The sequence below is a fragment of the Cibotium barometz genome, chromosome 16 (genome assembly GCF_041138505.1).
Source record: "Cibotium barometz isolate CiBa-2024 chromosome 16, ASM4113850v1, whole genome shotgun sequence".
NCBI classification, from domain to species: domain Eukaryota; kingdom Viridiplantae; phylum Streptophyta; class Polypodiopsida; order Cyatheales; family Cibotiaceae; genus Cibotium; species Cibotium barometz.
The window spans coordinates 31886706-32030884 of NC_141061.1; the positions used below are offsets into that span (position 1 = coordinate 31886706).

General features: G+C 41.2%; 3 protein-coding genes across 11 annotated transcripts; 2 read left to right on the forward strand and 1 right to left on the reverse strand.

Moving 5' to 3' along the window:
• The first annotated feature begins 3494 nt into the window (after positions 1-3494).
• LOC147630562 (uncharacterized) lies at positions 3495-12024 on the forward strand. 3 transcript variants are annotated; one of them, XM_086810470.1, is made up of 3 exons: positions 3495-3969; positions 10846-10893; positions 11021-11546. In XM_086810470.1, exons 1-3 carry the CDS (start codon positions 3758-3760, stop codon positions 11238-11240), a joined length of 480 nt encoding a protein of 159 aa, XP_086666596.1. In that variant the 5' UTR covers positions 3495-3757; the 3' UTR covers positions 11241-11546. The 3 variants fall into 3 exon arrangements, with proteins under 3 accessions (XP_086666596.1, XP_086666598.1, XP_086666597.1); XM_086810472.1 differs by lacking the exon at positions 11021-11546 and adding an exon at positions 11561-12024 and having other exon boundaries at positions 3509-3969; positions 10846-10877; XM_086810471.1 differs by lacking the exon at positions 11021-11546 and having other exon boundaries at positions 3554-3969; positions 9986-10877.
• Positions 12025-44613: 32589 nt separating this feature from the next.
• On the forward strand, positions 44614-48708 carry LOC147630563 (uncharacterized). Of its 6 annotated transcripts, XR_015267672.1 has the most exons (11): positions 44614-44880; positions 46006-46084; positions 46159-46238; positions 46341-46407; positions 46740-46790; positions 46924-47172; positions 47374-47569; positions 47692-47844; positions 48063-48201; positions 48287-48347; positions 48481-48708. XR_015267672.1 is itself a non-coding variant. In XM_086810473.1 (8 exons), the coding sequence occupies exons 1-7, from the start codon at positions 44805-44807 to the stop codon at positions 47567-47569; spliced, it is 798 nt and encodes a 265-aa protein (XP_086666599.1). In that variant the 5' UTR covers positions 44614-44804; the 3' UTR covers positions 47692-48032. The 6 variants fall into 6 exon arrangements, 2 of the variants coding, with proteins under 2 accessions (XP_086666599.1, XP_086666600.1); XR_015267671.1 differs by having other exon boundaries at positions 48063-48347; XR_015267670.1 differs by having other exon boundaries at positions 48063-48708.
• Positions 48709-57390: 8682 nt separating this feature from the next.
• Positions 57391-100332, reverse strand: LOC147630564 (diacylglycerol O-acyltransferase 2D-like). 2 transcript variants are annotated; one of them, XM_086810476.1, is made up of 9 exons: positions 99400-100332; positions 99246-99320; positions 77339-77424; positions 58969-59075; positions 58631-58786; positions 58397-58483; positions 58210-58307; positions 58007-58094; positions 57391-57920 (listed from the first exon to the last, which is right to left on the reverse strand). In XM_086810476.1, the coding sequence occupies exons 1-9, from the start codon at positions 99564-99566 to the stop codon at positions 57819-57821; spliced, it is 966 nt and encodes a 321-aa protein (XP_086666602.1). In that variant the 5' UTR covers positions 99567-100332; the 3' UTR covers positions 57391-57818. The 2 variants fall into 2 exon arrangements, with proteins under 2 accessions (XP_086666602.1, XP_086666601.1); XM_086810475.1 differs by having other exon boundaries at positions 58201-58307.
• Positions 100333-144179: the final 43847 nt, after the last annotated feature.

Below are 144179 nucleotides of genomic sequence, written 5' to 3' on the forward strand. Positions count from 1 at the left end.
AACCTTTAATATCAGCTAAACATATTAAGTGGGAATATTTTATTCAAAGTTTTCAGCCAGCTATTCAATATACACTTGGACATGTGTTGTTGTTGCTGATACTTTGAGTAGGAGACCTATCATTAATAATATATTTGCTATGAAAGAGATTTCTTTTGATAACATGAAGAGAACATATGAAAATGATTCTAATTTTTCTGATGCATACAATAAGATGAAAGATAATGATTGGTTACCTCATTTGGATTATTCTTTTGATGATGGTTTTCTTTTCTACCAAAAGATATTATGCATTATTAAACCATTTAGGCAAGCTATTATTAAAGAATTTCATCAACCACCTTTCGTTGGTCATAGAGGAGCATCATCTACTTTGTAAATAGTTGCCAGAGATTTCTTTGAACTACTATGCGTAAAGATGTTGTTAAGCTTGTTTTTGAATTTGTTGTTTGCCAAAAGATTAAGAGTCATAAAGGAAAGAAGTTTTGTTTGTTTATACCTTTGCCTATTCCTAATAAACAATGGGAACAAATAAGTATGGATTTTATCACTGGTTTTCCTTTGACTTCTAACAAGAATGATATAATTTGGACTATAGTAGATAGATTTAACAAATATACTTATTTTATTACTTATAAAAAGACATTGACTGCTTATGAAGCTACATATATTTTCATTAAAAAAGTGTTTGTACATCATGGTTTACTAAAGATTATTATTTCTGATAGAGATAGAAAGTTTTGTAGTGATTTTTTGACCTTCGTTTGTAATCTTGGAACAAAACTTAATTTCTCTACTGCTTTTCATCCTGAATCTAATGGATAAACTAAAGTAACAAATAGCATAATACTTGATTTGTTTAGATCATGTGTCTTATCTCAGCCTAAGAAGTAGAATAAGTATTCGCATATTTTACAATTTACATATAATAATTATCCTCATGCAGCTACTAAGAAAGCACCATTTGAGATAGTCTATGGTAAGGCGTAAGGCCTACTCCTATGGCTAGACTTTCACATTCTATAGAGGTTGTTGTAGATTCTTTTGTTAGAGACTTTAACCAAATTCATGATTTAGTAAAGTTAAATATTCAAAAAGCTCAAGAGAAATACATGAAGTACGCAAATTGTAATCGCAAATATGTCATCTTTAATGAAGGTGATTATGTGCTTCTTCGTATTGAGAAAAGGAGACTTAAATATGTAGAGACCAATCCTATAGTTAAGTTAGCTCCTAGATTTTATGGACCTTTCAAAATAATCGCAAAGATCAATGATAATGCATATAGTTGAAGCTACCTCCTAATTGGCATATTCATAACTTGTTATGAATAATAATATTGACTATTTATCTTGGGTGACCCAAGTATGATTAAAGAATTAATTGGTTGTGAGTGAATCCGACCAACTATGACATGTGTGACGCATGTAAGGAATGTGGGAGTTTGATTGTGAGTGAATCCCATCAACTTTAAGACACGTGTGATGCGTGTAAAGGTTGTGTGAGTTTAATTGTAAGTGAATCCAATCAACTCTAAGACACGTGTGACGCGTGTAAAAGATATTGTGAGTAAATCCAATATGGGAACGATTAATATGTTTAATCTTGTAACTTTCAAGAACCATCCTATTGAAGATGCCAAATGGATGCAAGAAAAGGTTTTCATTCTTACCAAAATCTCATCCACTCTTACCATCCATGCAATTGAGATCAATTGCAATCCGAGAAAGAGGGAATGTTAATCATAACCTCTATGGGGACACCCATTATTTTACTTTGGGAGATTTTATTTGGATGCGCCTTTTATTTATATCATTTACCATGATTAATGTGTTTAATCAAGCTGTGTGCACTAGTATGATATGGTCAAGATTAATGTGTTTAATCAAGCTGTGTGCACTAGTATGATATGGTCAAGATTAATGTGTTTAATCAGTTGTGTGCAAGAACTAATATTATTTTGGATGTAGACGATGAATGCGTGGTGGATTATGCGTCAATCGTGGGTGGAGTATTTGCTGGACCACAATGGGATATTTTGGAAGACATGTGAACAGCTTTTATGGTTTCCTATTTAGGCATCAATATTTTTGTAAGGCTAAGTTCTCTACCTTTTGTATATACCAAATAGTATTTTATACTTTTGGTAGGCCCAAGATATTATATTAATGCTTGCTATATTTTTATAGAGCTTGCACGCTCGTAAACTCATAAACAAAGCACTTGTGCTTTGTTTTTTAAGTTATCTTTTTGAAAAGCAAGCTTTTTCTAATACATATAAATATGGGTGAGTGGTACAAGGGCCACACTCATCGCACAAGAGATTTAACCCACTCTTGTGTCTCCATCTCACTTTGTTTATTTTAAATTGTTTATTAATGTTTATGCTTTTAATTTGTGCAAGTATACGTTATACTCTATTTTTTGTGATTGAGAATTAGAGTTCCTTCTCCAAGTGTTATAAAGGTCCTGACATAGTAAAATGTTCCATCTCTCTCAAATGAGAAAAGACTCTTATACTTTCCAACCTTAAAAACTTTTAATTGGTTCCTAAAAACTGAGAGCCATATTATAGTTGCCTACCTTTGTTGGGAAACTTGAGCACTCTATTTACCATACAGGATCTTGTAGAAATTATCTTGATAGAAGCTCTCAAGAGCTATTTTTTCTTTGGTTTATTCAAAGACATGTTAGACAACCATGTAGTATATATAGATAAATAACATTAGAAAAATAATAATAACATATACATGTTGTTAAAATAGATGGAAAATTTACTAATCTAAAAGACATTATAGAAGTTAACATACTTAAAAATCTTGCCTTCTTATTAACACCACACAAGTTAGAAAGGTCATAGCATCCTGTAGAGGTGTAATTATTTATGGATTGTGTTGACGGTGAATGAGAAGATCGACACTGTGTAAGTTTTCAAATAAATCTACATGATTTTGTGGAGGGAGGGGGCATCAAAGGACTTCTTTATCGAGTGAGCTGAAGGGGATGAAGAAGTGTAAAATGTAGGTCTCATGGAGAAAAACATGCACATGCGTTGGTGGTGTTCCTCACAAGAGGCCTTTTACTGCACATTATATACAAATGAATAAAACTCCTCCTCTACTTGGACAGTTCGACGTGTCATGTGCGTTAAGTGATCGTGCTTCTTAATTGATTTCATCATTGCAATATGGACAGTTCAACGGTCCCATAATGGTTTGTTATTCGCTTTACTACCCCTCACATGATGTTGCCATCATGCATGTTTTTGTATTCCCTAGAAAGTCATTATTAGTTACCATCGAATGAGCAAAGAAGAGCGAGCAGATAGGACAAACAAGAAGCAATCACAAAATGTCATGCAAGTGTCACTTTTTTTGGAATATATAATATATATGTATTAATATGCTATCCATCCACATGTACAACAATCATCCTGTTACACATACCAAAGGAACAGTTCAGTTTCTCAGCAAAAAAAGGGAGAACCTAGCAATTCCCCGCACCCCACAGCATGAGTAGAGCTCTTCATTCTTTAGCAGCCCACAATTCCGGTCCCACCGCAAAAGATAACTGATTATCCTATCTAATATGGTATCCGAGCTGCAAACTGGGTCATTGGTAAAGCCCTTGGGGGTGCTTTGTATGCAATATGCTTTTTTAAATTAAGACTAAGATCAAAACTTTTGCTTCTTGGGATACAAGCAGCACCTATAACAAGAAGCAAAGATATGGAAACGAGAGCAAGAGAACGTTGTGTATGGTAGGGCTTGGAAGGGCGGTTATGGCGTCGAAGAGCTTGCTGCAGCAGCTGCGGACCAAGACGGCCGAAGTGTCGCAGGCCCTTACCAAGCACGGCTGCGCTTACTACAAAGGCCTCCTCGCGCAGAACGAGTGCCACATCGTCAAACCCCCCACCGTCCTCAAGTGCCAGGAGCTGTCCAAGCAGCTCTTCTACACTCGCCTTGCCAGGTTACCCCCCCTTCCCTTCATCTCTCTCATCTTTAATCACCACATGACATTAAAAATTAGTTAGGTTTCTGCACATTTCCAAATTGCTAGATTTTACATACAACGAATTAGGCTAAACCTTACAGATATACATGTTCAGAAATCTTTGTTTTAAATTCAGCCAGGTTAACTCTTTTCTAAACTTAAAAATCAGTTAAAAGTTGTGCCTTTTAAATGTTGCATAATTTTTTTTCAAGGGGAAAATTATGCTTTTTGGACATCATCTTTTCATGCAAGAAATTAGTTCAATATTCTGCATGACGTTTATTCAGTTCATCATCATTTATGTTAGTGACAGTAGGTTAACACCATGTATTTTGCCAAAGCTACATTTTGTCATTGGTGCAGTGTGCTCCATTTGGCTATCTAGTATCTGGGGAGGGGGCACACCGGTCAACCATCTTTACGTAATCTGGACAAATCCTAGACAATAGCCCAACGTGGTCACTTTGGACAACATACTGACTCTATTTTATTCAAGTATTTGCTTGTCTTTGTGAATGGAAGCAAACCCCAGACACTTACATTTTCCACCCATGGCTTCCACCCACAGACGCATTTGAAAGCCTTATCTGTTCAAACATGAAATTTGTGTTGGCATGAGAGAGAGGATTAAGATGGGCTTAAGGAGGATCAAAGGAGATAAGCATCACCTTTATAGCATGATTAGGGAGTAAGATAATTAAGGTGTTAATGACACAATATGGAGGCAAGGCAATGGCACACTATGATCCTCATTTAATTTATAGAAAGCCTCTTATATAGGCTCATGTTACAATGCTCATGACATCACTGACGAGCTCACAAAGGTTCCCCTCATTCTTCTCCATGTATCTAGGCTCCATGTGGGCTTAGAGTCAAACTTTGTGGGCTGTGGAATCTCCTCCAATGCCACTTGAACTCCATGAGTTTCTCTAGTGAATCTGAAGCTTTTACATGAGTAGAATCAAGATTTCTACTTGTGAGGCTGAGTACAGGGCAACCTTTACAACCAGTAGATTGTGTATGGCTGAGGAGATTGATGACTGATCTTCATGAGTGTCAGCAGACACCCACCACCATACTCATTGACAATCAAGGTGCTATAGCTGTGGCACGAAACCCAGTGTTTCATGCACGTACTAAGCACATAGAGATTCATTATCACTAAGAGGATTCATGTAGGGGAGATCTCATTATCTTATTGCTCTACGCAAGACAATGTTGCAAATCTATTTACGAAGGCGCTACCTCGAGAGAAGTTTGAAGCTTTCCGCAAAGCTTTAGGCTTACTCTCCTACAGTGAATGATCTACTGCCGACCTTGTAAAGGTTCACATTGCCACTACAGGGGTGATCAGTACAGGATTGTGTGTCTTTGCCTATATGAGGTAAAGAGCAAGAGCTGAAGATGAAGTTCAGGAGAAAAGACACCAAGGACAAGAAGTAGTCGGCCAGGAACAAGAAGCAGTTGAAGTATTATGGTGCAAAACATTCGACGGTTTGTCACCGGTGGTATCTTCATAGAGGCTTCATGGGTTCGGAAGACAGTTTCTTTCTATGTTAGTGGTGATCTACTATGCTTCATCGAGGACTTGTGCATACCACTTGGGTGGAGTGCAAGCAGGTTTTGGGTGCCTGAGGATGTATCAGATGAGGCTCAGATGGAAGTGGAGGAACTTGACGAGGTTCTTATTCCTGAGCATATACTGGCACATAAGGAAAGAAAGGTACAGGGTAAGGTTTCCCGTCGCTATCCTGTGAAGTTCAAGAGCTGTTCACTGATGGATATGAAGTGGATGGAGGAGGTTCACTGATGGATGCGAAGTGGATGGAGGAGGGTGACTTAGTAGATTCACCTCAGGTTTTGCAGCTTTATCTTGATGCCTATGAGTTGGAGTCGACTCTTGTTACGGCTCATTCAGGTTCAGCAGAGCATAGGTCTGGAGCATTGCCTGATGCTCAAGAGGGGGGTAGCACCTCCGCTCCCTTGTTACAGACAGGCTCAGTTGTCAACTAGGAGTCGCTTGGTGACATCTTTGTATTCACCCGAAGGTACTGAGGTTGACAGTACATCTGCTTATGGGACTTCTATGATATTGTGTACTAGTCACATGAGATGGTAAAGTTGGGTATGGTTCACGGTCGGCCGCACCTGGAACTATAGCTGCAACTATGGCTAACTCTATGGAGGACATAAGTCTTGCGAGCAGTCCTAGAGTAGGTTTGGTTCATGGAAATATGGATCGAACTCTGTTTGTGCATGTATGCATACACTTTTTGAGGTAGAGGTATTTTTGTATTCTGGTGCCATTGGATCCTGGTACCATTGAGAATACATTGGGAAATACTCTGCATTGTGTCATGTGCTGCATGTATGTTGGTATGATACATCAAGTGCTTTATTATGTTCATGGATGCACCACTGGGTGTGACTCCTGCGGGATGGCCATGAGAACATATGTGGGAAAGTACTTGGTAGATGTAGTGTTTGGATGCATTGAGTGCTTTCATATGCTCATGTTTTACCTTCAGTCGTGGGTCCTGTGAGATGCCCATGGGCGTAAGGCTTGCGAGCAGCCCTTAGACTGTTACTTTGGAGTAGGTAGAGCATTTTGAGGAGCATATTGTTTGCGAATGCATATATGTGTCATGCATATGTGTGCCATATGTAGAATGATGCATGGTTTTGTTTTTGGCTAACACAGTTAACGTGTTTCCATTTGGTTTTAGACTTTTGATATAGGTTTTGAAGGAACAAGCAAGAGGATAGTATAGCCTATTGTGCAGGATGATTGTTTTATCATCCAGATGCATTGGAGAGCCATTGTTTTTGCCATATGGGGTGTCTTTGCTCATAAGATGCTTTACTGTGCCATTGAGTGCAATCGAGGACGCTTGCCATTTTTCAAGAGGGGGGTATGTCATGATCCTATGTTTTTCTCTGGACAAGATGCAGATGTGCACGGGGACATGGTGGACAGTGTGAATGGCATCAGGAGGGAGTGAAGATGGAAGCCCATGTGTGGATAACCCCATGTGTGAAAGGGGGCAAAGAAATTTTAGCTTAAAGGGTTTAAAAACCTTTAAAATCATTTAAAAGTCTTTCATTAAAAAAAATGTGGCCCTTAAGCTATATTGGGGCCACGTGTGCTTTTTGGGGAAAAGGAGGGGCTGCCAGGAAAAGGAGGCGCCTATCCCTAGAGGAAAAAAACGTGTGCTTTTCTGGGAAGAGGTGGACTGCATGCTGGCTGCGCATGGATGGGCCTGTGCAGGTAGTGTACGGCTGCTGTCTGCAGGTACAGCCCACGTGGCAGGTCTGACTGCTGCAGGTGCAGATTCAGGCGATGCAGGTACAGGTGGCGCAGTCAGGTACAGCTACAGGAAGTCTGCGCTACTGGTCATATCATGCTTTTTGGAAGGACTGCAGGCGGGCTATGCTACAGAAGCTACAGGCGCAAGTGAATAGCTCCTTAGGCATGCTTTTTGGAGACTAAAGGGCTGGCTGCTGTGCTGTGCTTCAGAACAGAGACACAGGCCTCCTTTCTCTCTCTCTCTCTCTCTCTCTCCCTCTGCTGAAAAGTAGACAAGGGCTGGTTTCTTTGGACACAAAGGTGGACAGGGAGCTGGTTTTCCATGAACATAGACATCATGTCGATGGCGTTCAACTGATGGAACTTTCAGCTTCTCTTTGCTTTGGATTCAGGACTGTTTTGGGACAGTTTACGAGCTGTTTTTGTTTGGCTGCAAATTCAGCTATGTGTGCTTGGGTTTTTGGCTACAGGCACAGGTCTTTTGGTTATGTTTCTTGGCATGGGAGTGATGCAAGCTCGCATGGCTGCGTGCTCATGGAGCAGATTGTTTTCTTCCTGCTAGAAAGAAACAGTGGGACCTACAGTTATGGGCATCTCTATGTTGCCAGATGTTTCATGAGGGAACAGGTAACTAGATGTATGGAAACAGGACAGAAGTTTCAAAGGGAAACAGGCCTAAGGGTTTCATGTGGAAACAGGTCGTAGGTTTTCTCGAAGAGACATGTTTTTGGGTTTCTCCAGGAAATAGGTCACATGCAGGCAGAAGGTACAGGAGTGGACACATGTTTGGTACAGCCTTGCTACTGATAGGACAGGGGACAGGGAATCCATGACAGAGATGGATAGTACCCTTGGAAGGTAGAGAGGGTTTGTACAGGTGTGTCAACTGTATGGTATGCTGTGCTGTGATACTCTCTTGAGAGACAGTTTGGGAGTCTGTGTTGTGATGCAGGAGCACTGGATGTGTCAGGGTGTGATGCTGTTCATAGTGTGAGAGGCTATGGATGGTTGTGGCAGCCTTGATCATGGGAGAAAGCTTCTGTATGCAGACTCAATGTGAGAAGAGTCTTTCGATGTGAACAATGGCTGGATTTATTTGTGGATGCCGTGTGGACGAGAAGCCAGATGCAGGTTCTTTGCAGGCTTCAGGAGTTCTACTGGGACGGCTGAATTACCAGTCTTATATTGTAATCAAAGCTCTTATATTCAATTAAAGAAATACCGCAAGGGGCGCCACTGCGATTTGGGGCCAATCGGTGTCCGTGTACTATCTGCAGGAGCACTCTAGCTCCCCCTGTTTGTTTTCCTTTTCTAGGTTCTCAATGGTGTTGAAGTGTTTTATGTGCGAGTGTTTGTTTCACCGCCCTTTGCTTTCTGAAGGCCGGTTTAGAGTACGCGCCTCGAAAGACTCGTATTTTTTAGAGATGTTAGAGGCGTCTGTTATATATATATATATATATATATATATATATATATAATGACAGATAGATATATAGTGAAAGTTGAGAGAGAGAGAGAGAGAGAGAGAGAGAGAGAGAGAGACTAGAGAGTGTATGTATGAGCCTTGAGGGAGAGAGAGAGAGGGTGTGTATGAGAGAGGGAGAGAGAGTGTGTGAAAGAAAGAAAGCTGTATTAAACGTCTGCAGAAGGCCAAAAGGACTATGAGACCAAAATAGTACATCCTCATCATCTTGATACATCATCAAGATTCAAGGGTACAAAGTAAAATGAAATGAACTGAAATGAACCGGTAGAGTATAGAGATAGCTCCAAAAGTGGGTATAAAAAACATCATCATCCTAGTGTGTTTGAACTTTGAACTTTGGGTCTTGAGAAAGGCTTAAGGGAGGGAGGGAGAGAATGTACGAGAGAGGGAGAGAGAGTGTGTGTGAGAGGGGATGCCTTGGGCCCTTCAAGCCCTTGTCTAAAGACTCAAACCAGCCCAAAAAAATATATATATATGTGGACGCCTCGAACGCCTTGTACACATCGAACGCCTCGAACTGTTAGAGGCGCGCCTCGTAACAACTATGGGGTGTACTTATCCTTTGTACCCTTGTACCACTCATTCTACTCGGTAATCATAACGCCTACAAGTGTGGCCGACCAAATCTGCTGGGTTTTGGACAATGTTTTGGCTGGCCAAGACAGCAAGATATGGGTGCCCAGCCTTTGGACTTTATGGGACAGCCCCCAATATGAATACTTGTGTAGAGAAATTGGGGGGGAAATGGTTGTAGGAGCTGGCAGGCCAGCCCCCCTAAACCTCTATATAAATGGTGTTAGGGTTTATTTGCTGATTGTCTTGCATATTTGGGTGATCACGATCAGAAGCGCAATGCTGGAAGATACTGGAAATGATCTGCAGCATCAAGGGTCAGGCTGAGCACTGGCAACTAACAGCAGTGTTTAGCTGAGATGAGGGAGGTGACCTTTTGTACTTGAACATTCAGTTGTAATCCTTCTTGTAAATGCAGTTTACAGTAGGATTTAGGTCCACTTGATGAATGAGTGCTTGTATTTTGTGTTCAGCTGCCTCTTCTCTCTCCAATAATTCTTGCACATAAGTGCAATTAGCTCACAGCCAGCCTCTTACTAGAGCAATTGTATACTTGTCTGGCTGATTTATTAGTTTCTGTTTCTTCTACAGTAGTCTTATCATAAAGTAGTATGGTTTCTTTTCAGCCTGCCGAGCCGCTATGACGCGTTTTGGAAAGAGTTGGATTTTTTGAAGCAAAAGGTTCGAAACAGGCAAGATTTGAAGATAGAAGACCTCGGAATAGGAGCTCTGTTCACAGCTGAATGCTATGCGTGGTTTTGTGTTGGTGAGATTGTGGGGAGGGGCTTTACTTTCACTGGATATTATGTTTAAGGTCAGACATTTGCAAGTTGATATAATCTTAGAAGGCTTACAGGGAGAAATATTTTGCAATGGATAAGCATGGCTTTTCTACCCGTTCAATTCTAACCATGAGAATTTCAATTAAACTAGTAGTAAATGCCCTGGTCTAAGAATTAACTATTGAGAGGAGCAAGACCTTGCTATGGATAAGCATGAATTCTTGACCAGTTCAATATCAACCATGAGAGTTACACCACAGTTTTTTGTCCATGAGGGTTACACCAAGCATTTGTTTGTCTCTGTAGGAAAATCAACTTTTTTTTGTGAGCTTGTAATCCACTTTGTTTTCACCTTGTTTTTCAAATATAATTGATGAAATCGCTGGAGTGTAATTGTTCTTCACCTTTTCTCCATGGTTCCGTGCACGGACAAAAGAGACATTGATCAGTGTGAAACTTAAATTAATTTCTGTATATATCAGAACGATGCATAATACTTGAAGATTTAAATTCTCTCTCTCTCTCTCTCTCTGTCTCTTCCCCTGCTCAAAGAGGGGGATGTTGGCATAATGGTTTATGGTTCAGGAACCTTGAGAAACCTCTACTTCAAGTTTTGTATTGGCTTTTTGTACACATTGCGCATCTGGCTTATAAATTGAATGATTCAGTGAAGTTTTTTAATTGTGGTTACATTGGTTTTGCAGCCTTGCAAGGGCAATAAAGATAGACCATAGAGGTGAAGTACATGTTTGGTAAAGAATTCAAGACATCTCTTAAACCTAATCACATTGTAAGATTAGTTAATGTGTATTGTCTTTGAAACCTGTGAGTGTGCAAGTGTTTTTATCCTTCCCTAAGTAGTTGTCACGTGTTGTGTAGCGTGGTAAGGGGATTGGAGTCGAGTGAAGATCTTGAGTTTAATCCCCACTTGCTGCTGTCGTATGCGACATTGCAATCTCTCGAGTTCACTCCCTGCTTGTTGCAGCTGAATGTGACATTGCGTGATTGCAAGGAGAGGCCCCTCTCGTGGGTAGGTGGGTATAGGGGTGAATTTGTTTTAAAAAAGCTGATTACCAAATTGGTAGTCTTATTTGTTTAAATATGCCTTCCAGGCATTGCTTTGTATTAGTAAAGAAATTTATAAATAAGGACCTGATTTTGAGACCTGATCACATAAAAGGAAGAACTTTTATAAAGGTTTTACGTTAAACACCACTTGCTTGCTTATTTGAAATGCTTTAGATAACTTCTGTCTACAGCATGCGTCCTTATTGCCTCTATGGATATTTGGTGCATGTTGATTTTAATGAGAGGTACCATGTACCTACAGGTTGCTCTTGAGCATGCACATGTTTGTGTGTAACATAAGGAATCTTTATATTTGCTACTGCTGCTCTATGTTGTGATTGAAAGCATCAGGTGAGAAGCTGAGGAATTGATGGAAGCTCGAATTATAGCTAATGATCCAGGGCCAAACGGTTGGCTGGAAACAATCAGACTTTGCATGAGAAGTGTGGTAGTGAGGAGGGATTCAGAGAAACCAAAGGTTTTCATGGAGAGGCTTAATCAAACGCTGGAATAGTCTACCAAAAGAAGCCCAAGAAGAACAATGAAAGCACAGAAAACACACAAGGAAGCACACTGAAGTGATCTGAGCATCAGCAAACTGAACCAATCAGAGAGCAATCCAAGAAGACCAGGTCAGATCCTATCACATTAGGAGGGCGACCAGTTCCTATCATTGTGTTCTTGCAGCTCTATTCTATTCTAGCTTTGTATATTCAGAATACATTGTGATTGGACCTTTGTAATCAAGCAAGCTCTGGTGCAAGCCATTCCACTCGTAATCCATAATTGCAATGTAATACAAAGCATCTTCGCAATGCCTTCTGTACTTGTAATTGTCATCCATTGCTGTCTAGAGCAAGAACTTGTTTGAGTGAGTGAGAACCAAGAGTGAGAACTGAGCGAGAGCATGACTAATCTAGGCTTGGCAACCTAGATGGTGAGACCGCAAGTCACTTGGTGTCATCCATTGCTGTCTAGAGCAAGAACTTGTTTGAGTGAGTTAGAAAGAGAGAGAACCAAGAGTGAGAGCTGAGCGAGAGCATGACTAATCTAGGCTTGGCAACCTAGATGGTGAGACCGCAAGTCACTTGGTGATCGTGAAGCGGTCCCTACCTCTCACTAAGAACCTCAATCAAGAGTAGGAAGGTGGACAATGCATCAACCTTGTAAAGCATTGAGCGGTAGTCTACAATCACTCTTTGCAAGGCAAAGGTAAGATAGAGCCGAAATACCTCGGATGTATTCTCAAAAATTGACGACGAGAATCCAAGCGTCCATATTTGGTGTTCTTGCTAGGGAACACAGTAGCCAACAAATGCAAAGAAAGACTCTTGCTAAAACCAACGAATGGAGAGAACATGTGAATTTTCAAGCTCATTTCAACTCAAAGTTCTCATAGGGAAGTTAGCATACTATAGAAAGCACACACCAAGCTAGATCAAGCTAGAAAATAATTGTTAAAAGCCCTTAAGATAGCACATGCACGAGAAAACAAGAAGCAATAGAGTAATAATAGAATATCGCCAGTAGAACAGCATAGAATAGTAAGTAGAACACATCTGAAGCAAGAAAGTAATCCTGGACAGAATGGATCAAGCAACAGAACGAGAAGAGCGAGCATCCATGAGAGAAGATGAATATGATGCAAGCCTAGAGGAAGAACAAGAAGGATCTGGCTCTGCGACCACCACTGGAGGACAACGATCACAATGTAGCATTTACACAGAGTCAGTTTGTTACAAGCGGAAAGAATGGGAGCATTACCAAGAGTAAAAAATAAGGTGAAGATAGAATTGCCAATCTTCAAAGGAGATAAAAGATCCGAGCATTCATGTGCATGCCTTTGAAAGCTGAGCAAACTAAAGGAAGTCACCAGGAATACCTGAGATGACTACATTCCCCAAACCCTACATGACAAAGCTGAGAAGTGGTATTGTCAATATCCTCTCGAGAGAATTTCGAACTATGAGCAGATGAAAGCAGCATTTCTGGACATGTTTCAAGGCTTGAGAAGTGCTCGGAAAGCTGGGAAGGATCAAACAAGGGTCATTGTCCGTCCGGGAGTTTATGGGGGAGAGAATAAGGAGTTATCCTGGCAATTGAATAATGCACCTTGTTAAAGTCGAGCTTACCTTAGCCTTGCGAAAGCATGTGTCGTTGGGTTTTTCCTTAAGAGCCGTAATTGGTAACTTTCCATGTAGGTGTGCTAGCTCACCCACCGTCGCGTCGTCACTCCATTGTCACACTGGAATGCTCCTTGCCAAACGGGTGAAGGGAGAGCTTTCAATGCCTAGATGGAGGCAAGAAGAGATCCATCTTCACACTGGTTCTCTCTCACAAAAGCAGAGAAAGAAGAATCTAATCGAAGAGAGAAGCCTACAATCAAACCTATTCAAGCATGCATCCATCTAGCAAGCATGAATTCAAGCACATAAAAGCAACCAAGAAGAGGAAAGAAGGAGATCTCACAAGAAAACTATTGCCAGGAAATGATTGTGTATTGCTTATTGCCAAAAATGACTTATATACAAGTGACTAGTTTTCTACTAGTCTTAAGTAAGTATGTACACTAAGTTTATAGACGTTCCCTATTTGACATTAAGTTTATGGTAAGGTTGTTTATATGTTCCAGCGCCATCTTACAAATGTTAAGTATCCATTCGCGTGGGTAAAATGGCAAAGCACCTTACAGTAGGTCGGGCGGGCAAAACCATGTTAACCAACGGAGTAGTTGACATACCTCCTTCCTAATGGTGACCGTGTCCTCGTGTCACCCAAGTTGATGATGTTGCCAAGAAGTGGATAGTGTGGATGGTCCAAGATATGCCATGGAGTTGGGGGCTGAGATTAGGTGGTTAGACCGATCCGTAGCCAGATGTAGGGCAAAGTAATGTGCAGCTTTGGGCAGCCTTAATGGTAGGCAACTTGTTTAGGAGGCATGGAAAGTGATAGGTGATAGAGGTGCTTCATGTCCGACCTTTGTTGGTTGTGAAAGTGTGCTGAGATGGGGCTTTTGCTTGACGAATACGTTGGCCAAGGCGTCGCCCCAAAAAAAAAGTTCTCACGTCACCACATCATCACGTAGGCTCACATTGCCATGTCATCACTTGAGAAAAAAAAAGTTAGCTCACGTCGCCATGTCTCGCGTAGGTTGCTGTTACCATGCCATCCCAAAAAAAAACTTTCCCAAAAAGAACTCTTTTTAAAAAATACATTTTTATTATGAGAAAGAGAGAAAGCGAAAAGAAGAGAAGAATAGAGAGAGAGAGAGAGAGAGAGAGAGAGAGAGAGAGAGAGAGAGAGAATAGAGAAAGAAAGCGTGCAATAGAACATAAGAGAACTAAGACGATGACCTGACCAAGGTGAAGAGCGAGCACCGCAACAACCGAAGCCAACAAATGCAGTGGTTCCAACAACCACGTGATGTTTCTCCCTCCAAGACACAAAATGGGCCTACATCCATACTAATCAACCAAGGTAGAGGTGGCCAAAAGGTCAAAGCATCGTCACATGCCCAAGGTCGGCAATGTGTAGCATTCCAAAAGTTCACCGCCTAGCCGCACAAGCTCTGTATTTCTTCCCTTCTTTTGCCAACATCACCATGCTTCAAGCAAGTGGATTGAATAGCCATTAACATTTCAAAAAGAGGCTCAAGAAGTACACGGATCCCTTCGGCCACGTCCGGCAAGCCACCCTTATCCATATACCTACTAGATTGGGTGTCCTAATTCTTCTGTTCTCATGGACAACCCAATCTCATTCTCACCCGCCTTATTGGTGGCGAGCCTCGTTACACATCAACTACCAAAAAGAAGAAATTAACAAGAATTCCACATACTATATATTGTGTGCTAAAAATGATTTATGGGCATAGAAGTACCCAAGTAAACTTATAAATGGCATAGAAGTTACATTATGAAAAACAAACTTATAAATGGCATAGAAGTTACATTATGAAAAACATAGTGTACTTTTTTGTTAAACATTATTTTGGAAAATAAATGCCAATTTTGATAAAATTTTCATCATGAGTGCATAGAGCACATAGAGCAAGTGTCTAGAGAAACTTAAGTGGTTACATTTTGTTTTAATTTTACATGTGAAAGCCAAGATGTAAAAAAAGGTGGTACTATACACAATACTTATGCCTAAATTGTTTAGAAGCACCTTGCAGGATAGCAAACTGTCCGCTCCTTTACAGAGTAGAACCAGATTTGGTGCTAGAACCACTATAAACCATGTGTAAGAGTTGAAAAAAGTAGACAAATAAGTGTTGAAGAGCAGTATGTTGGAGTTTTTACTAGGCGAAGCTTTTACATGGGCCCATCTTTTGCCCAATGCCTATGCATGCCACCTACAACATATAGATGGACTATGTCTGCAGTGAACCTCATTGTCGACAACCCTCCAGGTAAATTTCTGGATGGGGCGACCATGGCGGGCGCAAGCTTGGCCCATGGTATGACCCATCGCCTAGACCTTCCTATAATTAGTAGGAACCTTCCGTGGCCTCGTCTTTGACCACACCACCCCTTAATCCACACCGCCTCTATCCCACAAGGTCAACAACACCACATCCCCCGAGCCATAGAGGCCACCCACCTCTCTTGTAGCTATGGCCATGCACACAACATTGCTATGCCTCAAACACTTTACTGATCTTGACTCCCTAAGAAAATGGCTTTCAAGTAACGAAGAAAGCATCAAAAAGAATTAAAGAACACAATTGTGTTGGAGAAGTCTTCATGCTAGAGGAGTGCACCTACATGGACACACCTTCTGCCCATTTCCCATGCACGTCACCTGCATATTTCACTACAGCATCACAATTTTTTCACTTCTTGCATCTCATGGCATGCACATACACATGCACCTACAACTAACCTCATTAATGATAGAATGTGCAGCGAAAGAAGGGAAAGTGGAAACACAGGAGAGAGAGTGAGAGAGAGAGAGATGGAGAGGAAACACAGGTGAGAACCTGCTCTCAATATCATCATCCAAAGGAATACATGTCTCGAGCAAGAGGGGAGAAAACCTCATATTTGAGGGACTGCAGCAAACAATGCTAAGCAAGCAGTGAAGAATGAGGGAGGCAAGCCAGCTATATATATGCCCATATGAAGGCAACCGACTAGGGAAAAAGTCCTCCACGACTGGGGAAAAATACCCAAGACTCCATAAAATGGGGAATAATATGGGAAAACATATGTGAGGGGTGACCAGCCCCTCTAGCTAACATGGTCAGCCCTAGAGGCTAAAATAGGACACCAAACAGGAAGCCAGCAAGAAGGGGATGATGTCTAACAATTAACACCGGTACATCTCTAGATGGGGGCCTAGCCCATAGTACGACCCATCGCCTAGAGAACCCTCCACCTTGAAGGTACCTCCCTTGAGCTTCTATGCCTATATCCTCCAATTTAACACCAACAAAAAGGTAAAATTTGAACGATGATTATGAGTTGTACCTCTTTAGGTTTGAATTTGGCTTGAAGTAGATGCAAAATTTGACGAAAAAGACGTGCAATACCTTAGAAGTCCACGAATTTTTTTGCTTCTCCCTAGGTACTTGCAGTAGTACTCCCTAATGATAAGTTTATGTACTTTTAAAGAGGTAATGGCTAGAAAGAGGGGCACTAGTCTATGGGATGTACTTAGCACAAAAAGCAACAAAATGAATTCATGGATTTCTCTTAAGGGAAGGGGGTATTTATACAAGATTTTGAGTTGGGAGCCTCCACATGCTATTAGTTCACTAGAGTTGATGTCATGCCATAACTACCATGCAACTCATGCACACCATACAAATTGGGGACTAAACTAAACCTTAGTCTAGCATGCGTACACTTTATCTAAAGTGAGAAGATGCACGACTCTAGTTTTGCATAAACCATTTACAATAAACCACCAACTAATACCATGGGTAGATAAACCACCATCTACCAATCCAAATCCATCATGGGTAGAAATTGGGGGCTAAACTAAACCTTAGTCTAACAAGTGTATGCTTTATCTAAAGTGAGAAGGTGTGCACTACTCTAGTTTTACATAAACCATTTACCACCATCAGCCCCACCAACTAATATCATGGGTAGATAAACCACCACCACCTACCAATCTAATCCACCTTGGTTTTTCCTAAACCATGATTTTTTAGACCTTTAAAAAATCACCTTGAGTCTAACTAAATTTATTAATGTGCACACACACATGGGTATGCATATTAATTTAATTTATCTAAGGGAAACTCTAGCAATTCAATGCTCTAATGTTTTAATTATTCCACATGTGTACCTAGGGGTCTTCCCTTTATTGCACACTTACTCTTAAAACTTTATCTAAAAAAGGCTTTAATTTATTTATTTACACACTTTCCTTAAAATACCAAGCACATACATTTTTCCATTATCAATTAAAATTTTCTAGCAGTAAGAGGGATCTTACATTCTCCCCTGCTTGAAAATACGAGATGTCCTCATCTCGTGAACTGGGGATAACCCCAGGTAGCATCTTCAATCGAGAAGAACTTTCATTTTATTAAATACTCCTTTAAAATGTGATTCATGAGGGGCTTTTCTTTCATATGCAAAATTGCTTCAGGTTTCAATTCTACTTTACCCAGCAGGAAAGGCAACCTGCTCATCATCTAATATATATGACTTAGATGTGGCACATACTTCTTCAATAAGCTCACATGAAAGACATTGTGTATCTTCAATTATGGAGAAAGCAAAAGTACATAAGGTCCACATTATTTGGGTGATAGCTTCTTGTACCTTCCTAAGGAAAGAGAATCGCTCTTGGGTCTTACTCGAAGAAAAACCATATCACCTTCTTCAAATTCTCTGGAATTATGCTTCACATTGGCATATCACTTTTTCCTATCCTAAGTAGCTTTGATATCTTTCTTTATCATTGGACTGCAGTTGATGATTCATTTCATCTGACGTCTACTTTGATACTTCCACTCTAATCAGTGGGTCAGACCAATTTAAAGGCATCACATAATCTTTTGTTGTAAAGTGCTTTGAATGGACTCATTCCTATGCTTCGATGATGAGATGTATTATAAGAAACATTATAAGCAAACTCTACCGAATGAAGGTAGTTCATCCATTTTTTGGATTCTCATGCACAAAATTCTCAAAGGATATCTATGATCACCTGCTGGTTTACTCTCTTGGTCTAGCCATTAGTCTTTGGATGAAGGGAGAGGGTCCCACAACTTTTAAGAAAGCAGTCCAAAAAATAGGATGTGACCTTTATCCTTCTGGGCAATCCATGAGTCTGAATATTTCCTTCAAAAAGACTTTAGCAACATCAAGGGCTATATAAGTCTCCTTTACTGGGATCAGAGGAGTGACCTTTGTCAATCAATATATCTAGCATTAATGATGGTAATCCAATAATGAAGTCCATTTTTATGCACTTTGCAAAATATCTAAGGGATGCAACTTTCCTAGCATCTTTATCGTTTTGAATTTTTTCTTTTGGAAGACTAAGCATTGGCAAACATGCTATAATACATCTCTCTCTTAAGTCCGGGCTAAAAGAAACTAAGTTTTCACTGCCATGAAAGACATAGCCACGGTGTCCTGCTATAAGACTATTATAAGCTTCATTAAAAAAAAATTTCTTAAGATCTCTATCTTTAGGAACACAAAACTCTGATAATTCTTCTCTTAAGATCTCTATCTTTAGGAAGTACAAGCATCCATCTCCAATTATGAATCCTTGAGCCTTCTTATCTTCTTGAGCAGTCTTACTTTCATGATTAACCAATGTGATAATAGGGGAAAATTTTTATCTGATTTGATCTTCTCCTTGATCTCAGTGGGATAGAGGATTATAAATTTTGGTTAATCATCGTGAGCAAGGATGCCTTCTTGCTAAGACATTCTCCTTGCCCGATCTATAATTAATCTCAAAATCAAATTCTTTTGAAGTGTTTGTGCCTCATGTAAAGATCATTCTATGTGAAAATCCGCTTTAAACTCTAATGTTTTGTAACCAAAGTAAACTTATGTCCAAGAAGATATGTCACCAAAGCTTCAAGGTGCACAATACTATAAGCAACTCAAGATCATGGACAACATAAAGGTCTTAATTTTGGAGATTCATAAGCTATGGGACATTCTTCTCTGCATTAAGATTCCTACAAGCAACTTAAGATCATGGACAACATAGAGGTCTTAATTTTCAAGATTTATAAGCTATGGGACGTCCTTCCTACATTAAGATTCCTCCGACATCAAATCCACTAGCATCGGGGTAATGACTTTGAAGGGTTCCCAAGAAGTTGGTAGTTTTAGCATTGGATTGGTTATCAAGGCCACCTTCAGCAGTAGCTGATCAAAAGCACTTAAGCACATTGTAGACCAACAAAATGTAGTATCCTTCTTCAAAAGTGCTACCCGATGGAGATACTTTTACAATTCGAGAACAAAGAAACATATCCAGAAATAGTACTTAAAATAAGTGATTACTAGAATCAACGGAGAATCTATCTTGGCATATCGAGGAGAGGGGGAAATCCAATACCATCCTATCAAACCTAAGAATCCTCTGACTTCCGTTATTGTCTTCTATTTTAGCTAATCTGATGACAGTCTATATCTTTGCAAGATTAGCTAATGTATCATCTTTCAACATTATGAACCTTAAATATTCAATCTGGTCAGTAAATAAAGTACACTTACTCTTCTTGACAAAAAGCTTATGCTTTCTAAGAGTTTCCAAGACTTTACGCACATGCTTCTCACAATCAGTAGCATTCTTGGAGTAATCCACAAATAAAATTAAAACCAAATCATCAAGATGCTCTTTGAATATTTCTTGCATCAATCGATTAAAGGTAGCATCAATCCGAATGGCATTACCATGAACTCAAGTTGTAGGTGTTAGGAGTGGAGATCAAAGTAGCAAAATACACACATAGATGCAACAAGCAAGGAGAGATGGATAGAAGCATAACTTTTAATGTAGATTGATGAGAATCAATAAAATACAAGTAAAGTAACAAGATAAGGTCACTTACACACACTCATAAGAGTGTGTACATACGCTCGAGGAGAAAAAACTCTTAAAGAGAGAAAAAGTGCCCCAATCCACTATTATCCTACGTCCACACAAACGAAGTGACATGGTCACTTACACACATTCATAAGAGTGTGTATATACCCTTGAGGAAAAAAATATCCTAAAGAGAGAAAAAGTGCCTTGGCCCATTATTGGCCTACGTCCATACATCACTACCATATAAATGGCTATAATTCTCATCTGTATTAATGATGTAAACATGTACAAGGATCATGTGGTTGATCAATCCCCAAATGGCAATAAGCCCAAAGCTTTCCAAAAAGCTTCAAACTTCTCTCATGAAAGAGTCTTCATGAACATATCTGCCACATTATCATGTATAGAGACATAAGCTAGGCTAATCTTTCATGCAATGAGCCTTCCCTGACATTATTATAACTCAATGTGATTTGTGCAAGCATGAAACAATGGGTTCCTTCACAATGGCTAATGCACTTTGTGTTGAAATTAGAGCAATGTGATGAGCTATGGTGGATCAAATACTAGAATCAACATCATTAACAAAGTGATTAGCAAATAATTAAGACGTAATTAGTGAGTAATTAGCAAATAATTAAGACGTAATTAGTGAGTAATTAGCAAATAAGTAAGACATAATTAGTGAGTAATTAGTAAATAATTAAGACGTAATTAGTGAGTAATTAGCAAATAGCTTAATGTAGGCATGGATAATCAAAAACCAACAAATTTTCATTAGGCCAATGCCTCAATTTATAGAGTTTACATCCAAGCATTAAATCCCACTGATTTCTCCTTGATTCACTCCACCTCTTTTGCTTGATTCTCTCCACCTCTTCACTTTTCCCAGAATATCTCCCAGAATATCTCCACACTTCCTAAATCTTCTCATGCTACCCTTTATTCTCTCCCAATAGATTCTTCTCACCTTTTCATCACAGGTTCTTTCACATTTACACATTCTCTTTTACAACCTCTAACCAAGGGCTTGTTCCCGCACACACCCTATTCACTTGTATATTTCAACACCTCCCCTCAAGTGAATACTCCTAGAACACCTAGACCCTATACCAAGTTTCCCTCCTTACTTGATAGTCTGCGACGACTAGTGTCTAGCACACCTCCCTCAAGTTATCTTAGCACACCTGGACCCTATACCAAGTTTCTCTCTTACTTGATAGCCTGCAAGACCAGTGCCTCGAGTCCCTAATCTCATAGTCCTTGACACTCTCTCTCTCTATGTGTCCAAGGCTACTATAAGTGCCCGTGACCTTGACTAAAGTGCTCACACATATATCTATCTACCACGTGGCCTACATCATCGGTGGCTCAGAGGTGGTTTTACTTTGTTGGGGCAGGTTACATTGGGTTGTGGGGTCTCTCTCTCTCTCTCTCTCTCAGAGATTTTCACATGGCTCCTCACTCTTTGGAGCCTCACATCTTCTCTTGTCTTCAGTCTTCTTGTCGTGGCAACTTCTCTTCACACGTCTGTCTCTTCTTTCAGTCTTCTTGGGGCAGCTTCTCTTCGCATGTCCATGTCTTTCTTCAATGCTTCCTCTAGATCTTCTTGGTGTGGATCTTCTTCTTAGAAAGAGATATTCTTCTTCTTTCATGGCTGGGGCCATGAGCTTGTCCCGTTAGGTCTTCTTGCTCCATGTGAGCAACATGTTTCAATGTTTTGCTGACAGTTCTTTTGGGCTTTTGATGTTCATCTTGTGTCATTATGCAATGCAAACCCAAATTTATGCGGGTGGTCTCACCTCTTGCCTTATTCTGGACAAGGGCAGTGTCTGATCCCATTTTTACACTGATGCAATGTGCCCAATACATAATGCGTATAGCATTCATTCTTATGCACATTCCCAAATGCAACTCTGGCTGTGAATAGTCTTGAATTTGAGTGAGATTTACAGGCATTAACCAAGGGTTGAATGCAAAATGATGATTATCACAAATTTATCAGCACAATTTTACCAGAAATTACATTAAATCAAGGGTAACCAATTTGTACGGAATGATTGGAGTATCAAACCAACTCCGAATTGCAATCTGATTATCACAAATTTATCAGCACAATTTTACCAGAAATTACATTAAATCAAGGGTAACCAATTTGTACGGAATGGTTGGAGTATCAAACCAACTCCGAATTGCAATCTGAAGTTATAGGGATCTGTATCAGATACCTAATGGTTAATTTGAACCCTCAATTGCACCAAAATATAGTGATTAGCACTGATTAATCACTGATTAGCAAATTAATCCACTGTTTTGTGTGTAAAAAATAGAGTATGCGGGGAGTCCAGATCTGGTGCCTTAGACTTCAAATGAGCTCAAATGCTTTCAAAGCCATCAATAACAATGAGTCTAGTAGAGGATTAAGCCAATAAACACAAGATTTGACCAAATATTGAATGCTTAATCTCTGTTTTACCAAAGTCACCTGCAAATTTGATGAAGAGCTTGGATCTCACTGTAAACTTGATCAAATTGAATTCTGTCTCCACCAGCTTGTAGAGCATGCTTGAAAACACCTTTGGCTAAGAGGAATTAGAGCCATTGTAACTGAGCTGGAAGAAATCTCAAATCCCCTTTTGAAAAATGGCGCCTGCAAAACGTGCTGCCGCCGGCGTTGTACGTTGATTCGCTTCAATTCCTTTGAGATGCTTGTAGCCCCTTGAGTCTAGTTTAAGTACCTAAAAGGGCTTGGCCTAATTTTAAGTGTGCAAGGAGAATGAACTTCTCCACTGGCTGGGGGTACCGAGGTGAGTTGAAAAAAAGAGGGAAATTTATAATTAGCTCCTAATCCTAATTAGTAAAATGATTAGCAAGATAATGGGCTCACAAAATGATGGATTCTAGGCATGGCTCTGATACCATGTTGAAATTAGAGCAATGTGATGAGCTATGGTGGATCAAATACTAGAATCAACATCATTAATAAAGTGATTAGCAAATAATTAAGATGTAGCAAATAGCTTAATATAGGCATCGATAATCAAAAACCAGCAAATTTTCATTAGGCCAATGCCTCAATTTATAGAGTTTACATCCAAGCATTAAATCCCACTGATTTCTCCTTGATTCTCTCCACCTCTTTTGCTTGATTCTCTCCACCTCTTCACTTTTCCCAGAATATCTCCCAGAATATCTCCACACTTCCTAAATCTTCTCATGCTACCCTTTATTCTCTCCCAGTAGATTCTTCTCACCTTTTCACAGGTTCTTTCACATTTACACATTCTCTTTTACAGCCTCTAACCAAGGGCTTGTTCCCGCACACACCCTATTCACTTGTATATTTCAACACTTTGGCTATCAGTTGTGAAGATGGACATGGGGGACTATTGTCCAACACCAAGATCTACCAAAAGGCCTTTAGGTCATACACCCTCCTCAATCACTGTAAAAGTTTCCATGTACTCAGCTTCATATCTCAAAGTGTCCACTTTCGGGCTACGTCTTATTGAGCCATTATATATATGAATCAACAAGATGAAATTAAAAGCCACTAGTGTGGACACTTGCATCTATCATAACATCCCGTCTAATCAGAGTCACTGAAATCATGTAGCTGAATATCACCCCCTTATCATAGAATAAGCCAAGGGACTAAGTGTCATGTAAGCATTTGAATACTCGCTTGCATTGGTAGCCACTACCAATGCTTACTTTTGAGAGTGTGCATAAACCTGCTCAGGTGAGAGTCCCTGAAATCTTCTCGTCATTAGGGCTTATGAGCAGCATTAGGGCTTATGAGCAGCATGTCATTAACGTATAAAACAATGACCAGAAAATAATCTTTACTCCTCTTTACATAGAGAGTTTGTGAGTTAGATTGTTGCAAAGTCCATTTGCAACCAAGTATGATACTGGGCTCTAGGAGAGCCTGCTTAAGGCCATATAAGCCTTTTCTTAACGTATATACTTTAAACTCATGTCCATTTGCAACCAAGTATCATACTTGGTTGCAAAGTCCATTTGCAACCAAGTATGATACTGGGCTCTAGGAGAGCCTGCTTAAGGCCATATAAGCCTTTTCTTAACGTATATACTTTAAACTCATGTCCCTTCTCAATAAAACCATGAGGGTGAGGTACATATGCCTCCTCATGAAAATAACCATTCGAGAAGGCAATCTTGATATCCAATTGATGTGCTGCCCATAGTCATATGAGATATGGGTGCCCATAGTCATATGAGATATGGGTGCAGAGGTCTCATCATAATCTATACTCTTCTCTTGTGCATAATCTTTGCAACAAGCCTTGCCTTAGTGATCAATACCATCAGCTTTACGCTTAAGCTGATGGTATTGAGATATGGGTGCAGAGGTCTCATCATAATCTATACTCTTCTCTTGTGCATAATCTTTGCAACAAGCCTTGCCTTAGTGATCAATACCATCAGCTTTACGCTTAAGCTGATATAAACCCACTTTATACCAATGGTCCTTTTACCATAAGGAAAATCTGCTAAATACCAAGTGTGAGTCGTACTCATCCTACTTAGCCTACATCCAATGATCATTTTCATACGCTTCCTAAATGGAAATAGGTTCCTCTTTATTGCATATACTAGCAATAAGAGCATGATCCATAAAATAATAAGATGCATGATGAGAACCTACATGTGTGGTAAAGGTAGGAGTGTATCAAAGATGTCATATGAGCATACATTTTGTTGTTTTTTGCATAAAAGCATGGACTGAACAGAGTTCTCAACAAAGAGATCTCTATATTTTGTTGTTTTTTTTTTGTGGCTAGATAGTAGATTCTATATCCTTTGCCTCCTATTATATCCCACAAAAATGCCTTATCATCCAACTTATTGCATTGTTGCTCAGGTCACAAGAGCATAAGCAAGATATGCAAAAACATGCAAATGAGCAACAAAGGGCTTCCTACCATTCCAAACTTCATAAGGTGTAATTTTTTGTAAGGTTTTGGTGGGGCATCTGTTTAGCACATAAGTGGCATATATAACTGCCTCCAACCAAAAAACATGAGGTAAATCCTCGCCTATAAAAACCATGCAGCAATGTGCCATTTCCAATGAGAGACTTATTCTTCCTCTCAGCCACACAATCACTTATTTGGCCCTTGCTCTCTGTGACCCCATTAATAGTCTTCCAAATCACTACGGCTATATTTTTAAAAATATGCATAGGGTTAAGCAAATGGTTAATTAGAAGACCTTCCCACTATGGTAGTCATCAGTAGAATATGGAAAGCTGCTTCATTCCAGGGGGTGGAGACCCTTCATTGTCCTCCAGTGCTCTCTTCCAATTGCTTGCCTTTAGTGTAGAGGAGTTCGACCCAAATAGCCCTCACGTAGCTCATGGTCCTCTGGTAGATACTTCTTGTGACCCTCATACACCATCTTTCTCAAGCCTCTTAAATGACGAGAATCTAGGTCCACACAAAGGGCATGCATCTTTCTCAAGCCTCTTAAATGACGAGAATCTAGTCTAGGTCCACACAAAGGGCACGCATTGTATCCAGAGATTGATAGTCCTGTATTAAAACAAATAATATTACACAACCATCCACACATATATCAATAGCTATTACATAATAATAAAATAGCTTACCACATTGAATTCTCCGTAGCCTAGCTAATCATGCATAGTCCACATCAGTATTCCTTGTAATAAGAACTCCCTTTGTCCAAACCTCTTTGACATGTCATGAACATCAATTCCTTCCCACAAACTTTGTAGCTCCTCTATTAACGGGACTAAGTACACATCCATGTTGGCCACTTTGTACTTCACAGGGACTATTAATGAGAGAAAAAGATGTCCCTTGTTTATTGCTAACCACGATGGGAGATTGTAGTTCACAAGACAAACTGGCCATGTGCTCCATGTTGAACTTTTAAGACCAAACGGGTTCACACCATCCATAGCTAGCCCGAGGCGAATATTACAAGGTTCGTCTCATTAAAGTCTGGCCACTTCTCTTCAATGTGTCTTCATGTAGGGCAATGAATGGCCAAACGCATAACATCGTCCGTGGATCCAGTGGTTGGATGCCAAGACATCATAGACACCATGGATTTACACTTGAACATGGTTTGAATTCATGGAATGATAGGAAAATACCTGAGTACTTTTGCAGGAACCCTTTCTCCTTGGACATATTTCCTATATCTGGATTCTCCACACTGCTGTGGACATTGTGTAATGCTTGCATGCTCGTGCCGATAAAGAACACGATCATTTGGACAAGCATGGTAGGAATTGTAGTCCAATGGATTGTAATATGGATTTTGCATGCGTGCGGTCTGCATGCATCTTGTTGCCTTCTGGCAATATTTAATCTCTCAATGACCTGTCAAATTCATAAACATAGATTTAAAAAAAGTAAAAGAAAGAGATTAAAAATGGAAAGGGTGATAAGTACTTACGCAAAAAGTTTTGATACGCTAGTATCAGACCATCCAAATATTGATTGCAAGTTTAGCATTACGAGGCATGTACGCAAAACAGATATACATGCACCATGATACTGAGGCATACGGGCCAGCCTACGCAACTCTTGCTCTTCTCTTGAGGTCTGCTCTCTGTACGTCGATGGACACCTCCCATCTCCTACGTTGTTTCTTGCTCAATATCCCTTGTGTCATGTAGGGCGTCTATCATGTCATCCATGTCTTGCTCCAAATATGTCAGAGATTCCACCATAGTTTCTTCTTCACACCACCATGAGGCTGATTAGTACTTGCTTATGTCATTATCCGTCTAGTACTCCGCTCGGGTTGAAGGTCCAAGTAATCGATCTGTTACTCATTTTGAGGACACACATTCGCAACACCAAGTAATGCATTTAGATGCTCAACTATGGAAATATACCATTTTTCTTTACATGGTCGTTGCAAATTCTTCGTCACGCCTAAGCATGCCAGTAGATACTGGCATGCATCGGTCGACATTTTTTTAATATTAGAGATGACGTCCACATGGTTTTAATACTGGGATGACTACACCCAATGTGTACATACATGAACAATCATCACCTAAAGAGTTTGGACATGTGGATTGAAAAGATGCAAGGGAGAAGAGAGCTTGAGCTCTTGCAAGCACACACACACTCACACAAACCCTAGAAAAGAACACACAAGGTGAGAGGCTGAAAATTCTTCTTCTTCCCACAACAACAGAGGTCTACAAATAAGATAAAGTGACTAACACACATAATAGAGTAAATTCAAGTGGTCCATAATGTGAACACGCTAAGTGGAGTGGGTAAGTGTGGACTAGTTGGTGTAGTCCAGCTGTAGAATCTCTGGCAAAGATATGTTGGTGCTAGCTACCAAACCCGCCAGTGATGTAAATGTCGAATGGTTATGCAGGTGCCTCATGAGTGTCAGCTCATGTTGAGCTTGACATCTCAACACTCCCCCTCAAGCTCAACTCCAGCTCATAAACTCCAAGCATATCTCGAAATCTACAGAGCTTCTCAGCTCCCAAGGCCTTTGTGAAGGCATTTTTGAGCTTTTTGGTGAGATCTTTTTCTTGTGCACTTTGCCATCTCAATGTCATACACTTTGACCCATTTCTTCATCGTTTCTATGCTATACACCCTAAAGGTATTTATGTGGTCATGAAGCTCTAGTGATAGATTTATTATCTTTCCATTACCTCCCCTATATTCTTATCATCTTCATCAGCTTTCCACAACCTTGGTGTATTTGGATCCATATTAACCATGAACTCTATTACATAATATGATGATTCAAGAACCAACCATCCCTTAGCCACACGGACCCTTCTGGTTGTGCTCTCTGATGTACAAATCCTTTGGCAACTTTCATAGATCTTTCATAAAAGCGCTTAAAGAAAAACATCCACTACTAGCGGACAACAGATTACCGATGTTTTTTCCAACGTAAAACACTTGTACTTTAAAACCCACGACCGTCTATACTCGCGTTGGAAAAACGTCGCAAAGAAAGCGTCGGAACGCACGTTTGCATCAAAGTCGGTACAGATGTCCCAAAACACGTTGAAAGCAATGCCGGTATGTCTGTCCAAATCAGTGTACCTACTTCCATCCCAAAATAGTTAATTTCCACTCTTATTTTGAAGTTACCGACGCTTTGATCGATAGGTTTACTGACAGATGCAGGGAATTACCGACACATATAGCGGGTGACGGACGCAGGGATTTATCGATGTTGATACCGACACTTTTATCGATAGACGTAGGTTTTTTTTTTTGAAATAATGGATCATACAAGTATAATTGTATACCTGGATACATCTGAATACACCATTTGCTAAAGATTTGAACCAAAAAACTAGATTCAATTGAAATTTGACACACTTATGTTATCACCACAAACAAAGATGTACAAAATCAAGTTGAGCATCTAAATGCATTACTTGGTGTCAAATGACAATGAGACATTGATACCAACTATATGATATATATACTTATACATGTCTAGATATATTAAAAAAATTGCCGCATACACGAGCGACCTATATATGCCCACAAGGGGTGCACGAAAGATTTGTACAATTTCAAAACCAAAAAGATCTATACAATACTAAAGCTATGCCAGCTACTAAAAGGTCTCCAATCTGTGAGCTCCCTTCAACGAGGAGGCTCAGGTACTGCTCTCTGTAAAAACAATGTCATACCCACAAATTAGTATATACAAACTTACCAAAAACCTGAAACAAGCATATGGTATGATGTACTTACTGAAACCACAATGTTCCAATCTATATTTTTCCTGTTATGCTCAATGCGCTCAAGCAAGGCATAAGTGCCATGCTTGAATGCATAGCGCTCCTCCAGCTCAGTAGCCTGGCGTCCAACCACCCTCTCGTGCATACAAAACAAAACATAAATAAAAACAATCTACTATACACTTGTTGGCATACAAAAACGAGACTACAAAAAGCATGGATACTTACAAAGTACTCATAAAATGAGTCCCATCCACCGCTCCTGAGGTACTAGGTCCCCATGCTCTCTAGACGCTTTGCTGCTGCTCCCTCCTGCTGTGCGAGTATCGTTGAGGATTTTTGGTGTGCTTCCTCACCTCCTCATACCATGTCTCTTGGTCAATGAACCAAGGCTTTTCTCTCCCCATTTTCACCGCTTGGGTGACATCCGACCTCCTGTGTTTCATACAATCTCTCATGAGATCGTAGATCCACTTGTTGGGTACTTCTTCGCTACCTGGGGTAGGCTTGAACTCACTCTTGAGTTGATTGCAAATCCTTGTTTTCTTCTTAGATGGAAGGTGGAGGAGTTTGGTTAAAGTGTCGTGGTGGGCAAACACTATTTTGCATAGTTCCCTCACAACACGAATGTGCATCTCCTGACCAACATCATCAAGTACGACCTTCCCTTCCTGCACCGTGTAAAGATGCTGATCTGCATTAGGGAGAGGGCTACTACCAAAACATTGACTAGATCGACGCAAGGAGATGGGGGTGTCGGCCACACTCTGTATAGGTGGACGCTCTCATGGAGGGGTAAATGCATCTGTGGCACTACCACCACCACAACAACCACCACTACCCTACGATGCGTACCACAATTGCGGTTGGAGGAACAGCCCGAGGGCGGGGGGTTTGAGTAGGGGATGGTATGGGAGGTGTGAGAAGGAAGCAAGATGCTAGAGTAGGAGAGAGAGAGAGAGAGAGAGAGAGAGAGAGAGAGAGAGAGAGAGAGAGAGAGAGAGAGAGAGAGAGAGGACATGCAAATTAGGAAGGAAGCAAGATAAGCTCACCGGGGGGAAGGAGGTTGAAAAAACCTGCAAAAAAAACCCAAAAAAGAAGAAGAGATTAGAACATTTAAATTAGGAAGGAAGCAAGATGTTAGAGTAGGAGAGTGTAGGAATGTAGGAGAGAGAGAGAGAGAGAGAGAGAGAGAGAGAGAGAGAGGACATGCAAATTAGGAAGAAGCAAGATGTACTCACCAATCAAGGAAGAGGGGAAGCAAAAAATGAGCAAAACAGAGTCCGCATTTCGGCTTTGTTATTTTTCTAGTGTCGAAATCTGCGTTGGAGATTACGTCGTAGTTTTAGTTGTTAAAACCGTCGCTATCTGCGTCCATAAAAGTGTCGATATATGCGTCCAAATATATGTCTAGAATATTACCAACATTATCTCCGACGGTTTTTTCGATGTTATCTTTGTCGTATGTTCCGACGACGAAAGATTATTATATTGTAAAAGTGTATACAATCTTTGAAATTTCCCACCCTGACACATTTCCCATTAGAATTTAGACTTTAGCCAACTAAACTATAGCCTCATATATAAAGGGCCATTCCTTGTCTCCCAAAAAACACAAGCTAACAATCATGGATGGTGTGAACACTACAAACACAGGGGGGAAGTTATATCGGCATGCATTGGGAGCTATCGACATGCACCGGCCGACATGCACCGGGAGCTCCTAATTGTCTACCCGCGATTTTGGAGGACCAACCTTTTTCCCCGAATGTTAATTCTCTTTACTCTAATATGGACCACACACGGGATGGGACTTCTTACTCATTGGAGATTCCCATTTAGGGTCTTACATTGGGAGACGATCAGCCTGTCTACACCTTCTCAACCTCTACACATTTGCCATCATGATATTCCTCCCGAAACTTATCAGACTTTGCTTCGAGACGGGGATACTTTCCTTCTACCAGTGTGTCAATGTGGGACCGTGGTATCCTTCATCTTCTCTCATGGACCCCTTTTGGCCTAAGAGGGGGTGTGTCGTCCAACCCTAAGAGGAGTTTTATTTGGATTTTAGTCTTGTGTTGTTGGCCGATAGCCCCTACTCTGGTATATGCATCGTTTCACACTCAAAACCACACAACATCATATCATCAACATCACCATCTATTGTTGCCAGCCTACCTTTACAGCAACCTAGACCTCTTCGTTGATGTGCAGCACACCTTGGGACAGTAGCCTAGATCTTCATCACATCTACATTTTTCTCCTGCATTTTTCTCCTGTAGCTAACATCAGGACAGCAGCCCACTCGCTACTAATCATCCTCCTGCGACTTGGGACAACAACCCTCTCTGCTCATCATCCTTTGACATGGGGATAGCATCCTCCTTCAACTTGGGACAATAGCCCTCTCTGCTCAACATCCTTTGACATCGAGACAATATCCCTCGCTGCTAATCATCCTCCTACGACTTGGGACAACAACCCTCTCTGCTCATCATCCTTCGACATGGGGATAGCATCCTCCTTCAACTTGGGACAATAGCCCTCTCTGCTCAACATCCTTTGACATCGAGACAATATCCCTCTCTGCTCATCATCATCCATCAACTTGGGATAGCAGCCCTCTCTACTCATCATCATTCGACATCAGGACAGCATCCCTCTCTGATCATCATCATCATTCGACATTGGGACAGCAGCCCTCCCTACTCATTCGACATCAACTCGAGATAGCAACCCTCTCTGCTCTTCACCACCCCTCAAGTCCCGTAGCACCCTTGCCACCAAAGCCTATAGCACTACACCTTCTACTGCCCACTACAGATGTCTACCACCTTAAAGTGCCACTGCATCCACCGATGTGAGCCTTCGACACGACCACCTCATGGAGTGCCACCGTTGTCCTCAACGCAAGCCTTCATCATCGACCGTGCTTCAGCTCACCTCATCTATGTTTCTTCGATGGTCTTCTACTCATAGTTACCTCCACCTGAGAGGTCTCTTGTACAGGATTTCATTCACCATCATACATACACTCATTCATCCATTTCATGCTCTGTTGATTTGCTCTCATCTCTCGCGATTTGCTCTCATCTCTCGCGATTTGCTCTCATCTCTCGCACATCTGATTTGCTCTCACATCTCTTGCACATCTGATCCTTTCGTCCTTTTGGCTTAGGCCAATGCACCACATGGTGGGCAAGAAGCACCTAGTTCACCACCACCACTCAACTGGCCTTGATATGACCAAATGAATTGGCTGATTGTTGGTCGGCCAACTCATGGACAAAATCCATTAGAGAATACAATCGATGATTCTATGTAGAGTGAGATATGTTGTGATTAGCTAATGACGATACTTGCCTCGGCCAGAATCGATCTAATGGTTGAGTGAATCTCATGCCTCTATGATGGAAGCATGTCATGTCAGTGGAGAACCTCACAAATCTATCTCTAAGTGGTGGAGGGAGCTAATGCTCTAGGTCGGGGATGTCTAGCTCGTAGAATGGCTCGAGCTCTCTTGCTAAGAACTCCTATGGGGGGCGTGGAGCTATAGTGTAGGTACGGGTGGTGGGCTCTGATGTCGTAGTAGAGAAACTGTTGTGGGCAGTGGATTCCAATTTGGTTGTGTGCACTACCAAGAAATCTATGTTGGCTCTCTATGAGGTGTCTTGTCTCGTCGGAGCCAGGACTTTCTCTTAGCATGCTGCCTTAGCACTACATCCTTGTGTCATCTGAGCTCCATCAAGTACATGCAGCTCTTATCCTCAAACTGTATCAACCCTGTGAGTGGTCCGAATCCCTCTCGGAAGAGGCAGTGGAAACCCCCCTGTATTTCGTAGTAAGCTGGGAAACTGAACATATAATGGGCCTCATCCTCTACTACTCCTGTGGTGCATACTATGCATGTCCTCTCCTCATATGCGATATCATTGCAACAGAATGAGGGTTTAGCAGGCGAAAATAGTAGCGCTTTTATAACTAAAAGCATGCTGTGCATGTCCTCTCCTCATATGGGATATCATTGCAAACAACAGAATGAGGGTTTAGCAGCGAAAACAGTAGCGCTTTTATAACTAGAAGCATGCAGAGATGTCGAGCCTATATTGCTGCTAAACACGCTGTTATTTTTGCTACAATGGGTTCACTGCTCAGCAGCAAAACTAGTAGCGCTTTTTTGCTATACTCAGCAGGCGATATTACGCTACTCAGTAGTGCTATTTCACTGCTCGACATCAAAAAAGCGCTGCTAGTTTCGCTGCTATGAGCAGTGAATGCACTGCATAATAAAAAAAGGTTGGGGCAGATTGGGGAGTCTGCACAGGACTCCCCAGTCTGCCCCCAGCTCTTTTTTTTGCTAATGTAGACACAGTAAAACTAACATAGTGGACAAGTGTAATGTAAAACTTACAAATACCAAAAAGAAAAGACATTTGCAAACCAATGTCGAAATTCAATTACAATACTTAGCGGATTACATAAGTGTATGTTTCCAAAAATCTCATATACAAGATAAAGCGTAATAAAAACCTATAGAGCTAGGGGCTATCTAGATTTCATACTGTGCAATTCGTATTGTTCCTTGCAGCTCTAGCCCCTTTGCTTCTCACATTTCCATTGCTATTGGCATGGACATTTGCACCACCGTTTTGAGTTATATGATCCTAAAACATAATAAAACTAACACATGTGAGAATCAGTTTTGCAAAAACAAAGAGATTTAGGGTTTAGGAAAGTACTTACTTGCCATGCTTGCCAAGCATCTCCTCCAGTAATAACAATCCATCCTTCATCTTGCACCCTATCAAATAGACCTTGCAAACCCCGTTGTAATGCAAAATCATATTCCTCTTGCATAGGGGGGTGGTCCACTGCTTCAAGCTACAGTTGTACAAACAAGTGAACATTTTAGAAAGTTGTTATTTAAGATAACCTTCTTTAATTAAAAGATAAGATACAATGTGAGGCTAATATATACTTACAAATATTGTTGGGATATTGACTCCTCCTTCATGTGTAACGTCACGACTCAAGTTATTTGCCATCTATCCAAGAAAAAACATAAATACTTAAAACTCTTATGCATAGGAAGCTACTGGCATGCATTGGTTGCTACCGGTATGCATAGGAAGTTATCGGCATGTGTAGGAAACTAACCGGCATGCGTTGGAAGCTACCGGCATGCGTTGGAAGCTACCGGCATGCATTGGAAGCTACTGGCATTCATAGGTTACCACCGGCATGCGTTAGTTGCTACCGGCATGCGTAGGAAGCTACCAGCATGCATAGGAAGCTATCGGCATATGCGTAGGTTGCACCTGGCATGTGTAGGAAGCACTCGGCATGCGTAGGAGCACCTGGGATGTATCGCTAGCACTCGGCATGGATAGGAAGCTATCGGCTTGTAGCTTCCTACCGATGCATCCTGGGTGCTTCCTATCCATCCTGGGTGCTTCCTATCCATGCTGGGTGCTACCGATGCATCTCGGGTGCTCTACATATGCGGCTCTCGGGTGCTTCCTATGCATGCCGCATGCGTAGAGCACCCGATGTGCATCGGTAGCACTCGACATGTATAGGAAGCTGCCGACATACATAGGAAGCTACCGGCATGCTTAGGTAGCATGACTAGCCTCGGTGTCATCTAAGAGGCCATCTAGCTAAGTGGTCTTTATGGGGAAAATCTAGCTCAAGACAAGTAGGTTTTACCACTAGTTATGTTTTAACTACCTCTAGCATACATGTGGATGTGATTTTAGCAACACCTAATCATGCAAACCTTGTTTTAAGCTTTTGTGGAAGAGTGTCCATTGTTCCCAAAACATGAATCCAATCCTCATAGTTGTCAGGCTACGAGAGGGATTCATATTCCAAGTCCTTGTCTTCACCATCCAACATCTTATTACAAGCTCTATAGATATTAGTCAAAGTGGTGTGAGCTTTTGTGTTGCGTGCTCTATGCATATATCAACTGAAACAATGGTTGTATCAGACTCTTGGTAAGAATTCCTTGACCCATCACCCATGGGATGAGTTTTCCATGTTTTCATGTCTATCTTCAAGGATTGGTTGCCTTTGTATATATAAAAATGTGATTGCTTTCCCAATCATATATAAATGTGATTAATTGCGTATATAAATGTAATTGATTGCTTTCCCAATTGCGTATATAAATGTAATTGATTGCTTTCCCAATTGTATATAAATGTGATTAGTTTCCCAATTGTGAACTAGCCTTGCATCCATCATATAAGGCCTTCTAAGGATCATAGTGTATAACCCTCTTCTTTAAAAATCCATCATCATAAATATGTGATGGTGGAAGCTTAGCTCAAAGCTCTTGATCTTTGCATCTTGGAGGACACCTAATGGTTAGATGGGCTCCCATTGGCAAGCTTGACCATGAGGCTTGTGCCTACCAGTGGTAGACTTCCCCAAGCCTCCCAACATTCCTTAGTGATTATGCTAACACCATCCAGCATTCCTTGCTGACACTAGCACCACCATCCAAGATTGTAAAGATTGACTTCCTTTGTACACCGATAGGTAACATGATGTTCATTTCTTTGCTTTGAAATTGTGTCCCAACGTGTTCATGGGAAATTTCAGTTGTCCTTTAGTTTTGTGTATGGAAGGAGACTTCTCAATGTGTGATGGCTCATTCTCCTCCTCTTTAGGTTCAAGTATGTGGAGTCTAGGTTCTCAGTCACACCCAATCAGATAAGTCTCTCCAAAGTTGAGAATTTCCAAAAAACTTATGGGGACTCACTCAAAGGTGGGCTAGTACTTGGCATTGTTAATTGAATCTACCATAGGATGCGATGAGGCCTACTATGTCTAGTGGGGTGATCACTTGGTTTATACTCACTCGGAGGTGGGGTAGCACCTATAAATGAGTAAGGGATGCTTATTTAATCTACCCTAGGAGACGATGTCTCTGATGCAGTCAAGATTCGAAGAAAATGTTATGGGGACTATGATGACCTGTGGAAGGCCAACTTTCGCCTCTCCTCCGTCATTATATTTAGTAATGTGGGATCTGGGTGAACTAGTTCCAAAGAATAGAGGCTTTGTAACTCGCTATTTCTATGGCCTCTTCAGAATGGTCATAGGGTTAGATAAGGCCTTTAGCATGCTTTGAGAATCTCTCATAGCTTTATATGATTAGTTTTTGAATTGGGTCAAGGATATGCTTAAGCAAAGTCAGTGGTTTGTATTTGATCACTTGCTCAAGAATGGGTTCTAACTCAGCCAGCAACTTCCTCATAAGCTCTTGGGATTGTTTTTCATATATTCCTTCTCCAATACTTTGAGATTCTTTAGAAGGTTTGTGTAATCAATGGGCTTCTTTTCTTTGGGAAGAGGTGGTTTGAGTGGGAGACTGCTCGTCTCCATGAGGGAGGCAACTTCAAAGCTCTCATCAGAGAACCACTTTTGATCACACGTCAATGTCCTTAACAACTGATTGTGTTGAAATATTAAGTGATGTGGAGTAAATGTTTGGAGCAAGGGGGCATGGTATGTGACCCTCAAACATTTGTATGAGTTGCATAAGTCATAGACTATGGTTCAAAGGGTCAAAGGGAGCCCAAAGGTTGAAGAAAATGGTTAGCCCATGTGGAGGCCAAAAGTAGGTGCCTAGAAGAAGTGGGAATAAAAGCCAAGTTGCTCACTTTAAGGGAGATGGTGCTCAAATCTAGAAAATGTTAGGGTGAGCTTAATCAAGCTTATGGGCCATGTTTAATGACTAATAGAGATGTACTCAAGCCTATAAAAAGGCACTCTATCTATTGGATCAAACTTATGAGCTTTTGAGCTAAACATCTTGCCTTGTCATTATGCTTCATTTTTATCATTACTATTAATATCTTTCTTACTTTTCTAGCATGCTAAGATGTTGATTCTAATCCATTTCTACACGCCCTAATCAACTCTATATACAAATCTCAACTTGGTATCATAGGCACCCATCATCTCTTGAGTAACTATGCATCCTAGGATAGCTTAGATTAGGAAAATAATTAGTTTTCTTAATTAGCTTTCAAGCAATTTTTTCTCTGTTTTGCCAAGCTCAAAAACCATCAAGAATCAAGTGTTTTTAGTTCATCCACCACAAGAAGGCATAACTTGGAGCCGCTCTACAATAACTAAAGGCTACAAAGCATCAAAGGAGAGTATTATTGCTTAAATCAAAAAGCTTTAAACGTGCCAAGCAGTTGGCATCAAAATTCCAACCAGGAGGGGGTAAAATCTTCATTTTTCTCATCATATTCCCAAGTTTTTGGCTCATGAGTTTAATATATATGCTATAGAGGTTGCGTACATGGATTTATTGAGCACAAACAACAATCATTGAAGCTTTAATGACAAATCATTCTCTACTCTATTAGCAAAAAATTACCTCTGTTAAATAGAGTAATTAGTGCTAATTAAAATCAAATTTCAGAGCCATTGAGGGTTCTACTTTACCATTGGGGTGTTGCTAAACCCTTGTGCATCATCGAAATCAATTTGCCACTTGGTTTAGTATCCCAATTTATTCTCCCAAATTAGGATATTTTTTGGTTTTACAGTTTTTGAATTTGGGAAGTATTAATCACATCAAATGCACATCTCCAACTTTGCAAGGAGTAGCCCCATTGTAAAAACCTTCTTATCCTTGTAAGGAAACCATGTCAAATCCACTCATTGTATATGAATTTAATGGTGAAGGTGCCATGGCAAGTAAAACTTAAGTTTCTTCTCATGAAAGATGAGCTTTGGAGGATAGTAAGTGGAGGGGAGAAATGTCTAGGATTAGAAGAGGAAGAAAAATGATTTTGGCTAGAAAGAGATGAGAGAGCTTTAGCCATCATTGCATTAGGGCTAGGTGATAGTTCCATACATCACATTGCATGAGAAGATGAAGGAGTATGGAATGTACTAGAGAAGCTATTTGGTGCCATTAGTGTTAAAAATCAACTTTTTTGGGTTGTACATCAAAGAGATCGAGTAACTCTAAGCACATTTAAATCAAATGAAAAGTGTTATGAAACAACTTGCATGTATTGAAGAGGAGGATGCCATAGTAATCCTTCTCAAGAGGATGACCTTGGAAGTATTCAGCCCATTGGTAGGCTACCTTAAAGAACCTACCCAACCCAACCTTCATCGTTGGTGGCTACCTTGAAGAACCTACCTGACCCAATCTTCATCAACATTGAAGGAGCCTTGATCAAAGAAGAAAGAGACTCAAAATCAAAGTAGGTGGATCTTCTTCACACTACAAGGAGAATACATTCTTCACCCAAAGGACTAAAAGCCAGAGTGAAGTGCAACTTTTGTGGTATTGGAGCAAGAAGAAAAATCAAATGTAGATGCAAATCTCAAGTGATCGTGCATTATGTTTTTGTGTGCTCTTCAATGTTTATGCTTTTGGATCTCTAGTTCTGGTCCTTTAGTCTTTTTAGGCATTATAATGGCCTTTGGGGATTGCTTCTCCAACTCTTTAGCTACTTTGGGGATTGCTTCTCCAACTCTTTAGCTACTTGCTTTGAGGTTGAAGCTTGATGTAGATGCAAATCTCAAGTGATCGTGCATTATGTTTTTGTGTGCTCTTCAATGTTTATGCTTTTGGATCTCTAGTTCTGGTCCTTTAGTCTTTTTAGGCATTATAATGGCCTTTGGGGATTGCTTCTCCAACTCTTTAGCTACTTGCTTTGAGGTTGAAGCTTGAGCTTTTTTCTACTTTGCTGGTAGTCTTGGATGTTTCATTGGCTACTGCCTCATCTTAGCTTAAAGCCTTGTGATGGTATTAAGGGGGACTATATGAACGAGTCATCCTTGTACACTCAACTAGAAGACTTGTGGAAGTGGTTGATGTGCTCCTACTAGTGGGGTGATTGTCACTCTGTTGGGACAATCCGTGAAAGCATGTTCAAATCTTCTTACTCTAGCTAATGACACCAGAAAGAAAACATAAAACCACTATTAGATATTTTGTCTGAGACACTACTAGCCCAACCTACATCTATATACCCATGTACATGTACTTGTACTCCAGCCTCACATCAAACACAATCTCCCTACTCACTCACATCTTATGAGTAGTGGGGTTCTAACATCTATAACCTTTTTGCTTAAGGGAATATCTAAGAAAGATATATTTTTCTACCTTGGGGTCCAATTTGCTTCTTACCTCATCTGGTGCATGTACATAGGCAATTCACCCAAACATTCTCAAGTGTGTCAAAGTTGGTTTTCTATCAATAAACTTATGTTCAAGCATCATGCCATGGGGGTTCCATTCATAATATAAAGCGTAGTTTTTTATTACTTCAACCCAAAAATAGTTAGACATCCCTTTCTCATTCTACATGAGCAACTTCTACAATATACATGTTCATCCTTTTGGTAACCCCATTTTCTGCAATATACATGTTCATCCTTTTGGTAACCCCAAAAATAGTTAGACATCCCTTTCTCATTCTACACGAGCAACTTCTGCAATATACATGTTCATCCTTTTGGTAACCCCATTTTCTAATCCTTATTATATTATTATTATTATATATCCTTTCTAAAATATATATTCTTTGAGATAACCCCAAAAATAGTTAGACATCCCTTTCTCATTCTACACGAGCAACTTCTGCAATATACATGTTCATCCTTTTGGTAACCCCATTTTCTAATCCTTATTATATTATTATTATTATATATCCTTTCTAAAATATATATTCTTTGAGATAACAATTATGTGAAGACATTATTGTAATATTTTGAAACCATCTTATTTCAGCATTATTTCCATGAAAGAAAGAAATACTTTGGTATACTCATTTTCATTTGTCGTTAACTTGCCCACTCATCTATACCACTTCAAAAGAGTAATTATTGTGATTAAACAATATTCTTAACACCATAGCTTGCAGATTATCTCTAAGAAGGAATACCAATACCTAGTTTAAGAGAAGATAATCCTTTTTACTCATGCACACCAAGCTCTCTACTAATAAGGACATGAAAGCTCTCGTTATATCTCCTACACTCTTGCAAAACCCCTACTTCTCTCATAGTACAATGATAGGGAAACCATAGCTTGCATTATGCCTAATATACAAGAATAACTTATCCTCGCTAAATCGACATAATTTAAGAGAAAGATCTCTTTAATTTCAAAATAGAGAGAGAGAGAGAGAGAGAGAGAGAGAGAGAGAGAGAGAGAGAGAATAATAGAAAGCTCTGAGAAATAGCTTCTAAGGGCACTCCACAACACTCCACATCACATTAGTAGCATGTTTAAACCCTAGGGAAAACTTAATTACTAAAATTTAACAAAAAACCATAATTTTTACTTACAACACACACAACTTGACTTTAGGAGAACAAGATGTGGTCCTTTAGCTCCAAAAGCACCCGAGAGTGGAGGGAGTAGTAGTAGGAGGAGGAGACAATAGGTAGCAAAAGGGAAAATTTGTTATAATAAGAAGCAACTACTTGAGGGTAGGGAAGTAGGCACATTTTTCAGCCATGAGGATAGAATGAGAAGCATCTAGATAGGCTAAATTCAGCAGCGGGAGAATGATGGGTCGTGGCCTCCATGGTGGAAAGGGGATGGCAAGAGGTGAGGTGGTAGCATTTTGTCCATTCTATAATGAGGTATGGGGAGATGGACAGAATGGGTAAGCAAGGCCCTTAAGTAGGCCCCTTATTAATAAGGGAGATTGATGGTCACTTACACTGGCCTAAAATTTCACTAAAAGTCACCAAGAGTAAATTTATCCCAATAATTTATTATTTTTCTTTCATATCTTGATAATGTACCTTGTCTGGAGATTTATCACGACAACTCTTGATAATGGCTTGCTTAAGAATTTTTCTAGCTCTTTACCTATATAAAATCTTCTTATCTAATATTTACTACACCATTACCCTATAAAGTTTAAAAAATATCTATTATTATCTATCTCTGAATCTCAAAATCAATAAGTATTATCTTGAGAAAGGGACATTTGTACCTCTCAACTAATGTTGTGGCCCATTTTTTTATATAGGTTGAGCTTGAGAAAGATAATGCCTTTCAACATATTAAAGGTCTTCATGTGGAGCTTGGTTTCAGAATTCCCTCAAATGAGTGGTGGGTTACAAATTATAACTTCCTGGCATGCAAGTGTGCTATTAGGCCAGTCGACCTCCAGAGGGCTGAGAGCTCCCGTCTACTCCACCCAACCGCGCCAATCTTCCACACGGCTTCCTAATTTTGGACCCCCTCCTCTTTTAATAACCTATTGGCTTTTCACATGCCCAGCCACTATTATTAGTGCCCGGCCACCCTTCAGTCCATTCCTAAACCCCGCCCGTGCCTTGTCCGAACGGTTGAGCTCTCTAGACTCCCAGAACTACGGTTTGTCATCCCCCTAACCCAACCGCCTACTCCACCCAACTACGCCAATCTTCCACATGGCTTCCTAATTTTGGACCCCTCCTCTTTTAATAGCCTATTGGTCCTTTTCATGTGCCTAGACACTATTATTAGTGCCCGGCCACCCTCAAGTCCATTACTGGTCATATTAGCTCCCCTAAACCCCCCCGCACGTGCCTTGTCCGAATGGTTGAGCTTTCTAGGGTCCTAGAACTACTACTGTTCCGACCACTACAAGGTTTATAGTGAGGGACGTAAAAAATGATGGATTTTGCTATGTATCATTATTGTACCTCAATACTAATCCCCTAGGGTTTTTCTAGGTAGTTTTTGTATTATATAAATTAGCCATAGTTACACTATAGGATTTAACCTTAGAATTCTTCTAGTTAAAAAAACTGATTGTTGTTAAGACACATCCAACTAATGGACAATCAATCACATCCAACTAATGGATAATTAGTCACATACTCTCAACACCATTCGAGGTTTTCAGCACACATTTTTGATATGTATCATTGTTGTAGCTCCAAACCAAATGAAGGATGCCAACCCCTTTTGTGTAAGGGACCTTTAATGGGTTATCCCTAAGTTTTATCCATATGTATCATTGTTGTAGCTCCAAACTAAAGAAGGGATGCTACCCCTTCTATGAAAGGAACCTTTAATGGTTTTAAGGAGGCCTTGAAGATTTTGCATATACCACCCTTAAAAAACCTTTATGGAATAATTATTTTTGTGTAATGGCCAAAGCGCAACACCATCTAGAATAGATATGATTTGCTCTCTTTTCCATGAGATCGTGTTATGAAGTTTTCCTCTTGCTAAGTTAGAATTGTGGGAAAATGTCTTTTTAATCACAACTCTAGCTAGAACTATGATGAAATGTGTTTTTAATCATTATGTCAAGCTTATAATTTAGTTTCATCGATGAGAGGTCATCAAGTGTGATGCTGGGTTCCTTGTAAGGTTGCCAGACACTTGATGATATTTAGGTGGAGACACCTATAGTGGTGACAAGCAATAAAGATATGGCCATAACAGTAGTTGACATGGTGGAGATTTGCATCAATTAGGGTGGTTAATAGCAAGCTTTTTTAACCAAGTAGTGGGTTCTGTTATTCATTGTCTCTTATCTGGATAAATTAGGATGAACAACTCATGTTGACAATCCCATCAGCACGAGTCGTTAACCTAGTAGTGGATTCCTCTATTCATTGTCTCTTATCTAGATGAATCTGAATAAATGATAGTGACTTGAATAACACTTGGGAATGACAACATTGTGTTGCCTTGGGTGGCATCTAAGTCTATCTAGCTAATGGAGATCTAATGCATAGTGGATTCTATAAACTTTGGAGAGGAAGCCCTCCTAGACTCCACCATTATGCATAGATTGAAAAGCATTTGTGAGAAATTTGGGAGTATGGCTATGGTGCATGGGCTAGGTAATACAAGTATTTTTCTAAATTTAACCTAGCTTTAAATCTAAGTTGTTTGTTCAAATTAGCTCACCTTTCTTGAAGTTTTTCATTATTTGTGAGTACACAACAATAAATGTCACCGCCTTTTTTTCTCTACCTATTGTGGTCGATTCAAGCATTATCATTGACTACACCTAATGTCACTGCCATCAACAAAGCACCCCTTTCCTAACTATTTCTATTTCCCTTTGTTAAAGCAAACCACACTACTTCGAGTTAAACGTGCCCCAAAGCCACAACCTTTCTTTTTCATTGTAATGGGTAAGAATGGAGAGTTGGGACAATGGAAATCAATGTTAAGAAGTTTAGATAAAAGATTTGGTGAGGTGCAAAGTGTACATGTTTGATTTGATTAGTTTGAATAAGAGTGTTGAGCCTGGAGCTTCTCTTACTACTTGAAATCATATTGGGTTCTAGGCTAGTTGTGGAGATATTGGAACCCCTTTCCTAACTATTTCTATTTCCCTTTGTTAAAGCAAACCACACTACTCAGAGCTAAACATGCCCAAAAGCCGCAACCATTCTTACCCATTGCAATGGGTAAGAATGGAGAGTTGGGACAATGTTTGGAAGTTTAGATAAAAGATTTGGTGAGGTGCAAGTGTACATGTTTGATTTGATTTGTTTAATTAAGAGTGTTGAGCCTTTAATGGAGCTTCTCTTACTACTTGAAATCATATTGGGTTTTAGGCTAGTTGTGGAGTTAGATTTAAGAAGAGATTGGAGTGGATTGGAGTTTGTATAAGTGGTATATGAGATTTGAGTAAGGATTAGAAGAAGTGGAGTGTAAAGTAGAGGATATGTTTTGCATGAAAGAAGAAGAAAAGGTAGATTTAGATTTCCTTGGTTGGAATCTTCTATGTGACCTCGAGTGGTGTTACTTGCCTATTGTGCCATTAGAGCTGAACATTGGACTTCAAGAGATGGTGGTGACCTTGATGGGTGACATGCATTACTAAGCAATTGAGTATGATGTTGCATCTGAACATGGGACTTCCAGAGATGGTGATGGCGACGAGTGGTGGGTGAGAAACACTAGGCTTCAAGGGGTGGTGATGATGACCTCAAGTGGTGACATGCATTATTGATAAATTGGCTATAAAACTAGAGCTGAGCGTTGGGCTTCAAGAGACTTAACTAGTGATGGGCATTACTAAGGGTGCCTAGATGGAATTCTCATCGAGATGTTACAAGAATCCTAAAAATGTATGAAGATCCCCATTTCAAGAACGGGGAGGCTCGATCATTGTGAAATCCCACGAAGCTACCTTGGAGCCAAGTTTTGTGCTTGATTATAAAGGAGCTTTATAGATTCACTAGTTTATCAACAAGTTTCTTGTGAGAATGGGTAGGGGGATCTTCCCCTTTTATCAGGATTCTCCCCCTTTTTCCCTATTTTCTCGCTGTGCGTAGTAAAGACTTTAAGGCCGTTTACATACAACCATCATTCTCTTTTTGGCCTACCCATATGGGAAGGTGTTGTCAACCAATTTTTAAATAAAGTGGTAACTTGGCCAGGCACACAGCCAAATGCTCTCAAGAAAAAGTGAGACAGTGGGACGTTCTTTTCAAACGGAGGGCTTTGTGTTGATTGGTTCTTTTCTAGCATGCTCATCCACGTCCTTTTTGATGGGCTCTAGGTGGCATCCTTGTCAGCATGGGCACGAAGCACACTTTTTTCTGTGAGTCTCAAGAGATGAAATCGATTGGCGATTCGAACCAAAAAATAGGGCAATCCTCCTTGTGTGCAAACTGTGTGTAAAAGGCCTAAAGATTGGACGAGAAAAGATGGTTCCACACTGGAAAACGTGTGGACAAAAGTTTGGTCCGCTCCACGATCACGAAGGAGTTAGGGTTTGGGAAGGTGTACCGCCTTGGGCTCTACTTCTGTGCAGGTGTTTCTTTCTACCTCTGCAGCAGCCAAAGCAGCCTTGAAAGCAAAGTATGTCGCACTTTGGGCGCTCCGGGCCTCCAGACATCAGAGACACCTACTCGCTTCTCGTCCTCAATATCACATTCCGTAAGTGCTTGCGAACCCTGCGTGTTCCCTGGCGTTTTCTGCTGTTAATGCCTAGGGTTTTGGCTATGTCGGCTTGGTCGCGGTGAATTCTCTCCTCTTCTCGGGGGTTTTTGCTATGGCGGCACGTCTCGCCCGCTAGGATTTTGGCACGGCTGCAGTGAATGTTTTCTTTCTCGCTCTCGTTTTTGCCTACAGTGGTGAATGCGTATTGGCCGTGAAGGCATAGTTGCCTTGTTTTCTCCATGCCTCGGTCATGGTTGCAGTGGATGCGTTTTTACTCGTTGGAGTGTGCAGGCTCTTTCTCGCTAGGGTTTAGGTTTTTGAATGTTTTACCTAATTCACATGTTCTTGATCTGCTTGGCAATCGGCTTGGTTCTTTGGCCTTCACGGCGTAGTAGCTTTGGGCTTTTTGGCGGAGCTTTGGTTAGGCCAACATATTTATGAGCTCCGTTGTCAGAAGCTCATAATTCTATCTATTCTGCAGCACGATTAGAGCATGTAGCTATTTTAACTATGCAGCTGGTATCTTAGGTCATGGCGACCTTGTTGTGCTCTCGTTTCTGCGTTGCTTTACTACAGTATGATTGATCAGAGCAGAACTTGTAGCTTTCGAGTGCTGTAGCCTATACTGCCTTGTTGCTTTGTATTCTCTCATTTGAGCACACAGCTTGGTTGCTCTTTGAGACGCACATGGTGGACATGGTCAGAGCAAGTTGCTTGTTTGACTGCAACTAGTAGGTCATGGCTACAAGGTCAAGTACAGATTAACTAGGGCTCAGGCCATAAGCACACAGCTTGGTCGGACATGGTCAGAGCAAGTGGCTTGTTTGACTGGAACTAGTAGCTCTGGACATGACTACAAGGTCAAGTACAGATTAACTAGGGCTCAGGCCATAAGTACACAGCTTGGTCGCTTTTTGGGACGAACTTGGTGGACATGATCAGAGAAAGCTTCTTGTTTGACTGGAACTAGTAGCTCTGGTCATGTCTATAAAGTCAAGTATAGATGTACTGGGGCTCAGGACATAGTGACATGCATGGTTTATAAAGGAGTTAAGCTTGCTATAATTTGCTGTGGAAATGCAACCCTGTTCTAAGTTGTAGAATTCAAACCCTATTTTCCAGGGACCAGTGCGGATGACCTTTTCCCCCTGTTTGATCGCTATGGAAAAGTGGTGGATATCTTCATACCCCGAGACAGGAGGTACTGATTCTGGTTCCTTCGACCTTGTTTAAAGCAAGCAATATGTTAACCCTGTTCCATACATGTTGTCTCAGAACTGGAGAGTCTCGTGGCTTTGCCTTTGTCCGCTACAAGCATGCCGATGAAGCTCAGAAAGCAATTGATCGTCTGGACGGTGAGTGGTTAGGGAGATGCTTCTTTGTAGTCGAGGCTCATAATTAGGTGGCTGTGTTCTGACTAAACATCACTTGTGGTTTTTTTTTTTAAAATGTGGCAGGAAGAACAGTAGATGGGAGGGAAATCATGGTGCAATTTGCTAAATATGGTCCGAATGCGGAATCAATGTGAGTAGACTCGTCACTCTGTGCTTGCTTTGTATGGTAAAACATGAACCTCATTTTAGCTTTGATTTTCTTTCAGTTTGCCCAAGTTGATGTAGTGCAATTTATGATTTAGAGCTTTATTCAAATTTTACAACGTATGGCTTTTTCTACCACCAAGCAAGTAGCTTTGTATAGGTTAAGGCGTAAATGTTAGCTCACTGTTTAAACTGTCATGCCTGTAAATTGCAGTTGGAGATGTTCTGGTGCGTTTTGGCCTTGGTTTGAATAGTTGGTAAAGGTTGCTTTTTGCTAGAGGCTGTAAAGATAATTTTGTTGACAATGTTTTTTTGCAGTGATCGTGGTAGGATTTCCTTCTCTGAGAGTCGAAGCCCCAGGCGATCCAGGTAGTAACTATCTTTTGCTCATAATGGTTGCCCTGGCGAAATGTTATCTGTAATGACTAATCTGCATGATGCCTTGTTCTGTGATCTTTTTGTGCTTTTTTCCTATCACGCATCATGTACTCAAATACTGCAGGCCCCGTGATGACCACTATCGAAGACGCAGCCGTAGCCGCAGTCGCAGCCGGGGAAGGACTGATCGGGATAAACATCGTGATCATGACCGAGAACGCAATCACAAGCGTAGTCGTAGTCGAAGTCTCAGTCGCAGCCCAAGCAGGAGCCGCAGCCCTGTCCGGAAACGTAGCAGAAGCCGCAGCAAGGATGTTGAGGATAGGCCAAAGCGCAGGTCTTATGAAAGGGAGGAGTCTCCACATGGGAAAAGGTAAAGCTCATGAATAGATGAGGTAGTTGTGGACTCACATTTCATCTTCCTTTAGACAGTTGTTTTATGGGGAACTTGATGTTGTCTCTGGGCTACAAGCGCTGTCACTTCGGATGGTATTAGGAATCTACTTTGTGGAGCTATGCACATCTATAGAATGTGCTACTTCTGAGTAAAAGGTTAATTATGTTTTAAACACAGGGGTAGTGGCTCACCAAGGGATCGAAGCCCTTCTTTGGCTCGCAGTCCATCTCCTGCTAAGGCTCGCAATACCTCACCAGCACGCAAGGGTTCTCGCGGAGGAAGGAGCCCATCCCCTGATCGAGATGCTAGCAGGAGTCGCAGCCAATCCCCGGAGCCTCGCTCCCGAACCCGCTCTCCCATTTCAGATGCTTAGGTTTGTAGCTCTTCTTGCTTCTGTCAAGGTTGTTGAAGCCCGATTACTTTGTGATTTTTTTGAAAGTAAAAAAGTACAGTTCAAGTCATCTTTCTGACTCTGTTATTGGTCAACTTCTGCAGGAGTGTGCAAACAGAGAGGTAATTTCAGTCAGTTATTCATGTCCAGAAGATGGTGTGTTGTCTTGCTGTGGTGCACTCTTATAATGGACTGGCTTTGCTGGTCGACTCCAATATCAAACAGTGTTTGCCAGAAGGCTGCATGTTTTGTGGATGGTTAGTCTGCTACCTAAAGCACGTTTTTCTCCTGTTGTGCATGCTTCTTGACTTTTGAGCAGAGTGGGCTGCACACTATGAAGATGTCTTTCTGTCTTTTTCTTGGGAACTGAATGTATCAGTCCACGATGTTAGCTTCTGTTTATCCCCCCTACTGGGGAAATCATGCATTCAAAACTTTCTGACTTTATTTGAATTACACGCTGGGCTGTGGATAGTTGTTGAGTGGGGCCGTGGATGTGCTGGTAGCTGTGGTGGGCCATTTGATGGTGAAGTGTGGCAGGGGTCGTGTTTTTGATCTGCTGTGATCGTGATGTAGCTGATTTGGAGAAGTTCTTGCTGTGCGTTTTGATACTGGTATTGATCTTGGTGTTCGAACTATTTGGAAGTTAATTGTGGATGTGCCCTAGCTTAGTCATTTGATGAAGCCATACCACAGCAGGGCGGGTAGCATGGCATGTTTTTGCATGTACAGGCTGCACTGGAGTCTGAGTGCATGGAAGGTGAGCATAGCCTTCGTTGCTTTTTTTCGACTGCATGGTTTACCTTGCAGCTGTCTGGTAAACCAAGAGTAGTTGGAATAAAGGAGAAGGCAGATCCTTTGCTAATCCAAGTCTATTTTGATTTTATTCTCAGGTAGCAGAAGGCCAACATTATTTTTTAAACAGCCGTAGGGCTAATGTAGAAAGCCCATGGGATATTCATGTCATGGGGGGGAAAGCATTAAGGGGTTTGTGGGGGGGGGGGAGAGAGTAAAAGATATTGTACGATTTTACCCTTATATCGAATACGTACTCATACAGTACACGTTTATGTTTGCAAGAATTTATGATAATATATTAGGCCTACTTTATTCAGAGGACATAAGTTTAACTACTCATTTAACAGTGGGCTAGTTGAGAGAAAAGTATCAAGTGTCCTTCTAATTGCTGACTGGTTTGTATATCTGGGCACTGATGATGTGAGTAGGGATGTGGTAGCTTATTGTCCACTCTATGCGTGATAGACTTGATGAACCTACAATTCATGTTCGGACAGACATTGGAGTTAATGGTTGCACTTTTGAGTCCAAGTCTTTTTTAAAGTTTAGCTTAATGTTTGGTTATGGCTCTTATCTGCTTTAGGTCTAGAGTTTACAGTTCTCTGATTTGCTATTTTGTGTTGTTGTTTAGTATCTCTGCTCAAAAGGTTTAAGTTTTAATTAAGAAAAAGTGTGTATGCTTTTGTGCGTGTGTTTTTAATTTTTTGTTTTTTAAAGTTTCCTTCATTCATAGAATTGTTTTGTTTTGTTTTCTTATTTTCTTGTGTCTTGTTTTTTGTTTTTTGTTTGTTTTGTTTTGTTTGTTTGTTTGTTTGCTTTTGTTTTTTTTAAATGTCTTAATTAAAAGTCTTCATCTGATATTATCTTTTGATTTCCTCTCCTTAGTAGCTAGGTTTGTTCAAATGCTTTGTTTGTCTTTGTCCTTCTTCACTATTATTTCTTTCTCAAATCTCTCAATTCGTAAGTTCAGGTTTTTTTGATCTTATGAAGGTATATATATTTGTTTGCAAGTCAGTTGACTTGGGCTGCTTGCAACTGTTTAGCTATATATTAGCAGTTTAGTTGCATGACTTATAGAGCAGTTTAGAGGGTATCTAGACTGTGAGAAATCCTATGACATACATTTTTTCTTTCTGTTATTTATTGTTTGTGCAGGTTGTGGTTTTGAGTTTTTTTTTTAAGTGTGTAGAGAGTATATTTGATTTATTTAAGGTCAGTATGCACTTGTTGCTATTGTAGCTACTTGCTTGCAATTCTTGTTGTCAAGGGCAACTTCACACAATTAAGCTGTCAGGGTGGGGTAAAATACCCTTGCTTAGCGTGACAGCATCTGATAGTGAAAATGGCATACTTGATGTATGCTCTATAAGATATGTAATGACTGATATATGTCAGCCAGGCTGCATTCTTGCTCATCAGGCAGCCTGTAAAGGCAGTAATTAATACTCAATGCTTTGTAGACATTTTGTCTTGTACCCTCTTATTTAACTTGTCAATGACCAATATACTTGTCCGTGCACATCAGGAAACCTGTACAGACAGTGAAATACTAATTCTTTGTAGACCTTTTGTTAATACCTTTTATTCAACATGCCAGGGATGTTGCACATCACTTGTAAGTCATTTAAAAGTGATGTGTTGGCGTTATATTTATGTATATAATGTTCTGTATTTGTGATCAATTCAAAGCTTTTTTTGGGGAAGAAACTTAACAATGCCCCCCCTTTTCCTGAAGAAATAAGTAAGTTCGAGAGGAAGTGCTAATTTAATTGTAATGGTGTGTAGCCATGTTTCTTAAGATCAAGATATGTCCCCTAAAGCACTTGAATGTGGTGGTGACCGTGTATGGGATGCAAACTAACCATGGTGTTACAATGAATTCTGTCTTGTGCCCTCAGTGCTGCAGTGCCATGTGTGCTTAAGCCATGTTCCTGTCATTTGTTTAGTTCTGCATTTGAGTGGAGGCTTACACGTTACTGTAGAGTAGTAGTCACAGGGTTGCCAACATCTCTACCAAGTCCATGAAAAAGAGATTGAAAAACTGCTTCCGTTTGATGTAACCTTTCCCCAGGGTCTGGTGGCACAATTGTTTTTTTTTTCCGAAACTAAAATGACAATGAACTTCTAGTTGTAGATCTGAATGCATCCCATGACATTTCGAACAATGGGGTTTTTTTTCAATTTTGCAAGGATTGGGCAGCTTGGTAGGGTTTTTTTTTGACAGATTGTTTGGTTAGCCGTACTTAGGGCTAAGCTATATTATTTTTATAGTGGACAATTAGAATTTGAAAGCTTAAGTTGATTTGTACCTGTGACGTCTTGAAGCAAAGCAACCAATCTCTTTGTTTTTGTTTTTTTTTTGGTTTTTTTTTCAACTCTATCTAGTGAAAAGGTTACATGCATACTGAGCTGAAGAAAGCATATGGGTCAGCCCATATAATGTGTATGTTTGCTTTGACAAATCCAATATAAATGTACAAGCGTGTCAATTATTCTAGAGAAAACATACATTGTACAAATTCATAAACTCGAGTGCTTGGGCACCTGGGATGGTATGTTTCTGCAAAATTATATTGTGCTAGCAGAACTTAGAGCTAAGCTATATTGTTTTATAAGTGGAGCTGTAGCTGTTCAAAGCTTAGCTTGATTTATCCCTATGATGAGAGAAGGTATATATGTATACCGATCTATATTAAATAAGACATGTCATGAAACGTATGTTTATAACTAAATGTGTACGTGCATATTGATTGCTCCACAAAATTTGTATGTTGTAGAATCCCATGAGAAGAGAACGTGTGAGGACTTTTCCAAGGAAGGTTACATCTTTCTTCTATTCAAAGGAAGGGTACATCTGTACTAGAAGAAAGAGCATGCATATTGCCTTCCACAATCAAAACTGATTTTCTTCCTAGAATTCTTGCAGGCAAAGTCCTCCTGCTGCAACTATGATAGTTGTGTGTTGCCCAAAGTGGCCAAATGGTAAGTTACTTCATTGGGGTAAATCATGTCACTGGTTGTTGGTATCTTATTTTCATGCAGACCCAAGCTGTTAGTATCTTAACATCCTGCAGAGATTTCCCAAGGCAAACCGGTTTCTGATGTCATGCCCATGAACAGAGATATCCTTGCAACCAATTGTCTCAAAACCATTGGACTTAATTCCTGCAAGCCACTACAATTGATTTGCTGAGATGGATCTTGAAGCTCTCGAACAAGTTCTACAATTCAACCAATTGCCTGCTCAATTTAGCTGTTAGTCTCATCTTGGTGCAAAGTGATAAGCTTTACACCCAAACAATTGTACATAGAACAACGTCCTCTAACTCCCCATGATTTAAGCACACGATCTCATTATTAAGCAGCCCACTTACAACCCGCTGAGAAGTTTATATCTCACCAATTTCCTATCCATGTAGTAGACGTATGTGGAGTCTCCTTTGATTTGCTAGATTCAAGGACTCAATGCCTCTTGTGGGACTTGACCTTTGTTTGTACCCTATGCTAATGTATCACAGTCACCAAATTATTTTTGTCCTAAAAAATCAACCAAGGGCACAACCATATGGAGACCTAGAAGAAATCAACCATATGGAGGCCTAGAAATTATCAAACTTCTTTTCCCTATCAGGAAATACTAGGGCTGTCCCTTTGTATACAAATGCTCATCCACAAACCAATCACCCACCCTGAGAAGTTGGGAAGTTAAACCAATGTTCCATGATAGGTGCACTTTATACCATCTTTGTTATTACTTTGTTGACGGGAAGTCAAAATCAGTTTCTGTTTCTACAATATTATCTCATTTCCTTGTTCTTAAAAGCAACGATAAGAACAAAATTTTAGCCAATTAGTGTAGTGTGAATATGGATTTCTTAGTGAAGGCTTCTCTGATTTCTAATGTAATATCATCAAACACCATAGCCTTGTTTCTTCAATATGTAACGTTATAAATGGACTTGTACCCTTTCTTTGAAAAGTCAGTATGGATACTCTTCTGATGGATCAATATTGTATGTACATTCAATCGGTATATGCATGTGCGCTTTATGAAACTGATATATATGGATGCTTACTTTGTTTGGATCAACCAGAACGCAGAAACATGTACCCCCTTTGAAAAGTCAATATGCCTGCTCTTTTCATGGATTGCTACAACGCACACAATTTGTGGAGCAATTCATGTGCACGTACACATTCATGTATACACATCACTTTAAGATACACTATATTTAGATTAGACTTTTAGATATATTCAAACAAATTCTTTGATATGTATATTCATACAAATTATTTGTTGCTACTGATGTGGCATTTAATTAATGCAACCTTGGAAGACAGAGTTTCTCCCACCCCTCGCTCTCCTCCTTCCCTTTCCCTCCCAGCAGTGAGCCCTTGAGACTTTTACAGAGAATTGTGGACTATAAATAGAAAGGATATGGGTGAATGCATGCGAATAGAAACTATATGCGGTTCATCATTTATTGCCTTAAATAGATAGGATTGCAAATAGAAAGCATATGGGGGGTCATCATTTTATTGCCTTAAATAGAGAGGATATGGGGGTCATCATTTCATTGACTTTTTCAAGTATTAATCATTACATACTAAAATGAAACCTTATAAAAACACTCTTATTCTTGAAAATCTCACATAATATATTTAATGGAAATTCAAAAAATATTTTGGTGCATATTCTGTGAGTTTTTCAAGAATAAGAGTGTATTTCCAAGGTTTTATTTTAGTATGTAATGATTAATGCTTGAAAAAGTCAATGAAATGATGACTCTCTTGGGTCTTTCTATGTGTATGCATTCACCTATATCCTTTCTATTTAAAGACTCACAATTTATTCAGTATGTAATGATTAATGCTTGAAAAAGCCAATGAAATGATAACCGTCCTTACCCTTTTTATTTGCATGCATTCACCCATATCCTTTCTATTTATGGTTTTGCAATTGGGTTTGTTCTACCGTCGCTGGGCCAATGAGACCCAAGCGGTTAGAGATTTCGATGGTACCAATGCATAGTTTCTTTCTTTGTATAAAAGGCTCATTCCATGAGTAGAGGAAGGGAGAGAGAGAGGACGAGGAGGGGGGCACTTAATGTACTAAGGTTGTATTAATGAAATGTCATGCTAGTGGCATTTAATTAATACACCTACAAAAGTTGTGAATATATACCTACAAAAGTTGTGAATATATACCTACAAAAAGTATGTATGATTAATCTTTTGAAGTGTACTGACTAATTTAGTCGGTATGCATTTAGATTGATTTAATGACTTCTAGAGTTAAAGGACTAGTTATGTAAGTTTTACATTAAACCAATCAAGGTTTTAGATATTTCTAGATCAAGCCTTTGAGATGAGGAATCTTGTAGCTAGTGCTTGGGTGGTCAATTGTTTTATATATCTCATAAGTGCGATAAATGGTCAGGTGGTCTTGCTAAGGTCTTGCTAAGGGTGACTTTGTTATGAGGAGTAATTCATGGAATTTATACTCCCATGTTTTTATTTATTGTGAATTCTCCTAGATGGGTTTAGATTGGGATTCCTTTCTAAATTCGAACTATCATAGTGCCTATGTTGAACGTACATAGGTGACTTCGTATATGCGTGATAGTATTGGTTACGTGGTTTCAGTTATTTGGATTTTATATGGATATTTATATTGGTAATTTATTAATTGATTATCATAGTTGATGTAAGTGTAGCTCCTTGGATTGGATAATGGGGCAAGCTGGGGGGTCACGTAAATTTTAAGATGCTTGACGTTAGTGGATTATTATTATATCATATGGGACGTCCATCATTTATTCCATTTTGGGTGGTGTTCATATTATTCTACGATAGTAGATAATTATTTACATTGGACATGTGAAAACGCTCTTATAGATATTTGATTTTTGGTACAAAAGTTATAATAATACTTGATCATAAGTTAATTGTCCAATTTTAGAAGAAGAGCTTATATGTAAAGTAAAGTAAGCTATTTTTGCTTGAGATGAATTTTGAGTCCCAAAAAGCTATTTTGAGTATAATGGATAAAAATACACTAAGAGGAAGCGTGGGCTCAATCTTGAGTGGGGTAAATTGGACCCAATCTTATGTTCTTGTCTCCACTCTTTTATTTTTGTGTAATTTAATATTTGAAAAGTTCTTGTCTCCCAACCGTGGCATTAGAGCCAAAGACAACCGCCACTTTGTGGAAGTAATTAAAGCAAGATTGAAGAAATAGCCGCCGAAGGTTGAAGAGGAGACTTGCCATGGACTTTGGGCAAACAAATTCCAAGTGGTTATTAACCAAAGGCCTCTCCCCCTCCATGAAGGTAGGTGCATGTTGGGAATCTTTCCCCCCCTCTCCTTCCCTCTCAAAAACGTTTTTGCCATATACACTAAAAAACTTTCTTTTCAAAATAAAAAATCCCATTTTTTGAAGCCTTTGGTTCTTGCCTTCACAATTAGTTTCTTCTAGGTTCCCATTGCTGTTGCCCATTAATTTTTATTATTTTTAAAAATTATTTTAGTATTAAAACACCTTAAAATCACATTTTGACCCAAAAATGCAAAAAAATACATAAAAATTTAAAAATCTTAAATTTTTTAAGAAAATTTTCTGAAGCTTTTTCAACAATTTAAGTATTTTCTTCAATTTTCTTGAATTCACACCCGATTTCATCAACCCCGACAATGTCAACACCAACATCCAAGATGATCTTAGTGGTTTAACACTCGCTCAATGCATTCAACTACTTGAGCAATTACTTTAATATGAGCAATAAAAGTGCCTCGATGTCGAGCACCGACTTGTGTGTGATTACCAAGATTATCAAGGCTACTCTCGATGCTTAATCATCTAAAAAGGATAGTAAGATTAGTCGTCTCACTTTCTCTTTCATTAAATTTGATGGCAAGAAAGATGCTTGCCTTGTGCTTTCATGGTTGAGTCAATTGGATGACTACTTCGAAGATGTTTTTTCAGTCGCATGGTTGATCGTGCTTCACTTTGGTGGAATATTCTCCCCAACAATTTTGATTAGTCTACTACTTTGGATGAGTTCCAACGCAAGGTGAAAGAAAGCTTTTTACTACCATAATTCACACTCAAAGCTTGCCGTGCATGGGACACTATCTCTATGTCTAAGGGAGAGATTATACCCTTGTACATCGAGAATTCTTGGCACTCTCCTCCAACTTCACATGCTTGAAGATACTATTCAACGTTGGTACGAATTTGGTCTTGAAAAGACCATATAAGCTAAGGTAAACATGTTTAAGCCTACATCACTTGATAATGATATTGCTTTAGCTCATGATGCAAAAAGAAAGAAGAGTTTGAATAAGTAAGCTCACCAATCCAATGCTTTCTACCCAAACGATCTCTGATTCTCAAGCTATAACAACAATTGGCAATCTTTCCTTATCCCTACAATGCTTCGATGGGATCTTGTCTTTTAATGGTTCTCATGTAAATAGGAAGCCTTGGGTAGAAAATAGTAATGCATGTGCTCCCTCTATTCAAAATTCAAAGTGTCTATGGATCAAAGTTATGTAATTCATCCCAAGCCTATTAGTCACAACACTAATACTACTAAAAGCCTCGCCCTACGTGCTACAAGGCACTTTGGTGCTTGATGTTGGAAAAATACCAAACAACCAATCGCTCAACTTCACAACATCGAAGAAGCATCCAACGATGATGGTGACTACACACCAAATTAGTCTGAGGATACGCTATATGACAATGATAATGGAGAGCAAAGCGATATGCCATGTGTCCCTATTTTGCATTACTTTTTGATTGAAATGAAGACTAAAATTCATGGTTATAATACCGTAGTATTGCATGACGATGATAGTATCCATGATTTTATTTCTGAACGTGTTGTTAAGAAATTGTAAAATTAGAGACGCATCCATCTCTTTATAAGGTCAAGTTAGTACTCTAAGGTACAAATTATAATGACACTAAAGAGGTTAGATAATTAGAAATTATAATTGGTGTTTATAAAGAAAAAATAAATTTCCTAATTATACCATTGCACACTAGTGACACCATTCTAGGCATGTCTTTGCATCATCAATTTAGTCTACAAATTGATCACAACACACACAATGTAGATTACACATAATGATAAAAATTTAATACTTAAGAGTGATCTTACATATAAATTGTACTCATGGTTGTACGCACAAGCAAAACGTGCACTAAGAAAACATAAAAAAGCTTACTCGATTTCTATTAATTAAATTAAAGCGATTGAGCATAAATTAACACCTAGTCAACAAGCTTTTCTAGATCATTTTAAAGATTGCTTTGCTGATGATTTTCACATGGCTTATCCGTTTCTAGGCCAAAAACCCATACTATTGAGCTTATTCCAAGTAGTCAACTGCTCCATAAAGACAACCAAATTCAACGAAAAGAAAAACACTTACACTGTTGACTTATTCTTTAGAGCCCTAGTCCTTTTAGTATAGAAAAAGAGTAAATCTTATTGCATGTTTATAGACTATAAAGCCTTGAATAAGATTAATATGAAAAACATATATTCTATTCCTCGTGTGAATGATTTGTTAGATAAGCTTCGTGGTGTATGTGTATTCAATAAAATTGATTTGAAATCTGAATAACATCAAGTTCGTATGTATACTTTTAGTCTATATAAAACTACTTTTCATACACAAACATGACACTATGAATTTCTTGTCATGCCTTTCAGTCTCACCAATGCACCTGCTGCATTTAATACAATGATGAATTGTATATCTTGAAACATAAATATTTTGTTATTGTTTTCTTCAATGACAAAATAAAAATAAAAAAGAACACAAAACACATTTAGAGCTTGTTTAAAAACTTTTGATAAAAAACCAATTGTATGCAAATCCTGAGAAAAGTTCCTTTAAAAAAGAAGAAGAATTAGAGTGGATCCTAAAAAGATGATTCAAACCATCAAAACTTGGCCTACTTTAAGAATGTAAACGAGATTTGCTCTTTCCCACACAAAAATAGTTGGTCCATGCTAAAGTTTCTACTTGTTTGTGTTCATTACGTGCTCTGCTTTCTAGCAACAGGCCATGCAGCTCATTAAAGTTGGGGCTAATATGGAGCTTAAGATAACAAAAAGCAGAATGGCTGTAAGCATGCTTTTAGTGCCATATAGCACAGTTATTAAGGAAACTTTAATGCTACTTTTAAAATTTGGAAGAGCTATTGATGCTAGTTAAAGTTTCCAATTATAAAAACACTTTATTTATTTTCTTTCATGCTCACTTGTTATAAACATTGTCTGGGACACTGCTTTCTGGTCCACTTTATACCCTAATAATCTGTCCCATGAATAGCATTAATGTAACATTAGTGCATGCCCTTAACCATAATCAACGAACTCAACTGTCCTGGGATGCAATAGCTCGAATGGGTCTTTCAGTAAATGTACAAGGGGATTCCTTTGTAACCTGCCTCCACCTTATGCTTCTCATATAGCTCCTGAAGGGAGGAGATGAAAACTGTTTGCAGTTCTGAAACCTGATACACAATGACAAAACAATATAGTTCCTTGAAGGGAGGAGATGAAAACTGCCTGCACTAAAAAAAGAGCACGAGAAGCAAACCTCTTCTTGAGTCGGTTTTGGATTCTTCTTTACTTCAATAGGCTTTCCAACCACAGCAAACATAGGACGAGAGAAAGGAACAGGGGACCTGCACACAAACAACCACAGTTCTCTTGGAATTGTCCATGCAGGTTTGCTTAATGCACTAATGTTCCTACAATTTATCAAGAGGAAGAACACAGAAAAAAACATACAAGGCATACCCAAACATCCCCCAGAAAGCAAGTGGGGCGAAGCGAAGAGCTCGACTCAACTGGTTGTACACCTTGCCCTTGGGTTTCCACCAGTTGTAGACATGAGTCTGCCAGGGTATAATATATATACTACTGCTTTAGCTGCCTTGCATTTTAAGCACTTAACCCAAAATACAAAAAACTTGAGGGCATTTACCTGCCCAAAAATGAAACAAGGCACTAAAGGAGAGCCTGTCTCAATAGCCACACGTATGAACCCAAGCCTTTGCTTTAGATACACTACCTATACAGGTAAAACCAGAGCATGAAAAGGTAACAGAGGCTTCAGCAAGACCAAGCCAATGCCAGCCTGCTACAAAAAACATGGGGAAAGAAACCAGTACTTGGCAGTCTGAAACCTGAAAGGCAAATACTTCTTAGAATCACTGACCTCACGATCATGTTCCATATACAGCATCTCTCTAACACCTCCGGGAATAAGAATGCAGCTATAGCCATTGCTCAGAGAGTTTGAAAGAACCTTTCTTGAAGCAGGTACTAGTCCCAACCAAGACCATACGTGCCTTAAGAAAGGGGTGAAAAAGATCTACAAAACAGAGAGTATTTATTGAAGGAATTAAGGAGCAACACTCAAACTTAAAAGATGCATGGGCACGTGCAGGTGCAGGTGCATGTGCATGGAATTTGCACATGCATATTTATGTCTGCATACTGGTGCAAGCATTTGAGAGAGAGAGAGAGAGAGAGAGAGAGAGAGAGAGAGATTACCGCACTGCTTGCAAGTGCCTTAAGCCTTTGTACGGGCAAGTATTCAGTATAATTGCAGAGTGCCAGAATACCAATTGGTAGAACAGAGTGAGGCTCCACTGCAAAGACTGTCCCAGATACAAACAACATATCAATATAGACCTGAAGCATCATAAATTAACCTTTAAAATAAGCATTTCCAGGTGAGAATGAGAAGCCCAAATGTTCTAAGGTTTCTAATCCAACATGTTCAGAATCAAGGCTAAAAGTGTGGTGTTTATCCCTTCACTAACGTAACTCTTAAGAATGTCAAGCACTTGCAGCACCATCACAAGGGTGCAGATTGCTAATGGAGCTCATCTTACGAGGACTTAGGGTACAATCTTCTAGTCCCTAAGTCCTACAAAGCCACCTTGAAAATAAACAACTAGACAACCTTGGTGACTTTTCACACTTCATCTTTAAGGGTATGGTCTTCACGACATGCAACACTAGTATATGCGGATTTGGAAGAATTTAGTACAACATGGGCCCACGCACTAGAAGCCACCAGACCAAGTCATTTTTCAGTCACTATGGTCAGCTTTTCTATAAAGACCAACTTTGTTTGCTGAACTTCTCCATGACATGCACGATACCATCGCTGGTGGTCAAGAGAGCATAACCAGGACGGACGTGGAGGAGCTACAAAGTTGGTCTTTTCTATAAAGACCAACTTTGTTTGCTCAAGATCCACAAGGCACTTCTCCATGACATGCACGATGCCATCACTGGTGGTCAATAGGACATAGCCAATACTGTTAAATATTAATAGTGATTAATGCGGGAATACACAAGTGCTAGGTGGTTGTGTAAGCTAGCACTGTTTGTAGGCTTTAAATAAAGCGGTTCCAATGACTGCGGACAACTGCTAGTGTGTATAATTCTTTTGTGTGGGAACCACCTCTTAGAAGAATATTATGTAAAGTAATGATGTGTGGCAAAGTGACACCTATTAGGGACACTTGGCAGATGTGGTGGTGGCAGCATATACTTCAGAACCTATAAAAGAACCTATGTCTATAATGAATTTATGTTTTCCCACACAACTATCTTGTTATCCTTAATCCCCATTTAATTACCTCTCTAAACCAGTCGTGGCCTCCTTGTGTGCGCATTAGGTCCATCAGTGGTATCAGAGCTTGCACGTGTGCCCTCTCCATCCTGATGCCCGGCATCTTGTTTCTCTGTGCACTTAGGTTGCCGTCATCCCCTAGTCGAGCCTCTGCTCGCGGGTGCCACCTCTTGACGCCAACGTCAGCCAGCATCGCTACCTCCTAGAGCCCGTTGGCTCCCGCAGCGGAGCTAGTGCTTGCAGCACCTCCTGCAGCCCCTACGTCAGCAGCAGACTACGCAGGCAACTACCTCTTTTGTGACACATTATGCTTGCCCAAAACTATGTAATTACAATAAAGAGAAATTTAAGCTCTTTTAGCAGTGCCCACCAGCCATGCCCCTGGGGGGTGGTTTCCGTCCAGCGGCGTAGACGGTCTCCTGCGGCACATCCTCATCTTCAGGTGAGCAGCATTGCAGCGCTTGCGTGGGCCTGCGACCAGCCCAAGCTCGACTGTGAATTTGGCATCTCGACCACCTCTCTCCACAGCCGCTGCAAACAGGGGTCCTCTTTGCAAGCAGCAGCATCAGCCAGTTCACACGGCTATCCAGTAAAGGGGCATTCACAACAGCACATAGATCAACATCTTGTTCGTAGATCAGAGGTAAACATATTTAGGTTTTGCTTACATCAGTTTTGGGGCAAAATCAAAGTCTTTTGTATTAGAAATTTCGGGGATTCGTGTTCGAGGGGAAATCTGTGAAGCGGGAGCATCCATAGGCACTCTTGTACTTGTGCATATCATCTAGGCACTCCTGTCCCTATGCAACACTACCGGAGTCTTGTGTTAACTCATTCAAGTATACACCTTGTTTTTGGTATATACTTTGGCGATCGCACCTTCCATCCCATCATATCCCGGTGCCTTGTGTGCACACTCTCGTACCTCTCTCTTTCTCTTACTTTCCCAAGAGGTCACATCAAGGGCGGATTTCCAGTTCCTAGTCCCTCTCGAGCTTTGGAAAATTCCATAGTGTGAGGATGTCGCAAAGAGCTGTTGCCACTGAATTCTCTGGGTTTGGTGGATTCATGACAACTGAAGATCAGCTTGATGGTCCCAACTATTCATTATGGAGCTTCATGATGAAGAGTCTGCTAATAGCCAGGGAGACTATGGGAGATTGTCACAAGGAAAGAGCCTCGTCCTACAACACCAACTCCTGGCACCTCCCCGGCAGCATCAAGGGGGACTAAAACTGTAGCACAAGGTGTGTTAGGCATTTCAGCACCGTCGCCTGGACCCACTGAAGATCAAAGACGGTGGGATGCTTGTGATGCTCAAGCAATGGCTATGATTGCTCTTTCAATCAAGTGATCAATTATTCCTCACATCCGATCCTACAACTCTGCAAGGGCTGCCTAGGTGGTCCTCTCTTAACTCCTTACATGAGTCCTATTAGAGTTTCCACACTTCTTTCAATCTCTCTATGAGAGAAGGAGGCAATCCTATATCCTTTGAGGAGCTCCTTGGATTACTTCTCCATGAGGAGTAGACAAGGAAGAACAGATCCATAGGTGATGCAAGCACAGGAGACCAAGCCTACTTCTCTAGGGACAAAGGCAAAGTGGACTCGTCACAAGGTGACACCAAGTAGAAGATGTCAGAATATGCACCGGAGATGATAACCAAATCTGAGAACACTAGAGCAAGAACAGTGCAGAAAATAAATAGCACAAGAGAAGGAGAGAGAGAGGCGTGTAACTCTACTCTATATACACAAGATCCCAGAAATACAAGATGAAAATGGCAAGGGGCTATGGGGCCATTTTACATGGCCCCAAAGAAGCAGTCGGCCTGCATCAGGAGCAGCCGACAGGCCCTGTATCTCCACGACTAGCAAATACACCCAGTCGGCCAGCTGTCCTCTGTCGGCCAATACAGATGTGAGGTCAAGGACCTGAAGGTACAGACGGCCAGCTCAGGGCAACCACCCAAGCCATAGAAAAAATAGGGAAAAATACGGAGAGTGGAAAAAAATGAGAAAACACCTAATAAGGGCAGGCACACCCACAACAGAGGCCCTGGTGTATAGGTATAGACAGGAGATGACTTCTAACACCCCCTCTCAGCTCCTGGCTGTGAAACCAACCCCAGGGAGCTGGAGTGCCGCCTGAGCATACCTGAGGTAGAGACTTCGTGAAGAGGTCCGCCGCATTGTCCTCCGTCGAACAATAAAGTAGCAAGATGACACCAGCCAAGATCTTCTCACGTACAAAGTGATACTGTATCTCTATGTGCTTGGTCCGAGCATGGAAGACTGGGTTCCGAGCAATAGCCATACAACTCTGGTTATCGCACTGGATGACTGTGGGCTCCTTATGTGGAAACCCAATCTCGCCAAGCAACCTCCACAGCCACACCACCTCGCAAGCAACACCACAAGCAGCCCGGTACTCTGCCTCTGTTGAAGATAAGGCAATAGTTGGCTGCCTCTTACTGCTCCAAGAAACTGCTCCTGAGCCGAGGGTACAATTGTAACCTGAAGTAGATCTTCTCGTGTCTGGATCTCCTCCCCAATCCGAGTCACTCCATCCTTGGAGTCGGACTCCATCCATCAATCCCCCTCCTATGTAGAAGAGTCCAAGATCCTTCGTACTCTGTAGATACCGCAAGATCCACAATCCTGCATCCCAATGAGACTTCAATGGCGTCTGCATAAATGAGCTCAACAGCCCCACGAAAAAGCTCAAGTCCAATCTGGTGTTCAGCAACCAGATCAATGAACCAACCAACTTCCGATACTGCGAGGCATCACCTGGATCATTAACAGTTAACTTTGTATTCGGGTCCATCAGCAAAGTAATAGGCTTGCAGTTCTCCATCCCAAGGGCCTCAAGCAACTCATGAACATACCGCTGCTGAGAGACGAAAAACCTCCTCTGGGTTTGCCAGATCTCCAATCCCAAAAAGAAATGGAGTAAGCCTAGGTCGGTCATCTCAAACTCCTTTGACAAAGCAGTCTTCGTCACGCCAATGTGCTCCACATGACCGCCGGTGAGAATGAGATCATCCACATAAAGGATGATAATCGTAACCATGCCGTGTTCCCGAAAGAGATACAGGTTGGGATCTGCAACCAATCTCTGAAAACCAGTCCGATGAAAGAAGGAATCAATCTTCTGATTCCAAGCCTTGGGAGCTTGTTTAAGACCATACAAGGCCTTACGTAACCTGTAAACCATCCCTTCTGATCCTGGAACAACAAAGCCTGAAGGCTGCTCAACATACACCTCCTCCTGCAGGTCACTATTAAGGAACACAGATTTTACATCCATTTGATACACAGGCCACCTCTGAGAAGAAGCAAGGGCAAGAACGGTCCGAATCGTGGTAATCCTCGCTGTCGGTGCAAAGGTAACCTCATAGTCTATGCCTGGCCACTGAGCATAACCCTTAGCCACGAGCTTGGCTTTGTGTTTGTCCACCGACCCATCTGATGCATATTTGGTCTTAAAGACCCATTTGACACCAATGACTGACCGTTTTGACGGCCTCGGTACCAACTCCCATGTGTTGTTCTTCTCGATGGCATCAAGTTCCACCTGCAAGGCTTTCCTCCAAGTATCATGTGAAAGGGCTTCCTTCACGGAGGTGGGCTCCTTGTCCCGCATGATACTAGACATCAAAGCATAGTTTACCTGAAGAAGCTTCGCTGAATGACTTTTGTCTCGGACTCTCTGCGATCTTCGAGGGCTGTAATCTGTGGTCCACTCGGAGGGAAGCTCCGTGACACCCGACTCCCGAAGAGTATCTATCAACCACCTGGGTAACAGAACGTGGAGCCTCCTGTTGCTGCAGGGGCTCAACTCCAGCTGCGGGCTCAACCTCCTGTACTGACTGTGGTTGTCCAGCTGGAACAATGGACTGGGAATCATCATCAAAATCCTCTGGGTCTCCAAGAAGTGGCGGCTCTTCGACAGTGGATACTGGAACATGCTCATCAAAGACCACATCCCGGCTGACAATAATCTCATTCCTCTCTGGATCATACAATCTGTATCCCTTGGAAGAGAATTATACCCCACAAATATAAGATTACGGGACTTGGAGTCGAGCTTCCCCCTTTGCTTCCTCGGAATATGTACATATGCATTGCTCCCAAACACACGAAAGTGGGAGACATTAGGTTTCCTGCCAAAGTATGCCTCAAAGGGAGTCATATTAGGTACTGAAGTCGTTGGAGACCGGTTGAGGGTATGGACAGCCGTCGCCACAACCTCTCCCCAAAGTGAACGAGGAAGATCACGATGCTCCAGTACCGTCCTCGCCATCTCCACCACAGTCCTATTTTTGCATTCTACCACTCTATTCTCTGAAGGCGATCCTGTATTGGCCAGTTCCCTCTTGATGCCATGATCTACACAAAATCTGACGAAAGCATTCGAAGAGAATTCACCTCCTTTGTCAGCCCTGGGAGTCTTTACCTGCAGTCCAGACTCTTTCTCCACCATCACATGCCAATCCTTGAACCGTGCAAAAGCTTGGTCCTTCTGAGAGAGAAAATAGACCCATGTGAATCTGGAATAGTCATCAACAAGCAGCATGAAATATAGAGAACCTCCCAATGATGGTGTCTGTTGAGGTCCACACAAGTCAGTGTGAATCAATTCCAATGGTTTTGAGACCCGCTTCGGAAAGGATTCCCTATGTTGCTTACCATGTATGCAAGAACTGCAACGTCCTTGCCTGCTGCCAACATCTGGCAAGCCAACCACCATCTGGTCCCGGAAAGCTCGCCGTAGTGTATCCACATTTAAGTGGCCAAACCGAAAGTGCCACAGATCTCCGACCTAAGAACTTGTCAATGAGGAGAGTGCGGAGAGCTTGTAGATACCATTCTCCACATTGCCTTGCCAAACAACCTGGTCAGTCTCACGGTCCCGTAGAGCAACTGAATGCTCCTCAAATTTCATTCGAAAGCCAGTCTTGCATACTTCATGCACTAATAGAAGATGAAAACCAAGAGCAGGGACATAAAGAACACGGGAGGAATGCTTAACCCCCTTGCCGTCGGGAATAATCTCCATCCGGCCCTCACTGTGAATCGGAATAGTGGAGTTGTCGCCAATGAAGATGCGACTTGACTGCCGTTTGAGATCCAAAAAGAAGTCACGGGAAGGAGTCATGTGCCTGGAAGCACCACTATCAAGAATCCACTCCCGGGTATCCTTTGCAGTGAAGCCAACTGCCTCCTCGCTCGAAGACGATGAAGCATCTGAGTATATCATCTCTAAGTGCACAAATGCCGGAGTCTTTGCAGCTGAAGTCGAAGAATCAGCACTCTTTCCGGTCCGCTTAGGACACTTCCTTCGCAGGTTCGCTCGGCCTTCAATTTCTCTCGGTCTGCATCAGGCTTCTTCTCAGAAGACTTCTCCGATGAAGCCTTCCCTTTGTCCTTGTTGTTATTCCGGCCTTTCGACCGTTGGCCAGTTAAGGCCTCCGAACCTCCACCCTGAGGAGGGTTCGTGAATCGTTCCTCCTGGTCCAAGACCATGGGCACAAGCTCCTCCCATGTAATGGTGCTGAGCCTGCCACTGGTAATCAAAGAAGAGTAGAAAGCGGAATACTGAGAAGGCAAGTGGGACAGCAAAGTGATGGCCATATCTTCTGACGATATCTCCTTCCCAGCGTGAAGGACTTCTTGTTGAAGGGCCTGTAGCTTGTTAATATGCTTCTGCATCGTCGACGACTTTGCAGGGTTCATAACCCGCATCTGTACTTCCAAGGAAATCCTCTTTGAAACCGGCCTCTGATAGAAAACCAGAGTGCGGTAGAAGCAATCACCCGTCCACTTGTAGTCTAGATGAGAAACAAAACACAGATTGGAGCTAGAGTGTCCAAATCTGAAAACACAGCGACACCTGTTGGCCCCAAAGCTTGGCGCCCCTTGCAGTATTTCTTTATTCAATTATAATAAAATGAATGGCTGAGTACAACACAAAGACCAGCCAAGAGTTTACACCTGTAAGTCCAATCTGACGGCCCACAAATCCTTCTCAGCACAGAGGATCTATGCACACAGATCTGTGTCTTCAAACAACACACTGTGCCTCCCTCTGATCAGCCAAGATCACTAAGCAGGCCAGCCATGGGCATACATTTGGCATAACTCAAGTGCATGATACATCTTCTCAGCTCAAACATACATGTGCTGTCCAATCTCTGTCTCAACCCTTGTCAATCTGCCATACCCCTCCTCTCACAAGGGGCCAGATAACACATATCTGCAACAGACATCAAGCAGTAGAAAGAGAGATAGATGAACAGAAACAGAGCTTACCAAGTTCAGCTCGTGAAACAACACTGGAGGAAGCAACAGCACCAATCTGTACTTGCAGGCACTTGTATCCACAACCCTGCTTCACACGTGTGCTTGTACTTGCCTGTATCCTCCTCCTGATGTTCACTCTTATGCTGTCCTTGAAAAATACAGATCTGAAAATCAGCACTGTACCCGTCTGTACCGCCTCGGGATACGTGCCAGGAGTTGTACTTGCACAAACAGTCGGCTGTCCTGATTCTGGTCGCCTGAATTTGAGTAACCAGGCCTGTCCAGCACCTGTCTGCACCCCTGCAGCAACTGTACTTGCTGTACCTTGCTGCCCGTACACTGTACGGCAGTCGTACAGTATGGTACTTGCTGAAAAACTGACTGTACAGCCTGTACAGGTCCTGTGCGCAGCCAGACCAGCAGTGAAGAAGACCCACAGCTTGTACCAGAGAGAGAAAGAGAGAGTGTACTTGCACAGATCTGGCCGTACAGTGCTGTACGGCTGATTTACACTCAGAAAAACAGCAACAGCCCTCCAAATCTGCAGTCGACTTGCTCTTCCACCTTCCCACGTTTTGTCTACATGCGCTTCAAGGCTCCTCCACGACTCCTTTCCCCAAAAGCTAGAGAGAGAGAGGGAGGAGAGAGAAGCACTTACTCCAAAAGTGGCCCTCTTCCCAAATTAATCCCTAGGGCCCCAAACTTTAATAAGTTCCCTAGGGCCACTAAGGCCTAGGGGCAAACTTTAATAAACATTAAAGTTTAATGTTTCTAGTTCCCCCCTTCACACCTAGGGATGTCCACACATCTTAAACTCTGTCCGGGCACCCCCCATGTGAATCATAAAATATTCTGACTCTGCAACCACCATGCCCACACTTGTACTGTTCCATTTTCACAGGGCCATGACATACCTCCCTCTTGAAAAATGGCAAGCGTCCTCGATTGCATTCTGGTGATGCATCAAAATATCCAAAGTGAAATATACAATATGGCAAGATCAGCGTCCCAATCTCTCTGAGCCATACAAATGTATCATCATTCACTGCAAACCAATGGCATAGTAATAGTCCAAGTTGTATACCACTGTGAACCATACATATCCACAAAAATCTCATGTGACTAGTACACATATATCATAGAAGTCCCATAAACAGATGTACTGTCAGCCTCAGTACCTTCGGGTGAGATAAAATCTGCACCAAGCGACCTCTAGATGTCATCTGAGCCTGTCTGTATCAAGGGAGTGGAGGTGCTACCCCCCTCTTGAGCATCAGGTAATGCTCCAGACCCATGCTCTGCTGAACCTGAATGAGCCACAATAAGAGTCGGCTCTAACTCAAAGGCATCGAGATAAAGCTGCAAAACCTGAGGTGAATCTGTTAAGTCACCTTCCTCCATCCACTTCGCATCCATCGCTGAATAGTTCTTGAACTTCACAAGATAGCGACGGGAAACTTTACCTCGTACCTTCCTTTCTTTATGTGCCAGTATCTGCTCTGGAATCAGAACCTCATCAAGTTCCTCAACTTCCGGCTAAGCCTCATCTGATACATCCTCAGGCACATCCCCACGGAAAGGTCTAAGAAGACTCACGTGAAAAGCATTGTGAATCCTCCAGTGATCTGGTAACTTCAAACGATAGATTACCTCACCAATCTTTTCCAAAACCTGAAAAGGCCCATAATAACGCATGCTCAATTTAGGGAATAAGCGCTCTTTACCCTTCATCTTCTTGAGTCTAGCCTTTTCAAAACGCAAAAGAACCCAATCACCCAATGCAAACTGTAAATCACGTCTGTGACGGTCTGCGGCTTTCTTTTGCTTCTGCTGAGTTTTCTGGAGGGCCAACTTAACTCTCCGATAAGCTTCATCCAAGCTCTCCACATACTGATCAGCCTCAAAGATCTTATCCTTTGTATGCAAAATGGGCGGAACCTTCTTCCCTCCTTCTACAATCTCAAAAGGCGCCTTGCCTGTCGAGCTATGTACAGTGTTGTTATATGCAAACTCCACCAAAGGAAGATACTTTTCCCATTGTTGCTTGTGCTCTGACACATAACACTTGAGAAGATCCAACACTGTAGAGTTAGCCTCTTCTGACTGACCATCTGTCTGTGGATGAAATGACGATGAAAACTTGAGAGTTGTACCCATGTTGTCAAACAACCCTCTCCAAAACAAACTCGTCATCCGTGGATCACGGTCACTAATGATAGATGTAGGCAAGCCATGATACTTGAAGATGTTCGCCATGAACAACTTCACCATATGATCCACTTTAATTGTCTTCCTCACGGGAATGAAATGTGCCTGCTTACTGAACCTGCATATGATAGTCCAGATGCCATCATTTCCCGTTTGTGTCCGTGGAAGATCAAATACAAAATCCATGGCAATGCTCTCCCAAGGTCTATCCGGAATAGGTAAAGGCTGTAATAACCCTGGTGTCTTCTGACGGTCAAACTTTACCTTCTGACATACGATGCATTGCCTCACAAAGGCATCAACATCTCTTCTCAAGGTTGGCCAATAAAAGAAAGTCTCCACTGCTTTGACCGTGGCATCAATACCTCTATGACCTGCATACGGTGGAGCATGACTTTCAATCATAACCTTGAGTCGCAATGGCCTGGTAACACACAGTCTGCCATGCATCAATAAAAACCCATCTCTGAGAGTGTAATGCTCATGCCGCTGACCCTCAGACATCTGATCATACAACCTTTCAAAATCCTCATCATGGGCATACTGCTCTTTCATTTCATTAAGCTCATGATGATAAGCAAGTGAAACTGCAGAGACCTGTCACCTGTGGCTTGCGTGACAAAGCATCTGCCACTACATTCTTTTTGCCTTCCACATGCACAATCTGGAAGTGAAACATTGACAAAAAGTTTGCCCAACGTATATGCTTCTCTGAAAGCTTAGTCTGCGTGAGGAAATATCGCAAGGTCTGATGATCTGTCTGTACAGTGAAATCAGCCCCAAGCAAGTAGTGTTTCCAAGTAGAAAGAGCGTGAATTACAGCCAACATCTCTTTCTCATACCCCTGCAAATGCTTCTCAGCATCTTGCAAAACTCTACTATCATAGGCTATAACATGTCCCTCTTGCATGAGAACTGCACCAATGCTACTTCCACATGCATCACACTGGACAACAAAAGCCTTTTGGAGGTCCGGTAACACCAATACTGGGTCCGAAGTAAGCTTTTCTTTGAGCTTTTTGAATGCTGTAATTTCCCGATCAGCCCATCTAAACGGAGTTGCTTTCTTCGTCAAAGCATGAAGAGGCGAAGCAATTTCAGCAAAGTGCCGTATGTAACGCCTGTAATAGGAACACAATCCTAGAAAGCTGTGTACATCATGCACGGTCCTCAAAGCTGGCCAATTAAGTATTGCTTCCACCTTTGCTGGATCCATACGGACTCCATGACCAGACACAATATGCCCCAAGAAATGTATCTCCTGCAAGAAAAACTCACTCTTCTTGCCATTAACCACCAATCTATGGTTTCTGAGTTTTGCAAACACAATGGCCAAATGCCTTCTATGCTCTTCCTCAGTTCGTGAATGCACAATCATATCATCAAAGAATGTGCCCACAAACTGTCTATGAGGCCTGAAAATCCTGTCCATCATTCTGTTAAATGTGGCAGGCGCATTTGTCAAACCAAAGGGCATAACCAAGAACTCATACAACCCAAACGTGGTTCGGAATGCTGTCTTATGCACATCCTCGGGTCTAATGCGTATCTGATGATACCCACTTTTCAAGTCAATACGACTGAAAACTGTGGAGCCCTGTAAGCGGTCCAAGATGTCATCGATCCTCGGTATGGGGAATCGATTCTTGATGGTATTCTTATTCAGCGCCCTGTAATCTATACACATGCGCCAAGAACCATCCTTCTTCTGCACTAAGAGCACAGGTGAGCAAAAGGGTGATGAGCTAGGCTGAATCAACCCCTTATTTAGAAGCTCCTGCACCTGACTCATAATCTCTTCCTGTTGGGCTGCACTAACACGGTACGGCAGTCTATTCGGTGGAGTACTACTAGGAATCAGATCTATAGCATGATCTTCTGGCCTCTCAGGAGGTAATTCTCCTGGCAATGACTCGGAAAAACAGTCTTGAAACCCATTTAAGAAATCAGCCCTGTCCTTATCTAACATTGACAAATTAGACTTAGACTCATCATCCTGTGCATCCTTTACATAAATCAAATACGCGGAAAGATGCTTTTTCATTACTGATGAAATCGCCGAAGCGGATACAATAGGAACAGATTCCCCTTTAAGTTTTACATCCAATACATGCTCTTTCCCTCTATGAGTCAGAGTAATTTTCCTATTGTAAGTATCCACCACCGCATGTACCCTATGGCACCATGGCATCCCCAACAAAACATCACAGCCATCCAAAGGCATGATGAAGAACTCTTCACTGTCCACATAACCCTGCAAATGAAGCCGAAGCTTCCCAATGATAGGAGTAACGGGTTCTGCATACCCTGGACAAGCCATATTAGCCTCATGTCACGGCCCCATCTCCTCTGCGCGAATCCCCAATCGGCCAGCCAAATCGGGTGAAATGAAGTTGGCTCTAGCACCTGTGTCAAAGAAGATCAAAGCATTCTGATCTCTCACTTTGCCCCATGCCCTGCACAACTCTGTAGCTTCACCACCTAGCTGCTCCCCCACAAGATCAGGAACTAAGCCTGCAGAAGGCTTTGGTTTCTTTGGCTTGGGCTCTCCTTTATTGTCAGGGTCCTTTTTGGACGTTCTTTTGGGACAATTAAATGACATATGCCCCTCTTCAGTACAGTAAAAACACTTTTGAGCATCTCTCAAAGCCTGTCTTTCCTCAGAAGTCCTCTTGGGCATTGGCAACTTCTTATACTTTGTCTCTGAAGACCCTTTAGTATCACGAGAAGCATGCCCAAATTTTTCAGCTTTCTTGCCCAATTTCTTACTGCCTTTAAACCCAGATGAACCACCTGTGAGTAACGCATTAGCTGTCATAGCATTTTCAATCATCTGTGACATGTTCGTTACTCTTGTCTTTATACAATAATCTCGTACCTCCTTGGGCAGCCCACAACAATATTTCTCAACCTGCTCAGATAATGGCACGGCACGATAAGAAGTCACTGGGAGTAGAGCTTCCCAAAACTTCTTGTTATAATCCTCCAAACTATCACACTTTGAAGCATCCAGCTTGTGCCATGCGGTCATAACATCCACCTCAAATGTAGATGTGAGCCATACGGAAGAGAAAACCTGTTTAAATTGGACCCATGTGGTGGGTGCTATGCCCTGCAAAAGAAGAGTAGACCACCACTGCAAAGCATTGCCCTTGAGAAAAGTGGCAGCTTTCCTCACCTTAGAGGACTCTGTGTAATTCCCACCAGAAAAAGCAGCATCAAACTGCTGTAAAAAGGTAAGTGCCTTCAATTTATCCTTGGCCCCACTGAAAGTGTCAAACTTCACTGCAGCTCCCCCTTCCTTGTAATCCTTCGCCTTTCCCATAGGCGTTAGATTATCATATGGAAGTGGTTTCGTGAGATTGCTGCCCCCAACATTCATACCCATCATTGGGTCAACATGTCCCATTCCCATGCCAGGCATACGATACATTCCAGCCATGTTTCCATACATTCCATTATGCATACCTGGCTGCATACCACCAAACATATTGCCTTGCATCCCAGGTTGCATGCCTGCAAACATATTTCCAGCCATACCGGATTGCATACCACCATACATATTCCCTTGCATGCCAGGCTGAAAATTGGCTCCAAAAGGCCCATACATACCCATGCCTCCCTGAGGATAACCCCCAGTCATGGATTGAAACACCGAGCCACCACCAAAATAACCTGGATGCATATTCTGCTGAGGAATAGGTGGCTGTCCATAGAAGGAACTCTGAGAGTTTGCTCCATAAGCATGCTGCATATTCGGAAACTGGCCAAAAGATGGTTCCTGTGGGATGGCACCACTATGACCCTGAGGAAGATTCTTCGAACGAACCTTCTTCTTCTTTTTCTGGGGCTCTGTGCGGGGCTCTGTGCGAGATCTCAAAAATTCAGCAAATCTCTCGCTCTGTGTGAGCTGCATAAAAGTATCCATAACACTAGCCAAGCGATCTTTGAACCGAGCATCATCATCCTCTTTACCATGCACATCTTCTGGCTGTGTTACATCCTCATAAGGCTCAACATCTGCAGCCTGTTCGCCTGCAAAAATATCCTCAGATACATCTCTTTCAGGAGAAGTCTCTTGATCTTCTTCTTCATGATAGAAGTACTCTTCCTCTGTATCAGACATGATTGCTGAATTTTCAGCGATGGCTTTCTTCAAAGCAACCACGAGCTCACCCCCTTCAGAAAGTTGATGATTGGTCCCGGCAACGGAACCTTGAAACCGGCCTCTGATAGAAAACCAGAGTGCAGTAGAAGCAATCACCCGTCCACTTGTAGTCTAGATGAGAAACAAAACACAGATTGGAGCTAGAGTGCCCAAATCTGAAAACACAGCGACACTTGTTGGCCCCAAAGCTTGGCGCCCCTTGCGGTATTTCTTTATTCAATTATAATAAAATGAATGGCTGAGTACAACACAAAGACCAGCCAAGAGTTTACACCTGTAAGTCCAATCTGACGGCCCACAAATCCTTCTTAGCACAGAGGATCTATGCACACAGATCTGTGTCTTCAAACAACACACTGTGCCTCCCTCTGATCAGCCAAGATCACTAAGCAGGCCAGCCATGGGCATACATCTGGCATAACTCAAGTGCATGATACATCTTCTCAGCTCAAACATACATGTGCTGTCCAATCTCTGTCTCAACCCTTGTCAATCTGCCATACCCCTCCTCTCACAAGGGGCCAGATAACACATATCTGCAACAGACATCAAGCAGTAGAAAGAGAGATAGATGAACAGAAACAGAGCTTACCAAGTTCAGCTCGTGAAACAACACTGGAGGAAGCAACAGCACCAATCTGTACTTGCAGGCACTTGTATCCACAACCCTGCTTCACACGTGTGCTTGTACTTGCCTGTATCCTCCTCCTGATGTTCACTCTTATGCTGTCCTTGAAAAATACAGATCTGAAAATCAGCACTGTACCCGTCTGTACCGCCTCGAGATACGTGCCAGGAGTTGTACTTGCACAAACAGTCGGCTGTCCTGATTCTGGTCGCCTGAATTTGAGTAACCAGTCCTGTCCAGCACCTGTCTGCACCCCTGCAGCAACTGTACTTGCTGCCGGTACACTGTACGGCAGTCGTACAGTATGGTACTTGCTGAAAAACTGACTGTACAGCCTGTAGTACAGGTCCTGTGCGCAGCCAGACCAGCAGTGAAGAAGACCCACAGCTTGTACCAGAGAGAGAAAGAGAGAGTGTACTTGCACAGATCTGGCCGTACAGTGCTGTACGGCTGATTTACACTCAGAAAAACAGCAACAGCCCTCCAAACCTGCAGTCGACTTGCTCTTCCACCTTCCCACGTTTTGTCTACATGCGCTTCAAGGCTCCTCCACGACTCCTTTCCCAAAAAGCTAGAGAGAGAGGGAGGAGAGAGAAGCACTTACTCCAAAAGTGGCCCTCTTCCCAAATTAATCCCTAGGGCCCCAAACTTTAATAAGTTCCCTAGGGCCACTAAGGCCTAGGGGCAAACTTTAATAAACATTAAAGTTTAATGTTTCTAGTTCCCCCCTTCACACCTAGGGATGTCCACACATCTTAAACTCTGTCCGGGCACCCCCCATGTGAATCATAAAATATTCTGACTCTGCAACCACCATGCCCACACTTGTACTGTTCCATTTTCACAGGGCCATGACACTCTTCATGGGCGATACCCTGTTATAAAGAGAAGCCAAGTGTTGGCATATGCCTCTGGCCAGCGTCATATGCTTTACATGATTGATTACCTACGGTGTGCAGTTGAGGGAGATAAATGAACGGACCTTGGAGTTGACACGATCCCACAACTATGCCTGTGCCTCGCGGTCCTTTCTGGTTGACGGTAACTCCCCTTCCTTTGCTTCCGGCTGTGGAACCCCAACAACGATGAAATCAGCAAGGTCATATGACTCCAGAACAGATTCCATCATAACCTTCCATATGTCATTGTTGTTCTTGTCCAACTGACGCTCCACCGAGAACGTAGGGAGTGTTGGGATCTTCACATGCTTCTCAGCCATCTCTAATAAATCTGCCATTGCGGGGATGTAACTAAAAAGGGTGGGTGGGTGGGAAAAAAAACTTACACCTGCAAGTGACTGTCCAACAAATCAGCCCGTCGTCCTCTTGCTTCTCCTCTTCCCGAACAGTCCCGAACAGTCCACCAATCAGCAACGCAACAGTCCCCCTCTTGCTCACACAACTCCCAAGATCTATCAAGAGCCTAGGGCTCTGATACCATGTCAGAATATGCAACCAAATCTGAGAACACTAGAGCAAGAATAGTGCAGAAAATAAACAGCACAAGAGAAGGAGAGAGAGAGGCGTGTAACTCTGCTCTATATACACAAGATCCCCGAAATACAAGATGAAAATGGCAAGGGGCTATGGGGCCATTTTATATGGCCCCAAAGAAGCAGTCGGCCTGCATCAGGAGTAGCCGACAGACCCTGTACCTCCACAACCAGCAAATACACCTAGTCGGCCAGCTGTCCTGTCTGCCAGTACAGATGTGAGGTCGGGGACCTAAAGGTACAGTCGGCCAGCTCAAGGCAACCACCCAAGCCATAGAAGAAATAGGGAAAAATACGGAGAGTGGGGAAAAATGAGAAAACACAGCCACATTATCACAATGGGGGGAATGTTAAATATATTAATAGTGATTAATGTGGGAATAAACAAGTGCTAATAGCGCAACCTCTCATTCATCATTCACTTATCTACCTTCACTACTTGCGCCCCCTTGTATTTTGTGTGCGTACCACCTCTGTTTCTTTAATCAAAGAATTCATACCATTGAAATTGCACACAGGTGGGCTGAAGCCATATGCTGTAATCAACTTTTTGCAACAATAATTCAGTATTAATCTTCAACTTTTTTTATTTGCAAGTTGTGCTTGCGGAAGGTCCTATGTTTGGTATCACGATCTATATTTCTTGAAGGAGTGTTCCACCCTTGTAGTGCCCAACAAGCTATGAGTTTGGATGGAGATTTCATTGCATGTTTGAAGAGAATTTGGTCCTCTTCACTGATTCATCAAGTATGAGATACATTATATAGTTGCTTGAGTTGAGCACAACTAGAGCCACTACAACCACAATGTACCATCATTGCAATATTTGAAGACTCACTACTTCTAGACACCACACGTAGCTACCATTGCACATGAGACCTAGAAGAAGAGGTTTCTGGTCAAACCCTTTTAGATCATCAGGTCTCTAGAGGAAATTGCAAGACAACCATGTATAATGTAACCCTATCAATCTATAATAGACCCCCTTATCCTAGGGGAGACTAATAATTCTATGGGAACAGTCTATGCATGTCATGTATTACCTATAGACCACTCATGAAGGAAGTAGAGGACATAAGTAGTGCCAAACCGCCATTCATGAGTGAGCTGCTGCTCATGTTACCTTTGCTAGCTTAATGTGTCCAGTCTTATTGTTCAAGATCTCCGCAATTTCATCTTGCAGCATGTTAAAATCTTGAGAAAAAACTAATGATACAATGGACGTCTACAAAAGATCCAAAAGGTCTACGAGGCCAAACAATAGTACAAGTGTTCACGAATGACTAAAAGTTGGGGAACATGTAAAGAGAAAAAAGAAAAAACACTTTTAAGTAAAAGTTCCGCGTACTACATGGACCCTACAAATAAGGGACCAATAAAAAATGATTGTATTGTAACCAATCAAAAGAGGGAATCAAGTGTTGTCCTCATCATAAACATAGAAGAAAATGCTCCCATTTACCTTGTTGGTTGTTTATGTAGGCACTTGCGGTTGTTGAATGCAAGTAGTTTATTCATTTTTGTTTGTCCATCCCGTTTGCTGATGAAAAGCGTTGCAGAATAGCAACTTAGTACCAAAGTCGTCAAACAGGGCATGCCAAATATGTGAAGTTCCTGACACTATGGTTCTAGACAGACTGTAAACTGGGTACCTTTTGGCTAATTTCCAAATCAGAATTTCAAAGAAATTTATGTAGTAAATAGATGGGCAGAAGAGGGTTGTGGGTTGATGGCCAAGGAGTCCTTTTCATCAGTCCTACTCTGTGCAACCTGGTGGAGGTTGTGAAGGACTTATAATTGGGATAGGTGGTCACGGAAAGGGACTGAGGGCACTCCTACTATGCAAGCTCCTTCTCAACTTTTTAAGGAACAATTGGACAACATCTTCAGCAGTTACAATAGAAATATTAAACAACACAAAGAGACCTTTGTTTTTTGGCGCAACTTCCAAGCCCATTCAGACTTGTTTGGATGCCCGTTTCAGCCCCACAACCCTCTGACGAGGTGTCCTAAGAATATTTCCCTCAGCCCTTAGTTACAAGTAGAGGGTGGAGCATTGGTTTCCAACATCTCCTCCATCTCTACCTTGTGCCTAGCATATCCGTAGCTCCCAATTCTTTGTGCTCCGTTGCACATACGCCACATAGGTCTATAAAGCATGTAATTTTTGTAGATTCAAGGACAGCTATTGTCACTAAACAATAAAGATTTCTTAAGTGAGGAATTGGCTCCGATTTCACTTAATACCTACTGATTCTTGACTGCAAACTCCCTCAAGATAACATATGTATGAGTGTGACCACACAAGTCTACTTACCTAGGCAAAACTTGTACCATAGCTGCAAAGGTAAAAAGCTTGACTAGAATCTCAAAAGTAGACATGTTTAAGTAATGCTAATCCTTGTATCTTAGGACCATGTTCAATTACACATGCAAGCACCAAAATAATGGAATGTTGTAAATGCCTTACGATAAGCTCGCTTTGGATCGAGAGCGTCCTTGTCCTCCATCACCAATGTAATGGGGAAATGACCGGGACCATATTTGCATATAAATCTGCATTGAAAACAAACCATGAGACAAATGCTGTCAGCACTAAGTGCAATCAGAATCTTTAAAATGCTAGCCGTAACACAAGACCATATCCATCTCCAGTGGTTCTCGCAGAGCGCGAATCAAAAAAAATTAAACCTCAACAAAAACATGTAAACATAGTCACAACTTGTTTCACATTTTAAAAGCCCTAGAATGTTTCGAAGAGTTTTCAGAACTTCAAATTGGGGGGTTTTGCCAATTTGGGGAGAAGGTCAAAAGCTTTTTTGAAACTGTTCTTTCCCCTCAATCTCCGGTATGCAGTCCTCGTATAGTATATATGTAGTCTAAACGTTTATTAATGGTGAATAATGACAATAAATTGTCTGTAGATTAGTGTAACCTACTTTCAAAAGACACCCAAAAGGTTGATCTCCCTAGATCTCTGCTCAAGTTTTCTGTAGATTCTTGTCCGTCAACCAAAACACTAGCTACACATCTGTTTCCAGCTCCTTCACGCCTTGAGATTGACGCTCCTTGTTTAGGTGCACCAAGGGTTCAGCCTGTAGGGCTGGATGGTACCTGCCCGAGCTGCCTAGGGCCTACGACCTGTGTCCAACCTGCTAGTTGACCTGTGGAGGTGTGCCACAGACTTCAACACAAACACTAGCTGCAGATTAGTTCCAGCCCTCTGAATCGCCTTTGTACTTGGGCTTCTGTTGGCAGGACTTTTGGAAAATGAGATATCCAGCCAATAAATGAACTCCCCAAACTCCGTTTCAATAGAGGTAGGAGAGGGCTGGCCGGCCTGTAGGGCTGTTAGCTTCACGACCTGTATTTCCCCCCTTTTTTTCGCATGGGGTACACACTGGGCTGCCCGTTAGTGTCATGTGTCTGGCCCCCAGCCAGCCCACATCTGGCCATCTTGGCTTCCCAAAACGCTGCCCAAATCCATGCAAAACTGGTTGGCCAAGGGATCTGTAGGAGTAGGTATGCGACATTATCGGATTGATGATATTATTAGAAGCACAATGGTCAAACATGAAAAGATTGAGGGAGGAGAAAGAGCTTGAGCTCTTGTAAGCGCGCACACACTCCTACACATTATCACTACTCCTACACATTATCGGATAAATATAATATTATCAGACGTAGAATGGTCAAAAATGAAAAGATTGAGGGAGGAGAAATAGCTTGAGCTCTTGTAAGCACACACACACACTCTCTCACAACAATGGAGAAGACACACACCAAGATGAAAGGCTGAAATCTTCTTCTACTTGTTGCTCTCAAAAGAGGTCTACGAAAGATGAGTAAATATCAACATAAGTACTAGAGTACTACGTATAAGCGGTCCAAAATGTGAATATGCTAAGTAGGTGAGTTGGCAAGATAAGTATGCCATGACTCAGTTGGACTAAGTAGGTGCAATTTGACTGTAGAATCACTTGCGAAGATCCCTCGTGTCAGCTACCAAACACGCCAATGGTGTAAAGGTGGAACGGTCACCTAGGCACGCTCAGTGGGTAATTCGGGACCCAATCTGGTGTACAGTTCTCATATCTCTCTCTCATATCTCTTTAAAGTTTGAAGTATTAAAGTGGATCGCTAAACTCACGAAACTCAGGATACAGAAGACGGTGTGAGCATTTGTGTGACAGGATCTTCCAATACAAAGACTTCCGCTGCATATTACATGTTGGATGGTCTGATTCAGATTGGGCTGGAGATCCAGATACTTGGCGTTTGACCAGCGGTTGTGTTTTTACACTTGGATCTGGAGCCATTTCATGGAGCAGTAAAAAGCAACCTACTGTGGCGCTTTCCTCTTCTGAGGCGGAGTACCATGCAGTTTGTTATGCTGCATGTGGGGCGATATGGTTGCGGAGATTATTGGAGGAGCTCGGCTGTTCTCCTACTGAATCTACTCTTCTTTGGTGTGACAATCAGAGTTGCATTGCCATCGCCAAGAACCCTGTGTTTCATGCTCGTACGAAACACATTGAGATACAGTATCACTATGTTCGTGAACGGGTTCTTGCTGGAGATTTGCATTTGGAGTATTGTCCTTCAGCGGAGAATGCTACAGATTTGTTCACCAAGCCGATTTCTCGGGCTTCCTTGGCTCCTCATCTTCGGCTTCTCGGAGTTTGTTCAGCATCTGGTGTGCTGAGAGGGGGTATTAGCACATTCATCCCCAGTTTCTGCTCATTTTTGGTGCCCATTTGGTCCCTTTTGTATGGCCCTTGATTGTGGGCTGGCCACCGCTTTTTCTCCTATTTTTTTGGGATTTTTCCCAGCCTTTTTGGTATTTTACCAGTCGGCCAGCACACATGCTCCGTCCGCCAGCATTCTCTGTCCCAGTCGGCCAACATACCTCACCTATAAATAGGTGGTGCTGGCCTCTCATTTCTCATTCAGTCTTGTACATATTTGCTCCCTCACTTATGAGACTTCTAGTGTCTCTTGCTTGGGACTGTTTTGCTTCAGTATATTCAGCATAGATTGCTCCATATCTCTCTCTCTTGCACTCTCTATTTAGCACACTCTAGTGCCACTTTGCTTCCGCTCTGTGCACTCTTTCACCCATGAAGGGCAAGCATTGTATGGTGTGAATCTCACCATCAGCCACTCATAAGACCCAATCAGCAGCCTTTATAGTGGCCTGGGCAGCAGTCGGCAAAGTCAAATGGTAGTTGGCCAGTAGCTAGACACCCCACGCATTCACATAAGACATCATTAAATATTTAATGCTTATTTGATCTCAATTGTAGCAGACAAAACAGGCTGACAGCATTAATCTCAGCCGACCAGCCTTCCCTAGACATATAAAAGGATGGGTTCTCCGTGGTCTAAAATCATCAGACAAAAACTCAAGTATTCAACCTTCAGTCAAGCATGTGTGCTTAGGCAGCCTGCCTGTGCATACTTCAGCATCCTTTGTGCTCTCAAGCCCAGGGCATCCGAAGCTCAGCCTCTTCCCACAGTTCTCAAAACACCACCCCTCAGTCTCGGTGCCGTGTGTTCTCTCCAAAGATAGCTTCACAGTCGCCTACAGCTTATGCACAGTTTTGCCCAACGTTTGGTCACTTTGTCCTTGCGTTTGCCAGTCATTTAGTCAGTTTGTTCGCTCAATCTTGTGGACACAATTCAGCTTGTATTCAGTTCTCCAAAAGAAATAAAGCAAATACTCCTACTTTTGTAGGGCGGGGGCCCTTTAGTGGCAAGTAATTGGGACCCCATCAGGTGTCGTCTCGACTACTCTTTCAGTTCATGTATATTGTTTAAAGGATTGCTAAAAACTCACTAAACTCAGGTATAAAGAAGGCCCCGTTGTTTTACATGGTCCTAGCGTGGCATATGCTACATTGGTATCAAAGCTTGGGACGTGATTCAACCTGGCGACTTGGGGTGAGAGCATCCTATGGATGGTAAAGCGTTCATCACAGGGCTAGATTGATAATGCTTACACTAGGGGTAACCCAATCGTCGCACGGCAGGCTAGTGAAGAGAGGGCGAGGTTCCATTCCAACATGAATGTCTGTACATCTTCAAGGCCCTTGGTCTACCCCGTAGGAGTGGTCACTGTCCTTCTACATGATAATGCTGACTTCTACTTTTTCAAAAGGTGAATGATGAATCATTCTATTCAAATGATGTTACATATATGCTAGGGGAGCTAGTTGGCTTGTTGGACTACTGTTGTCGGTTTGCTATTGCTGGACAAGAATATTCATAAAATTCTTATTAAAATGTTGCGCTTATCCCATCCTTCCGCTGGCCGACTCACTAATGCTTGCTTGGGTTCCTTGCTAGCTACCGACTGCTGTTGAGAGCCTTCTTGCTGGCTATCGACTGTGTTCCCATGCGCTCCATGCTCTTGATGATGATGATGATGTTGATGCTATTCTAAATGATATCCTAATAAAGGATTATGCTGTTCATGCTGAGGATTAGGGCATGGCACGGGTGTGCACGTGACATCCCCTCCTGCTAAACTTGACAATGGGGTGGACACTCAGTCATCCTTCCTCCTTGGACTACTGACTTTGACCTTCCACTTTGACTTTGGCTCTAATTTTGACACTTTGGTCTGAACACCTTCCACTTTTCATCTCCACTTCCAAATCTTGCTGAAGAATTGAGCATTTATTCCACTGTTGTCCCCATGCCTGTTATCCCTTTCCATTAACACAACGGCAAGTCACCTGCCGGAATTGATCATGCCTGTTGCTAGGCCTTTGGAACTGATATGAGAACTAATGATGTATTGGTTCTGAGTACATATCCCCAGAGAATGCTTTCTTCCAGCTTTGCCTGTTTGTAGACCACTCCATATGCTACCCTGGTTGCATTCTTCTGATGGATCTGTGCACCTGCTTGGGACTATGCTTAGTGGTTGAGTCTGAATGCTCTAATACCAACGTTGCATGTGCAGATGCTTTACTACTTAATCCACAAACCTAAGCCTGATTAAGAACAAGATGTTGAATAAACATTGTTGCATGCGCGGAAGCCTTGCCGTACTGATCCATAGCCCTAAGCTTGATTAAGAACATTGATGCTAAATAAGCATGATTAAGACAGAGGAGAGAGAAGAAGACAGAGATTGGTGTCAAGGTTTTCTTTATTTATATATGGTACAGAAAGGTTGCATAAATGCTTGTACATGTGTGGGCCTTGGTGATGGAATGCCGATTCCCGAATGAACTGAATGAGACTTATATATATACCTAGATGAATCTAGGAACGTGCCCAAACTCACCTTTTAAGAATGTGCATGTTATATACTAATGGTAGTCAACCCACAAGACTATATAACTATCAACTCCATTATGCATAGTATGGACTAGATACTACGACATTCCCACTAACGTCATCAGTGCCCAATAGTGGGTGTAGAACTCTGTATCAAGATATGCTCTCACACTCGCACTCCACACACACACATCAGAGCATATATTCACACAACCCTTCGTACTGAGTTTCTGTCAAACCTCCGAAGATGCAGGGCAGACTCAGTCATAATGAAGCCTAGCACTAAGGGAAGTTGCAAATAGAAAGAATTAGTGTCATGTGCATAAAATGCCATGGACATTCTCAGATGCTAGTCCAGAAGAGGCAGTCAGGAAAAAGAGCATTAGAGCTAGGACTTGGAGCACATAGTGCAGAAGAGGCCAGTGAGCAAAGCATGGATGACTTGGAAAGACATGTCTGTCGGCTACGTTGGAAGAGACTGTTGGCTACAGAGAGTCTGTCGGCTGAGCCAGTTGGAGTCGGCTGTACCAGGGGCTGCTGTCGGCTGCAGGCGCTTCAGATAATGTGGAGTTATGACCAGTCGGGCTGGCCGACCAGCAGTCGGCCAGTACTCCAAGAGGTCCAAGAAGACTATATAAGGCATAGAGTGCTCATTGTTATATTCATTCAACTCTTTAGGAGTTGGGTCCAAGTAAGGGACAGATTTTGGTGATGTTCACCTTTTGTATGAAGGCAGCCTAGGGCTGTAGATTAGGTATCTTTTTGTACCATATGAATATACTGAATTTCCAGCATATCTCTCTCTCTACTCTCCCTTCTGTCTGCGTTTTTGCATCAGCATGTTCTCAATGGTGTTTAGGGCTGAAAGAAGACCCCCAAAGCTTCCGCGTGTTACAATTAGTACAGCAAATAAGTAGTTGATAGGGCAAATGCACCGCTAAAGATAGAAAGAATAAGTACAATATCAACTGGCCGCAACTCGGACGAAAACTTCACAATGTGAAATCTGCATGTCCGCTCTAATACGGCTGAATTATATACCTAGATGAATCCAGGAACATGCCCAAACTCACCTTTTAAGAACGTGCATGTTATATACTCATGGTAGTCAACCCACAAGACTATATAACTATCAACTCCATTATGCATAGTATGGAGTCTGGACTAGATACTACGACATCCCCACTAACGTCGGCCAGCTACCCTACTGTGGACAAGAACCTTTGAGTAAATGTTGAATTAAATGATGCGCTTTATCTGCCTGCTGCTGGTCCTGCCACCTGTTGCCATGCCACAGAAACTGGCTGCCTACTGCACAAGGCTGCTGCTAGCCGACATGATGCTGTTGCCAACCAACTCCCATGCTGATGTTGAAGCTAACTATGATGTGATGCTGCTCATGCTGACGATAACGATGACGATGATGATGATGAAGATGTTGATCTGATGCTATTGCTGCTGCTGCTACACTGATTAATTGATGATTACTCAAGGATTAAGACAGTTCCATGGCATGGGCGTGCACATGACATCCCCTTTTGCTAAACTTGATGATGGCGTGGACACTCTGTCATCCTTCCTCCCTGGACTACGATTGACTTTAAACTACTACTTAACTGGCTTTGATTGATCTTTTTATTTGAACACCTTCACTCCTGATCTCCACTTCCAAGTCTTGTTGACGAACTGAGCATCTGTTCATTGTTGTCTCCATGTTTGCTTTCCCTTACCCTTAACACAGCGTTGGGTCACCAAACGGAACTGATCATGCCTGTTGCTAGGCCTTTGGACTGATTTGAGAGCTTAATGATGTACTGGTTATGCGTACATACCCTTGGAGAATGCCTCCACTAGCTTCGCCTCTTTGCAAACCACTCCATTTGCTACCCTGCTGCATTCCTGCTGGAAACTGTGCACCTTCCTTGGGACATTGCTTAGTGGGTTGAGCCTGAATGCTCTAATACCAATGTTGCATGAGTGGATGTCACCAGCCTGGACATTTTCCAGTATGAAAGGGGTTTGGTGGACTCCAGGATGTCTAAATATTTGGAAAGTACAAGCTTTGGGAATGGGGGATTATCCTAGAATACAAAGGACCACACTCCTAAAATTTAGGAGAGTTGCTATTTTTGGCCCGACTCCGATGGAAATTCTGTTCGCGTCATTACATCTGGAATTGAGCAGATACCAAGAATTGGCAAAGTGCCTATGACAGAATGTCTACCAGTTGGGATATTTTTAGAGATAAAGTTTATGGAAGGACCCATCTCTTAGATTGGGACATGTGGCAAGAAGGTGGACCAAAGTGAGACAAGTGGCGTGACACTTGTTAGAAAGTGGATCAAAGTGAGACAAGTGGCCTCACACTTGTCACTTCAGCTATTGTGTGGCTCTCCACTTGTCATTGTAACATTCTCTTGCCATTTTAGCTCATGGGAGGCCCAAATCTATAAATTGGAGCCCTCTCTCTTCATTAATGGAGGCTCTCTTGCTGCACACTAGCCTCTACCACCGTTACAGGCTACCCTAATGATGGCTAGTCTCTCTCTCTCTCACTTGAAGGCTGCCCATGAAGAATACCGACTGTTGGGGATTGTTTTGGAGGCTTCCATCGCGAAGAAATACTGAAGGCAAGGATATTTAATCATTTATTATGATTTCTAGCCATTGTACTTGTTGTACCAGCCTTTGTACATGTTGTACCAACCTTTGTACATGTTGTACCAGCCCTTATACTTATTGTACCACCCATTGTACCAACTGTACCAGCTTCTGTACTTGTTGTACCAACCACTGTACCTGCTGTACTAGTAACTGTACATGCTGTACCAGCATTTGTACTTGCTATACCTACTGTACCAGCCACTGTACCGACTATACCAGCCATTGTACCTACTGTACCGGCTGAATGGAGAGTTGTACTTGCTGTACCAGCTCTATTGCATGAAGACCGTGGTTTTTGGGGAAGAATCAGTACCCATAGGGAGGTATATGGATTATATTGTTGGCTCGGCATTTCTACAGCCTATGTTCCGGCTTGGTTGCCTCGTGTTGGGGGCTGTGTTATGGCATTTGTATATGGATAATCCGGCATCTCCCGTGGGGAGAGTAAGGCCCTCAAAGCTTGTACATGATATTATTCTCCTTGGGTAATAAAATACTCCAAGGGGGGGGTCGGCCCACCTCTATGTGGTGTCACATGTGCAAGATCCATTTCAGCATTTGTGGATGTTTTGTCCAGCTTTTATGTTTTATGGAAAGTGATGATGGATATGTGTTAAGATTGTGGCATGTTTAAGTGTTTTGATATGCTTTGATGGTATCAACAAGTGTGTCAAAGGCCCTAGTCTCCCGGGCACTCACCGCCGCGAGTTCCATTGGTATCAGAGCATAGGCTTTCTTGGAAGCGGAGGCTTCCTTCTATCAATAAGAAAGAGAAAAGATCTCAAGTGGGGACCACACTTACCATCATTGCTGTTAAGCATGGCCAGCCGCTTCATAGCTTATGAAGCAAGAGCATGCGCAGTAGACAGCTTGTTGATCTAAGGATTTATGAATTCACAGAATTTATCTTGGAAGTATGGAGTTGGCTTTATGTGCACACATTTAGCACTCCATATGGATATTGTGGATTATATTATCAAGCTTACAGGCAAGCTATATGGAGATATATCTCAGGATATCTTAAGGATATGGTGACGAGATATTTCTTTTGGCTTCATGACCAACCTGGCAAAGAAAAGCTAAGTATACTTTGAGTTTGCAAAGTTGGTGCTTTTGCTATTTACTATGAAGTGTTTTTTATGTTCACTGACCCTTGTATAGCCATGCAAGGAGAAAGGTGGTGGTGTTTGCCTTGAGATGGTTTCAGGGAAACATTGTTTATGACTCCCTTTATTGGCATGGATTATATCTATGGAGATTTCTTTCTTGGACGAGATTTATATAGATATTGGGCTTAACAAGCAATTTCTATGGACGAATCTGTCCCAGTTTATAGAGAAGAAATATTTGGATCTCTCATGGATATGATGCTTTTATGGATAAAGTCCACCTCTACTCGAAGGTGTGTGGTTAGCACGGAGTATGTGGTAAGAGTTATGGTACACAGGTCTATGGATTCCTGGACTTCTTTTCTAGACATTTGCATCCATCCTCAGGTTTATGGATTATGTTTATGACTCCCTTTTACTAGGATGGATTATTCTTTATAGCTCCCTTTATTTGGGATCCCTTTATTTGGGATGCATTGGACTTATGAAACTCATGGTTCACATACCCTGTGTAGTGTTCTCTTGTCCTACGTGCTCTCTTGAAGATTGTTTCTACCATGTGTGGGTGAAACAATAGAGAGCAGATGGAAGGGAACATGGGCACTTCAGAGGGTAGTGTCGAGCACAACATGCCGTGTGTAGTGTTCTCTTGTCCTACGTGCTCTCTTGAAGATTGTTTCTACCATATCTGGGTGGAACAATAGAGAGCAGATGGAAGGGAACATGGGCACTTGAGAGGGTAGTGTGAGTTGGTGGCCAAAATGCCTACAAACTATTGGTGGCTGAAATGCCTATCCTATGTGTAGCAGAAATGCTTATGGAACACCAGGTTATCTATGCCTGCGAGTGATTGTTTTATCTTGTTACTTGAGCCCCTCTCTCATCCAAGGTGTGTGATCAGAGTACCAACACGGAGTGCAAGTGGTAAAGTGGACATGACGCCTGGTTGGCACAGGACTTATGTCTATGCCAAGGGTCATGTGGACCGATGCCTTGTTGGCAGGAGACTTATTTTGTCTCGCCCATTTACTTGGGACATGGATTATGATATCTGGACTTATGGGACTAATTTGTCTTGCCCATTTACTTGGGACATGATTATGATATCTCGACTTATGGGACTGTTTTGTCTCGCCCATTTTTTTGGGACATGGATTTATTTATCTTTATGCCATATTAGAATCACTATCTCCCCATATAGAGGCCAAGAGGTTCATTGTTCATCTCACCATGCATGTGGATTCATGTTGGGATTGTGAGAGGGCAATTCAATGAACACTCCACTATACACATGGATTCGTGTTGCGATTGTGGAGTGAGTGTTTCATTGTTTCCACACCATGCTTGTTGATCAGAGTTGGGATTGTATGGGAGAACATGGAAATTGTTGGGATTAGGAGAAAGGAATGCCAGAACTATGGAGAACCAGCTTTTCTGTCACCATGGTTTGTGCTCTTGAATGGCACCAGTTTGTGTACATAGCACATGTTTCTATTCGAGGCACTAGTTTCTTGTGCATGGCACTTATTTAAGTGTCTTAGCACCTGGTTGGTGATTTTCATTGGCATATGATTATCTCATTGATATTGGTGATTGAGACACAATTGGCTCTTGTGCCTATGTCTAGCATATCTTCCATGGAATTCTTGCCCATTTATTTTGGGACATGATTGTGATATTGGTATTATGGAGACTTGTTTAGTCTCACCCATTTCTTTGGGACATGGATTCTTCAGTTATATTGGATTTTTGAGACTGTCTCGTCTCACCCACTTGATGGGACATGATTATATCTTGAATATATGGCTTGAAGATTAAAGTTGCGGACAACTTTTAAGAAGCTGGGAAGGATGTCACCAGCCTGGACATTTCCCAGTATGAAAGGGGTCTGGTGGACTCCACGATGTCTAAATATTTGGAAAGTACAAGCTTTGGGAATGGGGGATTATCCTAGAATACAAAGGACCACACTCCTAAAATTTAGGAGAGTTGCTATTTTTGGCCCGACTCCGATGGAAATTCTGTTCGCGTCATTACATCTGGAATTGAGCAGATACCAAGAGTTGGCAAAGTGCCTATGACAGAATGTCTACCAGTTGGGATATTTTTAGAGATAAAGTTTATGGAAGGACTCATCTCTTAGATTGGACATGTGGCAAGAAGGTGGACCAAAGTGAGACAAGTGGCCGCACACTTGTCACTTCAGCTATTGTGTGGCTCTCCACTTGTCATTGTAGCCTTCTCTTGCCATTTTAGCTCATGGGAGGCCCAAATCTATAAATTGGAGCCCTCTCTCTTCATTAATGGAGGCTCTCTTGCTGCACACTAGCCTCTACCACCGTTACAGGCTGCCCTAATGATGGCTACTCTCTTTCTCTCTCACTTGAAGGCTGCCCATGAAGAATGCCGGCTGTTGGGGACTGTTTTGGAGGCTTCCATCGTGAAGAAATACTGAAGGCAAGGGTATTTAATCATTTATTATGATTTCTAGCCATTGTACTTGTTGTACCAGCCTTTGTAAATGTTTGTACCAGCCATTGTACTGGCTGTACCAATCCTTGTACTTGTTGTACCACCCATTGTACCGGCTGTACCAACTTCTGTACTTGCTGTACTAGCCACTGTACCTAATGTACTAGTCATTGTACATGCTGTACCAGCATTTGTACTTGCTGTACCTACTGTACCAGCCACCGTACCGACTATACCAGCCACTATACCTATTGTACCAACCACTGTACCGGTTGTACCAGCTATTGTACTTGCTGTACCAACTGAATGGAGAGTTGTACTTGCTGTACCGGTTGTACCAGCTATTGTACTTGCTGTACCAACTGAATGGAGAGTTGTACTTGCTGTACCAGCTCTATTGCATGAAGACCCGTGGTTTTTGGGAAAGAATCAGTACCCACACGGAGGTATATGGATTATATTGTTGGCTCGGCATTTCTACAGCCTATGTTCCGGCTTGGTTGCCTCGTGTTGGGCTGTGTTATGGCATTTGTATACGGATAATCCGGCATCTCCCGTGGGGAGAGTAAGGCCCTCAAAGCTTGTACATGATATTATTCTCCTTGGGTAATAAAATACTCCAAGGGGGGGGGGCGGGGGGCATTCCGGCCTCTATGTGGTGTCACATGTGCAAGATCCATTTTCAGCATTTGTGGATGTTTTGTTCAGCTTTTATGTTTTATGCAAAGTGATGATGGATATGTGTTAAGGTTGTGGCCATGTTTAAGTGTTTTGATATGCTTTGATGGTATCAACAAGTGTGTCAAAGGCCCTAGTCCCTCGGGCACTCACCGCCACAAGTTGCAGCGGAAGCCTTGCTGTATTGACCCACAGCCCTAACCTTGATTAAGAAAATTGATGCTAAATAAGCATGATTAAGACAGAGGAGAGAGAAGAAGAGAGAGATTGGTGTCAAGGTTTTCCTTATTTATATATGGTACAAAAAGGTTGCATAAATGCTTGTACATGTGTGGGCCTTGGTCAACCCCAAGGGGTTGACCTTGTGGCCCCTTTCTACATGCTTCTACTGATGGAATGCTGAATGAACTGAATAAGATTTGATGGGATATATATGTTTTGGGAAGCAATCGGCCAGTTGCCCTACTCTGGACAAGAACCTTTGAATAAATGCTGAATTAAACAATGCACTTGTTGCCATGCCAGGGAAACCGGCTGCCTGCTACACAAGGCTACTGCCAGCCGACAGCCCTTCATGCACTCCCATGCTGATGCTGAAGCTAACTATGATGTGTGTTGCTGATGCTAACGATGATGCTAATGAAGATGTTGATCTGATGCTACTACTACTGCTGCTTCAATTAGCTAATGGTTAGTCAGGGATTAAGATAGTTCCTGCACAGGATTAGCCATGGCACGGGCATGCAAGTGACAAACATGATTAAGACAGAGGAGAGAGAAGAGAGACAGTTGGTGTCAGGGTTTTCTTGTATTATAGTACAAAAAGGTGACTGAATGTATGTACATCTTCAAGGCCCTTGGTCTACCCCATAGGGGTGACCTCTGGCCTTCTACATGCTAATGCTGACTTCTACTTCTTCAAAAGGTGAATGATGAATCGTTCTATTCAAATGATGGCTTATGCTTATATATATGCTAGAGGAGCTGGTCGGCTTGCTGGACTGCTGTCAGCCTGCTACAAGACAAGAATATTCATAAAATTCTTCTTAAAATGCTGCGCTTATTCCATGCTTGCCCCTTCTGCTGGCCGACTCACTGATGCTGGCCGCCTGCATGCTTGGGTTCCCTATAGGCTGCCGACTGCTGTTGAGAGCCTTCTTGCTGGCTGCAGACTGGGTTCCCATGCCCTCCATGCTGCTGATGCTGATGCTGCTGAGGATTAGGCCATGGCACGGGTGTGCACATGACAGCCCACCACATCCCAAATAGTGCAAGACCTCCTTGCACTTGGCGCCACAAGACTGAAAGCAGAAACCATGTGGGATGCTCAAAAGGATCCCCTCAAGACTATCAAGCATTTGTGAATGTCTCTCCCTCTTTTGGGACCTACGACAAGTGAGGTGGTGCTGATTCCCATAGGGTAGTGAGGTTTTTGGAATAAATGGATGCAGATTTGGCGCAAAGGACCCTAGATTATTTGCAAAAATGTTTAGCAGAAGGCCCTAAGGAAATCCAGAGACTCAAGGATACCTTGAAGAAAATAGAAATCAAAGCAAAAGAGGAGCGCAAAGAGCTGTTACTCCTGAAGGCTGAGCTGCAGCAACAAGAAAAGATCCGAATGCAGATGCTGGGTTTGCAGAAAACCAACAAAAGCATGGTAAAAAAAATTGGGACTGTGGAGGTGACATGGCTAGGAAGGTGCAGGAAACAAGACAAATCAAGGAAGAGCTAGATGCAACCACTGCCAAAGCCACATTAACCCAACACAAGGCAGACGCCGTGCTAAAGGAGCACCTAGAGGTGGTCAAGGACATACAGGCAAGGGCAGACAAAGACAAAATTGAGCTGATCCAGACAGAGGCCAAGCTTGCAATTTATGAAGCCAAGACCCCTGCAGAAGTGTATGAGTTGCCAAAATGGAAGAATGGGAAGAGCATGCAGCTGAAGAACTCCAAGCAGTGTGGGAGGGATACCTTGTGAAACTCAAAGTTGTCATGGAAGCACCCACCCCCACATGCAAAGAATTGTGCTTATTCTTTCTATCTTTAGCGGTACATTTGCAATATCAACTACTTATTTGTTGTACTAATTCTTTCTATTTGTTACTTCCCTTAGTGCTAGGCTTCATTATGGCTGAGATTGCCCTGCATCTCCGGAGGTTTGACAGAAACTCAATACAAAGGGCTTTGTGTGAATATATGCTCGTGTGTGTGTGTGTGTGTGTGTGTGTGTGTGGAGTGCATGTGTGAGAGCATATCTTGATACAGAGTTCTACACCCACTATTGGGCACTGATGACGTTAGTGGGGATGTCGTAGTATCTAGTCCATACTATGCATAATGGAGTTGATAGTTATTTAGTCTTATGGGTTGACACCATGAGTATATAACATGCACGTTCCTAAGAGGTGAATTTGGGCATGTTCCTGGATTCATCTAGGTATATAATTCAGCCATATTAGCGGACATGCAAATTTCACATTGTGAAGTTTTCGCCCGGGTTGCGGCCAGTTGATATTATGCTTATGCTTTCTATCTTTAGGGGTGCATTGGCCCTATCAACTACTTATTTGCTGTACTAATTCTTTCTATTTGCTACTTCCCTTAGTGCTAGGCTTCATTATGGCTAAGTCTGCCTTGCATCTCCGGAGGTTTGACAAAAACTCAATATGAAGGGCTTTGTGTCAATATATGCTCTTATGTGTGTGTGTGTGTGGAATGCGTGTGTGAGAGCATATCCTCATACAGAGTTCTACACCCACTATTGGGCACTGATGACGTTAGTGGGGATGTCGTAGTATTTAGTCCATACTATGCATAACGGAGTTGATAGTTATATAGTCTTGTGGGTTGACTACCATGAGTATATAACATGCACGTTCCTAAAAGGTGAATTTGGGCATGTTCCTGGATTCATCTAGGTATATATATGGTTATATATGGAAAGGATGAGAAGAATCCGGATGGAGGCAAAGGACAATAAGGTGCGCTACCACAAGGCACTCAGGAAACAGAGGGACAATCAAGAGAAAAATGTCAAGCCTCCAACCTTCTAGGAGCCAGCAGCAATGCTGATGTGGAAGCGCTGAAGGAGCAAAATGACAAACTACAAAAGGAGTGGAAGTAAAAGCTAGTTCCAGAGCCTAAATGCTGAAGGCAAGAAGGCGGCCCGTAGAGCCAAAAAGGGAAGGGAAAGGAAAGGAGTTGCTATTGTGGATGGATACAAATTCCTGCGCACCAATTGAGGGAGCATGTGCTGGCCACCACCAAGCGTCTGGTAGACAAGACAAGTGAGGAATCCACACTCAGAGAAACACATTGAAGAGCTAGAAGGCCTAGTGCAAGAGTTCAAAGAGCAACAAAAGCAATTTGGGCAAACCATAAAAGCCCTTAAGAAGGAGGCAAGTGCAAACATGCCTAGGAAAAACCGGAAGGGAGATAAAGAGGAGAACTCATTGGATAAGCTTAATGCAGCCCTCACCCCCACCAATGTTGAGCTGACGAAGACACAGGTGGAGATCCACACAATGACGGACAAGCACACCAAGGACCTGGAAGTCAAGGACGCCATGCTCCTAGATTTCCGAAGTTGGGCCAAAAGGGAGCACAATGCTGAGTGATCTTTAGAAAACCACAGATGCCTCCTAGACAACAATGAAGAAATCATGCCTGTATCTAAGGAATTTGGTGGATGTCATGTGCATGCCCACTCACAAACGGATTAAGCTAGCATAGAAAGGGACAAAAGAGAGCCGATGGGGCACCGCCCCCGGCTAGAAGCATCCCGAAGGCCTCCATACAAGTGGGCCTCGAGCAGTGGTGGCAGGAGAAGAGCCAAGGAGCCAGAACAGCAAATCTATTATGATGATGCCATTGCGCCGGAATATACACAGCCTCGTGCTTTTGCTGCCAAGATGGATGTGTCAGCCATATACACGGCACAACTTAATTTTTCATAGGCAAAGTTAATAAAAGTGGAGCACAAGAAGCCAAATGAGAAGGCCAGTCTCAGACACACCCTAGTCAACAGCAGACGCCGAAGAGAATATAAGCCCAAGGACAATACAAAAATGAAGATAGAATTGTATCTCGCGGCGTCAATGCACCAGCTAACCCAAGCAAGAAAGGATAGGACTGGACCTGATGGCTTCCAAACCTGGAGCAGATCCGGAAATTTTTTTCTAAAGTCTTCAGAGTCAAAGAAGGTGGCGTAGTGTCCACCGAGCATGCCAAGTGTTAGCGGGTGAACAGCCCCACATTTCACCGCCAATGGATGCTTAGTGGCCTCACCAGATAACTAACACATCATGAGCTGGTGGTCTTGCATTGTAACAACCTTCTACAACGGGTGGTACCCAGATGAGCAAAGAGGGACAAAAAGCTTGTTCATAGGATAGAGGAGGAGCTTGTTACTAGAGTTCAAGAGAGAGAGTATTGTGTTGAGCAGTGGGTGAGCGGTGGGCATATTGCCAGTTTACTAATGAGATGAGTCTTATAAGGAATGTACTGTGTCATTACTGAATGGATTCATGCTACTTGTGTATTGAGTTTTACTTGTGTGATGTCCAAATATAACTATGTATATCACGTGTGATGCACTTTAATGCTGTGAGCTTTCATTTATACATGGGCGTGGGCATGCAAATGAGTATTGTAGTTCCCATAGCTAAGCCTTTCTTGCACTGTGAATAGTAGTAGGCTCTCGACGCCTATCCAGAAGCCTTCCAGATAGACTATGTATATCACATGTGATGCACTTTAATGCCGTGAGCTTTCATTTATACATGGGCGCGGGCATGCAAATGAGTATTGTAGTTCCCCTAGCTAAGCCTTTCTTGCACTGTGAATAGTAGTAGGCTCTCTTGACGCCTATCCAGAAGCCTTCCAGATAGTTCTCTGGCTCATCTAGATCAACCTCCAGAATGTCCCCAGTTCATGCAAACTGGTGCTTGGCACATTTTGCCACTAATGACATTGGACACAGACCAATGGCTTGGCTAGATTATGCCCGCTAGGTGGTCCAGAACCATGGAAGTGTTGGGTCTTGACCCGACAGTGACAGTAGGGTGTTAGTTTCTCCCCTTGTCAAGTGACTTGGGCGGTGGCTGTACACACCTTTGCAGAGTGGCTTGGATGTTGGCCATTTCTTCCCTTACTGAGCGGCTTGGGCGGCCCTCTTTTCACCCTTGCTCAGTGGCTTGGGTTGAGAGCAATTATTTGCTTTGTTTTCAATTCATGTACCTGGAAATCCGGTGCTTGACACCCTCATACTTGTATCTGTAAAATACTCATTTGGAATACAAGAATTCCTATGGGGGGGTTGGCCCGTTTGAGCCCCAATGTGGTGTTGATGGTCTTGTGCTAAGTTAAGTTGAATGTCCTTAATCACCTCTAAGTGTTGTTCACACTAGTGTTTTGGACCAATTGCATTACATTGGTCTCAAAGCTCGGGTTTGCTGGGATCGACATTTAACAATGAAGAATAGCCATTCACTTCACCATGCAAAGCACTCACAAGACTTTGAAGCATTAACCAAGGATATTGCAAGTCTTTCAAGGCCAGGATCAATATCACACCTATGTGACTTCTAGCAATTGGCAGAAAAGAAACACATGTTCAACATAACCAAGAAGATTCTGAGGTACAAAAGATCATAAAAGGTAAGTAAACTGAAACCATGATTTTTCATGGTTATTCAGGTTTACAGTTCTTGTTGTCAAAGCTCTTTTGTGCTTTGAAATCTATGTATGGAGAGCTCTTTGGAGAGCATACCTATGCAGCCTGGTGGTCTTGTGTGCTATATCTGTGCCAAGGATGTGGAAACTCGGAGTGGCAAGCAATGGCATTTGGTTTTTCATTGCCCCACAGACACAAGATACATGGATGTCATGAATGGGGGCAGCTTGGGCAGCATTTACATGCTTAAAAGACACAGGATAACCCTGGAAGCATGTGGATGTATACACATTTGAAGGATTGTGCTCATGGTTGCCGCCATGGAGTTTGTCCACACCCAAAAGGATCTATGTCTAAGGTAACTGCCCTTATTTTGGCCATCTATGACTTGCATGATAGTGTTCACAACACAAGAATGGAGTTGAAAGTAGGCAGCTGTGAATGGAGTTGAAAGTAGGCAGCTGTGAATGCACCATGGGACAGCCGTGTGATGCTGACAAAAAAATGATTTGCCGCAGCTGCTATGGGTCTCGTGAGTACTTGTTGGTATCCACAGGATCTAGAGCTCAAGCTATGGAGGATGGAAGATTTCCATGACGTGAGTGTAGGAGAGAGATGAGGGTTCAATGAGAGATGAAGTTCAATCCGTGACAATGGTGAAGAGAAAGAGAGAGAGAGAGAGAGAGAGAGAGAGAGAGAGATGTTGCACAGCTCAAATGATATTCATATTGTAATTATGGAGCCACCCAAGTACATGCTTTTATAGGCATCAAGCCTCATCTTTTGACCTAGACCTTAATAAGGGTTGTTCACACCCTAAGGGGGTGTTCACACCAAGAGTGTTCATACACCACTACTAGACTCTGAAATGTCCAACAAACCCCCCTTTGGAGTGAAAAAGTGTCATATGTCAAGACTCAAGCCTGATACAAGAGCTTGACCATTCATAATGCCTACATCCATCTATCCATAGACAAACCCCCCGGCTCTAAATAGGGAAAGTCAGATAAAAAAGGAGCCGAGCCTTTTATAGAACAAGGCTTACAAAGAGATCCAAAATATTCATATTATGGAGGACTTCTCGGGCAGAAAACCCATGATTACAAAATATTCAAATTTTGGGGGACATCCTGGGCATAGAACCCATGACTAACATATTAGGAAATAGAAGAATTTTCGGAAGTTTAGACCTTTCCGACGGCATTGCCAAGCGATCGACACTTGGGCTATCTTTTTAGAGTCAAGGGCCAGGGTAGAGGACCTATACTTGCACAAATTGGGAGCTCTAGAGGAAAAACCCCAAATTTTCGTTGATGCAAAGGCTCCAATTTGATGCAAGAGGCATAATTATGGAAAGGCCCCAAAAAATTTGCAGGCATTGGATCTCCAATTGGACGGATTTCTCCGTATTTGAGAAAAGCCCCAAATATTTCAAGTTACAGAAGCTTTAATTTCTTCAATTTCTCATCCTATTTGTCAAGCCCTAAATATTGATGGAAGGAAGAGCTGAAAAAAGACGTTTTTCCCCAAACTGGTATGGACGTGCGGCAGCGGCTCTATTGGTGGAACCAACTCTGGAAAGGAGTTGTTGGCGGCTACAGGGCAGTTGAGGGTGGCAGCTCCAAGCAGTGAAGGCAAAGGACCCAGTGAAGAGGCTGTGGTGGAGGGAGTGCGGCAGCTCGGCGGCTGAGCGGCAAAGTCAGAGGTGCCACCGGCAGTGTTGTAAGTACATAGAGGGCTAGAGCAGAGGAGAACACTCAGAGACGGCAACGAAGCCCAGCAACGCAGGATGTGGCTGAGAACGCCGCGGCAGCGAACGTAGAGAAGTTGCGCACCAGGGCGGAGGTGGTCATCTCCGCTCTAGAAGACGCCCAACTGGGCTGGCGGAATAGGCAGCGGCTGAGGCTGAGGCTGAGGCTGAGGCTGCTTCGAAAAATGCAGCTATGATGATGATGATGATGATGGCAGCAACAGTATTGGTAGGTTGTAGAAGAATCATGATGATGGTGGTTCATCCTAGCTCTGATACCATGTTGGTATCCACAGGATCTGGAGCTCAAGCTATGGAGGGCGGAAGATTTCCATGATGTGAGTGTAGGAGAGAGATGAAGTTCAATAATGGTGAAGAGAGAGAGAGAGAGAGAGAGAGAGAGAGAGAGAGAGATGTTGCACAGCTCAAATGATATTCATGTTTTAATCGTGGATCCACCCAAGTACATACTCTTACAGGCATCAAGCCTCATCATTTGACCTAGACCTTAATAAGGGCCGTTCACACCCTAAGGGGGTGTTCACACACCACTGGACACTTACTAGACTCTGAAATATACAACATATCCAAGAATATGGTCACTACCACAGGTTTGCAGGTACCCACATTCTTGTTGATATGGCTGCTGCCATGGGTTTGGTAATACCCAAGTGATGTATGGCTACTGATATGGGCTTGTTAATGCCCTGGAATAATGATTAGGTTCATGGTGAGGTGCATGGACAGCTTCTATGCAACATGCAACATGTTTGACATATGGTTTACTAATGTATGATTAAACATGCAAATATTAGTTCTCTGTGGACAGCATAAAAGGCACTATGTTGCAGGTGTTTTATGCATACACAAAGACATGTTCATGAAGCAAAGTGCTATGAGATCCAATGGGTGACCTTGTTAAAAAGCATAGTCAGCAGCATAACCAGTTTATACCTCTATCAGGTACAGTGGGTTTGAAAGCAGATTATGACCAGCATTTGCCTTACCTTGATAAGGCTATGATTCAGTCCTATAGCTGCATAGTATTGTGTATACAAATATAGTCATAATAGCACATGTGGGTTGCACATATGTATGGCTGTCAGTTTGGTGTGGCCAAAAGAATATGATGAGGGGCTGTTACCCTGGTTCATGAATGGCTGATGAGAGGCTGTTACCCTAGTTTATGAGTGGTTGAATGTTAAGTATAACATGCTTGGGCAAACAAACTTTTACATTGTTCCAGAAGTTTTATGAGTACAATGTTATAACTGATGATTTGGGCCAAGCAAGATGTTTGGCAAAAATTTTGGGGTTAAAAGATAAAGATGTATTGGCTTTGCCATATGAAGTTATGTTGTTGTGGTTGCAAGCAATGCACATGTTGCAGGATCCCATGTTGGAAAATATACTAAGTAGTATGAGATGGTTGGAAACCATAATATTTTGCAAGTGTTGCAACCTTGATGGGATAAGGCTGTAAATATATGGTATAGACAACATATCTGACTTGATGGTTTTATGGTTGCTTTCATGTGTAGACCAGCACTTTGCACCATAGCAAAATGCTTCCTTTTGTAACAAGACATTCGATCAGCATATTCTTCCTCTAGGAGAAAGTATAAATCTCAACTTTCATTAGGGCTGGTTACTTTATGCCTTATGTTTAGAGGTTATGCAGCTCATGAGTCAGGAACATCAACTGAATCCTCAAGAAGAAGGAATGTATGGTGATAGCTTCCAACAAGCTGTCTTAGTGACTTTTTTATGGGAGAATAGCCCCCTTGACCGTTTGCAGTGGGACCCACTCAAATGCACTACAGAGATTCCACAGCGCCACCTATGCATCCAGGCTATCCTTTCCTTGTCTACTCTTCTCACCTTTGGAAGCAGGATTCAAATTGATGCACCGCAAGATCTCCTTCTTCTTGTGGCTCACCACCTATAGGGGTCTTGCAGTAAGAACGTGGTTTGCAATCACAGGCCACCCAACACCATGCTGCATGGTGGGACACTGGAGGAGACCCAGAAACACTGCCTTCAGGATTGCCCTAAGTCCTAGCAGGTTTGGTAGTGGATCCTTTGGATTTCAAACTGAATCGCAATGAATCCCATTTCATTACCTGTGGCAAAGCCGCATGGACGATCGACGTGTGTCTGGCAGTCCCAGACAAGGAGGATGGCCCGGGAGCGAGCACTCCCCTCCTTTTTGTACAGGTCTTTTTCCTATTCAGAGGGTTGATATTTGACCTTGCGCAGGTGTAAAGATTTTCTCTACTAGTTGATGAATTATTTCTTGGAATAAATTACCTTGGAGCAAAACACGACGGGAAGCGTGCAAAGTAGAGAGAGAGAGAGAAGAAGAAGAGAGAGAGAGAGAGAGAGAGAGAGAGAGAGAGCACATACACACCATACGTTCAACGTGCACATCAGGTTAACCCCCAATCTATTAGCAACATCAGGTTAACCCCCAATCTATTAGCAACATGACTTGAAAGTGGTAATAACAAAACACACATGCTTTTAGACTGATGTGTTTGTTGAATATGGGACTGTCTGCATGCAATCAGACAAAAAGGCAGATCCTGAGTTGATGCTGGTGTGGAGGACAAGATGTCAAAGCAATTAGCCTTCACCTAACTACTCTGAATACTCTTCAGCAAGTCAAACAATGATACTCAAAACTTTAATCATGATTAACATGAACATGTTTCAATGCAAGGGTGGGTGAAAAGTACTTTGCCACTCGCACTGCAACGAAGCTCTTCTCGTAAAGTGGGATGACCATAAGCGTAAGTAATACCAGGAACAACCTGTGCAGACAAACAATCTCCAATCAAATCAAGCTCTTGCCTGCCACTTTGTGTAGATAAAGGCACAAAATAAACTCACATAAAGCTCCATCGAGATGGTAGAACGAAAAGCATTAGGAGAAGCAAGATGACAACCAGATGGATAGAAGAGAGCCACATAAAAACAGCCATAAAGCTCTTGAACTTGCTTGTCTGCAGTGCTCGCACAACTGCAGGCTTCTTTTCTCCCTTCATGTCCCTGGCCATTCTCCTATAAGGCACTCCTCAGGCCAGGCAAAACCCACAGGACAGCTGGACTCTGTGACCAAAACGTGCTTTTCACTGATCCTTTGTATGAATGAGCTTGCTCTCTTTTCAGTGTTCCTGCTTACCACTTCTGATGCAGAATCTTGCAAAAGAGTGCTGCCCTCTACCTGACAAACCTGACAGGATTTGTAAAAGAGCGTTATCGTGGCTCACTCTGACAGAATCTCTCCATACCAGAGCTACCGCACCTCTTCTGCAAACCCAAGCATGCCATTGCAAAATCGCACATCTTCTGCAGAAAGACCCTAGCAGGCTGTGGAATGTCGCTGAAAAATCCCACAGAAACCTTCTGTAACAAGCTGTGGAAAATTCCACAGATACGTTCTGCGGCAAAACCCTAGCAGGTTCTGGAAGGCCTTACAGATGCCTTATGCACACAAACCCTGACAAGCTGAGGAATGCTGCTGCAAAATCGCATAGGCATCTTCTGAAGGAAGCACTAAAAGGCTGTTTACTGCTATCTTTGCGTGAGAGAAGGTGAAGAGCTTGTGTAAGGGTCGAGGTCTGATGAGCATCAACGCTTCATTGTCCCTGTTTTATTAACATCATCATCACCATAGCTAGAGCCTAGAATCATCTGCCGTGTCGTCTCCGAGTGGCTTCACAGTCGCAGTCGCTTGTTTACAAACTGAAATGGTGGCAGGTGCTGCAAAATCAAAGCGAAAAAGCACGCTTCACCAACCAACGCTCTTTTTTTTTTATGGTCGACCCTATTTATCGTTTACCTCAGGTTATTCAGGCTTTCTACCATCCACATCAAATTGAAAGTTTCACACCAACACCAACAACAATGTTGAGCATCACTAACAACTTACACCAACATTGTGAATATATGTGGACCCCATGACCTTAGCATTCTTTTCAAATCATTAGTACAGGTGCTCTTTTCATGCTTTCGACTAATGCATAGTCGAGGGTGTCACCAAGTTCTCAATCTCCCCCAAGTCTCTTCCTCTCCTTCTCCCTCTTGTTAGGGTTTGCCTCCAACATATCCAGATTTCAACTCTCTCTCTCTCTCTCTCTCTCTCTCTCTCTCTCCCCGTGCATGTACACACACTTACAAGCTCGCTTTACAAATATCGAGCCAAAGACATGGGAGGTTGCTTGTATGGTTTTGGTGTGGAGAGATGTAGACTATGTGAAGAAAAGGTAAAGGATTTCCAACTCTTTTGATGTTTGAGGTTCCTTTTAGGATTATGATATTCAGATGCACATGATGGAGAAAGGAGATTTGGGAGGGGCATTGCAAGGGAGGCATGTAGGGGCAAGCATAAGGAGGGGGACATAGGAGTGTGGTGTTCACATGGTAGATGATGGAGGAGGTAGAGTCTTGGGAGTGGGGTGTTCACATGTAGATGATGGAGGAGGTAGAGTCTTAGGATGGGCTCTACTAGAAAGCATAGAAGGGAACTACAAGCGAAGTGTGGGAGGAGCCAAAGTTGTAGCCTAAGGTTTATGTAAAATCTAAATCGTATATAAGGGTGGCGAACATAGGATTATGATAGACATCTTTCAGCCTCTTCACATTAAAAGCAATCATGAAGGGTGGCTTGAATCTAGAAGATAGGATTATGAACCTTTTAGCCTCTTTACGTAAACATTTCAACCTCTTCACACTAAAAGCAAACACAAATGTAACCTTCGAATGTTGATGTGGATACAGTTGTTACCATTTGAATGCACCTTTTGCATGCTAATGTGGATCACCAAAACATGACCATCTTTCGAGTTATTCCATGTGGGCTTCTACCATCATTGAGCCGTCAAACACACATAGGCTACTTGCCACTTTATTATCCACCTCTTATCCATAGTTGGCTTCATCACAGTGCCATTTGGACCATCATTAGGCTCATTACTAAATCTTTCCATCATTAACTCTCCTCGCCCATAGGACGAGTGTGGGAGTTGGAAGGGCACAACTACTTGTCCATCACCCGTGGGAAATCTATATGGGAATGTTGGACGACATGGCATCTTCATTCCATTGCTAGCGTAAGGCTTGACATTGGGCACTCAACACACTTTAGGAAAACAATTTGCTTCAAGCATGTTGCCATTGAATTCACCTTCTGAGTATTGGTTCTTGCCCCTTCTAAACTTAACCTTGCATTTAAGATTGCTTAAGAAGAACTCATGGATCTTGGATGCTATCGAGAAGCATTCTACAAGGTTGGTAACAATCACTTGTGTGATCACTAATGTAGGGGGCCTTCTGTAGCCTAGAAATTTATATTCTTGAAGGGTTGATGAGAAAACTTTAAAGTGCATTAATGCACATGATGCATCTCCTTGCATTTACAATTGCCTAATGATGGCTCGTGGAGGGTGGAGATCTTGTGCATTTGTGTTTGTATATTGAATATGTAAAAATCATGGACTCTGTTTTTCCAAGTTTGCAATAATCACTAGTGTGAACACTACGTGCGGCCTCATTTCACACCTTTTTCACTAATGTGAACATTGTGGGGACTCATTTCACTAATGTGAACAATATGCGGGGCCTCATTTCACACCTTTTTTTGAGGAGGGAAGTATTACTTTATTGAAGAAAAATGAATATTTATATGCCAGCATTTTGGATGCCTATGTTAGGCTTTCTTTCATGAGTATTACTTTATTGAAGAAAAATGATTATTTATATCACATCATGACGGATGCCTATGTTAGGCTTTCTTTCATGAGTATTACTTTGTTGAAGAAAAATGATTATTTATATCACATCATGACAGATGCCTATGTTAGGCTTTCTTTCAAGGGTATTGCTTGTTGGCTACTCTTAGTACCAAATTTCTCGAAAGTATTGCCCCCAAAAGTTCCCTTTGAGATTTCATTAAATTTTCTTTCAATATTCTCCACTTGGGTTATCTTCTTACATTGGCTCTTGGTTTCTTAAAAAACATTAGACTATTATGCTATTCCCATCTACTTCCAATGGTGATTTCTTTTGGTTTCTTCAAAAACATTAGAGTATTATGCCACACTTGCACTTGAACCAGTTTGAACCAGTTTGAGCTCCTCATGTCCCCTGTTAGAGGCTTGCTTTGAGTTGAAAGCATCTTGAGTTCCTAGTTTGTTGAGCGAGTTTTTTGATACCCCTCCAAAAGTGAGCTAGTCATCTAGCTTAGAAAAGATAAAATACATCTTTTGACACTCTTTTACATAAGGGGCATAACAAATTATTTAACACAATGCATTAATCTCCACATCATCAGATTTAGGCATGCCATTGAGGTAGTCTTTCATATCGTTGTCATGCACCTCTTCCATGGCAGGGGTAGATCTTTATTTACAACTTATAAGTGGCCTTTTAGAGCCAAATTTTACCTCTTTCATCTTGTGCAAGTCCTGAATCTTTGGATTATAGTTTGACTACTAATGGTTAAGAATTGCTCCAATTTGCAATTTGTAGCCACTTATTGTTGGAGTATAGTGTGGATGTAGCCATTTGTCAAAGTAGTGGATATGCTGCCCTTAAGAATGTGTATTAGCTTCAAAGCCATCTAGTTTTGTTGTTGATCATCCCATATCTTAATGCCCTTCACGTGAAGTTGTTTGGATGGTTCATTTGTAGTCCTTAAAACATTAGAATTGAGTGCTTGAATTTACATGGAGTTGTGGATGAAATTTTATCCCTATGTTTAATGTATCACTAATTTTATCCCTCTGTTTAACACATCACTAAACCTTATATTACAATCGAGTGCTTGATTTTACATGAAAAGAATCTTAGCATTTAAATGTACAGTAAAAATTCCCACACCACCCTTTCCTCAAGGGCTACATAATTGATTCCACGATATAGAGTGCCACCCCTATTTTGTTCAAGCATCCATATAAAGTTTATGAGCATTTTCTCCACCTTATACCATTGTCTCTTAGTAAATACACATATGGATGCAACAAATATATTGCAACTTGACCACCATGATCCATCCAACTAGTGAATATTAATTGTGCATTCTTCGAGAGGCGATTGGCAAGAACAACTTTTGTTACTTCACTAGATGTTGTGGTTGACCCTCGCTTTTCCATACCCACTAGAATGGGAAGCATCTATCTTTTGTAAGATGGTCCTGGAACATATAAAGTAGACTTACCTTGAGTTTAATGTCAAATAGGTGAAGTCTAAGAATTTTGTGTACATACTTGCTTAAGACTGGTAATAGTGGCTGGACCATTTTTAAGTATTGGTTGGCCACTTGTATATTTAATGCATTTCCTTTGCAATAGAATATTTGTGAATTATTCTCTTATCTATTCTTGCTTGCTTGTATGCTATTGGATTCGTGCATGTTTGTGATTGAATGCTTGCATGAATAGGTTTGATTATAGGTTTCTCCCTCTCAATAGCTTCTTCTTCCATGCTGCTATTTGCGAGAGAGAACCACTATAAAGACCATTCTCGTCTTGTCTCCACCATCTCGGCATATAGAGCTCTTCCTTCATCATCATAGCCATGGAGTATTCCAATGTGACACAACGAGATGAGTACACGATAGATGTGCTAGCGCACCCACATTGAGGAATTAGGGAGTTGCATTATGGCTCGAAGGCAAGTTAGCTACGTGCCTCCATTCATTCTAGGGTATTGGGATCACCCAATATTGCTCGATGTAGGAGGTTACACTCCAAAAGGCATACAATTTTGAAGCTTTGAATTAGATTATTATTTTTTATTTTGTTTTGAAGCTTGTTTCATTGGGGCATTTTATTTTCATATCTTGGAATGGGAAACTCTAATTTCATTGGCCTTTTGCATGATTTTAAAGCCTACAAGTCTTTGATTTTGTTGCATTAGGCCAAGCAATATCTTAGCAATTATGATTAGGAGAGGAATCCACTCGAAAACATAAGCTTTGAGCTATATTAGGTGTGGATTAAAGTGGGATAGTTAACTTTTGTTCATGCATTTCATGTTTTTTCATGCATTGTTGGAATTGGTAGCTTAGAAGCATGCAAGATAATAAAAAAACAATCAAAAAATATTTAATCACTTGTGTAACCACTATTAATTAGAATTAGGAACCTTATTCACTCCCTTTAAAGTCCAAAAAATCTCAAACAACTCAAAATCCAACCCAAACCATCTCTTGGGTTGGGAGATGTGAGCCCAAAATCCCATGAAATGAACGTGAGTTAGCACACATGAGTCGTGAGCTTGAACATGTGACCATGAGTCTGAACTCATGAGCCATGAGTCTAGAGGTATAGAGGTAGGCACACGATTCTAGAGGTAGGTATACCTAATATTGTACCAAATAATTAAAATTGCCTTGAAGACTTGTAAGGACATATCTACTCATGTCCTTTAAGCATTTTCCTATCATACCCTACAACTTTTAAAGTAAATTATTTTCCTTTGTAATTATTAGAGCATTAAGTATAATTATTGCCCACCAATAATTGCACACCACCCTATCATAGGCCTATTTCTTAAAAACTCATGCCCATATAGGCCTATGTGAGCCTAGTTCATAAAAAAAAAGATGTGAGCCTACACGCACGAGGCGTGAGGCGTGAGCCTATGGATGTGAGTCTAGACAGGTGAGCCCACCATAATGCGTGACGTGGGTCTAGAGGTACAAGTCTAGATATATGAGAGTGACGTTAGTCTAGAGGTGAGAGTCTAGAGTGACGTAAGTCTAGAGGTGAGAGTCTAGAGGTACAAGTCTAGATATATGAGAGTGACGTAAGTCTAGAGTGACGTAAGTCTAGAGGTGAGAGTCTAGACACGTGAGCCCACCATAATGTGTGATGTGAGTCTAGAGGTGTGAGTCGAAAGGTGAGAGTCCAGACATGTGAGCCCACCATAATGCATGACGTAAGTCTAGAGGTGTGAGTCTAGAGGTGAGAGTCTAGACACATGAGTCCACCATAATGCATGACATGAGTCTAGAGGTGGGAGTCTAGATATGTGAGCGTGACATAAGTCTAGAGGTGGGAGTCTAGATATGTGAGCGTGACATAAGTCTAAAGGTGTGAGTCTTGAGACGTGAGCCCACAAGCATGAGCCACCACATGCACGAGGCATAAGATGTGAGCCTACGAGGAGCCTACACGCATGAGGCGTGAGTCGTGAGCCTATGGACGTGAGTCTAGAGGTGAGAGTCTAGACACATGAGTCTAGAGGTGAGAGTCTAGACACGTGACGTGAGTCTAGAGGTGGGAGTCTAGATATGTGAGTGTGACGTAAATCTTAAGGTGTGAGTCTTAAGATGCGAGCCCACAAGCATGAGCCATGACACGGATCAACCAAACCTACACCACAAGCCTCGATAATCATGCCATCAAAGGCTGAACCAAAGATGGAGTGGAGACTAAAATTTGTGCCTCCAATGGAAATTCCAAAGCTTAAACAAGAATGGAGAGCAGTGGTGGCTACAACCTCGACTCATGTGCTGACACCACCTTTGAAGAAGTCAAAAGAGTTTGTTAGACACTAAGCAATAAGATGCAGTACCTTGCCCATGTAGTGGCCTCCCCAAGCCATCCATGGTGCCAAATCCCAAAGAGAGTTACGCACACACTCTCGTGGCATCATCAAACAACCCCCTCAGGCTCAGAGAGTATTGTGGGATCACCACAACCCCACAATACCCACGTGTACTATGCTGCAACACTAACTTGCCAGAACTATAAAGATAAGCTCAATCAAGTGTGCCAACAAAGATGATGTCGGTAACTTCAAAACTTTCATCATGTAGAGCAAGCAATTCTCTACCTTTGCTCACAGTGAGCCAACATGGTATGCTTGAACTTTAAACCCTAGTTGTATATATGTAATGTAGCACCCCTAGCAATTGTACAAGCACATCCACCACCGAGAATGATTAAAAAACCTAAAACCCAAAACTAAGCTTTTTAAAAAAAACTTAAAAAAAACAAGTGCACGTGCACACATGTGGTGTGTGCATGTGGTGTGGTGTGTGCACATGCACTTGTTTTTTTAAAGTTTAGTTTTCCACACTTACACACATGCACCCACACGTGCACGCATGTGCACCCACACTTGCACACATGCACCCACACTTGCACGCATGTGCACATATATAAAATAACCAAAACACATACCTACCCATACGTGCACCTGAGGAATGGTGGCATTCAGATCATCACCTTTGAAATACTTACCCACTACACTGGCTAGCACGTCTTTGTACAAATTCCATGGGTTTTCCTTGTTCTCCCGATCGATCTCATCTTCATGGTTTGGATTGATTTTTCATCCTACTAATGGACTTCATTCTAGGCTTTTGGTTTCATTGTTAAGTACTCAACTCATCGTGATAGTCACATAGGGGCTGGGAAGATTGCTCTCAAGGCTCCCATTTCTTCTTTAAGATCTAGCCTTATTGAAGGAACATTGGCTGGTCAAAGACTTGTCATTTGAGCCAATGTATGGAGCCATGGTCTACAATGAGTTTCTTTTTTATTGTAGTGACACCCATACCCATTCAGACCCAACACTTTCCATGTTTTCCCCTAACATTGATTCCTCGAGTGGAAGTTGCCTCCCTTAGGATGTACCTTCATTGGATACTTCTAAGATTGATTCTAGAGATCTCAATGTAGGAATCTTGTGTGGAAACAGCCCGTAGGTCTCTCTATTTCTAGTTGGATCTGCTACACCGCCTCATGTGCTTTACTCAACCTTGAGATCTCCTATCTCGGGTAGAGTATTCTTATAGTTTCTTGTGTGGAAATAGCTTGTGGAAACAACTTGTAGGTCTCTCTATTTCTAGTTAGATCTCCTGCACCACTTCCTATGCTTCACTCAACCTTGAGATCTCCTATATAGTATTAGGGTATTCTTGTAGTTTCTTTGGAAGGGGTTCTTTGCGTTTTAGTCTTGGTTTGTATCGTCCTTGCTTGCTTGGCATTTGTAATGATTTTTCATCCTATCCATCTAGATTATTCCATTACTGCTTTTTGTCCAGGATGATTTGGATCAAATGTTTTGGAACATCCTCAACTTTAATGTAGTGTGGATCATCCCTTGGATCCTTGGTTTGTCTACACCTCTTATCTCTATGAGGTTGTGATACTTTTTGGGCTTTCTCCCTAAGCTCTTTGGTTCAATCAGTTAGGATTGGTCCTTCCTTATTCTCTAATCCTCTTTGTTCATCTAAGGTGATTTGAGTGGCTCCCTCAAAACTTTGGGAAGTCCTTAGTCTCATTGGTTCAGTTTGAGACTCACTTGGTAATGTTGTTACCTTTCCCTTACTACGCTCTTTGCTTCTTCTTTTCCCTTTTTTACTCTTAGGGGATTCTAATGTAGAAGATGCCTAGAAACGGCTACCTGATCTTGGAATTGCTTAGCTTGAGCCATTGTCTCACAACCTGCAACACAAATCTTTCTTCTCTTCGTCCAAAGAAGATGACGGACATGGCACACCAACAATTCCCAACCATGTTGTGGGCAATAAGGCATTCATTGAAGAATTTGGAGTTGTTGGCTTACGAGGGTAGTCATCACTGATCAAATGATCAATGGAATACTTTGTACACCATCTATCTAATGGTAGTTGTTTAGGTGTTTCTACTTTTGGGATGGCTCTCATGGGGCAATCGACCTCTCTGTAAGGGCCTTGACATTTGAAGCATGCTAAGGAAGCTCACCTTGGTGCATTGATATCCCTTTCTCTATAGGCTCTTAATGCTATTTGCATTAATGTTGTTGATTATGTGTGTCTACATCAAATATCCTTGCTGAGCCATGTGGTGCTCACTCCTTGGTGGACTTCCAACTGGATGAGTTTAGGTATTCAACATAGAAATTTGGTTGGTTAGGAGGTTCCTCCTTATTGGCTTAGTCTCCGACTAGCCTTGTAGGAGTTGTTCTTGGTTAGATTGGTTATGGTAACATTGGAGGTGGAATCTCCATGTCCCTATAAGGATTTGGAACAATGATCAGGTTCATGTTGGGATAGGCTGCATTAGTACCATTGGGAGGTGGTGCTAGTAAGGCTAATGGTTAAGGAGGTGTTGGTAATGCTGACACTCCTGCCATCCTCATCAATCTTTGGGCATGGTAGTAGTTTGATGATTCGTTATTTTGTACCTCTTGTAGTATCCACACCTTCATTGATTTACTCTTGCTCTTATAAGTCGACATTCATGAGCCGTGTGATTACTTTTACAAATAGCACCACATCATTTCACGTGTAGGAGCCAAATGATGATGGCCATTCTCTCTTATAACTACCTTGGATACCCCTTCGAGTCCTTTGATCACAACATTTAATGTCTTCCACACACTTCGACTCTCTTGGAGCTACCTTGAATACCCCTTCATATCCTTTGATTATAGCCAAATGAGGATGGCCAATTTCTGTGTAGAGCTACCTTAAATACCCCTTTGAGTCCTTTAATCACATCATTTGCTATCTCTTCCACACTCTTGGGCTCTTTGGCCTTATTTGAATCCTAGATTTTGATGATGGGCTCAATTTTTTGTTGGGTCTCTGACCTTAGACAATCTATAGAGGGGATGCCCATAATGTCTATGGCATCTAAGCAATACTCAAATAGCGTTTGATCCAATAGTGTTTGATGCCTCTAAGCAACACTCCAATAGAGTTTGATGCCTCTAAGCAACACTCCAATAGAGTTTGATGCCTCTAAGCAACACTCTAATAGCGTTTGATGCCTCTTGGCATATAACGGATCATGTAGTTACTCAATTCTCAATCCTTCTAATTACAACAAAGTTAGCCTAGTTTTGCAACTCATTTTTTTCCTCAACCCTATTCAAGTTGAGACGATTGATGTAGTCTCTCACTATTTGGTGTTCATGTTGCTTGAATTGATATAATTGTATTCCAGAGCTATACTTGACACATATTTTGGAGAACCCCATTGTAAATACTAGCTTCAAATTTTCCATGGTTTCTCTCTGTGAATTTTCTATCATTTGAAACCAAAGCAAATTGCACTTGAAAATTAGCTTGGCTAGGAGAGAGTGTCTTATCTTGGGATAGCTATACTCCACTTCCTCTCTCATCCCCCTTATGGTTCTGACCAGTACTAAATCGGGCTCAAAAGGGTGACAATTGGGAATTGTACAAACTCCTGGGGTCATCAAGAAAACTCATGGACTTTTGTAGTGGTAAAGAAGGCTTCAATTTTCGACACATGGTATTGCACCTCCCTTACAAGCCATTTACCAAGGTACAAATAGACCTTTAATTCAAGTTTCATAATTTCTTTCTTTTCTTTGTATTTTAATTCTCTGTTTTATGATAAATTAAGTTTATATCAAATCAAATTAATGGATTCTCAACTTCTACACAACACCCAAGAACAAAGTACTCCAAGGTCTAAAATTGACCTTACAACCTTTATATATATATATATATATATATATATATATATATATATATATATATATATATATATGTTTAACCCTATGAATGCCTTATTCAATTTAAGGAATTCTCTTATTACATAGTATTATAGTAAAAACAAGGATTAGGGTAAGTTGACCCAAGAACTAGGGAAATTTAATATTTAATTGATTTATGAGCAGCCTTAGGTTAATTAATTTATGAGCACCCTTAGGTTAATTAATCTTAAAGAGATAAAATTAACTTAAGTGAACTAGTATGCATAAATGAGGTGTACTCAAGTTTATGATAAATTTTAGATAAGTATATGGGAGAATGAATTTAATTAATAATATTAGATACAAATTATAAATACCCCATGTGTGTAGAGAGAATGAGTGATTATTGGTGTAGAAGGAGAAGTAGTAGAGAGATGGGGCATCACCCAAACTTATTGGAAGTATTTAAAATTGTTAGGTTTGGAAATTTAGAATCTCTCGTAGGAAAAATTAAGGTGCAATTTACATATTTAGGTTATAATTATAGAGAGAGAATATTGTATTAGAAATGTGCATAGAGGAATTAGGGGGTAATGCTAGTCAAAAACCTTGGGATTAAATTTAAAAGAATAAAGGTCAATTTGTGGAAAGTAGAATATATTTGTATAAACCTCTTTAAAGGTGATATATTTAACAGAGAATTTTCTCCATAAATTAAGGGATTTGGACATTATCTACACCCCCAAGTCCAAAGACATAAGGTTTGGGGTAAATTAAACTTCAAACTAGTCATACCCTAAGCATCCACTTCCTCCTCCTAGGAATGGACAATCAAATGCTAGGCAAGTTTCCATGGCCCTGTGGTTTGAGATACAAAATACTCCTCCCTTCTTTACAAATCTTTCTCCATAACTTTTCACTGAGCCAGGAGAAAAGAAGATGTTAAAAGTGTTCTAATAAGAATCACAAGGCTCGTGAGTGTGGGAGACCCTTGACCCTCCTTCTACTAATTGGTGTCTTGCCCCTTCACTCAACTCTTGCCCCAACCCCATAAACAATTAGGCCAATGGAAGTGTTCTCATGCAGTAACTTTGGAAGATCGAGAAGAAGAAGAGGCCCATGTTCATGTAGCTCTGCAAAATCTCAAGTGTGGGAGACCCATGACACTTATTCTACTAATTGGCATCTCACCTGTGAGTCAACTCTTGCCCCAACCCCATAAGCAATCAAGCCAATGGGAGTGTTCTTATGCAGTCACTTTGGAAGATCAAGAAGAAGAAGAAACCCATGTTCATGTAGCTATGCAAAATCTAGAGGGTCAAATAGATAATATTCTGTCATCGAATCACTACAATTATAAGGTCATCTACTTATTTCTCTTTCTAGGCTTTATCTTTATGTTGAAATTCTTTAAGAGTCTTATGCTTATTCTTTAGTACACACTTATGCACATAAAGTTAGGAACCTTCTTCTTCTTAGAACTCTCAAAAATATCTCGACCAATCCCAACTTTAGTTTTCTCTCTTAATCGGGTTCGTTCCTTCTTATGGGTGAACTGATCGTTCTTCCATAGGCTTAAGGATTCTGTCTCTTTGAACTAAAGAGGAACTGAACATTTATGATCCTTACATTTTCTAGTCTTAATCTTAACTTTCCAGTATCTATTCATGACTTTAGACTATTAGTAAGGTTCATTTAACTCGTGCTGCACATTAATGCATGTAGGACTTCTCCTTTATAACTTCTTTTCCAAAAAATTAGGGACTATTATATTGCCTAGGAATCTCCACGACCTTGATAACCTCTTTGACATTTAATAAAATCTTTGTTAATGTGTTTCCCTCCTTTATGCTCCAAAGGTATTCTAAGATGCTTTTACCCTCTCCTCTTGCAACTGTGGATGAGGTTGATGCACTAGTTTTGTTGCTATCTCATAGGGGCTTGCATAAATCTATCACGTTTGATTGAGTTAGAAGTTCTCTGGGCAGGCTATCGAAGATGGCTATTGGTTGTGGGATTGATATTCATGAAACGTCAACTATTCCAAAGTAATTGGCTGAAAGAGTCTTCAAGTATATAGAACTCGCCCCCCTGATGATTAGAGGTAGGTTCTAGAGGGACACGAACTCCTCGGACCCAATATTTACTATTGCTTGCAATCCAAAGAATGACATGGGGGCTACTTGTTCTTCTAAGAACTTTGCATTCACCAGAACTCGACCAATGATGAAACATACATTCTTTTTAGAAGATGGGAAGGAGATTGTGTAACTCATTGTAAAGAGGAGTGAAAAGAAGTACACAACAACAAAAAATAATGTTAACAGGTACAAAGTACACAATAAATGAATGATGATTAACACCTTTAAATAATGTGACCTTTTTTAATTTACCATTTTAATATAATAATAATTATTTATCAAAATATTAAATTTTAAGAATATATATATATATATATATATATAATACACAAATAAATATTTACACACACACACACATGCATATATATATATATATATATATATATATATATATATATATATATATATGCATGTGTGTGTGTGTGTAAATATTTATTTATGTATTATATATATATATATATATGCACACATAAACGTGGTCCAAATATTGCTAAGACTTGGCAATGTTAAAGTGTTGTGGTAATGGTCTAGCTATTCATAGACTAGGTCATTCTATAGGTTTTGCAGGCATCTAATATTTTCAACATAGTCTAATATATGAATAATCTTCTTCATAAAAAGATATGCACTTTTCTCTTGAGTAAGCTTTACATAATGTAGTTTAACTTTGTTGTTTTCTACTTAAGCAAGATGAAGATGATCTTTAATCCAAATAGCTAAAAGCTAATAATATATGCTAGGATTTTCAACTAAAACGTAAAAATTCAGCCCTTGAAAATAAATACAAGCTAAAATTGTGCAATCAACATTTTTTAATTTGAATAGGAGGAAATCACATTACAAACCTATATTTTCTTACATTTTTTTAATTTGAATAGAAGGAAATCACATTACAAACCTATATTTTCTTACATTACACCTAAGAAGTGAATAACATCTACTTCTGAGGAATTTCTAATTCTTATTGGACATGCCTATATAGTGGATTTATGAATAATATATTATATAGTGGATTTATCAATATTAAAAAAATATTCTTATTTTTATTCAAAAAGTTAAAAACTTTGAGTGGTCTTCTATCTCTCCCTGCACTGGAGTTAAGCTTCTCCGAATCAAAAAGCTTTTTGTAACAAGATCTACATAGCTAGTCTTTTTTAATATAAACTTCAAGTTTTCTTCAAAAAAAAGAAAACTTTGTGAGGATTTATGAATAATATATTATTATTATTTTATATCTATATTTATATATATATTTATATACATATGGATTCATGAATTGATATACTAATATATGTGTGTGTGTGTGTGTGTGTGTGTGTGTGTGTATACATGTGGCATGCCATGTGTAATGTTGGCATGCCTTCTGTGTAATGCCACGATGCGGCATTACACGTGGCAATACACATGTAATGCTATTTTCAACCCATTTATAAGGTTAACAAGAGCTATTGCCATTATCTTACACCAAGGAGTCAAGGTAGATGCACCAAAAGGTCATATATTCAAGATATGAAGCAATGGTGTTCAAATCTACAACTTGGACGGGCGCCCGTAATGGTTCAAGGAAATATTTATGGCGATTTCCACTTCAAGAGCGTGTGATAGTAAGTTAGGATGAAGTCCCAAGTGATTTACTTCATAGATATATTATGAGAGTAGCCATTGTAATAGAATTAGGCCTCTTATGAGCTTAAAGTGCCAGGTCGATCACAGTTTAAGGTGAGTGTGAACACTTATGGCCATGTATATAAGTGAAAATCTCTCATAATACAAAAACTCTCTCATTGTGCAATAGAGTCTAATTCTTACTAATTGCTCTCTAATCCATGCTAGTGAGTGTGTGTGAGTGAAGTGAGGTGTGAGGAGGGACAAGTACACATAGTGCAACGCGGCGGTGTGACAATGTTGGCACACATGAGGTGTGAGGAGGGACAAGTACACATAGTGCAACGCGGCGGTGTGACAATGTTGGCACACATGAGGTGTGGTGGAATTGCTTCTCAAGGAGTTGTGGAGCTTGGAGACCTCAAGGGTTACGAGCTCAGCCAATGGAAAGATCCCCCCCACGATAATTGCGGTTCACCAAGTAATCTTCTTGTTGGATGTGTTTTGAAGGGGGGTTTTGGTCAGCCATAACATTTTTGGTGCAGCTGGAGCCATCCCTTGGCATTTTCCATTATTTGTTCTCTAATCTATGCAAACCCATTGTGCATTGTCTTGATTAGTGGTTTCCCACGAAAAAGATGTGGTTAATATGCAGATTTGTGTGTGATTTTGTAAGAAATAGCTCTCTTTTTTGTCTTTCAAAAGAATGTTTTTTGGATTAAATGTGTTGTTTTGTTAGTTTAAATCTAGTTTTTAGTAAGTGTACACATAGAGTGTGTTAGGTTTAGTTTTCATCCATTGCATCAAACAATGCAAGGGATTGCAATTTTGTGATTTTTAGCTCTCTTTAGAGTTAATCATAGAGCTAGAATCATTAATTTTTACTTGATTTATGTGTTTTTTGTTTGATTTATATGCATTAGAGTGTTTGTAGTAGCTTAATCATTTGAAAATTTTCACAAAAACTTTTAAAACTCTTGAAATTAACTATCTTTCTTGATTGACTGGTTTATATCATTAAGGGGTGATTAATCAAGTTCAAGAGGCAAAAAAACTAGAAAATGTGTTTTTTGGGGTCAAAAGATCATGCAAGAGGTCGAAATTAGTGTTCTTGGGTGTTTTGGAAGCATCTTGATGCATCAAAACATCTAATTACATCAATTGGAGGAATTTCGCTCTATTTTGCTTTATTTTGCACAGAGAAGAGACTCAAATTAAGAGTTTAATTAATCTTTAATTATGGATTAATTTACACATGCATATAGCTTAGCAATGATGTGCTCAATGGTGTGAATTAATTAGTGATTAGTGGTTAATTAGAGTCCTTAATTAGTCCAAAAGGGAGAAAGATTAATCTTTGATTAATTCTTATTAAGCATTTTTTTCCATAACTTATTTAGGCTAGTGAGCATTGAATGAAAAGATGCCCCTTAGTTGGCAATTGGCCACTTTTGGGAGTCATTTATGAGGAGTGTAAGGGGGTGTCATAAAAGTGTTTACTTTTTTATTCCCATTTACCTTTTTGGAAAAATGCCCATATCTCCCCAATTGAAAATTCAAAAAATATTCCCTCCACATAAGGAAATCCAAATTTCCCTCTAGACTGAAATAAATAAATAAATTTATGAAATACCTTTCATGCGTAAGATGCATTTCATGACATGAAAGTTTCCTGCACTTTCACGCTGTGTAAGGAGAGAAAAAATAAAAAATAAAAATTTGTGAAATGCCTTTCACGTGAGATCCATTTCATGGCATGAAATTTCCCTGTACTTTCACAGCGTGAAAGTGGTCCCGGCGGGGGGAGAGGGGGGGAGAGAGAGTATAGAAAACATCCCTATTTGGAGGCTCACATCTCCTAAACCGTAAGGCCGATGAATGCGCTCTAGTGCTCATCAAAAAGCCGACATCGTGCACTTCGAATCGGTCTGGAGCATCCGAGGGCAAAATCCATCGTTTTGGCCTCTAACTAGCAACCTCGAAATTCGACCCAAAAATCGAGGTAAAAAATGTCTTAAAGCATTAAAAATCACCCAAGAAAAAGATTACATACCATATTTGGGCTACTTTTTGAGTGTCTAAATAACAAAATCACAAAAAATCAAAGAGACAAAGTTATAGTACTCTAAAAATACTACAACTCTCTTATACAACGTTTTTTCAAATTCCTTTTGGAACACATTCAAAAACGAGCTGCAAAATAGGAAAAATCTTTCTGGAAAAAAATTTCATCTTGAGACAATGATGGAAAATAGGTTTCGAGACCTCCTCTTCCATGTGGGATGCGGTACCCTTGAATGTGCTTACACGCTTGCAAGCAAAGACATAAGAAATAGTCAAAAAGAATGCAAGGGAACACACTTCAAAATGGGCGGAAGAACATGTTTTAAAAAGGAAACCAAAAGAGAATGCAAAACCTTCTAAACCCAAGAAAAACAAGGGCCAACAAACTGTCAAAACCAAGGTTGAAATAAAGGGCAAGGGAAAGGAACCTATGGAGGACCTAACCCCAAAAAGAGCCAAAAGCTACCAATGATGCGAATGCATCCACCTCAAAGGCTAACCCACATGTGCAAAAAATGATATAAAAGTTTGAAAGAAACTTTGCTCTCATCTTGTAGGGTAAACATAATGAAAACCTAACGATCTAAAGAAAGTCAAAAGATGAAACAAGTTCTAGTACATCACTTAGTGAGGATGAAGCAAGTTTTGACTCATCACTCAGTGTGAGGATGAAACAAGTTCTAGTACGTCACTTAGTGAGTACGAAACAAGTTCTGACTCGTCACTCGTTGCACCTCACAGAGGCCAATCATGAAACTAGAACCTACCCAACCACCCTAACTTGAAAATCATGATCACATGACATATGAGGAACGTAAAAAGCAAGCTCAAGAGAGCATGATTAGCATTGTTTACTATTACACAAGATCATCGGTTGTGATTGAACCACATAATGTCAAACCTAAAAAAGCAACCAAAATACAAAAACTAGAGGAGTATGACTTCCCCTTTCAAGAGGAAGACGTACTCTCTACAGAAATGAACTTATCAAGCCAAGAAGAATCATCAGCAGGGAAAGATTGCATGAATGATGCAGTTGAAAAATCACATGAGGAATTTAATGAACCCCTTACAAAATTTAAGCACTCTCAAATCCTCATTTTTGGAGGAGTACTCTTCTCTCGTGGGGTGAGGCTAGCATAGCTTTAGCCCTTGCACCTTTAAAGGCTAACCATAAGTTATACCAAGATACATAGAACATGACTGTAAGGATTCACAGGTTTTCAAACAGACCTCGGTTAAAGTGGTTAGTGGATCCACGGTACCATTGTACACACATGGACTCTTGAAAAAGATAAGAGCCATGAAGAGGATGAAAGTGAACGGGAAAATGAAACCAAAATGGGAATTGAAGCTGAATCGGATATGAAAACATCCATGGTTTCACTTGAAGATTCTATCATAATATAGTTAGATTTCCCTATGGGCAATAATGTTAAGTCCAAATGCGCATTGATTAGCCCTCGAGCTAGTCATAACATCATGACAATAGACACTTGGGTGTCATTAGGAAAACCTAAAATCATCCCTAAATAAAATTCTCTTTTGAAAGGTGCCAATGGAGAAACCATTGAAGTTCCAATTTGCTTTAGCTATGCTACTGAAACAATTGGTCAAATTGTGGAATTTGACTTCCATGCAACCCCAAATTCCCTTGAATATGATATCATCCTTGGTGGAGCTTGGGTAAATTACTCGTGGTATTCAATTAATGAATCCATGCAAACAGTCACCTTGAACACTCCTGGTAGCAGTAAGCATTGTGAAATTGCTCCTACAAACTTGGGTAAATGACTCGTGGTATTCAATTGATGAATTCATGCAAACAGTCACCTTGAAAACTCCTGCAGGCATTGTGAAATTGCTCCTACAGTAAAAAGAGACCTTGGAGAAGCTGGAACTCCCAACATATCTTCATCAAAATATCCCAAGAGGTATGGTTGGGGATTTGAACTTTACAATAAAATCACCACACTCGAGGAACAACTTTATCCACGACGAGAACACAATCTCATGACCCTCGAGTTATGGGATTTGTTAGGTTAACTAACATTAAAAGATCATCTCTAGATAAAATTCCATTCACAAAAGACATCAACATGCCATGTTTGGGGTACTTTGAACAAATAATATATATAGAATCTAACCCCCTTACATGTAAGTTTTTTATGGTTGAGTATGTGTTGGAAGCAGATGTGAACTTGGGGCATAAACGGACTATTGCTGCCTAAGCACCACTATGCTTTTGCTAGCGATAGGGTCATTATGATGGTCAACGACACAAAGTTGACAATACCATACTGCAAGGAAGAGGATCCAACCCTAATGGATTTCTATGATGTTGAACACAAAAAGCTACAAGCATCTTCCTCAAAAGCCCCTCTACACAAAGACCTACCATCTACATCAATGACCAACTCGGACAAAGCATCTAACCCTTCAACTCCATCCTCACCAATAAAGTCCAATACCAAAACCTTGCAATCAATAGCTAGTCCTGAAGAAGTTCCCTAAGTGCAACCATCTATCTCTAAAAAGGAACTCAAAGGAAAAGCCTCGACCTTGACAACTCCTCACCAATATCACTATAGGAGAAAGCTGCATGCTCAAAAGCCTCAACATTAGCAACCACCACTCCACATGAGATTCAAGTCTCATCGTCAATAACACCCATGAGTCTCAAACCCATAACCTCAGTGTCAACCAATGTGAAGGAGGGCCCTGAACCTTCCACTTCATCCAAAACAAAAGCCCCGCCACGATAGAAAAAAACAAGGTATCTTAATGGTATCAAAATGTGAATGGAAAAGTAACTACTTGTAGCTCAAGGCTACTACACAGGTGCTAATCCAATTTGGGTGTCTCAATAGTCAAAGCCTCATCCTCAAAGTAAAACTCAAAGGCCCAAATAAGAATAAAAGTACTCCACAAGGTCATCCACAAAAGCCTATGTGAGTTCCTCAAAGAACTCCAGCCGCTCAACAAGTGTGGGTACCAAAAAGATTACTGCAAGCTCAAGGGTACTGCCAAGGTAATACCAAAGCTTGCTCACAATGCTCTTTTCACCCCTCAGGTAAGCTATGCGGTAGACATAAGAAACTCTTCTCTAAAAAAGGAGAGTAGCCACAAGAACCTCTTGCTCACAAGGTGGTAACAAAAAAAAAGATAAAAACACAAGGGAGTCACACAATGGACTACCTAAAAATGGTAGAATATCATAAGAAATTCCCAACAATCTTGACTAGCCAATACATTTTTGTTAAGCTTAATAACTTACTATTCTTTTGGCTAAGTTAATGTAGCAGCTGCTGCTACATGAGTACATATCCATACTCATGCACTAGAGAACATTTGCACCAGAGTCTCACCATCGTCAACTTTCCAGGTATATTTCTGGATGGGGGGGCCATGTGGGTGAAAGCTTAGTCAATGGTACAACCCATCACTTAGAATTTTCCTTCAAATTGTAAATCTCTCTAAACGAACACTGGAGTCTTCACAACACATTAATCTCTAATCCTTAGTGAAGATGTCTATATTAGCCTTACAAGTCAACGTAATTCTTTCATGCCTTGCCAACAAGTGGCTACTTCAACAAGCAACAGCTCAATAAGAGTCCATTTGACTCATTTAATGTAGTTTATGATAATCTGCTTTATAGAGCACCTAAATATACATAAAAGTAAAAAAAAAGCACAAGGGAAGAAGTATGCAGGAATAGGTCCTACTCAACGACATTTGACACAAGAATCCTGCCAGCACAAAAAGGGACATCATAAAAGGCCAAATTCTTCAACTAATGAATGTCGCTTCATGAATCAGATAAGGAACTAAGAATCAAAATCTTGTTCTGATGATTTTGTCTACATTCCTCTGGATCCTTTCTTCTCTTCTCCCCCATTATTAGCATCTCTTACTTTTCCAATTAACACAAATAATATATAACTATGGTTGTGATTGCCAAAAATAAAGTGAGCAAAAAATATAACCCACATAAAAAAATTCTCACAAAAATATAAAAACGTAATCCCTCACAAAAACCCCCCACTACCCCCACCCCGTTAGGAATTCCACTAATCACTACCTTTACATTTACTAATTAGCCTTTCTCATTCCTTTTGGAGAGGAATAAGGACCATTGAATGTCACTCAAAATCAAAATCCATCAACAAAGCTTATCAATTCTCCCCACACAAAGGTCTTCAACGCGATCATCACGAAGATGCGATCGGCATCAAGAAGGGGGTAATGTTAACTCATTTCTAGGGTTAACAAGAGCTGCTTCCATTATCTTACACCAAGGCATCAAGGCAAGTACACCAAATGGTCATACATTCAAGATATGAAGCAATGGTGTTCAAATATACAACTTGGATAGGCCCATGTAATGGTTTGATGGAATATATATGGCGATTTCCACTTCAAGTGCGTATGGTAGTAAGTTAGGATGAAGTCCCAAGTGATGTAATTCATGAATATATTATGAGATTAGTCATTATAATAGCATTAGGCCTCTTATGAGCCTAAAGCGCCCAAATATACAACTTGGATAGGCCCATGTAATGGTTTGATGGAATATATATGGCGATTTCCACTTCAAGTGCATATGATAGTAAGTTAGGATGAAGTCCCAAGTGATGTAATTCATGAATATATTATGAGATTAGTCATTATAATAGCATTAGGCCTCTTATGAGTCATTATAATAGCATTAGGCCTCTTATGAGCCTAAAGCGCCCGAATGGCCATAGTTTAAGTGAGTGTGAACACTTATGGCCATAGTTTAAGTGCCCGAATGGCCATAGTTTAAGTGAATGTGAACACTTATGGCCATGTATATAAGTGAAAATATCTCATAATACAAAAAACTCTCCCATTGTGCAATACAGTCTTGATCTTGCTAATCTCTCTCTAATCCATGCTAGTGAGTGTGTGTGAGTGAAGTGAGGTGAGAGGAGGGACGAGGACATGTAGTGCAACATGAGACAGTGTGACAATGGTTGCGGGAGGCACGGTGGAATTGCTTCTCAAGGAGTTGTGGAGCTGGATACCTCAAGGGTTACGAGCTCGGCCAATGGAAAGATCACCACAATAGTTATGGTTTGCCAGGTAATCTTCTTGTTGGATGTGTTCCGAAGGGGGTTTGGGTGAGGCATAACAGTTGTATCACGGCAATACACATGGTGCATGCAAATGTGGCAGGTGCCCATTAAACGGCTCTCTCTTGCGTAATCGTGTAGCCCCCTCCAAAACCCTAAATGCCCTACTCACCTAGCTCTAAACATCCTCAAGTGCCCTACTCGCCTAGCCCGCCTCTAGCGCTTATCCCCCTTAAGCACCCTCTAGCACCTAGCCCCCCTTAAGGTCCCTCTCTCTTCTACTCTTACCCTCTCAAACCCTCCCCTCTCCCTCAAACTCTTCCCACTGTCTCTCTCATCTATCTCACTCTCTCCTCTCTCTCGTCTATCTCCATCTCTTCGATCTCAACCTCTCAGATCCTCTCCTCTCTCTCATCTATCTCACTCTCTCAAACTCTCTCCTCTCTCTCCTCTATCTCCATCTCTTCGATCTCAACCTTTCAAATCCTCTCCTCCCCTTTCTAGCACATACTCTCAAACCCTCTCCCCTATACTCTCTCTTTCACTCACAACCTCTCCGGCACAAAAAGTAGCATTATGTCTCCCTAAACTCGTTTACAATTTAAGAGTTTCACCAAAAATCTAGAGGAGATTACACTATCTCAGGATGTGGGCATGTCACAAGTTACCACATCAAGCGCAACATGACCAATACATCTAGATTATAAGTTACACCAAGACTTAATTCTACAATGCCCGGTAATAATCATGTCGCGAGTAGTGTCATGATTGTCGAAGAAGAGGAGCCCATAAAGGAGATTTTTGGCCAAGTGGTTGATCGACACATCTTCATGAATTGGGTGGAGGATCACTTGTCGACGATCAATACTCCCTTTCTAGAGTGCATATATGTCGCCTCCTTGTTGTAAACCTTGCAATCCACACCAATGAGGATTTCATTGAAGGGCTAATTAAAAGCATCGAAGAGATCACCTACCAGGTGATAATGGTAGCGTTAATTATCTCGGAGAGTTTCCCATGCCAAGAGCCCATTTCATTCGATCGTGGAAGTGTAGTTGACCTCAAACTATCACTGTCCAAGGAGTTTTACATGGTACTAGAGCAGATAAAAGGATGGCAACAAATGGTCGGGATGATGTTTGTTTTATGGGATGTAAACCATTGTCTCAAAGCTTGGCGATAATAGGCAAGAACCACATGAGCTGACAGAGACAAGACTCCAAAGGCAGATTTTAAGGTGGTTCGATTTCTATAGGAGGAGGAGGGGGGGTTCCTAATGGTTTTGTGCATGATAAACAAGTAAGTGGACTTGTATCTTGTTATTCATGTGATTAAAGTGAACAAACATCTTATATGTGATCATTCTACTAATTTTAATTTATTATGTATGTAAAATTACCGGGGTGACTAACATTCATGTGCCAAACATAATGGCACGTGACATATTCATGATGCAACGCGTGGAGCTAGCCGATCCATAGTCATTGTGTTGTTGAAGTTTAGTGACAAGGATCGTGCGTGGGCAAAGAAATCTCTTACGCATTGGGGGCCTAATAGATCGTGCGTGGGCAAAGAAAGCTCTTACGCATTGGGGGCCTAAATAGCTGAAGCTTCCTATGGCACTCCTCTCTTAATTGGTGTTCAAGGTATGTGCATGCCTCAAAAACACACTACAATAAAGTCATATTTTGATTTCTATAGATCTTATGTCTAAAACAAAAATGCTTTGCAGTATGAGTTTGATGCCACGTACCAAAAGAAGGTCAGTGTGGCTTGCCTAAGTGAGGGAGTAGAGAGTAGAATCAGAATGCAGACATGCTCAATAAGAGTTACAAAGGCGCCCTTAAGGAGACAAAGGCACTATTTACAAAGAGAGGACATGAACTAGCACAAATAGCCACCGAGACTGCCATAAATAATTATTTAAGAAGGTGATCTCTTACCACCAAGAGGTGAGTCGATTCACTACTCCCAAGCCGGTAGAGATGGCTTGTGCGTATATTCCAAATGCAGAGTAAGATCATACATTTTCTCTCAATGCATTAAACTTTTTTAATATGTAGCAAGACACATAAAGTGGGTTCACAATGTAGGAAATGTGGTGGGAGGATCACTTGGTCGATGATCAATACTCCCTTTCTAGAGTGTATATATGTCGCCTCCTTGTAAACCTTGCAATCTGCATGAATGAGGATTTCATATTGAAGGGCTAATTAAAAGCATCGAAGAGATCAGCAACCAGACGATAATGGTAGCATTAATTGTCTCGGAGAGTTTCCCATGCCAAGAGCCCATTTCATTCGATCGTTGAAGTGCAGTTGACCTCGAACTATCACTGTCCAAGGAGTTTTATATGGTACTAGAGCAGATAAAAGGATCGCAATAGATGGCCGGGATGATGTTTGTTTTCTGGGATGAAAACCATCGTCTCAAAGCTTGGCGATACTGGGCAAGAACCACATGAGCTCACAGAGACAAGATTCCAAAGGCAAATTTTAAGGTGGTTCGATTCCTACAGGAGGAGGAGGGGGAGTTCCTAATGGTTTTGCGCATGATAAACAAGTAAGTGGACCCGTGTCTTGTTATTCATGTGATTAAAGTGAACAAACATCTTAGATCATTCTACTAATTTTAATTTATTATGTATGTAAAATTACCGGGGTGACTAACATTCATGTGCCAAACACAATGGCACGTGACATATTCATGATGCAACGCGTGGGGCTAGCCGATCCATAGTCATTGTGTTGTTGAAATTTAGTGACAAGGATCGTGCGTGGGCAAAGAAATCTCTTATACATTGGGGGCCTAATAGATCGTGCGTGGGCAAAGAAAGCTCTTACGCATTGGGGGCCTAAATAGCTGAAGCTTCCCATGGCACTCCTCTCTTAATTGGTGTTCAAGGTATGTGCGTGCCTCAAAAACACACTACAATAAAGTCATATTTTGATTTCCATAGATCTTGTGTCTAAAACAAAAATGTTTTGCAGTATGAGTTTGATGCCACGTACCAAAAGAAGGTCAGTGGCTTGCCTAAGTGAGGGAGTAGAGAGTACAATCAGAATGCAGACATGCTCGATATAAGAGTTGCAAAGGCACCCTTAAGGAGACAAAGGCACTATTTACAAAGAGAGGACATGAACTAGCACAAATAGCCACCCCAGACTGCATCGGTAAAGAATTATTTAAGAAGGTGATCTCTTACCAAAAGGTGAGTCGATTCACTACTCCCAAGCCGGTAGAGACGGCTCATGCGTATATTCCAAATGTAGAGTAAGATCACACATTTTCTCTCAATGCATTAAACTTTTTAAATATGTAGCAAGACACATAAAGTGGGTTCACAATGTAGGAAATGTAGGCTCGTGGACATATTGGTGGGAGGATCACTTGGTCGACGATCAATACTTCCTTTCTAGATGGATATATGTCACCTCCTTGTAAACCTTGCAATCCGCACGAATGAGGATTTCATTGAAGGGCTGATTAAAAGCATCGAAAAGATCACCTACCAGACGATATTGGTAGCGTTAATTGTCTTGGGAGAGTTTCCCATACCAAGAGCCCATTTTATTCGATCGTTGAAGTGCAGTTGACCCCAAACTATTTTTAAATTTGCAGCAATGTGATGAGCTATGGTGGATCAAATGCAAGAATCAACATCATTAACAAAGAGATTAGACGATGATTAAGATTAGATTAGTGTGATAGCTTAATGTAGGCATGGATAATAAAAAACCAGCAAATTCTCATTAGGCCAATGCCTCAATTTATAGAGTTTACATGCAAGCATCTAATCCCACTGATCTCTCCTTGATTCACTCCACCTCTTTTGCTTGATTCTCTCCACCTCTTCACTTTTCCCAGAATATCTCTACACATCTCAAATCTTCTCATGCTACCCTCTATTCTCTCCCAGTAGATACCTCTCACCTTTTCACAGCTTCTCACTCATTTACAGATTCTCTTTTATAGCCTCTTGCTAAAGGCTTGTTCTCGCACACACCCTGTTCACTTGTATATTTCAACACCTCCACTCAAGTGAATAATCCTAGCACACCTAGAGCCTATACCAAGTTTCCCTCTTCCTTGGTAGCCCGCGACCAGTGCCTCAAGTCCCTAAACTCATAGTCCTTGACACACTCTCTCTATATGTGTCCAAGGCTACTACAAGTGCCCGTGACCTTGACTAAAGTGCTCACACATACATCTACCACATGGCTTACATCATCGGTGGCTCAGAGGTGGTTTTACTTTGTTCGGGCAGGTTACATTGGGTTCTGGGGTTTCTCTCTTTCTCTCTCTCTCTCTCTCTCTCTCAGAAAAGATGATCTGACTCCACTTCCTTATAGGAGCCTTCATGAAGTTTGCCAATATCGTTCCTTCTCCACTCGGTTTGCTGTAGTAGCAGTCTCTTGCCATGTGTCCTGGCTTCCCATAGTTGTGGCAAGTGAAGGTCCTTCCTCCTACTCTGCCTCTTCCTTGTCCTCGTTCTCTCTCGTGAGAATCCTCCTCGGGTGAAGAATGCTTTTTCCTCTCTAGCTATTGAGTCCAGCCATTTCTTCTCTTTGACCTTGGTCTCTTGCTCTAGTAGAGCTTTTTCTATCTCATGCAGCTTCAATTCAGGTACATTCTTTAAGGTTGCTATAATGTTTTCATATTCACCTTTGTCCACACTCTTCAGAAGCACTGCTAGTGCCTCATCATCTTCTTGCCAATGGCTGCCAGTTGTTGCTTAATGCTTTTATATTTGTTCAAGTGTGTGATTAAAGGTTCACTTTCCTTCATATCAAGTTTGTAGAATTGCATTAATAGATTTATCTTTGAATTTTTTGCTTGAGTGCCAAATAATTTATTGAGTTCATCCCATGCATCTTTTGCCCATTGTATCCATGTGATGTGATGAATGATTTCATCATTTAAACTAAGTGCTATGAGTCCTAATGCTTTCTCATTCCTGCTCTTCCACTCATTTTTCCCACTCACCTCCGGGCATTCATCTCTTCCCTCAACTAGCCCCCATAGATTTTTCCTCATGAGCAAATACATGGTTTTTGTTTGCCATGTATAAAACTGCTCCCCATTAAATTTGGCTATCTCTTGTGCTGTGCTCATGATGATGTGAAGGAGTTCTTACCTCTTGATCCAATTTCAAGATTCAAGGACAGTGTCTACCCTTTTACAACTCAATCTGGTGTTTAGGTGATGAGATTACAACAGATTTTTCAGCATAAATTCACCAAAAATTACATAAAGCCAAGGGTAACAAATCTGTACTGAATGGTTGGAGTATAAAACCATCTCCGAATTGTAATCTGAAGTTATAAGGTTCTATATCAGATACCCAATGGTTAATTTGAACCCTCAATTACACCAAAATATAGTGATTAGTGTTAATTAATCATTGAGTAAAATAATCCTTTGTTTTGTTTGTAAAAAATAGAGTATGCGGGGAGGCCAGATCTAGGGCCTTAGAGTTCAAATGAGCTCAAATCCTTTCAAAGCCATCAAAAGCAATTAGTCTAGTAGAGGATTAAGCTAAGAAACACAAGATTTGACCAAACATTGAATGCTTAATCTCTGTTTTATCAAAGTCACCTGCTTTTGCTGATTTGATGGAGAGCTTGATTCCACTTCTCCTTGAGGAATTTCACAAATCTGACATTACCAGCATGTATAGCACCCTTGAAAACCCCTAGGGCCAAGAGGAATTAGACTAATTGCTTCTAGTGGTGGAGAGAAGATCTTAATTTTTCTTCCAAAAATAGGCGTTTGAAAAATCGCAAAAATTTGCAGTTGTAATTGGCGGGTGGTTTGAGGATTTGAGAAGATCGGCTTATGCGTGGGGAGTATGACTATGTGTGGCTAAAAGGGTTTGGGCCAATGTTATGGCAAGAGGGAGATCAAGCCCCTCCACCAGCTAGGGGTACAGAGGCTATTTGAAAAAGGAGCTAAAAACTTGATTATTTCCTAATCCTAATTAACTAGGTGATTAGCAAGATAATGAGCTCATAGATTTGATGGATTCTAAGCTAGGCTCTGATACCATGTTAAATTTGTAGCAATGTGATGATCTATGGTGGATCAAATGCAAGAATCAACATCATTAACAAAGAGATTAGATGATGAAGACGAGATTAGTGAGCAAATAGCTTAATGTAGGCATGGATAATAAAAAACCAACAAATTCTCATTAGGCCAATGCCTTAATTTAGAGAGTTTACATCCAAGCATCTAATCCCACTGATCTCTCCTTGATTCACTCCAACTCTTTTGCTTGATTCTCTCCACCTCTATCACTGTCCACAAGGAGTTTTATATGGTACTAGAGCAGATAAAAGGATGGCAACAGATGGCCGAGATGATGTTTGTTTTCTAGGATGAAAACCATTGTCTCAAAGCTTGGCGATAATGGGCAAGAACCACATGAGCTGACAGAGACAAGATTCCAACGGCAAATTTTAAGGTAGTTCGATTCCTATAGGAGGAGGAGGGGGAGTTCCTAATGGTTTTGGGCATAATAAACAAGTAAGTGGACTTGTATCTTGTTATTCATGTGATTAAAGTGAACAAACATCTTATATGTGATCATTTACTAATTTTTATTTATTATGTATGTAAAATTGCCGGGGTGACTAACATTCCCAGATTGATGGAGCACATGTAGCAAATTCCTAACGAGAGATGCCAAGATTCCTTCTTTGGACAGAGCATTCTTCACATGAATACATCGCCATGTGTACTGGTTTCAATTGATGGAGTACATGTTACAACTCTATGCAAAGTTGGAGGAGAACTCACCTGCCATAGCAGGCTCATGTGAAGTTTGGGGACATGAAGGTCTCCCATGAAGTTTGGGGACGTGAAAGTCTCCCGTGAGGGTCTCCCGTGAAGTTCAGGGACATGAAGGTCTCCCGTGAAGTTCGGGGACGTGAAGGTCTCCCGTGAGTGAAGATTGGGGACGTGAAGGTCTCCCGTGAAGGTTGGGGACATGAAGGTCTCCCATGAAGTTCGGGTCTCCCATGAAGTACGGGGACGTGAAAGTCTCACGTGAAGTTTGGGGACATGCAGGCCTCCCGTGAAGTTCGGGGACGTGAAGGTCTCCCATGAAGGTTGGGAACGTGAAAGTGTCTCACGTGAAGGTTGGGGACGTGAAGGTCTCCCGTAAAGTTCAAGGACGTGAAGGTCTCCCATAAAGTTGTAGACTTTACCAATTTTTCGTGACAAATGAGGCTAGGTTTTTTGTTTTCTACACCTTATGTATTCATGCAGATTTTTCTTGGAAGGTTAATATCTTACATTTTTATACTTGCATTTTACGTTTTCATTTGTTGATCAGTCCATGAATCGGTAATAATAATCAAAAGAGATATAATTTCAACACATTCAAAAGAAATAACAAAAAACAAAGAACAAAAAAGAAGGAAAGGAAAGGTATAGCTCCCACCTTTACAGGTCGGGAAGGCGATGTCAGGAGCAAGGAATCGAATGCACGCAAGGAATCGAAGAAGGAAAACTCGAAATCACTTAGTGAAAGTGACGGAAATAAGAAAGCAAATCGATTTTATAGTGTAGCCGTCAGACACAGGGCGGCTATGTTAAATGAAGAATCCACGTGTCATTTTGTGATTGGTTCCGCAGTTCTTACCATTTCACGGCGTGAACTTCTTTGCACTTTTTCATGGCATGAAACAGTTTGGGGTTCTTTGGTGTTTCACAGCGTGAAACACCAAAAATAGTTCACGTCGTAACATTTTGGGTACTTCACGGCGTGAAGTATTTTTCTACTGTTTCACGTGAAGTTTATAAAATTGAATTTTTGTGCTCAAACACACCCGTATGCACATGATGATGCATTGCTTTTCTTTTTCTTTTAATTTTACCATGGAAACCAAAGGTTTTCTCTGGTACTTCTAGGCAATTTTTGATGAAATCTTTTTAATTCTAATTGGGAGATTTTTAGTGTTCCTTCCACCCAATTAAATATTTTTGTTGCAGTGTCTGGTTGTGTATTGCTTATACTGGGGACACCCTTGCTTTTTCCTTCAGACATATTGTTCAATTCTGTATTTACTGTGGGTATTGTTATTGCTTAAGTCATTCTCAACTCAGGTTGCTGAATTTGCTTCCTTCTCCACACAAGTGCAGGTGTGGGGTTTGTCCTTTTGGGGCATTGATGCTGAAAGCTCTTACCCTCTTTTGTATATTGATTCAAACTTGTTGTGGCATCTATCATAGATTTTCTTTTGGGTAGCCATATTGTTGTATTGCCCGTGATAGTAGCCTTGTGCTCGTAGTAGGTTCTTTCGGATCCACTATTGACGGCAATCATGAGGCTTCTGCAAGTTCTTGAACTTCTCCCACTTTGTAGGTGGTGTCAATGGTTGACTTTTGAACTGGGTTTTCTCATGAGAAAATTCATAATTCATTGGTTCCTTCCTCTCAGTTTGACCCTTTGGGTGAATCTTGGGTACCCATTTATATGTACTCTTGTATGTTGGGCTTTGTGTAGGCAATTTGAACACAGTGGGTGTAGATTCTATTTTCTAAGGTACCGCTTCTGCTACCAGCGATTTGTTTGCCCTTGATAGTAGCCTTGTGCTCGTAGTAGGTCCTTTCGGATCCACTGTTGACGGTAGTCATCTCATGAGGCTTCTGCAAGTTCTTGACCTTCTCCCACTTTGTAGGTGGTGTCAATGGTTGACTTTTGAACTGGGTTTTCTCATGAGAACGTTCATAATTCATTGGTTCCTTCCTCTCAGGTTGACCCTTTGGGTGAATCTTGGGTACCCATTTATATGTACTCTTGTATGTTGGGCTTTGTGTAGGCAATTTGAACATGGTGGGTGTAGATTCTATTTTCTAAGGTACCGCTTCTGTCAGCGATTTGTTTGCCTTGATTTGCCAAGGTCCATAATGGTATGGACATGACTTTTTCACCGATGGTTAGCTATGTTGTTTTGTCTTCCCATTGGATATTGCACTTGTTGCACAGATCCAGGATCGTCCTAAGATCATCTCCTCTTCCATTGTACTTGGCAGGCATTACAAACACCTTTCCAACCAAGGGATTATTACTAATGGAAATGTTAACATTTAAATACCCAAACGGCCTTTGTGGTTGTTAAGTGCATTACCAAGAATCTTGATAGCAATTGATTAATTACCTCATTAATGAAATGTGAGCCGCGGTCACTCACCAATTCCAATGGGCAGCCGAATCGTGATATGATTTGCTCATATACAAATTTCGTAGTTGTTCGCACATCCGCTTTCTTTGAAGTTCTGTCTTCCGCCCACTTTGTAAAATAATCAGTGGCTACAATTATGTAGCGGGCTTATGATGGATGAGCCATTGGACTTATAGGCCCCACAAAATCTATTCCCCATTTCTCAAATGGTTGCCTGACAATGATGGGGGTTAGTGGCATCTTGTCTCTTTTTTGTGGGATAGTGAAACGTTGGCATTCCTTGCATCTTTTGACGAGCTCATTGGCATCCTCGAATAACGTGGGCCACCAAAGTCCAATTGGAGCACCTTTCGAGCTGTAATTTCTCTGGCAAAACGCACGCCTGCTATCCTGAAATGAGGCTCTTCCAGTATGGTCATGAATTCATCCTCCCTTATGCATCATTTGAGCACATTGTCTTTGCCCAATCTATACAACTCTCTGACAATCAATTGATATGGTGCTGCAAGCTTGATAAGCCTTCTCATCTTATCCTTGTTTAAGGGTACGTCCTGAGGGAAGCCATAAGCCAAATACTCTGAGATCTCTTCGCTCCACTCTGGTACAATATTCAATTTGAATAGACATGCATTAGGGAGGTCATCGTCGAACACCAATTGCGCTGGTTCTCCATTTGGAACTTTGGATAGGTGGTCAGCCAACAAATGTTGTGTTTCCTTTGACAATAAAGTCAAATTCCAACAACAATAGTAGCCAACGTGTGATTCTTCTTGTGGTGCAAGGTTTATTCCCTAGATATAACAAAGCTTGATGGTCCACAAAAAATATTAATTTGTTAGCCAAGAGATAATGTCGGTATTTCTTGACTGCGTAGACCATGGCCAATCCTTCTCTTTCGGTAGTGGTGTAGTTCACCTATGCATCATTCAATTGACGAGCAGCTAGCAAAGCAAACTAGATAGTCCAATTTGAATTCACCAGGTTGGGCTAGCACACGCAACCAATTGCAAAATTTAACGCATGGATGTGTACGTAGAATATAAGATCCCAATTGGGGGTCACAAAATGGGTGCGCTTGCCAAGGCTTGCTTCAACGATCATAAGCCTCTTGACACTCCTTGGTCCACTCAAAGACAATGAGCAGTTTATACAAGGGTCTAGCTATCTCCGCCATAAAATACGATGAAGCATCGATAATAACCCACATGACCCATAAGATTTTGCACACCTTTGTAGTTGGTGGGTGGTGGTAGTTCCAAGATCAACTTGACCTTGCTATCATCAGTGGATATGCCATTTTTTTGGGAATACTATGTGTCCTAGTATCACACCATGCTTGACCCAAAACTGGCACTTCAAAGGGTTTAGTGATATCTGATATAATCGGCAACGTTCAAACACCTTTCTCAAATAGTTCAAATGATCTTTCCATCGAAAATGTGCACATAGATCATCAATAAACACTTCCAACCACTTTTGCAAGTAGTCCTTAAAAGATGTGCACATCAATCTCTGAAAGGTTGTCGAGGCATTTGTAAGACCGAACGGCATGACCTTGTATAAGCGAATGTTCCTCACATGGTATTGAAGGCAGTCTTCTGTTGGTCTTCTGGTGCTATGGACACCTGATTGTACCTTGAAAACCCATCCAAGAAGCTGTACACTTCCCTTCCAGCCACTCTTTCCAAGACATGTTTGGTATACGACAGTAATGGGGGGTAATGGTCCTTTTGAGTGGCTGCATTTACTTTCTTAAGATCGACATATACTCTCAATTATCCATTCTTTTTAGGCACTATCACAATGGTGATAACCAATCCGTATGTTCGATCTCATAGATAAAGTCAGCAACAACAACAATGAGCTTATCAATTTCCTTCTTTATAATTGTTGCATACTTTGGATTCATCTGGTATGGTTTTTACCTCGCAGGCCGTGATCCTTTCATAATTGGAATTGTATGTTGTACCACCTCGAGCGGTACCCCTTTCATTTCCTTATAGTTCCAGGCGAAACAATCCTTGTATTCCTTGAGAGAAGAGCAATAAGCTCTACTGTAGAGGTCAAATCGTTGGGCCTTGCTTCTTCCCCTAATTCCGCAATATCAACCTCCTTGACTTCTGTCGGGCCATCGTATGATGTCGACAGCCCTTCCTCTTTTACCCTAGTGGCTGTTAACTAGGCCACTCTTTGATCATCAATTGTATAGTTCTTGAAATGGTTAGGCACTGAGAGTACATTTTTGTCCTCATTTTCTTTTTTGGTTTTTTCCATGATTTTCTTGGCCTCACGTTTTGCCTCTGCCAAGGCTTTGTTACGTTTTCCGCGTCCCATTTTTGTAAGTTTGGGTGTATCAGTTTCCTTAAGGGTGATTTTCTCTAGATTCCTCCCTTCCAACAATGATATTTTACTCAACTCTTCGCCCCAATACTTGGAGAATTCATCATGTACCCTTGTAGCCTCAAGGTATGTCAACCATTGGGCATCCGTTGGTTTGCTTCACAGAATGCATTTCATTGGGCTAGGTACCGTTTTTGTCTCCACCATCGCCTGATGCGCTATTGGTACGAATTTGCGCCACGGTACCTTCTGAACTTGATGTCTCCTCCATTGACTCCCCATCCATGGTTTGCTAATCAACCATGCAGATAGACGTCAGAAGTCATAAGGATGTTTCCAGATTGCAAATACTGGGTTCCCTTAGGTTGCATCACATCAATTGTGGCCAACACATGTATCCAATTCTCACAAAAGTCCGGGGAAGGTAGTGATGCATACATCTCCGTATCCTCCTCATCCTTGGTTTCCCCCTCTGTGGGCTGGTATATCTGTAGGGATATGGTTGTGATCGAGTGGTTACCAAACAATTGCCCTTCCATGGGGTGTGCCTTCCATGCTAATCTTCAATGTTTGTGAGTCCCTGCGTACATATACATGATCCAAAGCCCAATCATGCACCAATTTGGATTCCCTCATGAAAGGTCGTTCTAATATTATGTCATATGTATCAGGTTGGCGTAGGAAGTCCATGACCACAAATGTATGACGATATTGAAATGTAAAGAGTTTGAACTTCACATTTTCCAAGAGCCCAATGGGTCTCGAAGATGTTCCATCAGCCATCTTAACGATTAGATTTTGCTCTTTTTAGATCTGGCTTCCCCTAATTTTTCCCAGCAATGTTTGGTAATGATGCTGACACCTGCCCTACCATCCAGGATGGCCAACGCTTAGTATTTTATGGTCTCTAACCGCTCTCTTGAAACAAGGTACCAATTGATCATCTGTCAATCTTTCCCGAAGTTTGCATCTTGAATTCAAGTGTTTCAGAAACATAGTCTCTCATAAACTCATCTTCCTTCTGTTTGATGTTATGTAGTTGGGCCACAGGGCTCCATCTGTCACCACTATGTGCAAAGCTAGGCACAAAGACATTTTTTAACCTGGTGAAGTTAACCTTGTCCTCAGGCTTAAGGGTTTTGAACCACTGATGAGCTTTTCCTTCTAAGGTCAGCAAAAAATCATGTATCATGGTCATAGCACTGACTGGTCCACAGGTTTCACATGTAGATTCAGAAATCTCTACATGCTGGATAGGATCTCCATACCCAGATAATTTTTGGACAAGTTTTGAGATGATATGGGGTTTCATCTGGGAAGGTCGAGGTTCTAGAGTAGAACCTAACTCCCTAACCATCCCCCTACCCATCTCAGCTGCAATATTTAACAAGTTTGTCCTTGTGGCTCCATTAAGGTCCATGGTTGGATCATTTCTAGGTCTCTAGAGAATTGCTCCCCCCTTCCTAGACCTCGTCCCCTACCCATATTGGCTCTTCTTGGTATCTCAGGTTCGTGGACTTATCCAGTTGTGGTATCCTGGTGGGATCCCCCAATAGTAGCCTCTGTGCATCTTTGTGTAATTAAGAGCTCCATATCATGTAAGAATGTAGGGTGATTGATCATTAGCTCTATGTCCTTTTTGGTATAGAGCCAGTCCTGAACTTCTACAGCCAAGTTGGCTATGTTACCCTCTTCTTCTCTGTTTGTAAACCCTTCCTCCATTATGGATTCCTCATTGATGGGTTCCAGGTTTAGAATATCCACATCGCCTCTACTTGTAGCAATTTCAGATTCCTTTCCTCGTGACTCGAGATGGTTAACATTATCTATCTCCTTTCTCTCAGCTCTTCTCCTACGAGTATCAAGCTCTTGTTTTCTTAAGCTCAATTCTTGGAGTTGTCGTTTCACCTCACTTCGTTGGAGGTCCAATTCCATTTCCTCAGTGGTGGGAAAGAATATTTGACCCGTCCTAACTGCACTTTCCATATCTCGTCTAATTTGAGGGGTGCTAGTATTTGGCAGCCTAGAATTCAACGTCTAGAATGGCCCTTCTTGTCTTGGATCAAGTCCAACCAGTGCTAGTTGATGGACCCATGCTCGCAGATTGCGCTTCTTCACCATGACTGGTTTGGAGACCAAAAAATCCCCGGGCTATATCAATGATCCCACTGGACTTGGTTTGGAGAGTGTGGTTTGTCACCTTCCCCAAACCCAGCGTATCTTAGCCCTTCTTCTATGGATTCCTCACTACTGGTTTCTACGGTGGTCAGGTTTCTCAAGACACTCAAGTGTGTGCTTGTGGACTATCCCCGATCCCATACTTCTTTGATAGGAAGTTGGTTTGATGCACTATCCTCAGGCATAAGATCGTCCTCCGATGAGTTTTCCAGATCTTAAGTGCATGTATGTATGATTTGATACGATAGTATCCAACCCAAATTGATTCAATTCCTGGTTCTATCACTCTGTTCAGGAGGCATGAATTAGCAGAGAATATTTCATGTCGTGAAATAGCAGGACTTAGTTCACATCATGAAAAAATGGTTCATGTCATGAAACTGTAGAAAAATTGGTTCACATCATGAAACAAAAAGTGTTTCACATCGTGAACTACTTCGAAAATGGTTCACGTCGTGAAAGTCTACTGCACTTTCACATGATCCAATTTTTCTTCCCTTAAGATTAAATTCCTTCTTTAGCCGACCCTCACAGCCTTAGTTTTGTCAATTTGTTGGTTTTGGTTTTCTTGTGAAACAGCAAGATTGAGTTCACGTCCTCATGAAACAAAAAGTGTTTCACGCCGTGAACTGCTTCAAAAGTGTTTCACGCCATGAACCACTTCGAAAATGATTCACGTCATGAAAGTCTATTGCACTTTCACATGATCCAATTTTTGGCGGACTGAATCGTGTCAGAGGTGTTAGGATAAGGGTTTCTATTTTTGGAATGTAATCCCATGATCTCTGGCGAAAGTCTCGGTGCTGATTTTGTGAGTGACTTGCAGCGTGAAATTACAAGAAAATGGTTCACGTCGTGAACAACTTCTTGCACTTTCACGTGAAGTTTTTCACGTCGGCAATTTGTAGTCTTGGGTGCATAATACTTATCCAATTGATGAAAATTAGATTGTGCCAATGCTAGGGAATGAAATGCAAGTTCCTAGCTCAATCAATGGTCCCTTATGTTTTTGATTTTTTTTGAATTTTTAAAAAAATAGGAAAACAACACACAACCTGCTTCTTCTTGTTGTGGTGTTTTTTGTGGTGCTGCTAACATCAAACTTATCAAGAGTAATCAATGAATCCTTTCCTAAACTACTTTCCACAACATTCACAGCATCAAAACTATAATTTTTTTCTCAACCACACACCTTATCCTTCCATTTTCCACAAAATGCATTACCAAAATGCAAAGGCAACAATGACTACTATGCAATGGGATCTGAAACTCAAAGAGTATGGAAGAAACAAAGGTGTTTGTTCGGCAGCAATGCCAAAAATGTTATGCTTGACCACACCTCCAAGAGGGAACTCTACACATTCACAATGGATGAGCAATGAAACACAACCGTCGTGGGGTACTTACCAATGCTTCGAGCTTGTGTCTCTTGAAGCCTCCAAGCTCGCATGTATGCTCCAAACTCCAAGCTCCACCTCCACACTGTCACCGTGAAGTTGCTCACACCATCACATAGGCCAACCACACTCTCTCTCACTCTCTCATACAAGCATAAACACACAAGCATGAAAGAGGCATAATGCTAGAATGCTCTCACTCCTCACTCTCTCACAAGTACAAGGGAAGAGCTCTCAATAGCACAAAGGGGATTGTGTCCTTTCATTAAGAGAAAATACCTTATATACAATTGGCCCTTATTCACACTTGGGCACCCAAAACTTACTAACTAGGCCAATGTCTCATAATGTATAACCTTTATAGTGCCTTTACATGACACTTATTAATGTCCTTAATTGAGGATCATGGTATTAATCCAAATGGGATTAACACTTGGCCTTCTCAATTGAGGATCATGGTGTTAATCCAAATGGGATTAACACTTGGCCTTCCCAATCCCAGTGATACGATGAATGACGTCATCATCCAATGCAAGTGCTATGAGTCCCAAGGCTCTTTCATTCTTCTCATTCCATGTAGTTCCTAGGCTTGCTTGAGTGTCCCTCCCTTGAATTATCCCCCACATATTTTTCTTCATGAGTGCATACATGATTTTTGACTATTATGTGTGGAATCTAATACTACTAAACTTGATGTTTTCATCATGTGCCATGATGAGTAGGGGGTCTTACCAAAGTCCCCGTACCCTTTACAATGAATAACACAAGGTGAATTATGACCAGTTGCCCTAATGTGAAAGAAGCGCCCTAATGTGAAAGAAGCTTACATACTGCCATATCCACTACTAATTTACAAGGTAATTCAACTTGGTAGCATCCACATCAATGAGGAGATGTACCACACATATTAATGAGAACATCCACTAGTGAGATTAGGCATTACAAAGCAATCTTAACCATGGTTTCTCATGAGCTTATGGATATTAGAGTAATTCTTCCACAAAAACACTTCAAAAAGACTCAGGGAACTTGTACTTAGTCTTGGATTAAGCCTTAATCCATTGAGATTAAGCCTTTAGTCAAATATACTCACAATACCTCCAAAACAATGGCTATGGTAGCAGGGGGTAGGTCTGAAGAACCACTGTTTTCTCCTTCTTCTCGTCGAGATAGATCAAACCCTTTTACAAGCTTGTAGAGCAAGGCAGGGCGCACGTCTAACTAGATGGAATTAGATTGAATTGCTGTGTACCATGCACAAACGCTGACTGTGGTTGTGGGTTACAGCTTTCAAAATTGTGCGCGCAATGGTAACCTTCCGGTGGACAAGGCTCCCCAATTTTGTTAGGGATTTTGTGCGCCCTGTAGAGCCAGCAATAGTCTGAATCAAAAAGATCCACAAAAGATGCTGAGATGCTCACAAAATCGTCAGAAGACCAGGTTGTGGTCTAGCTTTCATGGAACCTTGAAGGGGATAAGATAGGGATTAAGATGTGATTAGCACCATATTAGTGCTTATGCAAGATGATGATTGAGGAGATTGGAATGATTCCCAAGATGATGACTGAGGAGATTGGAATGATTCCCAAGGACCTTGAAGCTCTGATACCAACTTGAAATTAGAGGTGTGAGCGTGAACAAATGAGAGGGGAAGAAGCTATGGTGGATAGAAGGTGAGGAATGCCATGATTTAGTGGATGAGAAGTACAATATTAGTGTACTAATCACCTTGTGAGTGCATAATCAAGGAACCACGACTTGGATAAGGCAAAGTGGTGTTCTCCATTCATTTCAAAGTGGCTCTAATATAGCTAAGGCTTACAATAAGGTGTGGACACAAGTCATGCCACCTCAGCATCACAATATCTCAAAGTGGCTCTAATATAGCTAAGGCTTACAATAAGGTGTGGACACAAGTCATGCCACCTCAGCATCACAATATCTCAAATATCTCATCTCCACTAGAGGCTATTCACACACGCCTTCACACCCCCCCCCCCTTGATACATGCTCCTTGTGCATCTAGGCACCACATTTTCAACACTCTTCAGTGTCGATGCCATCCATCGACAATCGTCACTTCATTTGGCCGTTGACATTAAAAATGCTAACATTGTATATTTTACGTGTACGATTGTTGCTTATCTATAAAGGCACGCCATGGAATTAATTATGGAGATTACATTCTAAGATTAAGTGTTTGCACAAGCCAAGGTGGCCCTGGATAGCCATGGACCTATTTTTTAAGTATGGCCACCCAAGGTGTGAAGGCTAGGGGCTAATATAAGGATCATTTTGTATTTGCACAAGCCAAGGTGGCCCTGGATAGCCATGGACCTATTTTTTAAGTATGGCCACCCAAGGTGTGAAGGCTAGGGGCTAAGATAAGGATCATTTTGTATTCTCGCCATTCATTCTTTGATGCAACTAAAAGAGTTCTCTTCTTCTCTACTCTCTTGCTCTCTTGTGTGTTTTGCTTGCTTGCCTACTTCAACTATAGCTATTATATGCTCATTGTATATGTGTGAGTGCATGTGATAGAGGGAGATTGAGTGAGAGGAGGGTCAAGCTTCCACTAGAGTGCAGCGATGGCATTGGAGTGGATCTTGGAGTGGAGCTATGTGGAAACATCGTCTCCTAGAGAATCCGAGCACAAGCATTCACGAGGTGAGTGACACATCTTGCTTATGCAATTATGAACTAGGTTATGGAGATTAGCTTCTCGGTTTGAACTATTTTATGCTCTCGAGTGCGGTTAGGCAAAGCCCCCATGACCTTGGCTAGTTCCTACACTCTTTTGATAGTGCAAGGGCTTCCCATATGTTTTTGTTTGTTAATTTTGATTTCCATTTGAACTTTATTTTGCATTAGGGCAATCTATGGGCAAAACCCTGATTTTTTAGTGATTTGCATGAAATTGGAGCCCAAGATGCTTAGATTTCATTACTTTAATCCAAGAATTAGCTTAGCAATTATGTTTAAGAGTGGAATCCACACAAAAAACATGAGCATTCAGCTCCATTAGGATAAATTAGAGTGAAATTATCAATTTTTGCTCATACAATTCATATTTATTCATAATTTATTCATACATTGTTGTGGTAGAGTAGAAGCATGCAAAATTATCAAAAATAATAAACAAAACACTTAATTAGTTGTATTACAACCATTAATTAGGATTAATATGTTAAACATAGCTCATTAAGTCCAAAAAATCACTAAAAAAACAAGCTCTTGGGTAGGAGACATAAGCCCACAATCCCATGTAAAAAGACGTGAATCTAGAAACGTGAGCCATGAGCCTGGACATGTGATCATATACCTAATATAATATGAACTAAGTATTACAACCATAAAAGACTCGTACAAACATACCTACCCACGTCCTTAGAAGATATTCTTGGCATACAATCTATACCAACTATAAATTTTAAGGAAAATTATTATCTTTCACAATTATTAATTAAGTACACTTATTACATAATAGTTCACATCAACCCATAGGTCCTATTCCTATAGTTCCATGCCCTAGATAAACCTATTTCATATCAGAGAAGTACGAGTTCATACAAAAAAGGTGTGAGCTAAAAGGGGGGATTTTTTTCTGGTGAGTATTTTCTAGCAAGCATTTTTTTAGAATCGAGCGATCAAATTTCAAAAAGATTCCCTTCTTCCATCAAGAGAGAGAGAGGGAGGAAGAGAGTGAGAGAGAGAGGGAGAGAGAGAGGGAGAGAGAGAGAGAGAGGGAGAGAGAGACATGTCAACATTAAGAGAGAGAGAGAGAGAGAGAGAGACATGTCAACATTACATCCTCTAACTTGAGGTTGTTGCTACCAAGTGAAAATAAAAACAAGTTCGTTCATATACAACTTCCAAATACAAATCTTTAATCATAACTGTTGTTCAGTCTTGTTATGCAAGATACTAATAAGAAGTACACAATCTTGTTTACTTCCATGGACTTAGCTTATCCTCTGGGGTGAACACACAGAGTAAAAGAATGGCGTTAGTTCCCTTTTGCAATTCCTCAAGAAAAAGACGCTCAGATGCATCATCAATAAAACCATGGGCTCACCATATCACAATTAAGCCCACTGCTTTGGTCTTGACTTGAGAAATATCTCATCACTACCAGGAGGTGGTAAGGATGTGAGACCTTTCCATGCTTATGCACCATCTATGGTCTTTTGCTTGACCTCCACATTGGTGGCCTCCCTCGTGATACACCAAACAAAAACTTCAATGCTAACATTTGATAAGGCCATCACAAGCAATATGTAGGAGGGATATGGGTGGTGTATTCTACTAACAACACTTAGCTAAATAGTAATTGACAAAGTGCTATGGAGCTTGTCTCTATATTTATAGGAGTGGGAGAGGTGCGTAAAGAGATATTCCTTGTAATTTTGTAATAAAAGAAAAAAAAAATCTTTCTTTTTTATTGAAAATAATAAAGGCATCTTTCTATATTTTTGGGGGAAGAGCGAGTATGTATCTTTTCTTTTTGTACGTGAAATTTCATAAAAGCTTTCTTGCATGCTAAAGACTTCATGTGATTCGTGGCCTATGATGCTTCTCTCTCTCCCTCATTCTTCCCTATGATTTCTAAACATTTAATCCTCATAACGTGATTACCATACATCACTAGAAGACAACATTTTACAAAACAATGCCTACACAATGTAATGGACTAACAATACTCAACAAAACCCAACTTTAATTTGATAATGCAATATAAGAAGGAAGAGGAATTAAAAGTTCATACACATTCCCTCTATCAAGAGAGAGAGAGGGAGAGGGAGGGAGAGGGAGATAGAGAGATATTGCACAATCAAACCCTCTACAATAAGGTTGCTTCCACAATGAGGTTACAAAAGTCCCAAAATACTATAAGACATGAAATGAGAAAATTTAGCATGTGAAATTTTATTTTACAGCTTGATGCCCTTGTAATAATTATAGGTGGAATATTGGTGATTAACTTTAACAACATTTACTCAATGAGAGTTTGTATGAGTGTTGAACTATCATTTATTTAAAATAATTTCAATTTTTGTAGCTTACATACGGGGAGAAGTAGATATAAATACAAAGGAAATTAAACCAAATATGTCAATAATTTTGGATCTCAATGGTTTATTATTGGATGTTGCTTCATAAAGTCTAATAAATATACAAGCATGAGGAGTGAAAATCAATGGATTGTTCTTTGACCAAGGTGTGTGGAATTGAATTGTTTTGAGAATTGTCATGTTGGAATATGGTCACCCTACTATGCAAAAGAACATTTGGTCAATAGTGCATGCATTATCAAAGCATGCTGGAAAGGAATTACCATTTTTCATGGTTTGGGGACAAGAAGAGTGATATGTATATGGTTGTGAGAGGTTGAATAGGCTAGACAAGAATGGAGTTGAGGTTGAACATACTAGATAAGAATGGAGTTGAGGTGATGTTCAAACCTCTTTTAAAGCTGTGGATCTTATGGAAGGACTGTTGCTTTGTTGAACAATAGTTCTTATTGATGATAGCCCTCATAAGGGATGTTTAAATCTTGTAAAAAGTTATTTCTTTATTAATCCCTTTCATGTTAATGATGATGGGGATGACATTTTGAAATTGGACCTATTGTTATATCTACATTAGCAAAGATATGTGTTGGGAAGAGCAAAAAGACTCCAGCCTCTATAGCATCTAAATCACTCAAAACACCCAATTCAAGACACCCAAAAGCCCTCTGACCCTCTGCTGCTAATGTAGTCAAATAGCTAACCTTCCTCATCTTGAATCAGCTGACCGTCAAAAACTGACTGCTCTATTGACTCCTATCTGATCCCAACTAACTTTATCAGACTTTTATGTAGCTTCATCTTTAATCAGTTGACCCTCAAAACTGTCTGATCTCGACTGACTTTATCAGACTTTCATGTAGCTTCATCTTGAATCAGATAACCCTCAACTGACTGCTCTGCTGAATCCTGTCTAATCTCCCGATTGCCTTTATCAAACTTTCATGTAGCTTGATCCTGAATCACCTGACCCTCAACAACTGACTGCTCTGCTGACTCTTGTCTGATCTCCCAACTCACTTTATTAGACTTTTAGGTAGCTTCTTATCCTCTAAACTCCCAAATTTTCCTCTAGGACCAACAACCCTCAAATCCCTAGCTCCATGACCCTGTTGATCATGTCAACTGACCTTTGTTGAATGCCTCTTGATTCTTATCTAATTCAGTCCTGACTCAGCTGACTATCTGACTCAGATGAGTTCAGACCTTCCTATTTTTGTGTCCTCTAACACATATAAAACTTTAAATGCCTTAGATCTCACAATGATTCAGCACTACATCTCCTTATTTGACATTGGCTAACATCCAGCTCACAGAAACTGTGTCTGAATTTGATAATCTTCTAGCTATCAGTCTTGACCCTAACTCACTTTCTCTCAACCTAAAGAGATTATTTCTACCCTTCTTCACCTTCAGCTAGCCTAACACTTAGCTAACACTATTTGACCACAAGCTGACTATCAAACCCTCAACTGACCCTATTCCTAGTCAGCCAGCTCTCAACACTAACTTAAACATCACTCATAATTTATCTTCTCAACAATCTCAATCAAAACAACATAACCATCACAACTAAAACACCATATCCCAAAAATCAACCATCCACTCGCAACAACAAGTACAAACCCAACCACTATGTATTCTTCATATTTGCAAAATGACAACAACCAGTCTGAATAGCCCTGAGACTCTGGGCTCAAACAAGAAAGAAAAACATAAAAACATAAGAATCCTATGCAGATAACTCCTTGTAGCTCTCTAAATCTTCATCTTCACCTCCATATCTTCAAACCTTTTGTTGAATTTTGCAACCATCCTCTGCAGATTTATTTCTCTCTTTTACTCACCCTCTCAGTATTTTTTCTTCAAACTCAAATAGCAATTGAGCATGTCTTGGGTAGCACCAATAGAGATTCAAACTGAGATCATGGGCTTGCCTCTCCTACAACCATCAACTGGTCCTTTACTCTCTCGCTCTCTCTGCTCTGGTCCATCCCACACCTACTCACACTGCTTTAATAGAATTTTGACTCTAAGCTCTTCTTCCTTGGTTGCTAATCTTCCTTTCCTCTGGGTCTCTCACCCTACTCTTTGATGTCTTTCTCCCAAAAAAACCCTTTTTTTAACCTAAAAAATACTTTTTCTTCTTTTCTTCCTAAAAGAAACTACCACCACCCAATACCTTCAAATTCCCCCATTCTCTTTTCTTTTTTGTCACCTTTGTTCTTTTGGATCTCCTCGTATCTTCACAAATAGCTTCCCTTTTAGCAAATGTATGGCTTACCCAATGCCCCAGCTGTTAAGATTAATTTCAAACTATGTCGACCATCTTGGCCAACAAAAGCTTATTCTAAACCAACGTATGTGAATTGCAACTTCCAATCTATCATGACTACATAGGGAATAAAAAACTTGTCACATATTTGCCCCAACCCCATTGTGAAACACTTTCGAATGTTTCACTCTGTCTTCTTTGCTCTACATGACTCTAACGTGGTATAGCTTCAATCGCAAGCCATTGACCCTGCTTGGATACATCCTGCCACCATCAAGATCCAACTGGTAGATTCCATTAGAAAAAGCTTCATGCACAACATAAGGACCTTCCCACTTCACTCTAAGCTTGGTCTGGAAAGTGGTATCAAGAGCACTATTATATATTGACACAACATAAGGACCTTCCCACTTCACTCTAAGCTTGGTTTGGAAAGTGGTATCAAGAGCACTATTATATATTGACACAAGCATACCTTCTTCCAAATCCTTATTTCCCAACTTCTCATTGAATGCTTTGATTCTCTTTTAACTAGCCTTATCATGGCTTCATCCCTATCCAAAACAAGAGAGTGTAGGCTAGTCCATCTCTTCTTCTTGTGTTCCTCCTGTGCTAAATCATGTTGCAAGATAAAATCAAGCGAAGGTAGCATGGTATTAATAGGAAACACACACTCATCACCATAGACCAAATGATAGGGAGTGAATTCTATAGCATTGTTTTCGAACACCCTGTATACCCATAAAGCCCTATCTAAATACATATCCCAATCCCTTGGAAGTTCTTCCACGAGCTTGAATAACAGCTTCTACAATACACCATTAAAACTCTCCACAAGCCCATTGCATTGGGGATGATAAGGTAAAT

Coding starts and splice junctions, on each gene's coding strand:
- LOC147630562 (XM_086810470.1), top strand. CDS start 3,758: ATGGTAGGGCTTGGAAGGGCGGTTATGGCGTCGAAGAGCTTGCTGCAG. Junction 3,970..10,845: donor TTCTACACTCGCCTTGCCAG/GTTACCCCCCCT, acceptor TTGGTTTTGCAG/CCTTGCAAGGGCAATAAAGA. Junction 10,894..11,020: donor AGAGGTGAAGTACATGTTTG/GTAAAGAATTCA, acceptor CGTGTTGTGTAG/CGTGGTAAGGGGATTGGAGT.
- LOC147630563 (XM_086810473.1), top strand. CDS start 44,805: ATGTCGCACTTTGGGCGCTCCGGGCCTCCAGACATCAGAGACACCTAC. Junction 46,085..46,158: donor TTCATACCCCGAGACAGGAG/GTACTGATTCTG, acceptor ATGTTGTCTCAG/AACTGGAGAGTCTCGTGGCT. Junction 46,239..46,340: donor AGCAATTGATCGTCTGGACG/GTGAGTGGTTAG, acceptor AAAATGTGGCAG/GAAGAACAGTAGATGGGAGG.
- LOC147630564 (XM_086810475.1), bottom strand. CDS start 99,566: ATGGCCAGGGACATGAAGGGAGAAAAGAAGCCTGCAGTTGTGCGAGCA. Junction 58,308..58,396: donor CTTGTTTCATTTTTGGGCAG/GTAAATGCCCTC, acceptor ATACCCTGGCAG/ACTCATGTCTACAACTGGTG. Junction 57,921..58,006: donor CAAAACCGACTCAAGAAGAG/GTTTGCTTCTCG, acceptor ATTGTGTATCAG/GTTTCAGAACTGCAAACAGT.